The 139321-nt window shown below is 36.7% G+C and overlaps 8 protein-coding genes across 26 annotated transcripts; 5 read left to right on the top strand and 3 right to left on the bottom strand.

The window, feature by feature from the left end:
- The first annotated feature begins 39687 nt into the window (after positions 1-39687).
- Positions 39688-64544, top strand: hpcal4 (hippocalcin like 4). Of its 4 annotated transcripts, XM_058754372.1 has the most exons (5): positions 39789-39813; positions 43928-43964; positions 59013-59188; positions 59858-60073; positions 60156-64544. In XM_058754372.1, exons 3-5 carry the CDS (start codon positions 59027-59029, stop codon positions 60351-60353), a joined length of 576 nt encoding a protein of 191 aa, XP_058610355.1. In that variant the 5' UTR covers positions 39789-39813; positions 43928-43964; positions 59013-59026; the 3' UTR covers positions 60354-64544. The 4 variants fall into 4 exon arrangements, with proteins under 4 accessions (XP_058610354.1, XP_058610355.1, XP_058610353.1 ...); XM_058754371.1 differs by lacking the exon at positions 43928-43964 and having other exon boundaries at positions 39688-39813; XM_058754370.1 differs by lacking the exons at positions 39789-39813; positions 43928-43964 and adding an exon at positions 49939-50067.
- An 839-nt stretch (positions 64545-65383) lies between these two features.
- bag6l (BCL2 associated athanogene 6, like) lies at positions 65384-81580 on the top strand. 5 transcript variants are annotated; one of them, XM_058753931.1, is made up of 25 exons: positions 65384-65404; positions 66358-66448; positions 66663-66780; positions 69502-69731; positions 69865-69936; positions 70116-70238; positions 70357-70520; positions 71345-71474; positions 71565-71768; positions 71853-72081; positions 72287-72349; positions 73325-73632; positions 73970-74048; positions 74131-74444; positions 74518-74800; positions 74873-75042; positions 76190-76243; positions 76330-76432; positions 76823-76947; positions 77037-77171; positions 77260-77328; positions 78170-78364; positions 78526-78633; positions 78733-78879; positions 80809-81580. In XM_058753931.1, the coding sequence occupies exons 2-25, from the start codon at positions 66371-66373 to the stop codon at positions 80902-80904; spliced, it is 3597 nt and encodes a 1198-aa protein (XP_058609914.1). In that variant the 5' UTR covers positions 65384-65404; positions 66358-66370; the 3' UTR covers positions 80905-81580. The 5 variants fall into 5 exon arrangements, with proteins under 5 accessions (XP_058609914.1, XP_058609915.1, XP_058609916.1 ...); XM_058753932.1 differs by lacking the exon at positions 65384-65404 and adding an exon at positions 65663-65809 and having other exon boundaries at positions 72290-72349; XM_058753933.1 differs by lacking the exon at positions 65384-65404 and adding an exon at positions 65663-65809 and having other exon boundaries at positions 74188-74444.
- A 934-nt stretch (positions 81581-82514) lies between these two features.
- c19h6orf136 (chromosome 19 C6orf136 homolog) lies at positions 82515-94596 on the bottom strand. 4 transcript variants are annotated; one of them, XM_058754492.1, is made up of 8 exons: positions 94540-94596; positions 94341-94431; positions 92649-92899; positions 89459-90133; positions 89173-89261; positions 88254-88454; positions 88108-88177; positions 82515-83955 (listed from the first exon to the last, which is right to left on the bottom strand). In XM_058754492.1, exons 3-8 carry the CDS (start codon positions 92745-92747, stop codon positions 83812-83814), a joined length of 1278 nt encoding a protein of 425 aa, XP_058610475.1. In that variant the 5' UTR covers positions 92748-92899; positions 94341-94431; positions 94540-94596; the 3' UTR covers positions 82515-83811. The 4 variants fall into 4 exon arrangements, with proteins under 4 accessions (XP_058610475.1, XP_058610477.1, XP_058610474.1 ...); XM_058754494.1 differs by having other exon boundaries at positions 92649-92894; positions 94540-94556; XM_058754491.1 differs by lacking the exon at positions 94540-94596 and having other exon boundaries at positions 94341-94533.
- A 1272-nt stretch (positions 94597-95868) lies between these two features.
- On the top strand, positions 95869-109522 carry abcf1 (ATP-binding cassette, sub-family F (GCN20), member 1). 3 transcript variants are annotated; one of them, XM_058752783.1, is made up of 28 exons: positions 95869-95943; positions 96032-96107; positions 96661-96707; positions 97002-97079; positions 97420-97555; positions 97641-97675; positions 97839-97949; positions 98904-98963; positions 99219-99320; positions 99407-99523; positions 99987-100064; positions 100175-100276; positions 102820-102942; positions 103019-103119; positions 103218-103303; positions 104496-104635; positions 104729-104877; positions 104992-105075; positions 106863-106987; positions 107086-107198; positions 107288-107459; positions 107561-107635; positions 107729-107799; positions 107933-107965; positions 108064-108232; positions 108332-108396; positions 108478-108550; positions 108730-109520. In XM_058752783.1, the coding sequence occupies exons 2-28, from the start codon at positions 96050-96052 to the stop codon at positions 108894-108896; spliced, it is 2670 nt and encodes an 889-aa protein (XP_058608766.1). In that variant the 5' UTR covers positions 95869-95943; positions 96032-96049; the 3' UTR covers positions 108897-109520. The 3 variants fall into 3 exon arrangements, with proteins under 3 accessions (XP_058608766.1, XP_058608767.1, XP_058608768.1); XM_058752784.1 differs by lacking the exon at positions 97641-97675 and having other exon boundaries at positions 95898-96107; positions 97420-97575; positions 108730-109522; XM_058752785.1 differs by lacking the exon at positions 98904-98963 and having other exon boundaries at positions 95898-96107.
- A 13-nt stretch (positions 109523-109535) lies between these two features.
- On the bottom strand, positions 109536-111598 carry mrps18b (mitochondrial ribosomal protein S18B). Of its 2 annotated transcripts, XM_058752794.1 has the most exons (8): positions 111461-111598; positions 111259-111344; positions 110967-111120; positions 110791-110888; positions 110618-110686; positions 110465-110531; positions 110319-110378; positions 109536-110182 (listed from the first exon to the last, which is right to left on the bottom strand). In XM_058752794.1, exons 2-8 carry the CDS (start codon positions 111337-111339, stop codon positions 109977-109979), a joined length of 735 nt encoding a protein of 244 aa, XP_058608777.1. In that variant the 5' UTR covers positions 111340-111344; positions 111461-111598; the 3' UTR covers positions 109536-109976. The 2 variants fall into 2 exon arrangements, with proteins under 2 accessions (XP_058608777.1, XP_058608776.1); XM_058752793.1 differs by lacking the exon at positions 111461-111598 and having other exon boundaries at positions 111259-111400.
- Positions 111599-112399: 801 nt separating this feature from the next.
- On the top strand, positions 112400-124320 carry ppp1r10 (protein phosphatase 1, regulatory subunit 10). 6 transcript variants are annotated; one of them, XM_058752790.1, is made up of 19 exons: positions 113690-113824; positions 114037-114110; positions 117113-117228; positions 117329-117415; positions 117497-117632; positions 117726-117777; positions 117866-117952; positions 118088-118219; positions 118864-118969; positions 119130-119233; positions 119345-119448; positions 119573-119732; positions 119826-119969; positions 120161-120407; positions 120968-121043; positions 121158-121373; positions 121457-121592; positions 122388-122771; positions 122857-124320. In XM_058752790.1, the coding sequence occupies exons 3-19, from the start codon at positions 117122-117124 to the stop codon at positions 122979-122981; spliced, it is 2403 nt and encodes an 800-aa protein (XP_058608773.1). In that variant the 5' UTR covers positions 113690-113824; positions 114037-114110; positions 117113-117121; the 3' UTR covers positions 122982-124320. The 6 variants fall into 6 exon arrangements, with proteins under 6 accessions (XP_058608770.1, XP_058608774.1, XP_058608775.1 ...); XM_058752787.1 differs by lacking the exons at positions 113690-113824; positions 114037-114110 and adding an exon at positions 112400-112540; XM_058752791.1 differs by lacking the exons at positions 113690-113824; positions 114037-114110 and adding an exon at positions 113269-113390.
- Positions 124321-129178: 4858 nt separating this feature from the next.
- agr2 (anterior gradient 2) lies at positions 129179-131249 on the top strand. Its single transcript, XM_058752795.1, has 8 exons — positions 129179-129305; positions 129472-129598; positions 129860-129923; positions 130086-130138; positions 130251-130327; positions 130685-130748; positions 130840-130923; positions 131011-131249. Exons 2-8 carry the CDS (start codon positions 129481-129483, stop codon positions 131058-131060), a joined length of 510 nt encoding a protein of 169 aa, XP_058608778.1. The 5' UTR covers positions 129179-129305; positions 129472-129480; the 3' UTR covers positions 131061-131249.
- A 598-nt stretch (positions 131250-131847) lies between these two features.
- Positions 131848-137613, bottom strand: tspan13b (tetraspanin 13b). Its single transcript, XM_058753795.1, has 6 exons — positions 137375-137613; positions 135924-136091; positions 134817-134897; positions 133954-134067; positions 133615-133725; positions 131848-132744 (listed from the first exon to the last, which is right to left on the bottom strand). Exons 1-6 carry the CDS (start codon positions 137435-137437, stop codon positions 132670-132672), a joined length of 612 nt encoding a protein of 203 aa, XP_058609778.1. The 5' UTR covers positions 137438-137613; the 3' UTR covers positions 131848-132669.
- Between the last annotated feature and the right edge of the window lie 1708 nt (positions 137614-139321).

Below are 139321 nucleotides of genomic sequence, written 5' to 3'. Positions count from 1 at the left end.
ACACTAATGTACATGAAGACATCTAGCCACGTAGACTATCATAGGACTGTTGTTTAAGGAAGATGTATTCAAAGCTACAGTAAAATGCTTGTTTAATCCAAGCAACTACTCGATGTTGAGATAACCCAAGTATTTTCTACTAATAGACCGTAAAAAATAAAGTTGTAGTTTTAAGAAAAATGATTGGAAATACTGTTTCGGGTTTTCTACTTCAAAATTCCATGTTTAATTCAATATATTATTTGCCATTTCTTTGTATATTTTTGAGAGAAAAATGTTTCTACACAAAATGTTTCAGTGTACATCAATGGCCAGCTTCCATTGCGTGTATATTGACTTGCAACATCACATTGGCAACATAAATTAAGGTTATTTGTCAGTGATAATCTTTGCGTTGACATTTGTTTTTGAAACAGTAAGTTGGTTACTATCGCAAAAAAAAACAGTAGTGTTTAGTGTATGCGAGATGTCAAATATAGGTAAGAGGGGCATTATCATTCTAGAAAGAATCTGATTGAACACAAATTTGGATATGCCCTTAAGTGCAGGATGAGTCATGAATATTTTCAGTCTATTTTATTGGAAGAAAATGTCTGTGCATTTGCCATTTTTTCAATGCAAATATTCTAGCTCGGTGTTTCCCAATATGTTGTTTCATGGGGGAGCTGCTAGGGATTTATGAGTTGAGCATACGCTATTATTTAATTAATTACATCACAATTAATATTTTTACGAATAAAAATGATCAAAATAAAGCACTAAGGCCTACTAAAGATTTTTTTTCTTTTTGTTTACCTGCATACAGTATGTCATGTAACCAGTGCCTGACATCAGAGAATTGTGAACATGCAAATGTGTTATTACATTTTTGAAATACTAACTTAAAATCTGAGGGGTATTGCAATTAAATTAAATGGTTCAGCTGAAAACCAAGTTTGAGGGTCTCTGTACTATAGCTGACTAAAAGCCTCAAAACTCAGAAGGTGGTTTGTTTTTTCTGATGAAAAAGTTCTAGTTTAACAGAGTTACTCGCTTCCATTTCGTCAGAACGTTCAGGGAGATGGCATAGTGTTTTGAGACGTCAGTGGGTGAATCATGCTTTGTGGAAAAGTACAACAAATAATGTTTTGTCGAAATCAAGAAGAACAAGAGCATGTGGAGGTAGAAGTGTGTGTGTGTGTGTATGTCAGTGTGAAAATGCTTTTAGACATGCTTACCCCCAGCGTGAGTCTCCACCGGTATAATGGTAGTGCATTAAAAAAAGACTCAGACAAATGTATATCTAATTATAGATACAAGCCTTCCTGTCAGCCTGCTCCCCCCTAAATAAGAGGATGTTGTGAGGTTTCACTTTCAGACTTACTCACATATTCTTTCTGTTGTAATGTGCATTACTCTTGCCACAGTCTGATGAATCTTTTATTTAGAATTGAATTCTTGGTTGTGGGCAGAATCTGAAATATATTTAAAGATATTAATGCTTAATATTGAAATTTTACTTGTACTTTGTGTAATTTTGACAAGGCGATTCTTCTGGGTGATTGCTTGGACATTTCAATGCCTACCCTCACATCTCTATGATATTCTGATCTCTAGAAATGACCTGGGCCCCTTATCTAATGTACTGTATGTCCAATGGGATTTTTTGCATGTTTTACCACCAACCAGGCAAACATGTCAAATTCTATTACATTACAAATGTAATAACACACCTCTCTTCAACAAACTGCAGGATTTGCGGCATGATTCATGTATGTTGCACACTCAGTTTTGAGTTAAGTTTAATACATTGTTTAATACTAAGCATGAGGTGCAATAATAGTGATTGTTTTTTTAGAAAGTACTGCTAATAGAAGGATGAAGCAGTATGATTGACAGCCACAGTGGCGCCAAATCAGAAGAGTCTGTTCCTGCTGATGTCATAAACAGACCTGCTTATTGCCACGTGACAGAGACGTGCTGGGGTGGTGTGTGGGGAAATGTTATTGGGACATTAAAAAAACGAGTGGAGAGATTGCACCTGACAATTTCCTGCACAGAGCGACTGTATTCTCATATCTTTTTCTCCATTCTTTTATGTTTTCTTATGACATGTTCTAACATTGGAGGTGCAATAATATTGACTGTGAATGACAGGACATGAGAAATGAGGAGGAAAAAAACAAGGAATGACAAGACAGGATAAAAATATTTACATAATACTATTAACAAATAAGGGCATGAGTCTCTTGTTTTGGGGTTTGGGGTATTTTTTGGTGACACCTAATTGCATTATAACCTAATTGGTTATAATTTTCTAAACTGAATTTCTACTTTATTTTTACATAATTTACTCAACAGTGTAGGTCATTCAATCACATAACAGTTTTCATAATCTAAGTTTTCCAGAGTATTTTATTAACTGTAAATTTGTGGAAAGACATGCATTACTATTTGGGTCAGTAAGATTTTTAATGTGCTTTTTTAAATATGCTCACCGAGGCTGCATTTATTTGATAAAAATACAGTAAAAACTGTAATAAAGTGAAATATTATTACAATTTAAAATAACTGTTTTCTATTTGAATATATTTTAAAATGTAATTTATTCCTGTGATGCAAAGCTGAATTTTGAGCATCATTACTCCAGTCTTCAGTGTCACATGATCCCGAACTGAAATAGAGATCTTTGTAACATTATAAATTTTACTATCATTTTTGTATACAATTTTAGTATTCATTTCTTTATTTTTCTTTGAAAAATGTACTGCTCCCAATCTTTTGCATGGTAGTGTATTTTCCATGTTTCAACAGCTGAACATCCCACATACACAAAGTCATGACATTTAATGGACTGCTTTAAACAATCAATTCAAAATGGCTACTCTAACTAAAGTCTATTATAGCTCAAACAACTCAATTCTGCTTCTGTGGAACAACCTGAAAATGTCATATAAACATGTTTACAAGAGAAAAATCTCCTCAAAGTCTTTCAGAATGATACCTTATTTCTGAGGTCAACATCTCATTACAATCAAACTATTTGCAATTGCATCATGTCTTCATATCTGAAGCATCAGCTGTTTTTTTTTTCCTTCAACACCCTCTCTTTCACTATCATCCTCTTCTGCGTCCTCTTCTGTTTATTATGCAAATATTAGCCCAGTGACCTAAATCTTCCAATGGAGGGTGAAACTTCCCTAGTGAAGACGGCTGTTTGCCATCCTGTTTGATAATGGATTGGTAAACACTAGATATGTTGAATCCAAGCGAACAGCTGTATTCTTGAACTCCAAGCACTCTGTGAAACGATGTACAGCATATGATACAGATATGCATTGAGATGTATTCGGTGTGTACGTGTGGGAGAGCGTGCATGTCTCTGTGTTACAAGATTATCATTTGGCTGAGACAAATTGGTTTGGAGTCCTTTTCTTATGCCTGACAGTTCACGAATAAATCCGTGCTTGTAATTTGAGGCTGTTGACGGTAATGAATGTGGAAGTGCGACCTGCCGCGTTTACATATGTAGCATAATGTGTTCAGGTCTATGAATGGATGTGATGACTCATGCTAATTAGCATTTAGTCGAGTTTGACCTTTGCATGAAATCATAGTGCTCTGGCATTCACCACTCCAAAACTGAACACTACACAGAACCACCATCAGGCCAAAACTGATGCCATTATTATCCTTTAACTAATGGTCCAGTTGAGGCAAGAGGCAATGACAAATAATTGCTCAAATGTTCTGCGTAGGCTGCTACTTAAATCAAGCAAACTTATTTCAAAGTTCTGAAGTATTTAATAGCGGCTAGACTAGAAGTTCAGTGGGTTTTCCGGTGGGTAGAACTGTACATTTATCACTTGTAGGTGGACAGTAGTGCTAAGCAGCACAACACTGTCATTTCTTGATAGTATTGTAATACTGATTTCCCTTCATGTCATTTAATCCTAGAACAATAACAAATTTGACGAGTCTAGCTTTTTAGTCTGTTTGTGGTGTTTTGTTTCTCTGTAAACCATGATTGAATTAAGGCTTTTTAAAATTTAAATCCTATTTTGAATGCCTTGGAGTAATGAATGAAACAACTTTCTTTTGTTCTTAAAGGATTAGTTCACACAAAAATTCGAACAAATTCAAAAACTCAATGTTGTTCCAAATCATATCATTTGGTAGAATGGACTTTCAATGGAGGGACAGACATCTCGCCATTTGTTTTGAAGATTAACAAAAGGGAGTTTGGAACAACGTGAGGCAGAGTAAATGATGATAGAACTATCTTTTTGGAAGAAATATCCCTTTAAGTCAGGGATCTTTAACTGAACTATCTTGCAGACTTCCCTGTTCCAACACACCTAATTTAGTAACCCTGAACACCTTGATTACCTGGTTCAGGTGTGTTTGACTGGAGCTAGAGCTGAACTCTGCAGGACAGCAGCTCTCCAGGAGCGAAGTTGGAGATGCCTGTTTTAATGTCGTATTCCTTTTGTACTCAGAAGTTGGACATTTCCGAGGAATCGCTAAAACTTCAACTTCAGAATCCAATATGGCTATTCAATGCATCAACATAAGTGAACCAGAGAAACATATATTGTTTATTAGCACTTATGTTTGTCTATGTCTCAATAAACTGCACACAGTACTATCCAACCTCTATTTGTTGGACATGATATTATGGCATAATCTGTGCTTTTTATGTGTTTTTAATCGACTGATATTGCTAACAATGGACGTGTCTATCTTAGTTTTCTGACTTCTCTACTTGAACACAGTCCACTTGAGTTAAAGTGACCAGACATGCCATTTCCTGCATGGGGACACGTTCTGCCCAGGATTTCTAAATTGCTTAAAACAACCAGGTGTTGGCAGTTTGCCCTCAATTGTTCACAAAGTTGTTATTACGAGTGGGAAACTAGTAGGTCGATCTCCAGGAACAGGATCGGGACCCCTGGCTTACAGACTTGTAGGTGCCCTTCTGAAGACCATCATAGCCCAGCATTAATTTCCTTGTTTATGCTGGTCTGGTGGACCTGCATAGTCAAGATGTTCACCAGCAAACCCTTACTTTTCAACCCTTCCGGTTAAGCAAGTTGAGGTTGAAGATGTCTGGTAGGTCTTGTAGCACACCATCATCCCATGTCAGCCATGCAAGTCTATTCATCGTTGGCTTTTTGGTTAGTTTGAGGAGCACAAGTCCAGCAAAAAAGCTCTACCTCTATTAGCTGAAATATTTATATTTGAGGAACATTTCCATGCAGTTCAAAGCTGAGCTGTCCATAATTCATACTACATCCATTATTTTTTGGGTCAGTTGTGTCATCCCATACAGTTGCCTACGGCTGCAGACCAAAATAAAGTAGCCCATAGAGGTCCGGCCACCCGAAAAAAGGTCACACAAGATGCTAGCACACACTTTTCAGCACGCACAAAAGCTTTTCATGCATGTGAAATCATTGCTAGCATTCTACCAGCATTATCAACAGATGAGAACAGAGAACTGATGGCATGTTTGATTAATGCAGGGTTTTGTGACCTTGGATTCTTCTGGTTTTATCCGTGGCAAGGGCTTTTGTGATACCTTTAAGTCTGCACCTGTCCCCAATGTGATGTATTTCATCTATGACGCCTGCGATGGCATTTGGTTTGTGCTTTTGTGGGGGTGGCGAGCGACACAAAGAAAAGTCTTCAAATGATCCCACTCAATGAATGATACTCAGTACAGGACTGACGCCACATTCGTCTGAAAATAGCCCTCACAAACATGCTGTAACATGCTGTCATCCCACAGAGAAATCTATAAGCATATTAATCACATCCCTCTCTCTCCCTCCTTGCAACTAAACCTATTTTCGTCCTTTTATTCGGGGGCACTCAAAAAGGTGGCGTTATTCACACCATCTCCATCACTTGCCCCCACCACCTCCCCTTACTCTTACAAAGCTCCTTTGAACACCCCCGTAAAAATGTGAGCAGATAGTACGGTCCAGCTACACTCTTGCTCGTTCCTCTCCCTGCTCTCACTCTCTCCTTATAAGGGCAAAATACATTGAGAAAGAGCGGGAGAAGGGGCTGTACCAGCTCTCGGCGGCAGGCAGGGGGACTCTGTGGAGAGAGAGAACGAGCAGAGGCGGGGAGGGAATCGATGGTTCTGAAAGGACAGCGCCTTGATGTTCCCTACGAGAGCGGGAGAACATACAGTACACGCTCAGAGCTACATCTGAATACATCAAATGGGAAGGACGCTGTTAATACTGTGGCCAAACAATTAGTGACTATGAACTTTCTCAGTTTCTGTGTTCATTTTGATACCAGGGTTTGTTAAGGCTTCAGCTATTTCTCGTACCATAGTGACATTAGGTTTAGTGATTTGAAGGGCAATGGAAACGCAGATAGTGATATTCATGCTGAGTAAATGTGGACCTGCAGAGATTGTATTGAAAAGTGCCAGTTGCACCTGAGGCAATCAGTATACACATAATAGATATTCTCACGTGGCCATTTGCCTAATATGTGCCCCTGGACCATAAAACCAGTCATACGTAGCACAGGTATATTTGTATAGCCAATAGCCAGCAATACATCGTATGGGTCAAAATTATCGATTTTTCTTTTATGCCAAAAATCATTAGGATATTAAGTAAAGACCATGTTCCATGAAGATATTTTGTATATTTCCTACCGTAAATATATCAAAAGGTAATTTTTGATTAGTAATATGCATTGCTAAGAACTTCATTTGGACAACTTTAAAGGCGATTTTCTCAATATTTTGATTTTGTTTTTTGCACCCTCAGATTCTAGATTTTCAAATAGTTGTATCTCAGCCAAATATTGTCCTATCCTAACAAACCATACATCAATGGAAAGCTTATTTATTCAGCTTTAAAAAAGGTTTCGTGGTCCAGGGTCATATATTACATTATAATTTAGACTGCACCAAGGGCAAATGTTTTAAAAATCTTTGTGTGCGTCACATGCTTTTTTAGGTGGACTGATAAATCTCTATGTGGCATTACAGTACATTTTATTGTGACGCCTCAAATTGCCCGTCTCAAATCAGACCTCACTGTACCGGCTACGTCTTCCCACGCAACACTGCTGAGATCAGACACACATTAGTGAGGATAATGAGGGCTGCCCTGACTCTAACACCTGTGTGCTGTCAGGATCTGCTCTCAGATCACAAACGACAGACCTTCATCATCACACATTCAACCTCACGGAGAGCACAAATATGGAGCAGTTCAATATGAAAGTATGACACAGCATATTGTTACACACCAATATGCTCTCATATAATGCTTGAAGGGGCTGTTCATCCAAAAAGGAATATTCTGTCATTGTTTACTCACCCCCTGGTGATTTAAAACCTGCATGATTGTCTTTCTTCTTGAAACACAAAAGGATTTATTTATAGCAGAATTTCCAAGATGAAAGAAGAATATCCGTGATTTTCAGGGCACACAAAACTATCACATGATTTCAGATGACTTAGTGCAAATTCTGTATGGCCACTTTTACAATGTTATAATTAAGTTTTTTGTCTTTTTATGAATGTGATGGTTCTTGGTCCCCATCCACTTTCATTGTTTGGAAAAGAGTGTGATTATTCCTTATTTTTTTCCCCAAAGTTTTAGATTTTGGGTGAAATGTCCATTTAACCATTTAGAAAATAAAAATAAAAATATCAGGACATTTTTCTTAGTAATAGCAACAATAACAACAACAACAACAACAACAATAATAATAATTATTATTATTATTATATAAATAAATAACTACTTTATTTTTCAGAGAATTATGTCAATTTATTTATAATTTTTAAATGTATTATTTAAATTTAAATTTAAATAATATTTTTGTAAAATATGGGAACATGTATTATTATATTGATCAATTGACACAAAACTAGAGTGTCATACCTTGAACACAAAACTACCTTTGAACACAAAACTAGAGTGCCAACCTTTTATACAAGTAGGACATGTTCCTATTAATCCATCATTGCCCTTAGATTACAATGATAGGATGAGTCAGGTTTAAGGTTAGAGAAGGATTATGGTCTGATTGTAAATCCACTTCAGCTAATAAAGGTTCCACTGATAAAACATAATCTTTCAATCATCTTTAAATCATCAAATCATCTTTAGTCTGGTTTTCATAGTCTGAATTATTTTAATGATATGGTCACCCAAAGAATTTATCCTTTTGTTGCTCTTTTTTACACACTTTTAAACAAGTTTAATTCTTGTAAGCACTATTGTGACTGACCTGTGAGTAGTGTATTTAATGATTCTAGTAGTAGATTCTGCTGTATGCAGTTTAGAGGTATTGAGTTTCTTTGCTGTATTGACTGTACTGGAGCTGGCCTGTGAGAATACAGCTGGGATTAATGTTACTGCACCAATATCATCTCCTCTCTGCCCACAACATCTCAGACTGCTGCTGATGAGGTTTTGTGTGAGAGTCTGTCTATAGTTAAGGCTTGCTTTCGTCTTAATGTGAAGATTAAGTGTTGCATAGTGTATTTGTGTGTTTATCTCACGCTAACACATTCTTAATCCTCTCTGTCGAACTGAAAATAGAGTTCAGTAATTGTTTACTCTAAGAAGGTTATGATAACTGACAAGCCAGAGTTAGGGGTAGTGGTACACTGAAAAAAAATGGTTGTAGGATTTATTTTGAAACAATTTTCACTCAGTAATGACTGGTAAATTTCACAAATATGTACAGAGTATCAGCAAGTAACACATTGACTTAAATGTAAAATTTAGAACTGCAAAGACTGAAATAGTATGAAATAAAATCCTCCAATTATCTTTGTTTTATTTATTTATTTATTTATTCCTATTATATCATATTTGACATATTGCCAAATAAGTTTTTTTTTTTATCTTGAAACAACATTTAAAGGGATATAATAGGTAAATATGACATAAATCTCATTCAAGACCTGATAATTGAAGGCAACTCAGCTGACAAAGATTGCTTGTTTTGCATATTTTTTTCCCAAACTATTATAGGGAAACTCTGCTCCAATGCCAATTTTATTGGTCAACTCAATCATGCAATCACCTGTTAAGAAACATTCAGACTTCATGGATTCAGTTCAGAGTTTTGTGCTTAACTGGTCTGGGGAAAAATAAATTGCACAACTGATACTTCACTTGACCTAGAGTAGCGTTATCCTTTTACTTTTTCAAACACGGTTAACTTGTGACCCAGGTTTTAGGTAATAAAATGGTTGTGGGAACATTATTTTAAAATGTTTCTAAAACATTGAAATGTCTGGTATTCTTGTCATTATTAAAATGTTATTTAAAGGTTACAAGAACATTTCTTACTGTCACACCCCTGGACTGTTTTTGTTGTGTTTTCCCTCCCCATGTGCTCCATGACCCAGTTTCTTCCCTGTCTAATTAGTTGATTCCCCGCACCTGTCTTGGTTATTATCCCGTGTATCCCTGTCTGCTCATTTGTCCTCTGTCGGGTCTACTCGTTGAGTTTGTGCATTTGCTTCTGTTTCCCTGTTGGATTCTCCCCTGTGTTTCATCAGTAAAGACGGTTTGTGATACTCGTGCCTCCTGCTTCTCTCTGTAACAATCAACTGTAACAATTACACTGTTATACTTTATTTTCACCCACCTAAATAAATAAATACAAATTTTGAAAGTATAACATAATTTGAACATTAATTTTTAATATTCTAAGAAAGTTAAAATGTCCAGTTTTCATCATGATTGTTGTTTAAAGGTTGCAAAAAAAAATTACAACATTCTACCAACTTTTTCACCCAAAATATATATTTTAACATTTATTTGTAATATTCTAAGAACTTTGAAATGTCCTTTGTCATGATTAGAATATTATTTAGAGGTTATAAAAAAACTTTTCTTAAAATCTTCAAGAAAAATAACATCATAAAGACTTTCTAAAATGTTGATTTCACAATGTTTTCTCTCAGCGATTGTATATCAAATTTTAATAAAGCTGGAAACACTTTAGTATAGGTATCAATTATCACTATTAGCTAGTTATTAGCATTCTAATCATTAACATTGGCTGTTAGTACTTATAAAGCACATATTCTGCATGACTATATTCTACATCCCTAATCCTACCAACTACCCTACTAACTATTAAAGCTGCAAATTAAGAGTTTATTGAGACAAAAGTCAGAGTTAATGGTTTGTTAATAGCCATAATTGAACCTTAAAATAAAGCATGACTATAAAGTTATAAAAATCTCATTGACATACAGTACTATCTTCTTCTTCTTAAAGGGGTCATAGATCACGATTTCACCTTTTTAACTTTAGCTAGTGTGTAATGTGGCTGTTTGTGCATAAACAACATCTGCAAAGTTACAACGCTCAAAGTTTAGTGCAAAGGGAGAAATTGTCTTTTACAGAATTAGCTTTTTAAGGCCTACAACAAATGGCTGGTAGGGACTACACTGAGATACTTCCTGGGTTAGTGACATCACAAACTCTGAAATTTACATAAACCCTGCCACCGGGAGCACACAACAGAGGGGGTGGGGCCATGTTGGGCTGCTTTAAAGCTGGTGCTATACAGTCAGTACACTACACTACAGTCGATCACTGTAGATCCGCAGTCTGTAATCAAATAATCCCTTGGAGGACAGTAGTAAACTTCAGTACTAAAGGTCCTGTAAGAGTCGTGCTTGCATAGGTTCTGCTTGGTCCTGTTCAATAATATTCTCTGGGTCTAACTTGGGCTCAAACTGATAGGCAATATTGACACCATTGTTAACAGTACACCGGAAGCACATGTAACTATCCATTATGGTAAGAGGTGTGACATTTCTGAACAACATGCACGAGGCAGTTAGAGAATCACAACACACTGGGCCAGCTAACCAATCTGAGCCCACTGTGACTTTCTGAGGGAGAAACCAGGAAGCCATCAGACCATTTTTAGGAGAACAGAAAAGCGGTGTAGAATAAAGGAAAATATGTGAAAAATAAAGTGATTTTTTTTTTTCTTTACGTTACAGTGCACCCCATAAACACAATCAAGCCTTCAATAAAAGCCTTTAGACCACCCCTTTAAAGTATCTCTTGAAAGCAACAGCTTATGAATGTTGCTACCTAGTAAACCCACCAACTAGTGCAGGTAGACGACGCACTCAAATGCACTTGATGGAAGAAAATTTGGGCTGAGTTGTGTGCAAGACATTGCAGCAAATTGACAAATTCAATTTATGTTCAGCTTTAGAGTACTATTTGGGCCTTTGTCTGAGACAGTATTAACCCAGTTGGTGAAGATTTTCACACATTTGTTACAGTATAGATGAGAGGAGAATATGAAGAACTTCGGTGAGGCCCTGGAGTGAATCGGCGCCGTGGGTGTGACAGTGTTTGCTGGTTTTTACTTGCTTGCCAAGTGTTTGTTTGTGGTAGTTGTAAAATGGGGACCTTGGAAGTTTGTTTGTGCAAGTTGGTTTCTGTGTAATCCTGAACCAAGCTGAGTGTGAATGTGTTGGGTGGTTTTATTGTGGTGAGGTAAAGGAACAAAAGCTCTGGGGGATCTCAGCTATAATGATGCACTGCAGATGCAAATCTGTTTAGTCACAGGTTCCACGGAGGAGGCCTGCCGGAGGAGATCTGGGAGTTAAACCTCAACCAACTCTATTAATGTGTATTATCTCCTTGGTACGGCTCACAAACGTATGAGTATGAGTGTGGGTTGGGACTGTGGAGACCTGGGAGTTCCTTATCTTGACAAAACATCTGCTCTACTAATCTCTATTAACCTGTGGGCTCTCCAATTTTCCCACATCTTTCTGGGCTTGCTTCGAGCATCCAGCAAGAGTCCTGAATTTCAGCGAGAACCTCTAGGGAGACCAATCTCAGGGAAGAAATATCAGGGGGATGCAATAATGGAGCATTTGGAGATAAGCCTTGCGTTACCTTATAGTCATACTCTCATGAAGAAAGTGTGGATTACTGTTGGTACTTGAGAAGTGTGAGGAGAGTGTCATGGAGGTTCTGAGTTAGTTCAAGCAAACATCACTATTATAACAGCATTTCTCACAGTTAAAGAAATAGTTCACTCGAAAATTAAAATTTGCTGTTAATTTACTCACCCTCAGGCCTTCCAAGATGTAGGTGACTTTTTTTTTTTCTTCAGTAGAACAGTAAAGAATATTTTTAGTTGGAACCGTGATCCTTGGTGATTCATAAAATGCAAGTCAGCGGCTGCCCTTTTTTGAGAATAAAAAAAGCATATCAAGGAATACAGAATTAATACCTGTGGCTCCTGAAGATACACAGAGGTCTTATGAAGCAGAATGATCTGTCTGTGCATGAAACTGAACAGAAATTTATTTACAACTTAACAGTTATCTAACCTGAGTCATAGGCCACGTACACACTGTAAAGTTTGAGTAACAACCATTTAAAAACGCAAGTGAAATTTGAATCAACCTAAATTATAATTTTATGTGTAAGGCTGCTTCGCAGAGCGCGCTCTTTCACTTAATAATAAGCAACGATTATTATTGGACATGTTGATTGGGCTCAGCTCATAAAGTGATCCAGTTTATGGAGTTAATAAAGTTGGCAGGTGCAGGGCGTGTATTTTGATATGTAGTTAATTTCCAAGATTAAACTTTTGGATTTAAGATTATGGGTTTGTTGTTGTTTGCTGATTTTTTTTTTCCCCAGCGAGATCTAACAATAATAAATCAAGAAGGCCTACCTCTTTCCTTATGCTTTTCTTGTACTGCCCATACAAAATAAATACACTGTGATACGCATTTAAATACGGGAACTAGTTAAACTAAACATACTAAATAATTTAGTTTTTATAAAAACAGTTCCAAAGATAATAGCACAGTCACACACCTCTGAGCAACACACCACAGTGTTTCGCGTTTCGTTACTGAATGATTCAGCTTTTTTGAATGAATTGGGTGAGTCAATGATTCAATAACCTATTCATAAAGACAGGCACTTGCTTCATTCTTGAATGAATCAGCCGTCTGAATGAATCATTTAAATGAATGACTCAATGACTCACTCATTAAGACAGACACGTGCTGCCACCTACTTGCTGTTTACTTTAAAGGGGTCATCGAATGCCCATTTTCCACAAGTTGATATGATTCTTTAGGGTCTTAATGAAAAATTTGTAACATAGTTTGGTTAAAATTTCTCAATGGTAGTGTAAAAATACCTTTTTTTTACCCTGTCAAAAACAGCTCTTTTCAGAGCAAGCTGTTTTGTAGCATTTTCCTTTAAATGCAAATGAGCTCTGCTGACCCCGCCCCTCTCTTCTGAGTCGCTCTCTGAGGGACTGTTTACTTTATTCATCGTGAAACTTGCTAAATAGCATGTTATTAGGAAAGGGCAAGGCAATTTGCAAAGATTCATAAAAGAGCCTTATACTCACTTCTTCTGGAGGTGAATTGAATCACGAATGATTCGCGTGAACATAGACGCATTTAGGTAGATCAGGGGGCGCATTCCCTTCAGAAACATACGTAATCCACTGCGTCTTCAGCGGCTCAAATGTCGAGAGTAAATGAGGACTGCTATGTTCATTATTACATCCAACAACAAAACACCTCAATCGCTTAGGAGTCATTCTTGTCTACATCTGCTAAGGCGGTGAAACAATGGCGGACTGATGACAGCTCACTCAGGGCGGGTCTAAGGTAAGACACCAGTCCAGTCCGTGCTGAAACACTAGTGTCAATCAACAATCGTGGGATCGATCATCTGAGATCGGCTCGATTTGAGAAAGGGGAAATGATTTAACAAAAAAAAACACTGGGTGGATTTTTATCATTATAGGGTGGTTGTGTACACACACTGCCAACACACATTTCAGTTCAAACAACTTGTAAAAGTGCATGTAGCATCCGATGACCCCTTTAAAATTAAAAGTAGCCTATTATCAAATTTTTTTCCAATATTTAATATATTAAAAAATTATTTAAAACACTGGGGTCATAATATTTATGCAGTTGTATTTTTGCACTGTTAATGCATTAACTGTCTGTGTAAATGCAACTAAATGCCATTAACTTCAGCTTTTTCCGCTTCTTCTGCAGTTAAAAGATCAATTTTGTTGATACTGATTTCATTTGATTGGTAACAGCCCTATAGTGTCTTATTATAATAACAGAATTAATCAAATGTAAGAATTTGATATGAAAGATGACACATGGGGCAAAAAGCACATAGCACATGGACAACCTAGCAGCCACCAGGCAATGCACAGGCAACTTCAGAAAGTGTAAAATTGTAATTCATATCTCTAGTTGATCAAATACCACCTACTTAATGATACTTCATCTTATTGATTTAACAGAGATCTACCAACAGCAAGTATTTCAGCTACTTGCGATCTGCAATCATTCAAGATGTTTATTTAGGACATATCTGTCATGGGAGAAACGTGACGGAAAGGCATGATGTTCACAGTCGGAGCTGGCACAGTTTCATTCCCACGCGTGGAGAAAGAGGGGGAGATAGACATTTGTACAGTGACTCATATAGTGAGCTTTCATACATCATATCAGTTATATCTGCGACGAGGTTGAACACCCACGTACTGAGCTGTTTCAAATGCAAAAAGCCTGAGTAAACCTCTGATCATCAGTGTTATAAAAATATGCACCTTGACACAACATAAATGAGAGGCGGGAAGATAAAGTTAAAGGGAGGAAAATGAAGACTCTCTTTCTGAATCGTGAGACATTACAATATTTTGTGTGTATACTCTCCTTCTTTCTCTAGAGAGAGAAAAATGCAGTCTAACAATGGAAATGTGCCACCTACACAATTACACTAGGAAACAAACTGGGTGTGTGTGCGTATACAGTTTTGTGTAGATGCGCTTCATTGGTCACATCTGCAGAACCCTGCTTCGATGCGTTCGTTTTATGGTGCTTTATACACATGATGTGTATTTATGTGTGCATATCTGTATGAGTGAATATGTGCATGAAGAAGTGTATTTGCGTGTGTGCCCATGTGTGTTAATGTATGTTGGTTAACTGGCTGGAAAAGGCCCATGATGAATTTAGGAAAAGCAGCTGCTCCCTTATGGAAACAAACTCAGTTTTGTGCTCCACTTCATCACTGCCGTGATTAGAGACAGGCCTGACCTGAACATTACAGTTAACTGGAGCACTGGGTCAACAACAATGTGCTCATCTGTTGAAACATTTTGGCTGCTCCTTGCTCCATCTGGCATCACAAAATTAATACCCGTGGCTCCTGATAATATATTGAGGTCTTATGAAGCAAAATGATCAGTCTGTGCAAGAAATACATATTTATATATTCCACATTTTAGTCTGTTTATTAGTGATGATTTGTTTACTCTTTCTACTCTTTATGCAAGTTACATTGTTACACCAGTGAGCCATTAAATCATTCATTCAACCAATTCATTAAAAGACACTAATTTAAGAAGTGACTGGTGGCTGAATTCAAATATGCATACTTCTCTATTAAATAGTAGGCAAAAAAATATATGTGAAAGGGATTTCTGAATTCACAAAACGGTAGGCAAAAACTACCTGGATGACTTACTACTTCAGGTAAGATTCTGAAATGTGAATCCAATTTTTACATTGTACCTATGTAATTAATTTCTGTAATTACATTTATAATTACACTGTTGACCCATCCCTTACACCTTAACCAACCCTTAAACCTATTGCAATAAAATATGAACACAATATGTACATTGTACTTATTTTTTGATGAAAGTAGTATTTAAGGCCACCTAATGTAAATGTTTGATGATGTCTATACTGTATGTGTGTGTGTGTATATATATGTATATATATATATATTAGTGCTGGGCAACGATTAATCGTGATTAATCGCATCCAAAATAAAAGTTTTTGTGTACATAATATATGTGTGTGTATTGTGTGTATTTATTATGTATATATGAATACACACCCATGTATGTATATATTTAAGAAAAATGTGTTATGTTTATATATTAAATATATTTATATATCATATAAATTATATTAATAAATATATACATGTAAATACATGTAAATCTTTTCAAAATATATACTGTATGTGTGTGTCTTTATATACACATAATAAATATACACAGTACACACAGATATATTATATAAAACAAAACTTTTATTTTGGATGCGACATCGCGATTAATCGCTGCCCAGCACTAATATATATATATATATATATATATATATATATATATATATAATATTTACTTTTTACTTTTTAGAGTGCCGGGGACCTGCAATCCTGTTTACATGAATATGCAGTGGCATTATGTATATAAAACAAATTTAACTGGAGTTGCATGACGCAGTTTGTGAGTGAGAATGTGTTTTTCAGCACAGTATTCACAACCTCTTTTTTCACTTTCACTTCTCTCTGGGGAAAAACGGCTCTCCCCTGCCGTGCTAGAATCGGCCCGGCCTATGAAAAACCCGAGTCATGATGACTGTGGGAGGTCTTTTATAAAGCTGGAAGCTATGAGAATATTGTGTTTGATGTTGCTTCGCAATAACATAGCCTTTTGAAGCACGTTAGATGCATCTCTCCATCAGATCTGAGGATGGAATGATGGGTACAGAGAGGCATAAAAGCACAGAGGATAAAACGAGAGAAGTGAGAAGTGATATCAGGAAGATTGCACACTCTCTATGTCCTTGTCCCTCTCCATTAAGTGTGTTCAACCATAATGAGAAAACACAAATATGCAAAAATACTTTCCAGAAGCCCTCAGTTCCCTTGGGAAAATTATATTGCTCACAGCTCAGGAGACAACTCAGAGAGTGTGCTCCATTTAAATATCAACTTTGTTTGAGATGTTTCTCCTAAAATTTATTAGGGGGAAATAAAAATAGATTTTTTTTTAAAGCTTAAGTGTTTTAATTTAAAGGATTGTTGCTCTTTAATTGTTTAAAAATAGGCCAGAATCTCACTGTTTTGTACTTGTCTCCCATCAGGCTGTTTAACTTCCCCTTTATAGAGAATTAACATGAACTTTGCAAAGCAAGAAGATACTACTTGCACTTTTCCTCAGAACTTAAAATCATATCAATTTTGTATTTGTAATCTCTTTACAAAATAATCACTGCCCTTTCGTTGTCATCATCTCTGTAAGGACAAAAGAGTCAGTTCAAAAATGTCATTAATTTATGATTTTACATGCTGATCTGAGAGTTTTATTAGATGTCACTGTCAAACCAGTCAGTATTTATGAATAAAATATAAATATGAATTAAATTGATTGTCTGTCGCAAAGTGTTTTCTGAGTTTTTGACATGCTGTGCTCTCTTCTGACATTCTAGAAGAGACATATGACATTACAAGTGTCATATTCTACAGCAAAAGGGGAAACGGAATCTTTCCTCTTCCTCTCATCTGCACTTGGATAGTTTGACTCTAATTATCTTTACTAATATCACACACAGTACTAAATCCAGCTTCTATTAAATGGGTCCTAATAACATGGTCCTTAATATCTATCAAGTTAATTAAGCCTGACTGCATAAAACAGATGTAGAGTTGATTTACACATACACACAGCGCTGGTCTGACCTGAAAGAGGGGGTATGCGATTCTTAAAGGTCAGAGCTTAAAAGCCAAGTGTAATGTGTCCCCCTGACCCTCAAGCAGTCAGTTAGTGAATGAAGGAGAATGAGAGTGGACGAATGGAGAGGCAATTCTTTATGGCTTGTTTAGATCAATACTGTCTTTTTTACCTCACTACTCTTGTTTGACCAGCTTGTGTTCCCTTTTCACTTGTTTATCTTATCTGTTTCATCACTGTCTTCTGTCACCTCAGTATTTATTCTCTGGTTGTTGTTAGTGATCGCCTCCATTAAGTGCTCAGTTGTTGTCCTTCTTTTCTCAGGACAGCTGTCCTTGGCTTACGGGAAGATAGTGTGGGACAAGAGTGAGAGATGACCCCCAACTAGAAAATGACCATTCATTCCCAGAGTGGGAGATTCAAGTAAAATAAGCACAAACAAACAAATAAATAAAGTTATCATTAATAATAATAATAATAATAAATGAAGAAAGAAAAAGTTGCACATTGTGTGATTTTTTATTTTTTTAGAGAGAGAGAGAGAGAGATTTTTTTTAAACAAATACAGCACAAACACACTTCTTAGCCAAAGCATTAAAAAATGTGAATGTGTGACTTCAAATGTTTTGTAATACTGAGCATATTCATAATCATTGTGCGGAGGCCTATAAATCCAGTGTCTTTGTCCCTGATGTCATGCGCTGTTTTCGCTTGTCTCAGTGTCTCGTGAAGGCATCTGCATTTAACCCTCTTTAGAGGCATATTATTCTATTAAAATCCGCTGTGGTGCCCTAACAGCGCTCTGACACCCCTGAGGATGTGAATTTGAATGCGAGCGTGTGTGTGTGAAAGGAAGGGGTGCAGTCCGAGCCCCACACACAATGCTCCATATGGAGACCCGATGGAGAGGAGGGAAAAGAAAGACGCGGATGACCAGAGAGTGACACACTCAGTGATTCACGTAGCGAGCAGCTCCGCTAGGCATGTGATTTTGGGGCGGAGAGATGGAGAAGGTCTGGAATGAGTCCCAAACACTCAGACACACACGCTACTAATAATCCAAGGCCTGCTTTTCACTGATAGTGTTTGAAGAGACTCATTACAAAGACACACTCTTCTGCAGGCCCGCGGGCGGCTGCCCTGGCACTGCTCCACCTGTGTGTCTGCGTGCCGGGCCCTGAGCTCTGAGGGAGGGAGGGTTGTAAGACAGCTGCCCCTTTGCCACGGCCAGCCTCCTCCTACTGGGTATCAGTCATGGCACCATCCTTCGCTCCCTTTCATTCTGAGCTTCTCCACGTGGCGCATTCACTCCAAACATACTCGTCCCTTCTCTTCCACACAGACGTCACACAGAGTTATCACCAAGGCAACTGTGGTGTAGTGCGCGAGCTTCATTGAGCCGGTTTGTTCTGTGCACGGCCCACGCCCTGAGCCCACACTCAATACTCACCACAATCAATCAGCATGTGAGTTTTAGCTCTCACAATACACTCATAGTTCAGCACAGCAGCAGATTTGACCCCTCAGGACCGGCAGACAGGTCTGTGTGCACTACAATGATGCCCATTCAGGGTTAAAAGAACTACTGAGATGCTATAGAAAGATATTTTAAATCTGAGGTGATTACTACATGGAGAGAATGTTTGCATTTATGTCAATGGTAGTTGCTTGGCTGGCTACCCGGATGTATGTATTTCTTCCATCTTTGTAAGTGATTTTAAACAATTAGCTAATCCATAAATGTCATGTGACAGGACATTTACCTACTGATTGGCTGATGATACCACAAGAATGCACACAGCCACAAAGTCCTTCATTAGCAAGTATCAAAAGCTGTGTTGTTAAAGGAAAATATTAGACCATTTCATGTTATTAAGAGCCCTTCTGCTGTAATATAATGACATGTTGTGATATATATATACACATACAATACACACACACACACACACACACACAATTTTTTAAATAAAAACTTTCTATTTATCAATTTTAAAAAAAATGTCATGGTTTCCACATTGATAATAATAAGAAATGTTCCTTGAGCAGTAAATCAGCATATTAGAATAATTTCTGAAGGCTCATGTGACACTGAAGAGTGGAGTTATGATGTTGAAAATTCACCTTTGCATCACAGAAATAAATTACATTTTAAAATATTTCGATAAAAAAAAGTTATTTAAAATTGAAATAATATTTCACTTTTTTTAATCAAATAAATATAGCCTTTGTGAGCATAAGAAAGTCATATAGGCTAATAGCATTGTGTAAGAAACGTATTGAAATTTAGGCATTATTTAGCCTACTACAAATGTAGTGTGTGTAATGTGTGTTTGTACATAATCTTGCCGCATGAAGATGTACCTTTTCAGGTTTGATGTCAGTGACAGCGATTGTATCAAATAGCACATTGTACCAATTTTGAATTGAATGTCCCAGGACTAATATTTCACTATTACGCTACAAAAGGCACTTACAGTTTTAATGTGTTTCTTATAATCTCTCCATGTATTTACTCAGTTTACTTGTTCACCTTATTTGTAGTATTTAAATGCTCATTTGCGCATCTTGTTTATTTGATCAAGAAATGGCATGCTTGATTTCATTCTAATGAACCCAATAACCGCCTAAAAAAAACCCTAACATTAATAAACTGATCTTTAGCTCCCTCTTGTGTTCAGTCTCAGATATATAATCTTTTTCTGCTCCCGTTTTTGATCAAGAGCCAAAAAATACATGTGCCAACATATGGGGCAACCAAACACAGACAAATATTCATATGTTAAGTAGTTTCATATATGCTCTTTATAGCGTCGGTATTGCAGAGATATTTTTATTCAGACTGGGTAAGCAGTGTGTGATTTATACAGGCCCGTGCCACTGGATGGCAGTCTGTTAAAATGGTCTCATTCTCAAACACATTTCGAACTCCGAGTGACTGAAACACTTCAAGCGTGTAAAACTCAAAAATGAAGGATAAAAATGTATTTCCTGTGCACTGTTATACAGCGGAGTTTACAGACTGGTCTGTTTGTTTGTGTGTGTGATGCGTGTTTGCCCACAGGCTTCTGTGTCACGCTTAATGAAGCCACAGAGCGAGTATTCTGTTGCCATGGCAACCTTCAGTCACTGAGGCCAAAGTGTTGCGAGACAGACGCTCCATCACTCAGAAGACAGACACACTGTAGTCTATCATCTTCAAGCATGATAATGATGATGATGATGTAATAACCATGGGCAGAACATCACTGTCCTACAGTGCTGGTGCAGAGCTGATCTGACCCGAGCACACGCATGAAAACACAGTAAAAGTGGAATCTGTGGAGCAGAAGCACACAGGTGTGACTGTATGCTTCAGCATCTTCTCACGTTTGTGTTACACCCACTTGATGCCAGTCGTGGGTCAGAAGATGGTTTGGAGGACACACACCTCTGTATGTTAGTAGGCCTATATTAGCCTATACAATTTGGCTACAGTGACCTTTTTTGTTTTTATTTAGGCCTATATCCCACACATTTATTTTTTGCATTTAGACTTCATCGCAGGTGTGTTTTGCCATATTGTTCCAGCAGAACTGACTTCCAACTTCCCAGGAATATTTCAGGCTGCTATTGCAGTGCCTGTTTTCATCAGAATAGAGATACAATCTTAGAAATCCTGTTCCCAAACCTGTTCCTTGGGTTATTAAATTGATCTTGGTGCAACTTTAATCGGATGTTACAAACAGTAATTTGGTAGGTTATATATTACACAGATATTCATTTTTATTTATCTTAATATGTATAAACTGAATGTAGAATAACTGAGTGTAAATAATTGATCTTCTGAATTTATTGTAAATATTTGTTTAAACTTAAGTGGTTACAGTTTTAGTCAGTGTTTGTTCACTCTCTCGCTGTCACTTTATCCCACAATAAAGTCATGGCCAAAAATATCGGCACCCTTGGTAAATATGATCGAAGAAGGCTGTGAAAATTAATCTGCATTGTTAATCCTTTTGATCTTTTATTTTTAAAATTCACAAAAATCTAACCTTTCATTGGATAATAAGAATTTAAAATGGGGGGAAATATCATTATGAAATAAATGTTTTTCTCTAATACACGTTGGCCACAATTAACGGCACCCTTTTATTTAATACTTTTTGAAACCTCCATTTGTCAGTTTAACAGCTCTAAATTTTCTCCTATAATGCCTGATGAGGTTACACTCTAAAAAACGTTGGGTTATTTACTGTATACCCAATATCTGGGTTAAACATGTTGGGTCGCTTTGTTGGGTTATTCCTGTGTTTATTGGGTTATTTCAACAACAACGCAACCAGTTGGGTTAAAATTTAAATTCCAACGGTCGATTGGTGCAGCTGCGACAGATGATACAGTGGTAAATTAATATGTGTGCGTAATGTTTTTCGTTACAAAGTGTCTTCATGCCCTGACACAATAATATTTCTGTTTTTCCTACGAGTATGTTTACATCTCCCCTGTCGACTGAAACTTTAATCCGTTTTTTCTGCACTCTTGACTAACGACACGAGCGCTTGTAGCAGATCGATTTCAAACATATAAAAAACGGTTTCCTTACTTTTTCTGTTAGTCTCGACAATTTTGGGGGATTTTTTTTTTTTTTTTTTTTACATACATTTCAGATATTAGGCAGAAGCGCTCACCTTGAAGACCAGCGGAGCCTCTTTCGTGGTGTCGTGTCCTCTGAGTGAAGGTATGTCGCCTTTTTATTCAAATTTAATGTCCTTTCCCCAGGAAACTACAGTGTAAAATTAAAATACTACGAAACACGCAGAAATTAAGCATTTTATTATCTCTAAATTGCTGGTTACCAGAGCAATCATGTAGTGATTATTTTCACCAACAGAGGGCGCTGCGAGCTACACTGATTACACGCTTCTTCAGCCACGAAGAACTGAACATGGAAGAGAGTGGTGCATTGTTATCATCAATTATCAAAAGATACCGTTATCGGTTTCAAGGTATAGTCACACACAAACTGTTCATGTTAAATTAAATTAATACTGATTGTATGTACCATATTAGGGTCTGAACAGGATGCTGAATTTTACACAATTTTAAACGTTACTGAAATTTCCACTGTCAAAACCTCATACGTCTTAACTATACCACTTGGATGAAAGTGCACTCTGATGTGGATAAATGAAAATACAAATAAATAATTGGACATGCAACTATTACATTTTCAGAATGTAATTACATTTTATGCTCAAAAAGAGGCTTAAATGCAAAATAATAAGGCTAATTAAAGATGAATTTCCAAAAGCACAAACATATAATCACATTTGAAAAGTTCAAAAAGTTTGTATTATATATGCACTGCATGTAAGTTTGTGAAAATGAAAATATGATTGTACACTAGAACTTGTTTAAAATATTTGTTAAGTAGTTTATATTTGTTTTATTTATCATGTTCTCATATTTATTTTTGTAATGTGTTTGTGTGAAGTCATAACCTTGTAATAATGTAGTACTGTTTTAATCTGTTTGCTATATGGAATGATTTGTTTAATATTTTTCATAGTGTGATTTTTGGTGTACTGTATTAAAATCAGTTAGTTAATTAGAATAATATATGGAACCCACAAAACCATAAAAAATGCATGTCTCTGTTTTTCAATTGATAGATAATAACAAGTGAGATTTTAATTATAAGAGAACACCTGACAAGAGATCAGAGACCATTCCTTCATCCAGAATCACTCCAGAATTGCTCAAAATTGTGAATTAAATTAAATAATCTATCCATTAATTATAAGGACCTTTCTGCTAGCCATAAAACACAACACAATTAAGTGAAAAATTTAAAACACAAGTAAAACACCTGTATCAATACACAAAATAAATACACAACATTCTCTCATATTAATACAGTACTGTGTGCCCTATTTTTACAGAGTAGCACTAAACATAAAACATACCGTTTTTGTTGTTTTATTTTTTTAATTTATTATTATTATTATTATTATCATTTGTTGTTGTTAGAAAGCCTTTTAGAAGGACAAACATATAGGTAAGTGTGGAAGAATGAAATATAGACAGTAAACAAACATTGACAAACAGCTAAAACCACTGAAGTCTAAGCAAACCACGGAAGAGGAAATATTGACACTCAAATATTCAATTAACATAATTACTCATATATTTTCTCACAGCAAAGTTACTGTTTGTTAAAAAAATAACAGACTTCAATAAAAGTTCCCTGTTGAATGTTTTTTTTTCTTTTTTTTCTTTTGTCTATTTGACAGCCTTTGTGTGATGCATGCAGTTTGTCTGATATAGCCTGCAGTGTGTGTGTGTGTGTGTGTGTGTGTGTGTGTGTTGTTGAGAATCATGCATTGTTCACTCAAGTGTAACTGGTGATTCTGGTTGATTTGGGCTCTTTTCCTCCTCTACACATCATCAATCACTCCAACCCCCCTAAAACACACACACACACACACACACACACACACTTGACCATTCAGTCTATAAATAGAACTAGTGAGAATCAGTAATACAGGACATTTCTCTTCCTTCCTCCCATCTGTCTTCTCTTTTTGCCTTCTCTCTTTTTCCCAGTTTTTCTCTTTTCTTCCTCACCCTCCTCTTTTTTACATGTCTCTTTCTATTTTTTACCACTCTCCCTTCATCCCTCTATACTCCCACCCCCGTGGTTTATCGATCAATAGCTGAGTATTATTGATCCGGATATCGGATAAAAAATCTCTCATGTGGATGGTCCCGGTCACATCACAGCTTTGTGAAGTGGGGTCATAACTACAGCGTAACCCTGACAACTCGACCCACAATGCTCTCTGTCACTCAGCCACAGACAAAAAGTCAGAACGTGGTTTCCGAAAAAACAAAGAAACACATTTGAAGAGCGTTGTTCACTTCAGAAGCGCTCGTGAGTGTTTCCAAGCATACATTCCTCTAAAAGAGGAGAGCATGATGCTTGGATAATTAATGGATGTTCGACGGTTGAGTCACATCCTCAGGAAGGCTTGTGCGTCTGGATGTGTCGTGACATCCGCTCGGCACATCACATATCCCACATATTCGCCTCGACGTATAAGATGCACTTCACATCGGTCGGTGTGCGGGGTGGCCTTCACAGGTTAAGGATCGGAGAAGGGTGAGAAGATGGGAGCTCTTCATGAGACAGATTAGAGTTATTGTGTTCTGCCATAATTCAGATCTGCAGTGCACTTAACCTCAGTATCTGTAATTAGTCTTCTGTAGGTTCCTGTGGATAAATGTCTGTTCAGAAACAAGTTAGTAAAGTAAAGGGCGATACTGTATTACACTAGATATAGCCTATACACAACAATGAAAATTATTGTTATGTGTTTTGTTGTCTCAGCGACAAGGTATGATTGTGTATGGAGTACACAAACACAGTACCTTTGATTTTTGAATGAACTAATTCATGTTCATTATATACGCCTTTACTGATTTTTTTTAAATGTTTTTGAAAAAAGACTCTTTTGCTCACCAAGGCTGCATTTATTTGATCAAAAACAATAGTATTGTGAAATATTACAATTTAAAATAACTGTTTTCTATTTGTATATATATATATATATATATTAAAATGTAATTTATTCCTGTGATGCAAAGCTGAATTTTCAGCAGTCATTACTCCAGTCTTCAGTGTCACATGATCCTTCAGAAATCATTTTAATATTTGGTGTACATTTGGTATATTTAGAGTTCAAAAAACATTTCTTACTATTATGATTAACAACAGTTGTGCTGCTAATATTTTATTTTATTTTATTTTAGAAACCAAACTTTTTAAAGTATAATTTGATATATAGAAAGTTCAAAAGCACAGTATTTTTGACTGAATTATTTTGTAACAATGTAAAAGTGTTTGCACTAACTTTTGATCAATTTACTGCATCCTTGTTGTATTAAAAGTATTCATTTCTTGGAAGAAAAAAATCTTACTGACCCAGCACTTTTTAGTGTTGTTGTAAATACATCTGCTGGAAGAAAAAAAAAGAAGAGTAAAAATACTGTATTATTGTAAATACTGTATTATGTAAATAGTGTATTATAAAAATGAAAAGCTAATTTAGAAAAACACTATTACAATGAGAAGAACATAAAAACACTATAGAAACATTATGGCAAAGGGAATCTAAAGGGAAATTCTCAACAAAAAAAAAATAAAATAAAATAAAAATGTTACCTGTAATAAAAATATCCCAAATTGAAAAAAGTCCTAAAATGGGTATGCAAAATGCAATTTCTTATGGTTTATTTTGTACATTTTGGGGTAAAATGTAATGTAATTTTTGTTTCTTCTTATTATTCTTCTTCTTCTTGTTATTATTATTGCTGTTGTTGTTGCTACTTTGATTTTGGAGTAATACAACCCAGACATGTTTGTGTGAAATAGGGTTATGCATGGGTTTAAAAAAAACAAAAAAACAGAAACACAATTTTTATCAGCAATGCTCATTTCCTTTCATAATCCTACATTTCGCAGTCATTTGTCCACATTGTCATCAATATTGTACTCCTTATAGCACCCCTGACACCCGCACACACAAACACTGTTGTGTGGGACACCTGTGTGTTGTTGGCCACCTGAGGGGCTTTGATACACGCTGGGCTTTAATCTCCACACTGGGCTCTTGTGCCTTTGAAGTGTTAATCTGAGGAACCTTCCCTTCCTCTCACAACATGGACACACATCCATGGTCAGCCTGTGGTCAGGCCTGGCCTGAGCCAGCTGGCCTGTGTGCAAACCCACATACATGCACAAAAATAGAGAAACACACACCACCTGTTATTGGAGCAGCAAGGTAAACACCTGTAGCGCCTCTAGAGGGATGTCAGAGCCCCTCATTAGTTTATTTTGCTTCTGTTATCAAAGTATCATGTGTTTTGAATATGGCACCATAGTGATATGTTTTTGGGACATGCAGGTGATAGTGATCGTTGTGATTGGGTGGCAGTGGAGCCTGGCCGTTCTGTGACAGTACCCCCGCTCCTGAGGGCCGAATATCTCGACGTCGTGGTGGTCTACCTCTGCCACGCGGTGCAGGACGATCAGAATGAGCAGCGTGGAATTCCTCCATTAAGGACGGGTCTAAGATGTCGTTTCTGGGTACACATGAACGTTCCTCTGGTCCATAGCCTTCCCAATCCTCGAGGTATTCCAGTTGACCACCACGACGTCGGGACTCCAGGATCTTCTTCACCTTGTAGACGGTACCCTCGTCAAGGATCAAAGGAAGAGGGGGTTCCTCTGTCTGGCCAGGCTCTGTGGAAACAGGAACAGGTTCATGGTGAGGTTTCAACAGTATATATACATATCATATATATATGATATTTATATCATAAGATGTCACACGTTCGGGAAGAGCAGTAGGGTAGAGTGGGTTAAAATGCCCCCCTACTGTTTTTCCCAAAATAACAAAAGATAAAGTCAAGATAAACTTTTATTGTAACTATGGACTACATTGACAAGAGTGATGTAGAAGTTTTCACCATGAAGCTTACACTGGTGATGCATCAGAGAGAAAACAGATTTCACAGTAAATGATCAAATTTTCAGCAGTAAGAAAAAAGTGTTTTAAAGCTTGTTGTTTTGTAGAACATCACAGTTATATATGATATGAGAACAGTTGGGCCAGTAGACAGGGAATACGTGTTATTTAATAAAAATATAATTATATTTTCAGAATGACAGAATTTTTTTCTCAAACATAGTGTGTGGGGTAAAACGCCCCCAGGGGCAATGGGCAATTACTGTAGTTATTCTGTTCTGAACATCAAATCCTTTTTTCCCATCAAATGTATTCTAACTAGTTGGTTGAATAAAAATATTTGGACTTTATATTTAAAAATTACCTCAGGTTAGCATCAGTTAGCTAGTTAGCTAGTCAGTTATCATCAGCTAACTTTTTTCTTTTCTTTTTTTAAAATAGACTATTATAATTTTGTAATTCATAATTATTGATTGTATTCTTTTTTGCCTGTCTTCTGAATTTGCTGTAAATGTTTAAAGCAAATTGACTGGGGGGCATTTTACCCCACCCATGGGAGCGTTTTGCCCCATAGGTGTGGTAAAATGCCCCCTTAGCACAAATGTAATTTTAGTTAGAAATCTAATAACATGAAAACTCTGGACATTTTTCATACTTGGTTTATAATTTATGTCATTGTCACTAAAACTATTATAACTTTTCTGAACACATTTAACTTTTTTTTCACTGAAAAAAATTACACAATCCTTAAGGGGGGCGTTTCCCCCCACTCTACCCTATTACAGGAATACGTTGCTGTTTTGTCCTGAATATCATGAGTTTAAATGTGATTTTATACAACAGTTCAGTATATAAGGAGTTGATATTGTGTTATATTTTAAACACAATATTATGCAGACAACGTATTACCTTTAAAGCTACAGCAGAATTGTTGTGCGTCTCTGAGGAACACAGCGGTGTTGAGTTTCTGAATGAATCCGCTTTTTGAACGAATCGTGTGAACCAATGATTCAAAGACCCATTCATAAAGAAAGCCGTTTACTTCATTCCTGAATGAATCAGCTGTTTGAACTAATCGAATGAAGACATTTACAGCCACCTGCTGGCAGATTTAGTTTCTTATTTAAAGTATCATTTCATAAAAAAAAATAATAATAAAAATAAATAGAAAAAAACCTTAAAGGGATAGTTCACCCAAAAAATAAATTAAATAAATAAATAAAATTATGTCATCATTTACTCACCCTCCTGTTGTTTCAAACCTTTCTTTTGTATTGGTAACAAAGCTGTTTTGGTTTCAGTGACTTTCATTGCATGAACAAAAAATACTGAGATGTTTCTCAAATTATCTTCTTTTATGTGCCATAGTTTATGTTAGGTCGTTGTAGCCTAAATGTTTATGCTTTCTTATTTAACACAATTTTTTTTTTTTTTTGCGATTAATTAGATTAATTGATGGACACATCATGTAATTAATTAGATTAAATATTTTAATCGACTGACAGCTCTAATATACTGTATGTAATATATATATATATATATATATATATATATATATATATGTGTGTCAGGGTGTCGTCGAGGCCAGGGAAACGCTGAGACGTGGAGACGTGGAACAACAGACTTTATTAACGATCACTACCATAGAGGTACACAAAATGACAATCATGACAATTCAAGACGGAACACTGAGGAGAGGGAACACAGGACTTTAGAATACTAGGAGATTAGGAAATTAACTACACAGGGCTGGGGACTAATAAACCAAAACAAGGACAGGAACACCAAATATGGTCACAAGAGGAGGGGAAAAACACAAGACGTGGAGACACAGTCTGACAATATACAGGTGCTGGTCATATAATTAGAATATCATCAAAAAGTTGATTTATTTCACTAATTCCATTCAAAAAGTGAAACTTGTATATTATATTCATTCATTACACACAGACTGATATATTTCAAATGTTTATTTCTTTTAATTTTGATGATTAGAGCTTACAGCTCATGAAAGTCAAAAATTAGTATCTCAAAATATTAGAATATTTACATTTGAGTTTGAATAAATGACCATCCCTACAGTATAAATTCTGGGTATCTCTTGTTTTTTGAAACCACAATAATGGGGAAGACTGCTGACTTGGTAATGATCCAGAAGACAAACATTGACACCCTCCACAAAGAGGGTAAGTCACAGAAGGTCATTACTGAATGGTGTGGCTGTTTACAGAGTGCTGTATCAAAGCATATTAAATGCAAAGTTGACTGGAAGGAAGAATTTGGGTAGGAAAAGGTGCACAAGCAACAGGGATGACCGCAAGCTTGAGAATACAGTCAAGCAAAGCCGATTCAAACACTTGGGAGAGCTTCACAAGGAGAGAACTGAAGCTGGAGTCAGTGCATCAAGAGTCACTACGCTCAGATGTCTTCAGGAAAAGGGCTACCAAGCCACTTCTGAACCAGAGACAACGTCAGAAGCATCTTAACTGGGCTGTGGAGAAAAAGAACTGGACTGTTGCTCAGTGGTCCAAAGTCCTCTTTTCAGATGAAAGTAAATTTTACATTTCATTTGGAAATCAAGGTCCCAGAGTCTGAAGGAAGAGTGGAGAGGCACAGAATCCATGTTGCTTGAAGTCCAGTGTGAAGTTTCCACAGTCAGTGATGATTTGGGCTGCCATGTCATCTGCTGGTGTTGGTCCACTGTGTTTTCTGAGGTCCACAGTCAACGCAGCCATCTACCAGGAAATTTTAGAGCACTTCATGCTTCCTTCTGTTGACAAGCTTTATGGAGATGCTGATTTCATTTTCCAGCAGGACTTGGCACCTGCCCACACTGCCAAAGGTACCAAAAGCTGGTTCAATGACCATAGTGTTACTGTGCTTGATTGGCCAGCAAACTCGCCTGACCTGAACCCCAGAGAGAATCTATGGGGTATTGTCAAGAGGAAGATGAGAGACACCAGACCCAACAATGCAGAAGAGCTGAAGGCCACTATCAGAGCAACCTGGGCTCTCATAACACCTGAGCAGTGCCACAGACTGATCGACTCCATGCCACGCCGCATTGCTGCAGTAATTCAGGCAAAAGGAGCCCCAACTAAGTATTGAGTGCTGTACATGCTCATACTTTTCATTTTCATACTTTTCAGTTGGCCAAGATTTCTAAAAATCCTTTCTTTGTATTGGTCTTAAGTAATATTCTAATATTTTGAGATACTGATTTTTGACTTTCATGAGCTGTAAGCTCTAATCATCAAAATTAGAAGAAATAAACATTTGAAATATATCAGTCTGTGTGTAATGAATGAATATAATATACAAGTTTCACTTTTTGAATGGAATTAGTGAAATAAATCAACTTTTTGATGATATTCTAATTATATGACCAGCACCTGTACATACAATCACTTGATTTATAATTTATAAGAACATTTAAATGCAGATCATTTTATTAAGAATACCACATTCTTTTTATTAATTCATATTCATTGTAATGTACTTTGTGTAATCTAAGGTTGTAAGTGGTTCTAAAAGGGCTTCATAGTGTTTTTGTACAGAAAGAACAGGAATAAGAAATATTCCACTTTAGTAACAGTGAACATGAGGTCAAAAGAGATTAGATGCTTAATAGAGCCAGCATGAGAAAAGAAGAGAGAGGCATGGGAATGAGAGAGCGAGAGGATATTTATAGTAACATGTATATGAGGAAATCGATGACGGAAAAGCAGACGTTTAATAGATAGATTACTCTCTATTTGTTTCGTTCTTTCTCTCTTTCCATCCCTCCCTCTTTATTCTCACCAGCCTCTCTGCAGATGAAAGAAGAGGAGGAACCTGCAAGGTGGTTGTCACAGGCCTTTTCTTTGCCCTGGAGGACCTGTGCGGTTGCTATAGAAACTAGGTCAGGGCTGCCGCATCCAGGGAGGCAGAATGTGTGAGTGTGTGACAGGTGTATGAAGAGGTGCTGAGGAAAGGAGGGGTCGAGGTACAGCGGAAGGAAGACTGACAAGGATGAGAGATGAAAAAGCAGTACCGTCATTCTTCAGCTAAACTCAGCCTGTGTGTTTAAATTAAATTCCACAACCTGCAGTAAAGCTGAATTGTTCAGTTCATAAAGTACTTTAATAATAATAATAATAAACTAAAATATTTTAGATTGATACATTTTAACTTAGGTCACTCACTGATGCACAAAAAGAACTTTAAATGTTTTTGTTTTTTTTTGTAAGACAAAAATGTTTAAGATGAAAAGTGACAAATGGAAATATTTTATAGCTGCAGAAATATTCAAGAGTCTGCATACAGTCCAACAGCACAGGTAATTCTTCGCTTGTCTGCTTTTGTGTGTTCCATACAGACTTAGTGAATTCAGTCAGAATACAGTCTGTGAATTAGTGATTTTATTTTTACTTTTTCTGTAGGTTAAACACTCCACTAGGTGGCGATAAGTGATGGTCTTTATGAGTGAATCATTGGATCATTCATTGAAAAACACAGATTAATCCAGATATGAAACAAATGAGAGTATTTGTGAGTCATTGAATGATTTACGCAACTGATTTATTCAAAACATTGATTCATTAAAGAACAAAACACAGTTACTGTGTGTTGACAAAGTAACAATATTGTGTTTAAAATGTAAGTTGCTCAGTATTAATATTAAATTACTATTAATTTAATTTAATTACTGTTTTTTAATCACTTTTTTTCCTTTAAAAGCACAAGACCACCTATTTATAGAACTGATGGCATAACCTAACCTTACCTAAACAGTAAACACAGAAAGTAGCTGATCCTTTGTATAATAACAAAACAGGCCTATTACATTTTAGCTAATTTGCTTTTCATGTATTTCTATATGTGACCCTGGTTGACAAAACCAGTCTTAAGTGTCAATTTTTCGAAATTGAGATGTATACATCATAGGAAAGCTGAATAAATAAGCTTTCCATTGATGTATGGTTTGTTAGGATCGGACAATATTTGGCTGACATACAACTATTTGAAAACTGGAATCTGAGGGTGCAAAAAAATCTAAATATTGAGAAAATCGCCTTTAAAGTTGTCCAAATGAAGTTCTTAGCAATGCATATTACTAATCAAAAATTAAGTTTTTATTACATTTACGGTAAGATATTTACAAAATATATTCATGGAACATGATCTTTACTTAATATCCTAATGATTTTTGGCATAAAATAAAAATGTATAATTTTGACTCATACAATGTATTTTTGGCTATTGCTACAAATATACCCCAGAGACTTAAGACTAGTTTTGTGGTCCAGGGTCACATATCTCCCATAATTTTGATATTCCACATTATTAAATGTGCAGTGTCTGACTGACATTTCTGTTCACAAATAAACTCTCAGTTTAGCAAAACTGGTAAACATTTATATTTAAAGCTTTTAGCAGATGCTCTTATCTAGACCGGCTAACAAAACGTACTGTGAATGAGCTAAAATCACCCTTAATGGATGTGTGTGTTCAGAGGCTGTTCTTCAGAGTCAAACATCTGAGATATGGTTTGTGTCAGGGTGTATATTGCTGATGGCAGATGTGCACTGGACAGGCAACGGATGAGCCAACGGCCACCAAAACATCAAACATCAATGTCACTGCCGGAGACTGTCTGTCTACATGACAAGCTGAGAAGAACTGCCTTTGTGTCCTTGGATCACACTGACGCAAATGTTAACAGAGGAGCAAACTGTTTGGACTACAGACCTTTTACCTCAGGTTTCTCAGTTGTTCTCAGTCGGCAGAAATAGAATGATACATTGTGAGTCATTGAGATTTTTCTTGTTAACAACGGAAGGGCCTCAGCAAGACCTCACGCCATTAACCCCAGTGACTCAGACGTCAGGTTTTTTCTTAGAGACCTTGAGAGATGCTTGAGATGACTAAAAGACTTGTTAACTCTGTGTTAAGTCTGAATGTCAGCATGGACTCTCAGTTCGTCAGTGTGAATCAGTTCATGGGTTTTGGCATATTTGCCCCTGGTAACATATTATCATCAGACAGACAGCTTACAGGTTGTAGCCGTCCACCTCACACAGTGAACTTCATAAATCTCTCTAGCCAGAAGGATGTGTTTGCATGGAGCATCAGGAAATGGTCCACAACTCCGGACTACATTTGGTGATTCTGTCCAGTGTATTATTTCTAAATATAATTATCCTGAGGCATCTCATTTTCTTATCCGCATAGATTATAAAGGAAGTTTAATCTTTAGTGTAACATTACTTTTTAAATATTTATACACGTGAACGTTTTAATCCTAATCAGTGGTGATTGCTAAAGTTTAGCAGAACTATTACTATAGGGATGCACTATTTTAAAAATCTGGGCGATATCGATAAACCGATGATTATTCTTATACAATGGCTGATTAATTTTCTATAATATTTTACCTAAATAAATTAAATAAAGAAAAAAATCACTAAAAATAAAATCAATTGCTTTAAATTCATTTTTTATTTATTTATTTAAAATGATTTAATATTATAAGTGTTTTTAAAGATTAACCTTCAATGATCATTAGAGGCAAATGTAATCTAAATGTAAAAATAGAAGAAATTAGTAAATATCTATTATTGGGCAAAAGTTTCCAAGGCTCTCAGAAGTGGAAGTCATCATAGTTTGGTAAACTGGTGAACTAGTGCAGAAAACTACAACAAATACAATGTTTATGTTCCCTTTCGCTCCAATAACAAAAGAAAGTTCCACAACAGCTTTTCTATGAATTCTCAAAAGAGGGGGAAAAAAAATACTGTTGCTCAAAAATATTGTATACATTGGTCAAAATAAGGATGTCAAATTTTCCATCACTCAGCCATTGAATTAGAAACACTTAGCAGCGTTAACTAGTTTTGTGTAATTTAAGGCCAAGGTAATAAAACACAAAGTACAGTGTTACAAATGTACATAATTTTTTGAATAAATAAATAAATACATACATACGTGTCATCAGTCTATGAAAGGGGTCTATATGGATAAACAAAACAAAAATCTGTAATATTTGGCTAATGACTGATATATTACAGATTGCATCCCTAATAACTATTGTTCATACTTTGAAACAAAACTCTATCCCAAATTATTAAACATCTACACATTCTGTGAAATATATATATATATATATATATATATATATATGTGACCCTGGACCACAAAACCAGTCATAAGTCGCTGGGGTATATTTGTAGCAATAACCAAAAATACATTGTATGGGTCAAAATTGTCGATTTTTCTTTTATGCCAAAAATCATTAGGATATTAAGTAAAGATCATGTTCCATGCAGATATTTTGTAAATTTCTTACCGTAAATATATCAAAACTTAATTTTTGATTAGTAATATGCATTGCTAAGAACTTCATTTGGACAACTTTAAAGGCGATTTTCTCAATATTTAGATTTTTTTTGCACCCTCAGATTCCAGATTTTCAAATAGTTGTATCTCGGCCAAATATTGTCTGATCCTAACAAACCATACATCAATGGAAAGCGTATTTATTCAGCTTTCAGATGATGCATGAAACACTTAAGACTGGTTTTGTCACCCAGGATCACATATATGAATAAAACAGGTGAAATACTACAGACTTACTATATGGAAGGAGGAAACGTGGCCAATAGGAAACAAATTATCACGTAAACTAAAGAAATCCACCTAAAACAACAGCATAGCAACTACATTCTTACTGTCAGGGTTCTGTCACTTCGGTCTAGTGTTATTCATGGTTTTGTGACAGAGCCCTGACACTCCCGTCTTGTCCTGTTTTATGTGGGTGCGCGCGCTCTCTTGTCTGCGTGCCTTGTTTCGTGTTGGAGCGTGGTGTTCGGATCCCGGCACTCATGTCTTGAGTTTCGGTTTTGTGTCGGGGTTCGGACACTCACGCTCCATGTTCTGTCTCGTTGTGTGAGCGTGCGGTCTCGAGTTCGCTCGGCCGCGCGCTCTTTTGTCCGCGTATGTTGTGTTTTGTTGCACGCAGTTCGTGTTTTTCATTGGCTGCGTGCTTTCATGTTGTCATGTCTTGTGTGAACGCGCGGCTTATGAGTATTCTCATTAGCTGCGTGTTCGTGTCCTGTTTAGCACATGGCTGGTGATTTGTGTTGCTGGCCATGTGCTTGTGTTTTTGTTTTGTGTGAGCACATGGCTTTTGTCTTAGTTTGTGTGCCATGTGCTCTCATGTCAATTGTCTTGACCCCACCCATCTTGTTTCCTGATTATTGGTTATTTGCCCCACCTGTTTTCCTCGTTACCCTCCTAATTTGCTCCCTTTATAATCTCCTTGTGTTTGATGTTCTGTGCCAGTTCGTCATCTATATTCCTGTGGATGTGTCCTTGTGTTTGCCTTGCCTTGCCTTGTTTTTCCCCTACGGGGTAGTTTGGTTTGGTTTGGTTTGTTTTGTTTTGTTTATTTTTATTATTCAATAAAAGCCCATTCTCCTGCACCATAGATAGATAGTCCTCGCCTCATCCCTTCACCCCACCCCTGACACTTAAATATTATTCACAGAATGTAAAAATCTAGTTCATACTTTTATATGTTTATAACTAGATTTCTTTCCTGCTTTTAATAAAGGATCCAGCGTGAGCCTCTTTAACCATCATCATGTAGACTCATCTTCTGAGCTAACCTTTATGTCACAGGATAAACAAAATGGCAAATCATGACCTCAGCAAAGAGGGGCAGAGGCAGACATTTGCCCTAATTTGATTAAAAGGCCTCTGATATAAAAAGGAAATAAAATGTCTCTCTGCTTTAAAGGTCAGGATGTGTGGGGAAGGGGAATTGAGGTCAGGTAATTCTGCCTGATTGAATGCTCTGTAGCTCCATGATACCTTTCCCATTGATGCAGCCATGTCAACTCTCTCTAAATGCACACGCCGTCCCTTCTTTGCTTAATTATTACCACTGTTGATTAGCTGGCTACAAAGATTCCAGCTCTTCAGACTCTAATTCATTTGTTTTCCCTACAATGGTGGGCTGTTGGCAGAGAGATGGAGGGAGAGGGGGTGGGGAGGGCGCCCTTTGAGACAAGCGGAAAGGTCGTTTAAACTGTTAAACTGTTTTTTTTTCCCATCATGACAAATAATGGATGAAGATTAAATGGGGCTGTGTGTGGAAAAACAAAGCTGAGGTGGCAATGTGCTATAGGTTTGTGAACCATGTGTTATCAGGTGTTTATATTACAGTGTTTACAGCATTTCCATGAATAGCAGCACCATGGGACACTGGGATGAGCTCATCAGAACTACAACAAGAGGCTTTCCAAAAAGAGGATTTTGCAGCAATGCCATAGAAGAAATATTTTCAGTTCCCTAAAGCACCTTTCAGTAAATAGGTTTAGAAATACAATTTTTTCATAATGCAATAAGAACATTTTAGTAATCTAAAAAACCTTTTTACACTATTAAGAACCTTTTGTATCTGTTTGATGCAAGGATGGAGCTTGCAGTTGACCAGGCCATGGAGGCTAAAAGTCAAGTTTGAGACCCTCAAGAGCATTTTGAGTATCCCAATGGTGACACTTACATTTCAAATCTTAAAGTTAATGTTGGAAGAGCATATAAACAGATGCTTACCTCAATACCAAGACAGTCCTTCTGGCATCCCTCCACAATCTCATCTCATGCATTATTTCTGTCTGCTCATTACTAATTTCATTTATTAAGTAGTTTGGCGGGACTTTAGTTCTCCAGTCAAGTCTCAAGCTCGAGCCCTCTTGAACAGCAAGCCGAATCTGTTTACCATCACTGAAGGATTATATGAACATTACGAACTGGAACTGGCATCAAATTACTGCTAGCATGGTTTTAGAAAGTCTTTACTTTCAACACTAGCCTAAAACAATATTTAAATAGACATTTAGCTTGTTAACATTACACTGGTCTATTTTTAGTTATTATAAAATAAATAAAATTAAGTTTAAATTTATATAACATGGCATTATTTAAACTTAAGAGTGTTTTTAAAGGGATAGTTCACCCAAAAATGAAAATTCTGTCATTAATTACTCACCGTCATGTCGTTTCAAACCCGTAAGACCTTCATTCATCTTCGGAACAAAAATTAAGATATTTTTGATGAAATCCGAGAGCTTTCTGACCCTCCATAGACAGCAACGCAACTACTATGTTACCAAAAATGACTTTATTCAAAAAATGTATCTTCTGTGTCAGTATTCGACAAGCGTCCACGACGGAACCTCGACACATGAGAAGAATTATTGAATAAAGTCTTCATTTTTGTTTAATTTGTGCACAAAAAGTATTAGATTCATAAAATTAAGATTGAAACGCTGATGTCACATGGACTATTTTAATGATGTCCTTACTACCTTTCTGGGCCTTGACGTGTTAGTTAACTTGGAGGGTCAGAAAGCTCTCGGATTTCATCAAAAATATCTTAATTTGTGTTCTGAAGATGAATGAAGGTCTTACAGGTTTGGAACGGCATGAGGGTGAGTAATTAATGATCTTCATTTTTACGTGAACGATCCCTTTCATATAGATTTTCATGCATCTTTATATGTAATTTTTCATGTTAGTCAACACATTAAAATAAGTGTACTTTAAAGCATGATGTAATGATTTAAAATATAGTACTTTGACATTATTACAAAGCATACTTTTTAAAAGTGTACTTAAGTGTGTTTTCATTAATATATTATCTGCAAGTACAGTTTTTATATATGCTTTTAAGATTGAATGTGACACTTTGAACACTTTCCATTTTTTGCAAGGGTAGGTGACATCATCTGTAAAGGGCACGTTACATGCAATTCGACCCTGAATATAACCTTGTTACTCTCACTATCTACTGTGAAAATATCCACTTCTAAGCATACCAAAGAAAAATCCACAAAGGAAGGACTGGACAGCAGAGTAAGAGTTCACAGTATCATATGCGGTCTCCTAATTCTGATCAACTTCTTGAATAGCATGCGTGCAGCAGCGGGGTGAATGGCAGGGCAAATCAACGCACTTTAAATTGACTGTGACAGCAGCCCACAGTGAGAACCAACTGTTAACCAAATGCTGCCCATCTCCGGGTAACTGCAAGAGACTGTAAACCAGATACCTGCTGTTTTTCTCTCAGAACGTCTCAGATACTGACACCTGCCAGTAAAGTGCTGGATGCCATATTTCCTCATCTGTGGAGAGTCTGGAGTGGGAGGACACCAGGAGGGATGTGCATGACATGTCTGCTGATGTTCTTTTAGAGTGACCCAGAATATGCGTGAAGGTGAGTCCAGCAAACAATTACACCCTTCCTGATGTGATGCTAAACGGCCAAGGAGATCCAAAGGCAATGTGATGAAAAGGAAGGACAGGACGAGACCATTTACAAAGAAGCAAGGGAAGAAATTAAGGACAACAATAGAATGTTGTGTCTCAGAAGAAAACTATTTGCTAATCAAGCAATTGTTCAGGTGTCAATATTGTAATTAGAATTGAGCATTGGGTATTGGAGGTAAAACAACACAAGGTCACCTGGTATTGTATTACAGTTTTTCTCAATTGCTTTGGTTCAATTCTTAATTGAGGTTCAGATCTCTAAACAATTAGGTTCTTGTTGACACCAGAATTGAATTTCTTATACATTTAAGCAAATTGCATGTGTTTTGGCACATGTCTGCAAAAGAGTAAAGTGCAATTGTCAACAGTTTGTGCAATAACTACACAAGCTTTTTGATCAAAACTGATGAGTTACTACTCTTCATAACTTTGTCAGCCATCATATGCAAAATTATTCATTCATTTATCAAAATCAGTCAGACATACATGTACATTCCATAAATATGGCATGAAATGTTTGTGATGTCTGCCAAAAATTGGCAAATGTTGACTTTATAACTTACATACATACAAATGTGCATAAGTCTTTTTCTGTGTAAGTACCTGACTTTATCAGTAAATTTTTTCCTATAAAACTTGTAGCCTATCTAAAAACGATTTGGGCAAGTTACTATATTTTGCAGACAAGCAATTGAATTGTGATTGCACTTATAGTCTAGAAAATGTTAAGGCTTCAAAATTAAGCCAAAGCAATTGAGAAAAATTGTACTCCGGATGTAGCCTAAAATTGACTCCATTCCATCTCCAGCACAAACTTGATCAAATGTTTATGTGGTTTAATTTGTCACCAACAAAAAATACTTTTGCACTTATTTTTTCTTATGCCCACTGCTTAGCAGGCGGACAGACGGACAGACAGACAGACAGACAGATAGATAGATAGATAGATAGATAGATAGATAGATAGATAGATAGATAGATAGATAGATAGATTTATTTAACCTGTATTTCAGATTTTTTCTACATGTACACCTGTAATGCAAATGATTAAAGTACCTGTTCGAGTGAAGATAAACATGCACATTTCCTCTGTTGGCACGCAGTGATGCCCGCATGAAGGTGCAACAAGCGCTAGTTCGCAAGGTATGCGGCAACGAGCTGTTTTTGACTGACAGTTGAGACCATCCAATTAAAAACGCATTTTTTTTGACAGTCGCTCTAATCTCTGATATTGGCCAATCAGAGAACGGCTTAGGCGTTCCTTATGCAAATGTGTTGGCAAGGGAAACGAAACCGCTCCATTCATCCTCCTCATCACAGAGAAGAAACAGATAGGTGGCGTTTCTCGGTTGAAGTACAGTTTACTCCTCCAACCGCGAGAGTACAAGTCACTTTGGGCGATAAATAAAAGACCGGATACTTCTCACACGATATTTGGGTGAGTATTATTGTATCTGTATTGAAATTGTTATCTAGCCTACCTATCTGTCATTTCATGTCGCGCGCATTGCTCCTTCAAGGTTCGCTGAATTTATATTGAATTTATATTTACAGATTTTATATTTCAGTTAGTAACACTTGATAAATTGATCCACATACTAAAACACATTAATACAATTGCATTCACTTTTTTTCCCCTTTGTTATAAAGGGACAAATGTTTTTCAATAATGTGCCTTACAACTTTTACTTAAAAACATTGCTATGTTGTTTAATCTTAGTCATTGCTATATCGTGCATTCATACTTACAGCCATTAAACAAAATGGAACATGTGAACAAATTTGAGCGCCGCCAATAATAAAGTCATAATTGTTCATTTGGTCTTATATTCAAATGAGTGTTAAGTTGGCTTGTGGTTTTATATCCTACTGACGACTTGGTCTGCTGCATTTATTAGCCTGTGCTGTTGACACAAGCTTGAGGCGTTAAGGTTTGTTTATGAATAGCGCGGTGCCAGAAAAGTTCATGGATGCGTGGATGTGAGTCAGTGTTGTGTCTGCGCCACGCATGTATGAGTGGGACAACATGGCTGTGTCTCAAAACCTAGTCAGCTGCCTTCCTAGGCAGCATTTTTGACCATCAAAAGTGCCTTATTTTGGGCATCATAGGCGACTGCACCTCTGGGTACATAGCATTTTGGGCACCATTGACTCGTGTGGCATTTTTGGGCATTATAGGTGCTTGCAGCAGTTTTGGGAATCATGCCTGCAGCATTTTTGGACGTTTTCGTTGGGCAGCATTTTTTGCCAGTTTTTGTGGGCATCGTGTGTAACAGCAAATTTTAGGCATATTTCATTGCTCTAGGGTTGATTTGGGGGCATCACAGGTTCATACATTATATTTTAGGAATATTTCATAGTTCATATTTGGGCATCATGAATGCATCATTCAGTGCATTGAGCAGTTTTGGGAATCATGGACTTGTGCGTCACTTTTGAACATCATTTGTGCTTTCCATCATATATGTGTGCAGCCTTTTTCTTTCAGCAGCATTTTTGGCATTACTTGTGCAGCTCACTGTGGGCATCATACGTGCGCACAGCATATTTTAGACATTTCACAGTTTAGGGAACATTTTTGGGCATCATGGATGCATGCAGCATTTTTGGGCATCATAGGCACATGCCATGTTTTTTTTGGCATCATAAGACGCATGCAGAATTGTTTAGGCATTATAGGCCGTTGCAGCAATTTCGGGTATTATAGCTGCATAAAGCATATTTCTAGGGATCATTTTTGGGCATCTTGGATGCATGCAGCATTTTGTGATAGGACACTGCTTCAGTTTTGGGCATCATAAGCTCATGAAGCATTTTTAGTCATAATAAGCTTTTAGAGAATTTTTAGGCATCAGGCACCAAAGAGGCTGTCTAGGTAAACAGCTTACACAATTTTAAAACACATCCCATCCTGTCTCTTTCTTTGTGAATGTGTGCTTGTGCTCTTACATTTGTAAACAATCTGCGTATAAACGCTCAACTTTAATAAATAATTGACTGCTCTGTTCACTTGACTTGAAGTGCTCACCACTGAACTGTCATTAAAATGATCAGCAGCGAGTTGTGAGAGCATCGGCGTGTTGGCACCACGTCTGTTTGCATCCATGCTACCATTTGGATGGGCCTGCGAGTGGCCATGAAGCTTCAATGAGCTCAGTATGTCTCACGGCCACTGCTCATTAAGCTCAAATAATGAATGGATGCAGAGGTGATTATGTATGCTTAGATGAAACACGGCAGAGGGCAGAGAGATGTGGGATGGTTTCAATGGTGAGAAGAGTGGAGGGCTACGGCCTCATTACTTCATCTGACCATGACACACTTCAACTGCTGAAGTGCAGGGTGATTGTAAAATCCGTACTTAGTTTGATGCTGAAAAGTTGTCCTGTTGTGGTGGAGCATGGCAGCAGCTTTGTCCTTGTAGTATGATATCGTAGAATATACAATCTTGAATGAATTATGTACAAAAAAGACTCTTAAAATAAAGGTTCCATAAGGACATTTCAGTTAACGGTTCTTAAAATATTTGTTTTTTTTCTAAATTTTTTTTTTTCCACTATAAAGAACCTTTGTGCAATGGAAAGTTTCTATGGATGGTTCTTCATGGAACCATAGATGCCAGTAAAGAACCTTTATTTTTAAGAGTGAACGTTTCTTATGAAAACTCACATTTTCACGATTTTTCTTAAAAAACGATGTACAGATAATCACGTAAACCTTGTTTCAGGCCATTAAGTATTCATCTTGAAATATACTAACAATAAAAAAGTTATTTGTACTTTTACTTATAAAAATCAGTTAAACATTCACAGCAACATTCACAGCACAAGAATTACACTAAAACTGACTTGCTAAAAAAGCATAAACTATCAATTCCTATATGACGGAAGGCATGTAGAAGATTGTGTACAGCAAGTTATAGTCAGATTAATAATTTAGAGACCTCAAAAATTTGCGTATCAAATATTATTAAATTTCTTAGGTGAACTAAAAGGTAGTAGTACTAGACTGTGGACGGGTCATAGGGTCAGCACACACGTCCAGCCGTCCCCTTGATTTGTCCCCAACAAGAGCATTGGGCAGTATCGCAGTACACTCACACGCATGGACGACTGACTGATTATTACCCACGTCACATGCTCTGGTTTTCATGGAGATGGATGGCAGGTTTAAAATGGCTGAGCTCTGAAAGCCACACACAGTTGTCAGCTTTTTGGCGGGACCGATCTAATGGCCTCCGGGCGGCTCGATATGGAAAAACAAAGGAATGCCTGCATGGAAGAACGAATGAGGACTGTTGCGTTTTGTTCCCCTCTCCGATAGGATCCTGTTAATATTGTGCATGTTCGTCATGTCAAACAGAAGCACTCTGGCTTGTTTTCTTTCGGTTAATCTTTTTTTCTGGCGTTGTTGTTGTTGTTGTTCTTTGCTCTGCTTCCTCTTCTGAATTTGAATGAGAAGCAAGTACAGTGTCATAACGGGGGGATGCTGTCAGATACATTTAGCAGCTGGAGTTATCGGATGACGCCCCGGGGTGTTAGAAACAAATTGTTCAATGCGCTTACCCAACATGTTACAGCATATAGATAAGGCAGGATATGAAATTCAACCATGATAAGGCTGATTTTGAGAAGTAGGACTGACTGTTCCATGGCAAATATAGTGTTGGCATAGAATGCAATCTATAGATAGCATGTGCAGCACATCCTTTAGGATCTGACTGCTTTTCAGTTTCCAGCCTATTGATTTGAACACAAATTGATTTTACATTGAACTGACAATAGAAACTAAGTATATATGTAACATTTGCACTTCCCCAAAGATGATATTTCAAACTTTTGATGTTTGCAATTGATTTGCACAGTTTTTTTTTTTCACTGTAACCGGATCGGATGCAACAAATTTTATGTAGTGCACTTCTTTCAGAGGCATTGCAGTGTGCACTACATCGACTGCCCAGAATGGTCACCACATTTCATAATCCCATTTATTTCCCCCCCATGTACCATCCTTGAGAGGGCACAGTTCAAATACAGCCTGCCAAGCCACTTAAATCAAATGCAGCACAATAAAATGAACCCAGAAAGACTTTGCACCTGTGTGACACGCCGTTCTGAATACTAAATACTGATTTTGCTCAAGTTGTATTATTGCAGCATCTGGAACAGCTGTTTAATGGTACAATATTTTGTTCTGCTTAACAGAGATGGATGGCATGAGCTTATTGAAATCAACTGTTTACAATGTTGCTGTTTTGTACTCTAGTAGTGGCAGAACCTTTAAAACTTTGTTTCCTAAACCACAAGCATAATGATTTTATAACATTTTGTTTAGCTGGTGGTTAGTTTATCATCTGACAACCATCTTATGTATAATTTTTAAATTATACAAGGAAATGAATTTAAATAGATAGTTCACCCAAAAATTTAAATTTGGTCATTGCCATTTACTTCCATAGCATGGAAAAATACTATGGAAGTCCATAGCTGTCGACTATCGTCAGCTTTTTGGTAACCAACATTCTTCAAAATATCTTCTTTTGTGCTCAACAGAAGAAAGAAACTCATACAGGTTTGGGACAGATTGAGGGTGAGTAAACAATAACAGAATATTCATTTTAGTGTGAACTATCCCTTTAATGTCTTTTATATTATATTATTTAAATTAATATTAATGTTTATATTGCTTGTATGACATTTATTACATATATTTTTATATATATGTAAATGGATGAAAGCCTATGCAAAACTTCTGTATAAATCTATGGTTTTTCATCTGACATCATTTGACAGGTGAAAATCAGCTAAAAAGTCTATATGCTTATAGAAATAACATACCTCTACTCAACAAGCTTCACGGTTTGGGACGAGTTTGCACTTGTATTAGGGGTTCAAACCACTCAAAACACTAATTGGTATTACTATTAACCCCTTTTTTACTCCTTGCACAGAATTATCTCTAATTCAGAACATAATGCAGTTGGTTTTTGAGGAAGCATTTGGGAGTTTCATTGTTTTCTGTGGAGTGGAACTATAGTGCTTTTGGGTTCCTCAAAATACAGCATTATGCTTCTTTGTATTTCCAGCCATCAGCCGCAACAGTGTTGCATTAGCAGATACAAATGACAGTACTTAGTACATACAATATTTTGAGAGGTAGAGAGCAGGTGCGGTGACCTTCACTGGGTTGCCCTCTTCTCCTGAGAGAGGAGAATATGTTTCTTCAGCACTGGAGTGGGGAAACATCACTATAGAAACACCATAGGGTCTAATTTAACACGATGCTGTGGGACTTGTTTAGAGCCAGTAAACATGACTAGCTGTTTATCCCAAAGAAAAAAAAATATTGCTTAGGGGTTGCGCTTTCATAGCTCAGGAGACAGGATTCTCAACAAATGTTGCATTTTAGTATCAACTTTGTCTGAGATATTTCTCCTGAAGGTCCTTAATGTAAAATAAATAAAAATAAACACAAATTTGACTTTTTGGCATTGTAAAGAGCTCAAACTCTCAGTCCCTGGATTTTTTAGTGAGAAATGCTTGAATTCAGATTAAAATTTATGAACTTGATTTCAGAATTTGATATTTTGGCAAAAACTTGTTTTTGAAAAAACAGGATTCTTTTACCCTAAGGGATAGTTTGCTCTAAATTGAAAATTCACATATTCAACCTCATGTCGTTCCAAAGCTGTATGACTTTCTTTCTTCTGCAGAACATAAAGCAAAATATTTTGAAGAATGTTTCTACTGTTTTTGTCCATACATTGAAAGATAACGGGGTCCGAAAGAATGCTGGACCTTCATAAATAAACAAAAACACAGAGACAAAATACGTTCTTCAAAAATCAATATGCATCTACAATCATTATTTTATTACTGTTTAGGCATTTGATGCTTTTAGAATATCCTACGTTTAGTGTCCCAGCTGGAGAGCATAACTACAGTCCTGCAGTTGCTAAGTGATTTGTTTGTCTTTGCCCTGTACCCCACATGGGACCAAGCAGCCCCTTGCCTACCGCAACTACCTTAAATTACTGCCCTGAACCATCTGCCACCATGCCCTGTGTGTGTGTGTGTGTGTGTGTGTGAGTGTTGTGCATTAGTGGCTGTGAGAAAATGTACAGTTAGAGACAGAGAGGTTTGTTGTTACTGACAGAGACAGGGGAAAATAAAGGGACTATGTATTTTCCCACTGATCTGTTCATGTATAATTGAAGAATCTCCTTTATGCTGGCTCTTTTGCTCACAAAAGCTCCTTTGGCAGATGATGATGATGATGACTGACAGTTTTGGATGTGCCCTTTGACTCCAGATAAGCATGGCTGACCTTTAGCGCACATATCTCCAAACAGCTGCATTATTTATGCCCACTATTGGTTGTTATGCCACATGAGTCAGTGGAGAATTTTATGACTCACCTGTAATTGAACTGCAGTCATGAGAAGGTGGCATAGAAAGCTTCAGGAGTGACGTAAACATCCATAAAACTTTTGTAGATTGAGAGAAGGATCATAATATTGATCAATATATTGCTTATATTATACAGTAATGTTACTTTGAGTGAAAAGTTAATTGAAAACTTTTGGGGGAAAATGTAATTTCAGACTAGTATTTGGTTTGTGTCCCTTTTGCTTTAATGACAGATAAATGACAGAAAAACTGCTCTACTTTGCTGGAAAAAAGACAAATATATAGCTTGCACAAATGAATTTATTCATTATGACATCAGCTATTGAAAACAGTATAATTTTTGAATTAGAAAAAATAAATAAAAATAGGAGGGACCTCTAGGTATTAGTCGATAACTGATATAATGCTGTTATATATCATATGGAATGACCTGCCCAACTCAATCCGAGCAGCTGAATCATCTTCAAGAATCGGCTAAAAACACATCTCTTCCATTTTTATTTGACCCTCTAACTCTAGCAATCTCTATTCTAATTTTATTCTTAAAAAAATAAATGAAATAAACTTGCCCCTTTTAGACTTGCACTCTATTCATTTACTAACTGCATGTTTTTCTTAAAAACAAAAACAAAAAACTAAAACTAGCTTCTCTATTCTTTTTCTATTCTATCTATTCCGTTTCTTTTTTTATTTATAATAAAATTAACAAAAGCAAAAAAGGCCTCTAACACTAGCTTGCTCTTTGTCTATTCTATGTTTTTTTAATTTATTATATAATTAAAAAAAAAAAACATTGCTACGTGTACTACTTTAAGCTTACTGAGACTTGTTAGAGCTCTTGCATATCATTGTTTTTTTGTTGATTTTGATTGCTGCCATTGTCCTCATTTGTAAGCTTTGGATAAAAGCGTCTGCTAAATGGCTAAATATAAATACATCCATAATGCTTACATTTGATTAGTAACCGAGAAATAGTGAATAATCTTAAGTGAAGTGACATACGGCCAAGTATGGTGACCCATACTCAGAATTCATGCTCTGCATTTAACCCATCCAACGTGCACACACACAGCAGTGAACACACACACACCGTGAACACACACCGTGGGCAGCCATTTATGCTGCGGCACCCAGGGAGCAGTTGGGGGTTCAGTGCCTTGCTCAAGGGCACCTCAGTCGTGGTATTGAGGTGGAGAGAGCACTGGACATTCACTCCCCCACCTTCAATCCCTGCCGGCCCGAGACTCGAACTCACAACCTTTGGATTACGAGTCCGACTCTCTAACCATTAGGCCACGACTTCCCACGACTTAAATATTTATTATTCATTTTAATAATCTTTATTACAAGTTTAAATTCTATTTTGAATTACAATTTTTTTTATGTGGTCTTACATTTTTGGACCCCGTGGTATGCCCCTTTTGAACCTTTTTTTTTTTTTTTTTTGCTGAGTTACTGATTACGTTTACTTGAGATATTCCTTCCACTGAAATGGCTAAATTAAAATTGCAACCCAACCCTGAATAGAAAATAGTATTTTGCTATGTCATATGAAAAAAGAGCAAAAATAAGCCGAAGAGAACATCCATCCATGGCATAGCTTCTAACCAGTTGTTATTTGCTGAATTTTGTGACACAAGGGTTGTGAAAGCTTCCTGGTCTGTTACCAGGACAACCAATTATTCACCAGTGGTATCATCCCAGGGTTTTAATAAAGCACACTTGTAACATGCCACTTTTGTCCACCATAAAAGGGCCGGAACATTGTTGTGAAAAGGCTAGCGTCCTTACAGGGTACTTAAAGCACCCTCTCTATTCAGGTCAGTGACGCTCAGTCGGATGTGTGTTTATGTGCTGGACTGGTGCATATGTGTATGTGTGTCCTGTTTCACCTTTATATGCTAATAAAAATACATTTTAGTAATCTCTCTTCAGATTAGAAATTTTGGTTTTAAGTTGTTTTTACCCATATTAGTTGCTAAAAACATGTTTTCTATCTTTAATGATATCTGTAAATACATCAATATACCAATATCAATTTCATGATTTCTGATGCATTCTCAAAAACACTAAATGTAATTTTTAATCAGTTATCTAACTATATCGAAATAATGCAAAGAAAAGGCAATGATGATGGAACGATGCCACAAGAATTATTACAGGAACAAGGAAAGCAGCCATTTATCCCTGTGTTGTGATTGACAGAATTAGATGAACATGCTCCTTCCAAACCTTCATTTGGAGCTCCATTTGTTTAAATGACAGCTACTTCATTGCGTTTGATCTATTATGTCTGACTATGCAGATAAAACCCAGTTTCTGTCCCTGTGAGGTTCATGGCCCCTGTTATATTGAGCTGTCACAGGGAGTTAAGAGAGAGAGTTAAAGGCAATGACGGAAGACAGTGGTGACTGGAATTGGTGGAAACTCTCAGCAGAGACACACGCGCTCATGCAAGAAACTCAAAGAGACGTCACAGTATTTTTTATTGGAATGAAAGGTCGGCAGTCTTGAAGGAGTAGTTAAACCAAAAAATTAAATTTGCTGAAAATGTATTCACTCTCAGGCCATCCAAGATGTAGGCTAGATGAGTCCAAACAGCGGATAAAAACATCACAATAATCCATAAGTAATCCACATGATTCTAGTCCATCAAATAACATCATGTGAAGCAAAAAGCTGTGTGTTTAGCAAATCCATCATTAAGATGTTTTAACTTTAAACTGTTCCTTCTGGCCAAAATAGGAGGTCATAATCCATAATAACGCTTTATTTATAACGCCGTTATTCCCGTCACTGTTAGTGACAGAAATGTCTTCTCTGAAAAACAAGTAGAAATGGCATACTTTTAAAAGGCAAACCCCATATAGAATACACAAACCTCCATCATAATTTGCAAATAAATTCTTTAAAAATCCTACAATGTGATTTTCTGGATTTTTTTTCCTCATTTTGAGGTAAAGTTGAGGTATACCTATGATGAAAATCACAGGCCTCTCTCATCTTTTTAAGTGGGAGAACTTGCACAATTGGTGCCTGACTAAATACTTTTTTGCCCCACTGTATACAGAGTTATGGCATGAAACTCTTGATGGACTCTAATGACATCATTATCACATGGCACAGCTGATTGATTTTGTCCTTTATCAGTGGCCAATGAGCTCACTGCTCAATATTCAAATACCTGGCTTTGTTTGCTGTAGCAGTTCGCAGCGCACTTCAGAAACCCTCCACCTTCCCCAGCTGCACCTGTATATATCTTCTACAAGGTGATTCATGTATGCTATGGGGGTTATTCATATGTGTTATATGTGCAGCAGCAGTATTTCCTACATGCTCACAGCAGCATGTTGTGGATGTATTGGCAGTAGCAAGTCTCAAGTCAATCCCTCCGAGAGTTGTCATGACAGAAATATTTTTACCTTGCTTGCAGGTCTTATTCTCTCGTAAGGTGCATCGACACACAGCGCAGATGTTCTCCGGAACTCTTCCATTTTCGCGTGTTCAACCCCGGGCAAAACCTGCAGCGCTGCCGCACTACTCCCGTGTCTTCTTCAGACACGACTGGCACTGCGCGACTCGACAAAAGACAAAATATAGAACCCATTATATATACTATATATAGTGGATGCTGACAGTAAAGTGATGCCCCTCTATATTTCTGATGTACAGTAGTACTCCAAGCACTCGCGCTGTTTCTAACATGAAGGACAAACGGAGTTTCCAATCATTACAAGCGATGTAACACATCCAGTGTAGTCTATCCCAAGCTGTTGCGGCGTTGTAGACACGGTGTAGGGCAAATGTGTCAATCCAAATGTAAGAAATGAGGAAAATAAAACAACCTCAATAGAATGGCGCCAAAGAGGCCGTTACAGCAAATACAGTAGTATACAGCAATTTAAGTCTCCATATGTGGGGCCTGACGTCACAGAAAATTCCCATGATGCAAAGGGTATAACAGTTATTTACTGTAAAGGGAATTTGCAGTATTATACTGGGTGATATACATTAAATAACTGTAGAAATTACAGAAATGTCTAACAGTGTGGATAGAGGACTCATTTGAATAAAAAAGTAGTTTTTTTCTTCACAAGATGTTAATTGATGGACTGGAGTCATGTGGATTATTGTGATGTTTTTATCAGCTGTTTGGACTCTCATTCTGACGGCACCCATTCACTGCAGAGGATCCATTGATGAGCAAGTGATGTAATGCTAAATTACTACAAATATGTTTTGATGAAGAAACAAACTCATGTACATCTTGGATAGACATGACAGTGAGTACATTTTCAGCAAATTTTCTTTTTTGGGTGATCTATTCCTTTAAGGTGAATGCTAAAAAGGCAAACTACAATTTACCAGACTAATGTCTGGTTAATTCTAGTCTAGCTGGTGAACCAGTGCTGCCAAACTGGTGAACTACTATCTGGCCTCCATATGACCTCCATTGTTATATGACAGATTCTGTGTGTTTCTCAGGGTTTAAATCTAGAAATCTCAAAACTACTCTTTCATCTCTCAGTTCCTTCTGCCATTTCTGTGTGTCAATCTTGAAAGAGTTTGCAGAGGGTCACTGAGGTGAATAAAGTCTGTAAGAGACTCAAATTGAGTCATCTCTTCTTTTCTCATTCAATCTCTGACAGTTGCCAGTACAATGTCCAAGCCTTGAAAAAAAATCATTTTTCCCACCTGGGATCCATTTAAGCGCCAGACCTGTATGTCTTTGTACGTGTGTGTATTTGTGTTTGTGTGTGCGCATGTGTCTATATGTGTGCGCTGTGGTGGAATTAATCCACTGCCAATATCCCAGTGTCCAGCACATCTCGGCTCCAAGGGTTCTCATCTCATTTGGTGGCTCTTAAAAGGAACACTCACAGACTGATGTGGCTGGAATATCAAAGACATCAGCAGTGACCACACAGGCAATCACTGTCCATCGATCAATCCGAGTGACAATGGAGAACTGATGAAAGAGAGAAAGTGATAGGAGAGGCCATGAAATAAGGCCACAAAAGTCATTTGCTCTGTTTTCTTGCTGACGGGAAGGTAACAGCGATGCGTGACTCTGTAAAAAAAATCACTGAAAGAACATGAAGCAGAATTAATGTGCATGACTTCTTGGTCTTGTCACAGGAAGTTTGTGAGAGCTATTCATTTTTTATATATTTTATGGTCTTTAAAGTCAACATAAAGTCAAAATAGAATATTTACTTTCTTAAAGTTAATTGTGCAAGTTATTCTAAAGAAACAATAAAACAATATTTACAGGATGTGAGCTAGGTAGCAAAGGGAAAATAACCAATAGTCAAACAGCCAAAATAATGCAGACTTGTACAAATACTAATACTAATACTACACTGTAAAAAAATCATGTGAAATCTACAGTAATTTACTGTGTTTGTGCACAGGAAATTACTGTATACTAGCTCACAGTAGAATACCGTAGTTTCAGTCAAAATTGCATTAATGTAAGAAGTACTGTGAGTGTCACAGTAACCAGCAACGTCTTGTAGAAAATCACAGTAACTTCCAATGTATTGTAGAAAACACAATAACTAATTATGTACTGTATAAAATCACAGTAATTACCAATGTATTGTAGAAAACACAATAAGCAATTGTGTACTGTAGAAAATTACAGTAACCAACAATGTGCTGTAAAAAAATAAATAAAAAAAATGTCCAGAAGGTCATCAAGATTTTATCGTTTTCAACACATCTAGCAATAAGTGAAGAATGATTAATGAAGCTTGTTATAATGATGAGCAGTTAACTGTGACTGTTGATAAATGATTATCTATATTTAAATCATGCAACATGCATTATTTATTTCATTTTTTTATTATTATTTATTTGGGCTAAATCAATATAACTAAACAGCAATGGAACCTGTTGGTCCCGATAGTGCCACAGTGTCTCTGGTGACCTGTGTTCGATTCCTGGCTTGAGGTCCTTTGCCAATCACATTCCCCTCTCTCCACCCCACACCAATCGCTACACTCTCCTGTGTAATAAGCACACAAAAAATTGCACTTACAAATTAGTGAGTTTTACTTTACAGTTACATGGTTGCTACTGTAAATGAAAACAGTGAAAATATGGTTATTTCTTCTACAGTAAGTTACTTGTCACTAGCTGCCAGTTAATTACTGTGAATTTCACAGTCAGTTTCTTACAGTGTACTATTATCACTACTACTACTAATAGCCAAAAAAAATTCTGTTACCTTTAGGAAATCTTCAGGCTCAACATCTCAGACACATCTTGGTTCCCAACAAATCTATTCCTGTTCTACATTTGTATACTATTTGTATATAATGTTTTTCTTGTAAATGCATAACATTACTGAAATAAAATATGCAAATGCCATTTCATGTTGACTTCAAGTTTATATACATATAAGAAAATTTGAAATGCAGTGTGACATTCCATCTAAAATTGTTATACAATATTTAAAAAATAAAAATAAATAGTGTACATGCCATTTTATGACTGATTTTTATTGAGTCTAATATTTTTATGTTTTTAAAAAATCCACATATTCGTTTAAATTGTTTGATAGCTTTCAACTAGTGAAGGCAAAATAAATTAATAGATAATTAGATAAAAGGTGGAAAAACTAAGAAAAGATGTCCAATTACAGCATGTAAAACCAGACATTTTCCCTTAAACGTGCATTTAAATATGAATCTAAAATCTTGATTTTTGAGTTGGGTCTGCTTCCAGTTAACTGTTTTGATTTTCCTGAGAGGAGTTTAATGTTTGCTTTGAAAGAGCAGTTGTTAGAAAGCTATCAGAGCAATCATTTACCTGTTCGGAAGCCTAAAGCTAACCATGTAGCCCTGTCTGGCTGCCCTTCAGAAGTTTCCTTTTCACTGACAAGCCAGCAACCTCTAGGGCAGTTGCATGTGGTTCAGGCAACTTAAAACATGAAGCATTAATCTGCAAAGCCTCACAGATAAGCATCATTTTTGCTCAAAGAAAGAGAAGCAGCGTAGTGACGGCAGCACCTTTACAACGTCTGGCACATTTCTTCCCTCAGCACCGCTAGACTAATCCGCAAGCAGCCGTCATAATCCTATAGGAGCCACAAAAACGCAAGCATTCGTTGATAAGCAGAAACGTCCTCTCGGGTGGCAAATGAAGCAGGAAGTGACTCAACAGACAGAAACTCAGGAGAGATTTTATTCCACAGAAAACAACTAGGAAAAGAAGACCGAGTTTCCATTGTAACTCTAAGACCCAATTAAACCATTATTTCTCAACAAAAGCCAGTCAAAAGATTAAAGGTTTTTGGTGTACTTTGTATTTTTTCCATTCATTTTTAGACTGCCCATATTTCTTATCAGCTGAGGTGCTTTTGAATGTTCTGCAACATTTGCTTTCCTGACAGGCATTAAATTGGGCCTTGTCCATGGCTCAGGATGGGGCTGCTCTGTCCAACCTTCACCTTGGACACCAGACACAGCTGGCCTCTGGTCCTCTTAAAAACCCCCTCCACTCCTGCTCTCCCTCTTTAACTCTTCCCTCACCTTCCAAAAATGATAAAAGTGCATGTTGAGTTCACTATGTTGAGCCAAAACAATTGAAACAGTTACCATTATATAAATTCCAGTTAATTGTAAGCACTGTAATGGCTTCATTTATTCAATTGTATTCATGTGCCGCCTAGTCGCCACCCACTTACCAAACGTGAGCGTAATAGGACTTATTACAAGAAAAGTGCAACAAAACAATCATTTCCACATTTGCTATGTTGAGCCAAATCAATTAAAATCACTGTTACCATTCGTATCCTTTCTCAAATGCTTGTAAACAACGATTTATTCAGTCGTATTTGTGTGCCATACTTGCGGCTCCCGTGAAAGTCATGTAGAGTGTGACAAAATGAGAGGGGAAGGTTGAGACGAAATACAAATACAAGTGGTCACAGGAGATGCATTTAAAACACATGGTAATAGCAGGTGTAAATGGTAATGCCTCTTGGATGACCACTTGCGAATGGGTGACTGAAAGTGCATCTTAATAAACAAGGTCTTTATGTTTCTCTTTAGTCATCTCGATCGCTGCTCCTTACTACCCACCTCTCCAGCTCATCATGTGTCCTTTATTGTCCTCATTGTGTGATATGAAGAGATACGTGCTGGTAGACCTGATCTGTTGTTCTGAATTTAATTGTAGAAATGAGTAAAAAGAACCAGTCAAGGGCATGCTACGAAACAAAAGGGTGTCACCCTGCACGCATTTAAAGACTGACAGTTTTTTTTTTTCTATCATGTTGGTCATAAGAGCTTTACAAGTTAATTTTTCTCCTTTCCTGACTCTACGATCCCATAATGAACTGCAACACAAACTCAATCAATCAGTCAATCAATGTACTGTATGTATTTACATCAAAAAACAATTAGAATGTACTTATTGTGTTCATATTGTATTGAAAAACACTTCTGCTGCTACTGAGGTGGGATACGGGTAAGGTTAGGGACAGGTTTGGTGGTATGGGCAGGTTTAAGGGTGGGTTAAGGTGTAAAGGATGGTTCATATATAAGTGTAATTAATTACAAATGTAATTACATGCATGGATTTTTGGTACAATGTAAAAACATGTATGTACACAATACGTGCATTGTATATAATGATTAATTTAAATGTAAGTACAAACCCGATTCCAAAAATGTTGGGACACTGTACAAATTGTGAATTAAAACAGAATGCAATGATGTGGAAGTTTCAAATTTCACTATTTTATTCAGAATACAACATAGATGACATATCAAATGTTTAAACTGAGAAAATGTATCATTTTAAAAAAGTTGATTTTAAATTTCATGGCATCAACACATCTCAAAAAAGCTGGGACAAGGCCATGTTTACCACTGTGTGGCATCCCCTCTTCTTTTTATAACAGTCTGCAAACGTCTGGGGACTGAGGAGACAAGTTGCTCAAGTTTAGGAATAGGAATGTAATACAGGCTTCTAGTTGCTCAACTGTCTTAGGTCTTCTTTGTCGCATCTTCCTCTTTATGATGCGCCAAATGTTTTCTATGGGTGAAAGATCTGGACTGCAAGCTGGCCATTTCAGTACCCGGATCCTTCTTCTACGCAGCCATGATGTTGTAATTGATGCAGTATGTGGTCTGGCATTGTCATGTTGGAAAATGCAAGGTCTTCCCTGAAAGAGACGACGTCTGGATGGGAGCATATGTTGTTCTAGAACTTGGATATACCTTTCAGCATTGATGGTGCCTTTCCAGATGTGTAAGCTGCCCATGCCACACGCACTCATGCAACCCCATGCCGTCAGAGATGCAGGCTTCTGAACTGAGCGCTGATAACAACTTGGGTTGTCCTTGTCCTCTTTAGTCCAGATGACATGGTGTCCCAGTTTTCCAAAAAGAACTTCAAATTTTGATTCGTCTGACCACAGAACAGTTTTCCACTTTGCCACAGTCCATTTTAAATGAGCCTTGGCCCAGAGAAAACGCCTGCGCTTCTGGATCATGTTTAGATAATGCTTCTTTTTTGACCTATAGAGTTTTAGCCGGCAACGGCGAATGGCACGGTGGATTGTGTTCACCGACAATGTTTTCTGGAAGTATTCCTGAGCCCATGTTGTGATTTCCATTACAGTAGCATTCCTGTATGTGATGCAGTGCCGTCTAAGGGCCCGAAGATCACGGGCATCCAGTATGGTTTTCCGGCCTTGACCCTTACGCACAGAGATTGTTCCAGATTCTCTGAATCTTTGGATGATATTATGCACTGTAGATGATCATAACTTCAAACTCTTTGCAATTTTTCTCTGAGAAACTCCTTTCTGATATTGCTCCACTATTTTTCGCCGCAACATTGGGGGAATTGGTGATCCTCTTCCCATCTTGACTTCTGAGAGATACTGCCACTCTGAGAGGCTCTTTTTATACCCAATCATGTTGCCAGTTGACCTAATAAGTTGCAAATTGGTCCTCCAGCTGTTCCTTATATGTACATTTAACTTTTCCGGCCTCTTATTGCTACCTGTCCCAACTTTTTTGGAATGTGTAGCTCTCATGAAATCCAAAATGAGCCAATATTTGGCATGACATTTCAAAATGTCTCACTTTCAACATTTGATATGTTATCTATATTCTATTGTGAATAAAATATAAGTTTATGAGGTTTGTAAATTATTGCATTCCTTTTTTATTCACAATTTGTACAGTGTCCCAACTTTTTTGGAATCGGGTTTGTACATAGTAGTTAAGGCCACTTAATATAAAGTGGGACCAACTATTCATTAAAAGAACCACCTCAAAAGAGTAATCCATCATTTTATATTTTTACTGCTGAAAAGTGGTACAGGAAACGTGGTTACAGGGAAACTACCTATTTCACATTATGAAAATATTAATTTTAAGAATAAACAACAGGGTCCAGGCAACACAGTTGAGTGAGTTCAGCTGGACACAGACAGCTTCAGAACAGTAAGTGCAGCAAATACATTTTCACACAGCCACTGAAAATAGAGTAAAGATCAATCTAGTGATTTCAAGAATCAATATCAAGATCGCAAATGAAGTTCAAATGTTCAAAAGTTCAAACGAAGATCGCAATTAATTGGAAAAATCTATATTTTTACCCATAGTTTTCCCTACTGATCGAACAATTTATTTTCACAAAGTTTGAAATTTGTCACAGTGTGTCTCATAAGTGTGCACAGCAGATGCTGCTAAGCTGTTATTGTCTGGGCCTAGACCAAAGTGCAACAAACTTCAGTGCTGTAATGTATGTTTTGCAACAATCCAAAACCAGTGGGATAAAGTTGTTTTGCTGTGTCTTTATATATATGTGTAGATTATATTGTCCTTGCCAGGATATTATGCCATCTATGGCAACAACAACAACAAAACAAAAGTGTTCAACTTGATGTTACAACTCGCTCACAGGTTCCAAAGCAATATGGGTGTAGAATAACTTAAATAAGCCCCTCCACAAACATTGCTTTCCAATTTGAGTGGATTTTGATTTCCTTTGCAGTTTCATGGAGGACTCTGGAGTAATGATTGACAGATTTTGTTTCCTCTTGCACGCTGGCTCTTTGAGCAGTCACTCATTACAAACGAGTTAACAAAGGTCGGCCTGTGGGCATGAGTGCTTGTAGAGTTTGATGGAAGCCTTTCTGATTGAAAACAATAGTGGATTGTCTCACCAGCCCCAAAGAATCAGCTTTCCAGAGCCTTGAGGCGAATGTTGTCAGCCATACAGTTCATTAACCACTTAGATCTTTAATTAAACCCCCCTGTCTAAAAAGTTAACTGATCTGAAAGATGCCAAGATTAGCAAAGCCGCTAGACCACAGAATTCCAAAAAAAGGTCAACGACAGAGAGGGAGTGAAAAAGAGCAAGAGAAAACGAGAGGAGATGAATGCTCACCTCTGATTAGTCATCATGATCCCACTAAAATGACCTTCCATCAGGGGGAGAAAATAGCGCCGTGGGCGACCGGGTCTCAGAGCTTCTCAGATGAGTTCCTCTGCAAAGCTGCTGCTGCTGCTGCTGCTGCTGTATTCCGTCGGCATGTGCCCCTCGTCAACTATTTAGACCTGTTCAATATTTAATGAACTTTAATAATCCGAGAGCGGAGATAATGACTCATTAACGCAGTGCCTCATTTGTCATTTGTGCACCCAAATATATCCATTTTCAAAGCCCAGGGCAATTTGGGTTTGGTTTAATATATCTCAGATTCTGCCAGAGGCAGACATGTTATAAGCCATAATGTCATGACAAAGCGTAAAACCCCAAAAGAATAGCAGGCAACAGCTGCTAACAGAAGACAGAGAAATAGAAACATCAACTGTGACTAGATCTAATCAGTCTGTACTTTACACAGCATTGCAGGTAAATAACTACAAGAATAACAAAGCGCAGTAAATGGTAAAACTATTTGCGCTGCAAATTTACAACATTACATTAAAATAATATGATAAGAAATACCATCAAGCAGTATAACTGTTTTGTACAGCTAAAATAACTGGAAGCAAATGACACTTTCAAGTTACAAATGGCCGCACACGCTCTTACATTAAAGGGTTAGTTCACCCAAAAATGTAAGACCTCCATTCACCTTCAAACAAATTAAGATATTTTTGATGATATTTTTGAACTGACATGTTCAAGACATGGACTATTTTAACGATGTCCTCACTACCTTTCTGGGTCTTGAACGTGGTAGTTGCATTGCTGTCTGTGGAGAGTCAGAAAGCTCTCGGATTTCATCAAAAATATCTTAATTTGTGTTCTGAAGATGAACGAAGGTCATATGGCTTTGGAACGACATGAAGGTGAGCAATTAATGACAGAATTTTCATTTTTTGTTAAACCATCCCTTTAAAATGAGGTGGATAGTGTTAAAAAAAAAATTACTTGTTTTTATATTTGTGATATATATGATTTTAAGTTTCAGATTAGTTTTAGTTTGTTTCACTTGTTTTAATATTCATCTTTTACGCAAAAAGCTAGCTGTGATTGCCTGATTGGTTGTTTTACATGTCAGTTTGATGGTTGATTCACATAACAGAGAGCAAGAGTGAACACCCACTGCTTCATTGGTTTCAAAAGTATTATTTTCCTGTTAATTTGCCCCATAGGGATTAAATCAAACCGTCTTGAATGTTGTTTCAATTTTATATAAACATATGTGTTACACTAAATGACGATGGAACATTATTTCACCCATATTTTGACATTTTATTTTCATAAAAGTTACCTAAAACATTAAAGAAACAAAGAATCATGGTCATGTAGTTCTTCACCTGAATTTATTTACAATTTAACAAAAATGGTGAAATAGCACTGACTGATGGCTTCAACAGAAACATATACCATTGATTATTAACCTCAAAGCTCAATGTTAAGTGTGCCTTGAACGTTTGATCTCTTTCTCTATAGAGAAAATGAATGGGAACTCGACTTGAGAGAACATGCAATACACAAAAGCCTTTGTTAATGATAAACGTTTTTGGTAATGATACAATCTTGCTCTATACTCTTGATTTTTCTAATACTTGAGGCAGAAGTAATGAGAAAGATGCGAAATTGTGCAATTCTCAGTTGCATTACTCCTTCATTTTAATCTTGTCAAGAGACCTACTGTCCATAATACATTTCTGTTTTTGATTGCTGTTGTCAATCTATAAAGCATGAATGTATTTTAATGGCTCTTTGCCCAACTTGTCCACAGAGAGGTGTAGAAAGATGGGGAAACACAACAGCAAGCTTGCTCCTGAGGTGCTTGATGACTTGACCAAGAGTACAGAGTTCAATGAAGCTGAGCTGAAGCAGTGGTATAAGGGGTTCCTGAAGGACTGTCCATCTGGCATCCTCAATCTGGAAGAGTTCCAGCAACTCTATGTCAAGGTGAGGGAAGTCAAAGGGATGCTTTACACTTTAGATACACCTACTCTCAGCGTGACCCTCAGGTACATGAAGAAAATTAAAAAAACATAATGAAAAATATTGCCAAGGCTTTCCCTGTTGAAAAAAAAAAAAACAGCATATGCTGGTTAGGTATGTTTTGAAGCATGGCAGCTGGTTTGAGCTGGTTTAAGGTGGACCATAGGTGGTCCTTAGCTGGTTAAAGCTGGTCATGTGCTGGTCCAAAGATGGTCCTAAGCAACTAGTTCCTGCTCAGGAATATGTCAGGACCAGCTTAAACCAGCTCAAACCAGCTGCCATGCTTCAAAACATAACCAGCATTTTAGGGTTACTTCACCCAAATATGAAAATTCAGTCATGATTTACTTACACCCATGCTGTTCCAAACCAGTGTGACTTTCTTTCTTTATTATGTGGAACACAAAAGATGTTAAGCAGAATTTTGACCTTCATATTTTCCATAAAATGAGATCATATTACGACTATGGACTGTAAAACTACAAAAATGATGAGCGGTCACTATAAAAATATCATAAAAATGGTGATTATCATTTTGGGGCGAACTATCCCCTTAAGTAGGGCTGTGTAGTTAATTAAGTTACTAAAAAGTGTACTAAAAGCCAGATGCTGTATATGTTTTGTGTCTTTCAGTTCTTTCCTTATGGCGACGCTTCAAAATTCGCCCAGCATGCCTTTCGGACGTTTGACAAAAACGGTGATGGGACCATTGACTTCAGGGAGTTCATCTGCGCGCTGTCCATCACTTCCAGGGGAAGTTTTGAGCAGAAACTCAACTGGGCCTTCAACATGTACGACCTGGACGGAGATGGCAAGATCACACGCATGGAAATGCTGGAGATCATTGAGGTGAGGGATTGAGAGAAGGCATTGCATCGCATAATCAAATATGTGTTTACTTTAGATGTGTTCATCCTATTTCTTGGTCCAGGCAATCTACAAGATGGTTGGGACGGTGATCATGATGCGTATGAACGAAGACGGGCTGACCCCACAACAGCGTGTGGACAAAATCTTCAGCAAGATGGACAAGGACCACAACGACGAGATCACACTGGAGGAGTTCAAAGAGGCGGCCAAGAGCGACCCCTCCATTGTTCTTTTACTGCAGTGTGACATGCAGAAGTAAGGAAGGAGAGGAGGAAGATGAGTGAAGTGGGCTGGGGGTGTAGGGAGGGGAGGAGAACTATGTACAGACTTCTAGAGAGATGTAGGTAATAGATAATGAGAGAAAATGTACATACAGTTGAACATAAGTTAGACTGCATGATAATCTTGGGAATGTTAAGGGAATGATTATGGCCATTTGGAATGATTAGTCAAAGTAATGCAAGAGAGAGTCTTTTCCACCCTGTATCACTTATTACACATTCTGTCTGCTTTCCAGCCTCTAGAGAGAGTCAGAAAGTTCAAAAGATTGAATCCTTAATACAAGACGTTTCTTTCCTCAAAAAGGTCACTTCTGAGCCAACTAACGCTCTTTTAGGATAAGAAGCATATTTGAACAATTTCATGCAATAATTATAAATAATTGAATTTAATTCCGATCCATTTTAATGCATTTTAATTCAAGGCAAAGGCAAAGGATTTTAGCATTTTTAGGCCTGAAATTATATTATGGATACACAATATATCGGAATTAATATGGTGTAGAAACAATTATCACTCAGAAATTGCCAGTACATTTCACAAAGAAATGGCAAACAAGACATGAATTAAATTTAAAATTTCAAAGTAGAAAGACTGAAATGGTATTTCACGTAAAACATTCTAAAATATTAATCTTTAATTTAAAAAAATCATATTATTTAGTGTTACATTTAGATTATCTTTGCTGTCATTTAACACTCACTTGAAGTTAATCTTTAAAAACAGAAATCATTTAATATAATAATCTTTAGCAAATGAATTTCCACTTTTCATACTGTACATTTTTATTTAATTTATTTAGTAAAAATAGAAATGAATTTATCTATTATTCATTGATCTACAGAAGCAGTGTCGAGATTACAAGAACACAAGAATGAGGGCTTCCGTAATTTATCGGTTATTGTGCATAACAACAATTATCTGCTTATGGATATCAGCCAAATGTTTATACCATGCATCTTTTAGAATTGTTTTATATATTTATTTATTTTTTGCCCAGATTGAAAATGTCCGGTTACAGGTTGTGCCAGAGGAAGAGCATTACAGAATTACAGAGAGTTCAGGGCAGGACTGAATGCTTTGACATTTGTGGGTGCCTTCATATACAGCGCTTTACCCCACTAGATAACACCCCAGCAACTAATACTGACACATCAGTGGAGTTTGAACGCATTGCCATAATCTGACGATACCATCACGAAGCATAGCCTTCTAATTGCGTTATTGGCCGAGATAAAACTGAAAAGCCATGGCTGAGTAAAAGGGTGATTTTTCACCAGAAAATGAGGAGTAGCGTTAACTAGAGAACTGACAATATATGTACATGATGACATTTTGTACATAATGCCTAATCACATGCTTAATATGTACATGTAAATGTTTCTCTACCTTAGAACTGCTTTCATAATCTGACACAGCTGCAATGATTTGTGTGCTAACACAAAAAAAACCTTACTGTACTTACGTATGTGGGTCTGTCTGTGGAAGAGGGACACTAATATGTGCATTTTCTTCACTGTAATCTGGTGTGAAAGCTGCAGTGTGTGAGTGTGCGAGTTCACGCAAGAGAACACAAATGCCTCAACCTTTGTATTAATTCTTTCTTATGATCTTCACGCCAGTGCTAGGAGTATTACGCCGTCGTGTTTGTTGTTACCTGGTGTGGCTGGTGAGCTGTTTTTGTTTGTTTTTTTTTTGTCATGAGAGCTTTAGTTTAGTTCAGTCTTTATTAGTTCATCTCTTATTTCATAAGCTTTGCAGGTGTCACCCAAGGGGATTTTAATTGTATGAATATTGTCAATGTTGAACTACCTTTCTTTACTCTTGTAATATAAGTGGACACAAATGTAAACCAGACGCAGAATGTGTAGTACTTGTTAATGTTACTATGCCGCAATACTTACTAACATGAGATTACTGTTGCACTATGTAGTGAGTAGAGGCAATACAGCTTTAGTTTTAGACTGCCTCCCTGTGGTGGAAGATGTTAATTAATTTGCCCAGTTAACTTTAGTTCCAGATCTTTAAACACTACGATTTCACAAAGAACCAGGGCTGTCAGGGGGTCGAAGGGGTCCAACTAAATTCCCTATGTGATATAGTCTCTGTTATCAGCAATCCCCCCTTAAAAGAAATAGCGCACAGTTTGCTGACAATTTTGTTTTGGTTCCTTACTGGAACAGGGCATCACTTGCTCACCAAAGGATCCTCTGCAGTGAATGGGTGCCGTCAGAATGAGAGTCAAAACAGTTCATAAAAACATCACAGTAATTCACAAGTAATCCACACAACTCCAGTCCATCAATTAACATCTTGTGAAGCAAAAAGATAAGTGCTCGTAAAAGAAACAAATCAATCGTTAAGGCATTTTAACATTAAACTGTTGCTTCTTGGCAAAATATGAGTCATTCGTAATAATGCTTCATCCAGTTCACTGCATGAGACCCATTGCTGAGCAAGTGATGTAATTTCTCCAGATTTCTCTTTTAAAACCTAAAATACTTCTAGATCACAATGAGGAGGGTTTTACCGGAACATTGTGCTACAAAAAAGCAACGATTATTTGTATTTAGACATCTTTTTAGCTTTATCCAAGTGACTTATTTTTCATTAGTGAAAGGCTGTAGCAATACTCAAAGATTAATCCTGTGATTCATTTTGCAGCATATCCTGTGATGTTAACAGCAGTTTAAGCAATTTCTTTACTCGCCTTTAAGCACATTTTGTCACAACTGCTTTTACACTACTCATAATCTTGTGGGATGTGTTTCCTGTCACATTCACACACCTCTGATGCTGCTTTACAACTCTGCTCATGAGCGGCAAGTGTAATCTCTGTCTTATTATGTCACATAGTAGCTTTCTTTATACTAAACTGTGCTACCCCTTGTGAAAAAGAAGTGTGCTTAATTGTATTGAACGTGAACTACTTCAAATCTTTTAGGTATATTTAAAAAAACTGAAGAAAACAAAAACTACTTCCCGATAATATAATATTAATGAATTAAAAGGCCACTTAAAGAAAGTATACTTTTATAACTATAACTTCTTAATTTCTTAATACACTTAAGTACACTTTGTAATAATTTAAAAAGTACATTTTAAGTCATTATGTGTTAATAATCTTTTGTCATGCTTCTGAAGACACACTTACTTTGATGTGTTTATTATCATACTAAAGTGCATGTAAAGTACCTGGTTAATATATTTTAAAAGCACTAAACTGCAACTTCATCATTACAAATGTATAATTACAAAATTATTTAAATATGTGACAAAATTTTCAATAGAAATTTTTACTTTAAATAATTAATATAAATGCATGTAATACAACAATGTGCTTAAGTCCTACTTAAGTGGGTCAAATAAATAACTCTAAAATTCTACTAATTGTATTTAATGTTAACTTAAACTGTAATAATATTTCATTTAATTCCAATTAACATGCAGTTAAGTGTCCGAAAACATTACATTCATTTCACACTTAAGTATATTAAGTAGCCTACTCTTTTTAAAAGTATGCTAAAGTGTATTTCTTTTTCACAAGGGAAAATCAAATTTAATTGGTCACTGTCACTGAATTTTATTTTTGACCGCAATTCAGAGCTGTACCAGCGTTACTCAATATATGGTCTGCAATCTTTCAGACTGACCATCTGACTGTCTAATGATCACTGTGATTAGATTACATAAACGCAGTAATGGTCATGGGTAATGATTATGGGAAGTGCAAAATGGGCCTTGTGGATGTTGTGCAATGTGCTGATCTGCCACTGAGCTAAAGTCCAATATGAGAATTTCTGTGCCAAAGACTCTATAAAACATAAAATTGGATAATAAATAAGATATCTATGTATACACACGCACAATGATGTTCTGAACTTGCACCCAATTATTGAAAATGTATTTTGATTGCATTAACATTTATATTACAGCTTAAAAATGTGTGTAACCTTTCACTGCAAATTCTGATATTGTCCCAAAATGATAACATTGAAAAGGGAGCAATTGTGTCCAGCCGTGCAATACAATGCTTTCTGTACTGTATGTGTGCTGTGCATTTCTAAATGTCTGGTTTCTGTTCACTTTTTCAATATCGTAAAGCTCCTGGAACAAAGATGTGTAATTATTTTTGTTACATAGAGAATTAAATATGTGGATGTCTACTGAATCATCTCCGGCTGTGTGTTGTTTGTCGTCCTTACTGATTAGGTAAATGCTGTTAGACAAACTCATACATTTCTCTCCTTTTCTCTCTCTCATTGTCATGCACACAAATATTTCAGTTTTTATGCAGACCTGCGCAGTATGAGTCACTCTAGGGAGGTGATGTCATGATAAATGCTGTTGTCATGGCAGCAGGGCTGTAGCACATCTGAAGTGTGATGGGAGAATTGCATAAATGTAGACGTTCCATCAGGGACACTTATTTCACATGCAATTTCCCAACAAATTGATACACTCAACCTTTAAGCTAACTCTGAGCTCTGAGCCATCGGTCTCTTTCTGCCTGCCTCATCTCACTCATTTTACAACCAATTGACTTCAACCAACCTAAACTGGTTTGCTGGACTAACAGAAAGGTTAGTCTGGTCTGGTGTGCTGACCCACAGACCCTAGAGAAATATATGCTGGTATGAAGCTTGAGACATCTTTTTCATCATTTAGGGTTTCTGAAATAAGTAAATAAAAATGAGTTTACGTAAATATTAAATGTTTTCAACCGCTGATCACATCTTTAATCAGGTAGATTGTTTTTCAGTGCCTAGATTTGACACTAATGGTCTCATGAATATGAATTCTGCATTCGCCCACAGGGATTTGTTGAAACCAAAACGAAAGGTGAGTTTGAGCCAATAGCATTACAATTTGCACGTTAGCCCCGCCCACCAGCAAAAAAAAAAAAAAACAGCTGGCAAGGCTTCTGCTTTGTTTTCCCTTGCATTGTCTGCAAATTAATCTGCTTAAATGTAATTGATTTTCCTAAAAACGCAGGGACAAATGAAGAAATCTATCTCCCCAGTTGTAATGGTAACACCAGCACAGCAGTATCAATCCTTTACTGGTGATAAACTCATTCATGCTTGTCAGTCGGTTGCAGGTGGTATTAGGAGGAATTTTGTTAGTTTTGTCAACGTTTAGGAGTAAATTATAACATAATTTATAAATTAATTCATTTAAATCACAAAAAAACAGGTTGTATAATAAACGGAACAAACAAATATATAAATTTTCGGATTTAGATATGTATATTTTGGCTATGAATGCAGCTTTATTTTGAAATAGCAGTGTAGTTGCAGAACGTGACATCACTTCCTGGCAAAGCAACGTTTGGGATTAGCTAGCTGCTTAGCTAGCATGTCCCTATAGCTGTTGTGTGGGATAAAATTGTAATTAAACACTAAATCGCCGAACTGCCACAGTTATCCCTTAAAAGTAAGGTGTTTAATCCTTGGCATTTCTAACCCACATATACTCTGCTGCTATTCATATGTAACGTTAGTTTTTTTTTTTTATTGAATTCACAACCGAATCGCTTTGACTGTTGTTAGCCTGGTACCTAATATCGTAATGGTCGTGAACAATAACAATTATGCATGGCCACTGGTAACTTTGTGTTGTTAATAATAGGCGTCTCTATTTTGTTTATACAATGTATTAAAATATGGCTTGTGTATATTATATGGGTGTTACGATGTCCGTTATCAGTACTGTTAGCATTTACAGTACTAGTAACGCCCAACGTTACTATGGAGACAATATGAGACGCTCCTGTTATAATTACTTAAGCTGCACTGCAAGTGTATGATATTTCTATGGCTTCATAATACGCGGTAAAACTAGTAGTCCGCTTCTTTGATTACAATGAGATCTGATTTTTTTTCGCTAGCAGTGTAGATGATATGATTCATAGAGGTTAATTGCTAACATTAGTCCTTGTGATCATTTTTGGAAGCATTCTTCATCTTTTCGTCTTTTTAAAGAAACTTGGGAGTCATGGAGGAACCAGGAGCCATAGAGGTGACCGTGAAAACTCTGGATTCCCAGAGCAGGACGTTCACTGTCAGGGGAGAGGTGTGTTTCTGTGTGCTTTACGATATTGTCAGTCATAGACAAAAACATTTTGTCAGGATTTTCTTTGTGCTTTACTGTATGTAACCCAACTAAATCATTTAACAAAGTATAACCCAGACCGCTATATTGAAAGGCTGTTAAATACACTTTAAATCGATAAACCAATTAGGTTTGCCTTCGTAATCTGATTGTCACCTCTCTTACTTTATTTCAGTGGACAGTGAAGCAGTTTAAAGAGCACATCGCTTCTGCCGTTGAGATCCCGGTGGATAAGCAGAGGTTGATCTACCAGGGTAAAGTGCTGCAGGATGAGAGGACACTCACAGAATACAGTGAGTCACTTCTGAAACGGTTAACTGTTTGTATATGACTCTGCATGTCTGTTTTTGGTGCATTCCTGCCAGAAGGTGGTGACAAGGAACTGTTTTTCTTGGTGAGTAATCGGAATGTTCACTCAACCATTTTGTTCAAAACACAGATTAATTCAGGAACTGAACGAGTGACTGTTGCTGAATTCGGAGCAGCATACTACTCCTTGTATTTTTGACCATATTTTTCTATGGCAGGAATAGTAGAAGTTGTATGTGATTCTTAATTCAAAATGTCTATATAAGTCGTTGATTTATTAAAAAATACTGATTGATTCAAGAATTAAAGTTTGTACATTTTTTCATTGACAAAGTATGGCTGCATGATTAATAGTATTTTAATCAGGATTAGCCTATGTTTTCTGTTTCTTTCGGATAATTAAGCATAATCGCTGGTTGTTTGTCCTGATTTTTGTTTTATTTCACATTTCTGTTATCTTGCACTGGTGTAAAGTTTAAATTCCTCAATTAGAGATTTTTTCTTACATTTTCCACCCAGTGTTTTGCTTAAAGCTGCTGTATGTACGTTTTTGACTCTACTAAAGCATAAAAATACCATAATATGTTTGCAGATATGTAAGAAACATGCTAAGTTAACATACTTTTTTATCTGAAAAACAATGCTACAGTCAGTTATTCTCCTTTGAAAATGTGCGTTCCATGTCAGAACGTCTGTCTCTGTTTTGGTCTGTGTAACCCACTGTCAATTTACCAAATTGTATTTCGGCACCCCGGGTTGCCAGAAGGCAGAAAACTCAGCGTATTTAATTTCAGTCATGGAAGCTTCCAAGGCTTTGGAACTTTTTTATGCCTCGAGCCTGTTTTAGGCTTCTCCTTATTTTTATATTTTAGACACGAACAGAAACGGTGGAAACAACACGAGACCATGCTTCCGTGACTCTCAAGAGCGGCTCGGCGGTGTTTAGTGTCCCGCAGCAGCAGAGAGCGTGCTGTCAGCGCAGCTGTAGAGTTCTTGTTCAAATGCACGCAATAGGCTGAAGCTCGCCGCAAAGCCACAGCAAAAGTAATTACCATGAATATGCCTGGGGGAAATAGAAAGGAGATATTTGAAATATTTACTAATAAACTAGTGTTTTCTGAGTCCGTTTCGCAAGGATGAAGTTGCCGATCCTGACTTGCCATCTCCTCATTAGACACACCTTTAGAGAGACATGCATCTTTATGGATTATGATGGTAATGAAAGAGATTTTGTGTTTCGATGTGTTTTATTTTGTTAAGTAGTAATTTAAAGCTTTCTATAGATTTATTTATCATGTCTGTGAGTCATGAATTCGCTGAGTTTCGGTTCATTTTTGTGAAACATTTTTGTGTTTTCTTTATTTTATAAAAGCACAACGTTTTGTTGATATTGTGAGTGTGCACAAATTAAAGTAGATCCTTTACAGTTCCGAATGACGTATTAGGCTACTCTTTACCTTTATGAGCAAAAATGACCACGTATCCACTGAAAAAAATGCAAGTTATTGTGCATTTCCTGCAAAGCACGCTTTACCGTTCTCCACACAAACTGTTGGATACAGCGCACATTTATCTAGGTTTAACGTTTAAACATTGTTATAAGCTTGAACTGTTTTATATCTATAGATTTTATTTTAGGCAAGTCGTGATGATTTGAGAAGGCTGAATTGATCAAACATAGGTTATGATCAGCTGACTGTGCCGCTGTCACATAATCACGTTGCCATTATATACAAAACTGAACTATTTTAATAGCTGAAACAGTAGTAGTTTATAAGCTGTTTTGGGAGAAGGGGAAAAAGACGGGCTCGGGTCGGACTCGGGCCGGTAATTCTGATAAGCTGTCGGACACAGGCGGGCTAGGGCCTGAGTGTCTCGGGCCAAGGCTGGGCTAGGGCCTAAATTTGTGGCCCGTGCAGGGCTCTACTCTTGGTGTCGTCAATCTGGCAACCTGCGTGTGTGTCAAATCTAAGGAGGAGGGGCCGGGTGAAAACAAAAACAAAAAAAAAACTCCAATATTTTGAATTTGGACTGCAATACCTAGTCAATCCTACATACAGTACCTTTAATCTTCCCAACCTGGCAACCATGAGTAAATGCTCTTTCAGCACTGGGGAAAAAAACACCAAAAAGTGCTGATTATCTGAAACTAATACAATACAAAATAATACATACAAACATGCAAGTTCAAGTTTTACTAAGATATTCTGGGCAAATGAAAGAGTAATATAGCCAGTTTGTGTTTCTTCCACTTATGCTGTTTGCTGCATCTAAATCTGCAATGAAACCATCTCACTGACAAAATCTAATAAATCCAAACATGAAACTCGAATATATTGATTGTGATTATGGTTGCTGAATAAATGCACTTACACAGCCTCTGTGCTCCATTAGTCTACAAACGTCTTTTTGTTGTTTGAAAATAAAAATGTTGATGAGAGTTGATGTTCTCTTAATTTGTGCTTATGTTTAAGTGCAATAATTCTGATGAAATGTAAAAATAAATTTCTTGAGCAATTATGATTAATAATTGTGATTTATAATTTTTGAGCAAAATAATCATTATCATTTTAATCATTATCGTGCAGCCCTTTTTATCTGGTCAGATTTTAAAATACTTCTTTTTTTTTTTTAAGACTAAGTAAATGAGATCTGGTTTTTATTAGTGGATATTAATGATAAAAAACATCTTTGCTGTTTTTCAGGTGTTGATGGGAAGGTTATTCATCTTGTGGAGAGAGCACCTCCTCAGAGCGGTCAGTCTGGGGGTGGAGGAGGTGGAGTTTCTGGCTCCTCAGGTGCAGCGGATGGAGGATCCACCTCCTCTCAATCTTCTACTTTTCCAGGAACTCCACATGACCGTAATGCCAACAACTATGTCATGTTGGGCACTTTTAACCTGCCTGTGAACATCATGGATCCACAGCAAATACAGGTTACAGTGCTTTCCTAATGTGAAGAGACACATGCTTGCAATAGGCTATGTGACCGCTTAACCTCAAATAGCCACTGTAATACATGTGTTAGGGGTCCTGTTATTAAAAGAAATTTAAATTTCACCCCTCTAGATGTCAGTGCAGCAGATGCTGGCTGGTGTTGGAGAAATGGGGCGTAATGTCAGAGTGAGCACCAGCACAGGAGTGAGTCATCCTTGCGTCCTCTAACTTCACCAATCATACTTACATAATTATGAACATGATAAGTAGTGTACTGAATGTTTGTATTAGAAGCACTTATGCTTTGTCTGGTCACAGTCTGTTGTTTAAAACGAAAGGTTATTTTTGGACACCACTACAGTAATTTATTTCCTCTCTCACAGAGCAGTGGCTCTGTGGATGTCCATATCAACGTGGACCAATCAGTGCAGAGCGAGCCCAGGATGCGGCTCCAGCTGGCTGAAAGCTTGCTGCGAGAGACACAGGCTTTAATCCACAGACTTGAGGTGCAGAACAAATATTTACATCCAACAAATGAAACAATCTTTTTGGATTTCTTAATTATATATAAAAAGTCATTCGGCATGATGCATATTTTCAGGTAAAAGTAACTTTTTGTTTCAGGGTCAGTCAAGTGAACTGTCATCTCAGCAAGAGACACCACATCCTCAGCCATCACCACCATCATCATCATCATTCTCAGCACAGCCAATGGAGAGCTCCCCACCTCCACCCTCCTCCTCATCATCAGCATCACACACAGAAGGAGCAACTCACTCTGGACCCAAGTAAGAGAAAATATTAGGGTCTAGACTAGGACAAAAAAAATTGTCCATGATAAGGAAAAAGCTTTTAACAATCTAGGTAAAAAAGTATATTTTGATTTAATGGCTCTAAAACAACATTATTACCTGAACTAAATTAAGAGCAAATTAACCAAAGTCAATGTATTTTCCTTAAACATTGAATACATGTGAATGTACACATCTTAATAATTTCAATATTTTTCAAGATAAGTAATTTTTTTAAATGATTGTTGGTAATGTCATTATTTTGGGGGAGATATTGACGTTTTATAACATGAACCTTGTCTTCTCATAAAAAAACAATATACACTATTGTACAAAAGTTTGAGGTCAGTTTTCATATTTTCGAATGAAGTCTTTTGATCAATAAGGCAGCTGCATTTAGTTGATAAAAAGTACAGTAAAACTACTATTATGGAATATTATTACATTTGAATATACTTTTTTTTTATATCATTCTAGTACATATTTTCCTGTTCAAGAAATATATTCAGTGTTGCAAACAGTTCAATATTGTTTGTGGAAACCATGATACATTTTTTTTCAGGATTTTTTGCTGAATATAAAGTTCAAAAGAACAGCATTGATTTGAAATAGATATTTCATAACATTATAAAAGTTTTTACTGTCACTTTTAATATGTGTCCTTGCAGAATTTGATTTGTCATTACTGAATAAAAGCTAAAAAACAAACAAAAAAAACCTCACTGTCCCTGAATGTTGAACGGTGGTGTATCATCATGTCTTTGGCCCATTACATTTTTTTTTTACATGTACAAGTGTAACTTCTTTCCATGTCTCAACAGTCACCCCAACCCTTTAGAGTTGGTGGAGGTTCTGTCAGAGGTGCGAAGGGTGGAGGAGCGCCTCCGTCCATTCATGGAGAGAACACATTCAATCCTTGGAGCGGCCAGTTCCGCTGACTACAATAACAATGTATGCCCAAGATAGTTTAATGTTACATAATTGTCATATGCACTGTAAGTATGGCAATGTTCATTTTCTGAAAATTGGTTTCTCGGACAGACTCAAGAACGAGAGGAGGATCAGCGCACTCTCAATTTGATTGGAGAGTCACTCCATCTCCTTGGCAACACATTGGTGGCTCTGAGTGACCTCCGATGCAATTTATCAGCTCAGCCACCCCGCCACTTACATGTGGTGCGGCCCATGTCTCACTACACCTCCCCTGTTGTGCTGCAGGGTGGACTGCCCCATATTCCCATTCCGGTGAGCTAACCAACAATACATACCAAACTGCTTTCATACTATTGGTATCAAACAGTCAACCTCAAAATATATGTTATCTTCTAGATGAACCTGGGCTCCACTGTGACCATGACGGCAAACAGCAGACAGACAAGCGAGGGTCAGGCCCAAACCTCACAGCCCAGCAACCAATCAGAGCCTCAGGGTCAGGCACCTCCTCCTCCACCAAATGGAGCCAGTCAACAGACGGGTCACGGTCAGGGGACTCCAAGAGTGATCAGAATCACTCACCAGACCATGGAGCCAGTGGTCATGATGCAGATGAACCTGGATGGTATGTCACCAATCCATCCAATCAGAAACCCAATGTTCCTAGCACTGTGTTTTAGCCACGCTCGCCCATTCCTGGTCTGCTGCACTTCAGAATATTCCAAGTACTTTTCTTCATCATGATTTGATTTTCAAAAAAGGAATTTTGAGACCTGGAATGGGTAGCTGTAGTGTAACTGCCGACCACTGATCTGTGCATTTCTGTGCAGCAGATTCAGACAGTGGAGCGCAGGGCCAAAGGCAACAGAACCCCAGTGCTGCTGGAGAGACTGGTTAGTTTCCACCTCTCTCTATAGTCAGTAACCAGCCGTGCCAACATTAACATGTGATAGTGTCTGAAAGAAAAAAATTCATCATTTACATTCCCTCATGTCGTTCAAAACCAGTTTGACTTACTGTTTTACACTGAACACAAAACAATAAATATTTGCAGAATTTCTACAGTGCATGTTTTCCATGCAACAAATTAAAGGGGAACCGAGGCTAAAGAGATCCAGACATCATCATAATAATAAAATTCACCATATACATTCTAGTCTTTAAACATGGGTTGCCTGTGGAGGTCTTAGGGACCCGTGGACAATTTCAGAGAAATATTGTTTAAAATAGTAAAAAAAAAAAAAATAACAACATCAAACACATGTTGAAGACTAAATGAAAAACATTGTATTGACAACAATAGATTTATAGTTAAAGGTAGTGAGGTTTGTGGAATTAAATGTTTATTATATATAGACTTATTAAAATGTTTATTGGAGACACACACATACACATACATGTATATATACAGCCCTAAAACTATTATTTTTATATTTTCAATTAGTAATAGTTTTATGTGGTTTTGTTAATTTTATTAGCTTTTTCATATTTCTATTTAGTTTTTGATATAGTTTTTATTTTGGTTAATGATCATTTTAATACTTCAAATTAAAATTTATTTTAATTACATAAAATGGTTTTTAATATTTTTAATTTATGATATCAACACTGCTCTGGACATTATTCAAAATTCCTTTTTTAGTGTTCAGTGGAAGAAAACAAGTCATACAGGTTTGGAACATCGTGTGAGTAAATGAAAGTAAATTTGAGTGGTGTTAAAGTACTATTTTTGCACTTGGATGTAGCACAGCTGTTGTTTGTCAGTTGTTTGTAGTCTTGTGTGTAAAATTCAGACCTTGCAGCAGTTTCAATTTCCAGCAGTGTTAGTAGTCACTTTTCACTGAATTCTGTGCGTCTGTTCTCTGAAGGCACCACAGCACCCATACATTTACCAGGGCTGCCACCGGAGTTCATGCAGGCCATCATGCATCAGATCTCCCAGCAGGCTGTCGCCATGGCAACCGCAGCCTCTGCCGGACACCAGGGGCAGCAGCAGGGCACTGCAGGCACAGGTGCCCAGAGTGCAGACAGCCCGGCTCCTCCGCCACCTCAGGCCAGGGTGGTCATCACACGGCCCACCTTACCTCCACGCATCCCCCAACCCATGAGCACCAGAGGGACCACCATCAACCTGCGGGCAACAGTGCCCCCCTCTGCAGGACAACAGACTAACCAAGTATGAACTTTTAAGATACATTATTGTGTTTTGGAGAGACATAAAACCAAAGTCCCTTTCAAGGAAAGTCGGTGGCCATATTTGCAACACCTCTGGTCAGCTATTTCAAGTCCTATCTTCTTGAATAAGAAAATCCGGAAATCTGAAAAACTGCTTGCCACATTCATATTTAAATTACTTATTACAAATCAGTAACAAAATCTCATTCATGTTGTTTCTTATGCTCAAATATCATTTAAAAAGCTTGTATTTCAGGTTTGGGTAATGTGATGACTTTACCATTTACCCTATCTAATCTCTTTGCATAAAACTAGTTCATTTTTGTTCTTCAATCAAGGGCAACCCTATGACGTCCTCTCCTCTCACACAGATGGTCAGTGGTTTGGTAGGACAGCTTTTGATGCCATTGCACACAGGTGAGTGGTCCTTACCTATTCGGTTCCTGTGCAAGATCCAACATCACACAGCTTATTAACGTTCCATGTTTTCCATCATCAGGCGACCAGACATCCACAACCTCATCGTCCCATTCCTTCTCTTTCTCTACCTCCACAGCTACCCCTTCCTCCTCCTCTATCTCCTCAACTGCTCCTCCATCCTCTGCTAACACATCCGGTCAGACGTCCACTCACACCACCAGCACGGCATCCGTGGGTCAGTCCCATGAGGGTGGCCCAGGAGATAACCTAGCTCAGCTGCTGAGCTCACTTTTGGGAGGAGTTGCTGGAGGGGTGTCTGGAGGTTCTCCTTCCATTACAGTGACTGTTCCAGGTGTCCCTGCATTTATCCAAGGCCTATCCGAGTTCATTCAGGTTGGTGCCTTTTTAAGCAAATGGGTTTGATTTTACCAAATGTGTTTATTTGAACGTCCTGTTTTCTTTGCAGTCCAGCCAGCCTGTGTTTCCTCCACCAAACCAGCAGCCTCCACCCTCACAAGCCACGCCCTCTGCCCCTTCAGGAGCTGCCCACACTACCACCCCTCAGCCTCCCAGTGGAGGTGGAGAGACCCTCAGCCCTGAGCTTTTCACAGGCATCGTGCAGGGCGTCCTGTCCACAATGATGGGCTCTCTGGGTGCTGGTCATGGCAACACTGAGAGCATCGCCCAGTTTATTCAGAGACTTTCCCAGACCAGCAACCTCTTCACTCCTGGAACTGGAGATGCAGTGGGTCAGTTTCTGTGTTTCATTGGCTCAACTCAAAGTTGCATTTGATGTACTTGTGTCTGTGTTTGCTTGGCAGGGTTCTTTGGAGATCTGCTGTCTCTGGTGTGTCAGAGTTTCTCAATGGTAGACATGGTTCTGCTGCTACATGGTAATCCTCAGCCTCTGAGCCGCATCCAGCCCCAGCTCATGGCCTTCTTCACTGAGCACTATCTGCAAGGCCGAGAGCCCACCGATGCCAACATAGCTGTGAGTTTGAGCTACTTATTATAAAAATTAACATCAAAGACTTATGCACTCTCTCTGTCTACATTATGAAAACAACCATGAGATTTCGAAAAGTAATTACAATTATTCCAAATTGCAATAATTTTTCTCTATTAAAACAACAGCGGATGAGTAGGTACATTTATTCAGAAACCACAATCGCAAACAAAATAGTCGAGATCTCATGACAGAACACAGACCAGCTGAATGAATTTAATTTAAGCAGAATATCTCGCATGGGGATTGCTAAACTTCAGCTTACTTGTTTGCTGGTGTTTTCAGATCATCTTCGGCGCTTTTGCAATGAAGAGCAAGTGCATGCACATGGTTCCCAGATTGTAAAAATTTAGCAAAACACCGGGCAGAAAATGTGTCCTTTCAACAGAGAAGCTCTGATTCGGGGATTTGCAGTCTTGATAGCTGGCAACCGCACACATGAAAGCTCACGTAGTACAGCAGTATGCAATAATATTTTGTCTTTTTTTAATTTATTTTTTTTATATGTTTTAATCTCGTCTTTTATCGTCAAAGATATTGTATGTTGATGTTATCACAGTTATTGTTTATTGACCTTATTGTAGTCTCGTTATTGTCTCGTTTTAGTCAAGGGAAAAAAGCTCGTCAACAAACATTTTTCGTCATAGTTTTCGTTAACGAAATTAACACTATTACACACCCCTAACAGGGACTTTTTTTTAACATTTTGGAGTCATGATGCAAACAAATCATTTATTCAGTGTTTTTTGATTCACTGATTCATTGAAATGGACACTTCAAAAGAACAATGAAATGAATAATGAAAATATATTAAAAATGAAAATATATTGTATATGTAAATATTAAAAAATATATTATAAAAAAAAAAAAAAAAACACTTGACCCTCTAACACTATTTCTCTTTTCATTTTCTAACTGCTTGTTTTCTTAAAAAAAAAAGAAGAAGAAAAAAAGACCTTGCTACGTGTATTGCGTTGTCATAGCACTTGCATTTTATTGCTCTTTTGTTGATTTGATTGCTTTTTTGTCCTCATTTGTCAGTTGCTTTGGATAAAAGCGTCTGCTAAATGTAAATACTGGCACTGTACTAATGTGTGGTAATGATACTAATGGTATGGTTTTTGTTGTTTAGAGTGCTGCTGAGGATCTGATCAATGGGCTAGAGGAGTACATTGCAGAGAGTTTTGTAAGACTTGTTTGCACCTGATTTATCCTGTAACATTTGTTCATCATACACGCTAACTGATAGTCTCTGTGCTGGATCTGTTTCAGTCCAATGTGACTGTTCACGAGGGAGTGGACATCATCCAAACCAACATATCCTTCCTGAGACAACAGTTCACTCGCATGGCTACTCACATTCTGCGCTGTACAGGTGACCACCATACTATCCACACAAACACAGAACCAAAAACTGCTCTGACCCCAGTATTCAAATTACATGACTTTATTCCTTATTGGGGACATTTTTACATTAATCAATTGAATCGAGAATTCAAAAGAGATGATACAAAGGGCAAATGGAAACTGTCTTGGCAATCTGTAACATAAAAAAAAAAAAAAATTAGATCTATTTTCTGTGGACTTCTTCAGTGTCATTTTTATTATTAGTAATTTTATTATATTAGTTTTAATAATTTTTGTACTTCAGTTTATGTACTTTGTAGTTTTTCTAATATTTAATTTTATTCAGCTTTATTTAAATGAATGAGAACTGTTTGTAGTATTTTTGTTAACAATTACGCTGTTTCTTGTGTCTCTCCAGATAACACATTTGGCCAGCGCTTGCTGTATATGTGCACCCAGGGTCTGTTTGAATGTTTGGCTCTCAATCTCTACTGCTTAAGAGGAGAGCAAAGAGCTTTAACCACTGTCATCAACCACCGAATTGTAAGATTCATTGATTCATCCTCATGAAGGTTGTTTGGTGATTCACTGAATGCATGTTTTGACACATTCATGTTTTACTCCTCATTCAGAGGAGAATGTCGACTGAAGTGAACCCCAGTCTGGTGAACTGGTTGACCAGTATGATGTCCATGAGGCTGCATGTGATTTTAGAGCACAATCCAGTCACTGAAGATCAGATCCAGCATTACGTCATCTATACGCAGGTATTCACCCTCTCATCAGGATTCACTCCCAAACTGAACCACAGAATACAGAAATTAATATGCTTCTATTATGTTTTTTTACGTACAGAGCGAGTCGTCTCAAAGAACAGAGGCAGACGCACATGCAAGCCAGCAATCAGATAACATGAGTGTTGAGGTACGTTTTAACTGAACGAGATTGAGTCTTGTTGACTGGTGCATAGAAGAATTATTATTTCTAAAAGACGTCTCTTTTGCTCACCAAGGCTGTATTTTTTTTTTGATCCAAAATACAGCAAAAACAGTAATTTTGTGAAATATTATTACAATATAAAATAGCTGTTTTCTATTTTAATATATTTTAAAATGCAATTTATTCCTGTGCTGGCAAAGCTGAATTTTCAGCATAATTACTCCAGTATTGAGTATCAGGAGAAAAGAAAATAGAAAATTCAAAAGAACAGCATTTATCTGAAATAAAAAATATAATAAAATTGTATAATAATAAATGTTTATTGAGCAGCAAATCAGCATATTAGAATGACAATTCCAACACAGTAATAAACTGCATTTTAAAATATATTCAAATAGAATTTATTTATTTATTTTCTAATTGTAATTTTTTGCAATATTAGTGTTTCTGCTGTATTTTGGATCAAATAAATACAGCCTTGTTGAGCAGAAAAGCCTTAAAAAAACATTACTGATCTAAAACTAATGATTTTTTTTTATTTTGAAAAATATTTTCATTGTAATTTTTAATAATTTTTTGTGCTTTTGTTGTTATCATTATTAATAATATTTAGCTTTATTATTTCTGTTGTTTTTTAGTAGTATTAGTATTTAATGGCCGTTAAAGTTAAAAAAAATAATAATTAGTCTTGTTAACTATAACACACACACATCATAAGCAACTGTCCTTTGTGTATTTCCTGTCCCTTAGGCCTTGAACACATCTGGATGTTTGTCTGCACTATAAACTGTATGTCATGATAATAATATATGATTATATGTTACAGATGGAAGAGGGTCTGTCTCCTGCTCCTGCCACCACTGCAGAGGAAGTCATGGCATCCTCAGGAGACACTGCTGATGTTGATGAACCACCTGGCAGGCCATTGTTAGAGGAGACACGAGGAGCAGTAGCCATGGCACCCGCAGACAGGGAGGAGTCAACTGGAGAGGCGGAGCCATGGGCAGCAACTGTTCCACCTGTGAGACTCTGTTGTCTGTTGTGATTGTGTATCTGCTAAATGTTTATTTTATCACCATTTTGTAGTACACTGACATAAATGAGCTCAAATTTGACAGCAAAAATAAACCAACTACCGATATTGTATATAGTAATAATGTGTGTTAAAAATATGTTAATCAGGAGTGGGTACCCATCATAAGACATGACATGTTGACCCAGAGGAAGATGAAAGCACAGCCGCCTCTGTCTGATGCTTATCTGCATGGGATGCCAGCTAAGAGGAGGAAGGTCTGTGCGCCAACTACATTCACTTCAAACTAGAACGCTAGCAGAGATCACCAATGCAAAATGAACAGTTCAATTAGAACTGCTTTCCTCCCTTCACAGACCGCGCAGGGGGAGGGTCCTCACCTCTCTCTCGCTGAGGCCGTGAGTCGAGCTGCCAGGACAGCAGGGGTGCGACCTGTTAGTGCCCCAGACAGCCTACAGGGGGAGCTGGAGGCTCCGGAGCTGCAGGAAGCGTATGCACAACAGGTAAGAAACTAAAATCGCACTTGATCTGTCCTGAGACACCTGCGCGTACCAGTGTTATTCAGGGGTCTTAAAAAGTCCTCATTTGCCCTTTTACAAATAAAGGCCTTACCTGGTCTTAAATCAGAGCAGAAAGTATTTTGATACAGCTATGACATGAAATGAGTATCTTCCTCAGTATGTGTGTCTTATTTTCCAGTACAAATATCCTTAAATCAAGATACATTAACTTTAGTTGCAAAATGAAGATATGAACCCTTTTTTTCTTGTTTTCTGAGAACAAAGTAAAGTTGATCTTTTTTTTCTTTTCTTTTTTTGCCATTTTCGGCTTTATCAGGATAGGACAGATCAGAACTTAAAATAAGCAAAGTGGGAGAGAGATGGGGCGGGATCAGGAAAGGTTCTCGAGATTCGAACTCGGGACACCCGTAGCGCAACAGCGCTGTGTGTCAGCGTGCGGCAATTTAATTTATTCTTACAGAAACAACAAATATCTGTCGGTAGGGTCTGAAAACTTGTTTTGCATTTTAATTGTTCATATTTCTAAGCTCATAAGCAGATTGTTTATTTATTTTTTTAATGATAAAATATTTTGAATGGAAAACAAGAATACAATCACTTTTGCAGTGTGATCAGACGGTACATTAATAGCTATTTCTAACCATTTCATGTTCTTTTTAAGCTAATCTATTTTTTTTTTTATTAATTAAAATGTAATGCCGCTTGACTTTGAAGTGTTGATAATACAACTCATTGTGTTCTCCCTAGACATTTACGTTTATTTTCCTTTTAATTTATTCTGTTTAATTCTGTGCTTTTGTATTTATTTTTTAATAATTATATTTCACTTTAATTCATTCATTTTTTCTTTTAGTACTTGGCAACTAACTAATTTCAGTTGCCAAGACAGCATTTCTATTTTTTTTTTTATCTAATATTTATATTGATCATATTTCAGCTTTATTTCAGTTAAGCAAAACAACTGAAAATGGTATTAGTTTTAGGGCTGATTTTGCCATACTGTTTCTGTGAGTTTCAAAGCTTTTCCCATAGAAATGTAATATAAGCCGCTTGTCCACTATCGGGCCGAACGGATCTAAGAACGGTCAGGTACGGTTCCAGTTGTTTTTCCACGTGAGCCTGGTACGGCGCGGCACGATTACAAACCGTTCTCGGCCCGGAATTCTCGGCACGGTTAGACAACCGTGCTGAACCGTGCTGGTAGAGTGCGTGTGCGTGACCTCGCCACTCAGGATCCGTCACTTGTCTGTTGCCTGGCTGCTAGTTTCTCCGTAGCTTGCTAAGCGCGCTATTTTGAGCAATGTAAACACAAATTGGTAATAAAATCTAAAGAAATTTCTGATCATCCTCCATAACGCGGTGGTTATTTACACCTCATATCATATGTAAACACTTGTGTTACCACGGCAACGACTGACGCATTTGAATTGCATTCCAAAGAGATCCGTTATCAGCCCCGCAGTGGGAAACGAAACCGTATCCGTGCTGACTGGCCCGGATCGGCACGGCACGGAACGGAACGGTTAAGCAAAGAGAACCGTTCGGCCCGATAGTGGAAAAGTGGCTATATACACCAGGGGTGGCGAGCCACAGTCCTGCAGACACAGCTCCAACCCTGATTAAAACTCACCTGCCTGGAGCTTTTTTTGTAACCCTTCAGACCTTGATTAGCTTATTTAGGTGTGTTTGATTAGGAAGAAGCAAAACTCTGCAGGACTGTGGCTCTCCAGGACCGACGTTCGCCACCCCTGATATACACACTCAATCCCACATTATTATTGCAATATTAAAGCTGCAAATTTAGTCTTGCGAGACAATAGGAATGCAGACCATACAGATTGTGATCTTGCTCTCACTCTCTGAATTGCATTGAACATTTTGAAATCTTTTGCATCCTTCATTGTCTTCCAGGTGAAGAGTGATATAAAGAAACGACTGAGTGATGATCCAGAATACAACCACCAGCGCTTTCCCAACACTCACAGAGCTTTTTCTGAGGACTCCTAACCCAACAGCTCAGTTTACTCTTGTCTTATCATCTGTCAAACATAGTCATGACCATGATGTCTCGAAGGAACGGCCAATAGCGTCTCGTGCATTGAGGGCGACTGAAATCGGCGACTGACACATATCTCAGATGTCTGCCATAGTCAAATGTGTGGATAGTGACTAAACATAGAGCCGGTGAACTAGACCGGTCATGGAGGCAGAAGAAACTAGACTTTCTTTCCACTACATGGCATCCATTTGTCAGAAACAGCATCTTATAATCTTAGTAGATGTCAAAACATTGTTTTACTCTGACAGGACTCATATATGACCCTGTCCATTGTAAATTAGCTGTACATTGTTGTAATAAGTTGTTTTAATAATGACAGCAGGCACATATACATGAAGAAAACCTAATTCATTCCAGCTTGACCTGCTCTGTGTGTAGATAAGAGGAGATGCCAAGATTGATGTTTACAAGCTCCAGACATGTTGAACATGATTAGATGTACAGCACTGCACATTTGTCACTGAGGACTGGGAGAGTTTTAGTCATACTGATGCCATAGAGCTGTTATTTGTAAGTATTTCTTGCATGCCAAAAACATCTTGTTGGCTCCATCATGTTGTTCATGAATATGGCAGTTACAAAATAAATGGTTCAAGTCTAGAATTACTTCTAGTTTTAAAGAAACAGCTGTGTCTGCCTCTGTTTGGCCACTTATATTAAAGAAACTCCTTTGCTATGGTTTAGTTTTTTAAATAAACACACATCCGGATACAAATTGGTATCTTGTTACTTTTTTTTTTTAAGATAGAAAATTAGATAATTTGGAGGATGATGGTTTTTGCATTAATTACATTAATATTGTCTCAACCACATTTTTTTTTTTTTTTTGTTATCAATAACTATAAACCAGAAATTTGGTCGCTAAAGTGCTAGCTGAACAGTGATTTAATTTATGGTAAACTTTCAACCCTGCTACCCCTATTTTATTTACATTGTTTAATATTTATTCAACTCAAACTTTGGTGACAGCTGCAAAAAAAAAACACTAGTATAAAATAAATAGAACATCTTAATAAATTAAACATCATTTAAAAGTTTAGGGTTGGCAAGATTTTTTTAATGTTTTTGAAATATGTCTCAAATGCTTACCAAGGCTGCATTAATTGATCAAAATTACGGTAAAAACTCTAAATGTATAAAATGTTATTAAAATTTAAAATAACTTTTCTATTTAAAAAATATTTCAAAATGGTATTTATTACTGCCATTACACCAGTTTGCAGTCTCACGATACTTTAGAAATCATTCTAATATGCTGATATTAAAAGTTATAATAAACAGCATTTAAATATATATATATATATATATATATATATAAGCCTTTACTGTCACTGTTGATCAAGTTCAAGAGAAAAAAAAAAATTAAATTTTGAAAGGTAGTGTGCTATAACAAAAATAAAGAGCATTAAACTATATTCATATAAGTTTAAAGTCCTATTTGAACCTAAAACAAAATGTAACTTATGGAAAATGCCTTTATATGCAACAAAAACATTATTTTCCAGATAATTCAAATACCTAAATGGAAATGGATAACACATAACAGAGACTAAAAATATCAATGTCATTATTCATTTATTTGTCACACAACATATTCAACACAGGTTTTTGGGTAATTAGCACAGAAATAATCACTAGAATAATTACTCAGCCATGTTTTATATGGATCTGCTTGAACAAGTTCTAACCTTTCGGCTTTGAATTGCACAGATTGTGGAGTGATAGCGTTTCAAGCTTTTATTGTCCATTTAAAAGCACAAGCTCTTGAGACAGATGTGTTCCGACTACTTTGTGACACAGGATGTCCATTAAATGTTTGGTCTATGTCTTTACCACAGGAAGCTAGAGCAGTTGAACGGTTCTTGTGGGTGGAGAGTATGTGTTATCGCACTACAAGTCATTACTGAGCTAAACTGACCAATTAACCTGGAGAAAAATAACCCACGTGTTGCTCTGCAGATGCAAATGCACTTCTGAATATACATCAATGGGAAAGAATTTGAAAGCATGTGTCTTTCAAATAAGAGTGCTTAGTTTACATGGACGGCATGGCAAGACCAGTGCAGATTTGGCAATGTAATTATGCAGGGAGCCATACTGGCTGATAACTTCTACCATGTGACTTGCACAATGAAAACAATTCAAACGTGGAAAGTAAGGGCAAACAAGAACAAGTCCAGACAGGAAACTAAACTCTCTACGCTCAAAAGCAGTACCTGGCATCACTTTCCCTAAAAGGTCACCAAAAAGGCAGCAACCCTACAGACGTTCACTGCTACTAAATGAAACAGCTGGTTTTCATGTACCTTCCTCTATAACATTTAAACTAATGCATCTGATGAAAACTCCAATTAATATATAAATACAAAAAATATATATATAATTAATTATTACAATGTAAGCTGATCAAGACTTAAATATCATGACCAATTCATCTGCTGATCTGTTACTGTGAATGTGAGCTGAACCATCTTAACCTTTTATCTGGCATGTGCTTTAAAAGCCAGTTTTACAGCCGAGCTGCCTGAATGCATTTACAGATAGCATTGAATTTACCTGTAACGAACTGGGTCATCAAAACCTGTTAGTTAACCTCCTAGTTAGTGATGGCCTCGTGTATTAGCTAGTCTGTTACGATCCAAACCAGTTTGGTGATATTCAAACAATGGAAATGAAAGAGCGCACAAAGAAGATTGTTTCAAGTGAGAACAGTTTTAACTCATTTGTTCTTGTTCCTGCGGATTTCCCCCCAAAAAACTGGTTACCAATATCTCATTCACTCAACCCACACAAAATCTGCATCTTTTTCAGTCTTTTTAAAGGTGTGACCAAACGCGTCCACGCTCTGCTGCGGCTCAGGCTCGGGGCTGTCGGAGGGAAGACAGCAGGAGTGGGAGCAGGTTGAGGGCGGGCCGGTGCTCCTGAATGCCCAGTGCCACCAGAGCCCCGGCCAGCATTGAGGTCACTTTGGGCAGCAAGGGAGGACGAGCCTCCATAACCTGCCAACATAGATAAAGCACAAAGGTTAAACCGGAGATGACACCATAACATGTTGTTTTTCAATCAGAGGCCCTCAGCAGATGTCCAAGGGGGGCGCAGGGTGGCTTAAAGGGATAACTCACCCAAAAATGGCTGTTCCAAACCTGTTTGAGTTTCTTTCTTTTGTGGAACATAAAAGATGATATTTTGAAGAATGTTGGTAACCAAAGTCCCAGATGAACTGCGGGTTTCGTCTGGTCAGAGGAGAACTGGCCCCCCGACTGAGCCTGGTTTCTCCCAAGGTTTTTTTCTCTATTCTGTCACAGAGGGAGTTTTGGTTCCTTGCCGCTGTCGCCTGTGGCTTGCTCAGTTGGGGACACTTAATTTCTAGCGATTATCGTCGATTTGATTGCACAGATACTATTTAAACTAAACTGAGCTAGACAATGACATCTCTGAATTCAACAATGAAATGCCTTTAACTGAAAATTGAGTGTTTAATCTTATCATTATACATTACTGACACACAATCTGTATTGTTAAAAGCGCTATATAAATAAAGGTGACTTGAGTAAATGATTGAAAATGATGATCAGTCGAAAACATTCATTAGAAATTTAGAAAGTAATCAACTGTACTCAGTTACATTAATAAAGTAATTAAAACAGTTACACTACCTATTACATTTTAAATAGGGTAACTTGTAATCTGTATCCTATTACATTTCCAAAGTAACCTTCCCAACACTGGTTATCTGTCAGGAATATAATAAAAAGCTTGTAATCTCAATGTGACAGTCTTAAAAGATTATCTGTCACAAAATCTATTTTTAGTCCACTTGCTGTGTTGTTCCTCCTGATTATTTCATATATTATATGAAAAGACAACAGACACTGTGCAGATGTGGTCTGCTACTATTCTCTCCAAATCCTCACTCACATCTCTTTCCTGGTTTTTCACACAGCGCTTTAAAACAAAACTGTCCCCCCTTTTTCACTTCTAATCCCCATCAGTTTACTGAAATAAATCTGGAAAATTCAGCTTTTATCTGCTCAAAATTAGGGAAAGCACTGAAATATCCATCAGTGTTCCAGTTAATGAGGGAAAAGTTTTTATTAACAAAAAATAAATAAAATGCTGACACCAAACTTTTAAACAGGAGTGTAATATCATTCAGAATTGAATCATGACACTTTTTTGGAAAATAATAAAATAACTTTTTTTTTTCTCTATTTAATATATATATATATTAGTGGTGGGCATAGATTAATTTTTTTAATCTAGATTAATCTCACTGTAATTTTGGAATTAATCTAGATTAAAATGGCTCATTTGAATTCTGCCAAGTAGATCAGAATAAGTTCACTACTAGTAGTAAACAACTAGCAGTCATCAAGAATTTAATATTGATAATAACATTGAAGACATTGTATGATTATTCCTTAAAGATAAGGTTTTAATAGTTTTAGTAGTAGTAGCCTATTACATTCTGCCCAATGTCTTCAAGTGAAACCGAACTTTTATTTTGACGGGTTGCCGTGAGGATAGTTTTTCTCAAATGAAACGCTTGAATGCTCATGAAGTGACTCTCAGAGCAGTTCTGGAGATGTTGTTCATGTATTTATGTCCTCATTTAGTGAGACGACAGACGTTAATATCACCGCAAGCGTCGCGCGCTTCTGTATGAGTAGTGAACAAACCCGCGCGTCTGTGCCATACATTAACACAGAGACACACAGAAGTCATATTTAAATAGATGTTTTGCGGCTTAATATTTACAAATAGGAGTGGGAGTGTGCTCACTTGTGTGTGCGCTTACGTTTGTGTGTGTGCGCACCGCCAAACCTGATATTGCCAAGTGCAACGTGTTCCTGGGTCAACATCTTTGTTGACCCTGGAACAACATTGTGATTAACCAATCAGATTTCAAGAACCAGTTTATAATTTTTGTGAAGTTTAGGATTATAATTAGTGTTTGGTGCTTGTACATCAGTGTAATTCATCTATCAGTTCCTCAGATTTTAGGGATTACTCATGGGTAAGGTTAGGTTTAGGTGTAGGAATATGGTTAAGATTATATTTTTGATTAAAATGTTGTTCCAGGGTCAACAAAATATGTTGACCCAGGAACACGTTGCACTTGGCAATATCAGGTTGTGCGTGCGCACCGGGGCGGAACTCCGCTGTGCGCGTGATACAGAGAGCGCGACCATGTAACGTAGAAACAGAAATGACTTGCCGATTTCCATTGGGAAGCTTCTTAAAAATAAATTTTCCTGAAGCAAACCCGGCTTCATAGCTGCATCCATGTTAGCACGCATACACACAGGTTCAAGACTCGTTCTCGCCCCTACAGTGCAATTCGCTAGGTATACATCCGCACTAAAATATCAAGGTGAAAGTAATCATAGCTTGCGTAGTATAGACCCAGCTCCCAACCCAACTTTGAGAATAGATTAACGGCGATATTTTTTTTTAATCGCCCGATAAGAGTCTCACGTTAACGCAGCACGTTAACGCCGATAACGGCCCACCACTAATATATATATATATATACACACATACAGGTGCTGGTCATATAATTAGAATATCATCAAAAAGTTTATTTATTTCACTAATTCCATTCAAAAAGTGAAACTTGTATATTATATTCATTCATTACACACAGACTGATATATTTCAAATGTTTATTTCTTTTAATTTTGATGATTAGAGCTTACAGCTCATGAAAGTCAAAAATCAATCTCAAAATATTAGAATATTTACATTGGAGTTTGAATAAATGACCATCCCTACAGTATAAATTCTGGGTATCTCTTGTTCTTTGAAACCACAATAATGGGGAAGACTGCTGACTTGGCAATGATCCAGAAGACGAACATTGACACCCTCCACAAAGAGGGTAAGTCACAGAAGGTCATTACTGAAAGGTGTGGCTGTTTACAGAGTGCTGTATCAAAGCATATTAAATGCAAAGTTGACTGGAAGGAAGAATTTGGGTAGGAAAAGGTGCACAAGCAACAGGGATGACCGCAAGCTTGAGAATACAGTCAAACAAAGCCGATTCAAACACTTGGGAGAGCTTCACAAGGAGAGAACTGAAGCTGGAGTCAGTGCATCAAGAGTCACCACGCCAGACGCCTTCAGGAAAAGGGCTACCAAGCCACTTCTGAACCAGAGACAACGCCAGAAGCATCTTAACTGGGCTGTGGAGAAAAGAACTGGACTGTTGCTCAGTGGTCCAAAGTCCTCTTTTCAGATGAAAGTAAATTTTACATTTCATTTGGAAATCAAGGTCCCAGAGTCTGAAGGAAGAGTGGAGAGGCACAGAATCCATGTTGCTTGAAGTCCAGTGTGAAGTTTCCACAGTCAGTGATGATTTGGGCTGCCATGTCATCTGCTGGTGTTGGTCCACTGTGTTTTCTGATGTCCACAGTCAACGCAGCCATCTACCAGGAAATTTTAGAGCACTTCATGCTTCCTTCTGTTGACAAGCTTTATGGAGATGCTGATTTCATTTTCCAGCAGGACTTGGCACCTGCCCACACTGCCAAAGGTACCAAAAGCTGGTTCAATGACCATAGTGTTACTGTGCTTGATTGGCCAGCAAACTCGCCTGACCTGAACCCCATAGAGAATCTGTGGGCTATTGTCAAGAGGAAGATGAGAGACACCAGTCCCAACAATGCAGATGAGTTGAAGGCCACTATCAGAGCAACCTGGGCTCTCATAACACCTGAGCAGTGCCACAGACTGATCGACTCCATGCCACGCCGCATTGCTGCAGTAATTCAGGCAAAAGGAGCCCCAACTAAGTATTGAGTGCTGTACATGCTCATACTTTTCATTTTCATACTTTTCAGTTGGCCAAGATTTCTAAAAATCCTTTCTTTGTATTGGTCTTAAGTAATATTCTAATATTTTGAGATACTGATTTTTGACTTTCATGAGCTGTAAGCTCTAATCGTCAAAATTAAAAGAAATAAACATTTGAAATATATCAGTCTGTGTGTAATGAATGAATATAATATACAAGTTTCACTTTTTGAATGGAATTAGTGATATAAATCAACTTTTTGATGATATTCTAATTATATGACCAGCACCTGTATATATATTATATATATAAACCAATGATATTCTGAAAATATTTAGTTTCAAGCAAACCTCACCTTTTCAACTTTATGCCGGTGTATTCGTCCATCAGAGCCAACATAGAAGGTGGAGAATGCATCATATGTTCTGAACAGAAAAAAAATTAAGACGACAAAGATGAGCACAGAGCAAGGTTTTGATAGGCTGTCACAGTATGTCTCACCTGTAGAGGTGGCTCTTGTCTTTCTTGTAGAAGAAGACCAGAACGGAGTGGAAGGGCAGGCCTTTGACTCTCCAGCGAGCTTTGATGGAGCCATCTTCTGGATGCTTGGTCAGCTTCAGCACTTCCAGCCGAGCCTCCGCATAGTACCACAGACACATCAATCGCCATAGTGTCAGAGTCAGCTGGTACACTACACGGCCCCTTTAGAGATAGAAGAACAGGCATTATACCAGTCAGCCGTGCCGTTTCAAATATACCGGTACTTTGGTAACAAGCCAAAACCAGCCATTCAGTGGTAGTTTTGACTCATTTTGGAACATGAGGGTCACTACTGTCACGGTGTAATCAGCAAACAAAGCCACCAATCATTTGTTTTCCTCAAAACATTTTTAGATCAAATCTTAAAACATTTTGCTTGCAAGAATATTTTTTTTTTTTGCATTTGAAAACATTTTTCTTGGTCAAACTTTTTTTTTGACGTGCTTGCAAAAAATGCTTTGCAAGCAAAAGGTTTTCCAACATAAAAGAAAACGTTTTGAGAACAAATCTTGAGATGCAACAAACATTATTCATTTTGCCTTAAAAACTTTTAATGACTTTGAAAAAAAAAAAAACAACAACAAAAAAAAGTTGATAAAACATGAGGCAATCAAAACATCTTGAGGTAACAAAATTAGATAGTTTTGCTTGCAAAAACCTCAGACAAATTTTATCACATCGGTTCTGTAATTGTGCTGTTGACCTGTTTATAAGCTGTAAAGACAAGTTGTTATCATATTCTGAGTTTACCACACCCATTTATTGGCAATATGTAACCAACAGAGTTTGAAAGACAACAGTCACAGGGGTTCGCTGACAGCTAGTATAAACAACTTTCAGGCCTAAAAACCAGTATAACATGCACCTAGAAAGCCTTTACCTTGTTTTGGTGTTCAGAAGACCATTGATAAACTCAACATCTTCAGAGTAAATGCTGTAGTCATGATTTTTCACAAAGAATCTGGGAAGCTGAAACACAATGTAGAACCTTAACAGTTAGTTGAGATTACATTGCAATAACGTGATTTAAAAATACAATCTGACAATAAAGGTATCATAAATTTAATATCTTTAGCTGAAGGCTGTAGGACTTCTATTCCCAAAGCCTCCATATCAAGCATTTTTTCTACAAGTGGTCCATCTCATCCCTCTAAAACTCATCTTACCTCCACCCTCAGCTTTTCATGCATCAGGGCCAGCTTCTCCTCATTCTCCATGTCTCTCTGGCTGGAGCCCTTGTCCACTCTCTCAGTCTCAGCATGGCTGTAATGTGTGACATTGAGGGCCGGATAGAAGCTCTGCTCATCCTGTCCCTTTCCTGCTTTATCCGCAATCTCCGAAACAGACTCCATCCCGGGGCAGTGAAAGCAAAAGAAGCGAGATCCCAACGTAAAAGGTGCAGGGCATCCCTCGGTCTCAAACAGACTCCTGAAGGAGCCTCTCTCCGGCAGCTGGTTTTCCTCAGTCCCTACCTTTCTGGTAATGCTAATATCATCCTCTCTGCTCCCATCAACAGTGGTTAAAGGAAAAAGCAAGTCAAAGGGTCTGTTGGGTCCCAAAGCAAGGAGCTCGCTTAGTTTGGCCGGCACGAGGAAGGGCACTTCCACCACGGTGTGCTGCTCATCGGTCTCTCCAGGTTTGAGCAGGACAGGCAAACTGATGGCCTCCTCCCATTCCTCCTCCTCTAGGCTGGCTGCACGGTTCGGCTGGCATGCGTGGTGGAAGGGATGGGACAGGGATGGCTGTTTAATAGACAGGTAGCGCAGACTGTTCGGAGGAGCCAAGGCCCATGATGCACTGCTCAGGGTCCTACAGTTGTCATTCAAGTGAAATTCGGTTGTCTGCAAATCAGACAGTATCTGATTAGAAATCAGACAAATCTAATTGGTCAAAGCATTTGATTTTGATTAATTGAAAATTTTTCTTTACACTTATTATACAAATATTTGGGTGTTCAGATCTTAAAGGGATAGGTTGCCTAAAAATTTTAATTAGCCCATGATTTACTCACCCTCAAGCCATCCTAGGTGTATATGGAAAATAATCAGTGTTATATTAAAAAAATGCCTTGGCTCTTCCAAGCTTTATAATGGCAATGAATGGTGGTAGATTTTGAAGTCCAATAAAGTGCATCCATCCCTCATAAAAAGTGCTCCACATGGCTCCGGGGGTGAATAAAGGCCTCCTGAAGCGAATCGATGCATTTGTGTAAGAAAAATATTAGGGATGCACCGAATGTTCACCAAAAGAAATAGTTTGGCCGAAAATAGCAAAAAAAAAAAACTCTTTCGGTGTTCAGCCGAATAAGCGAAAAGACATAATAAATTGTACCGAACAATGACGTGCTGCGATCGAATAGAAGCGTACACTAATGCAGCAAACACTCTGCAGTGTGAAAGTATAAACTGTCAGAGAAAGACGCAGAAATCATTACAAGCACGAAGCACCGACAGCGAGAGACTGCTTCATGCTGCATCTCATGTCTCCGAGGAGAAGAGGAAGAGGTGGTTGTTGCTGGTTACTGTATGATGATTAAAATCGCGAAATGGCCTCAAACGATTAGTAAATAAACTGCAGAATGTTATGTTGTCTAATACACACATGAATTGCATGTAGCGCTGCACAAGCTCGCGGCGCCAGGGTTCAAAGTACAAAGCGCAAGAAAAATTACTTGCTCAGTAACATTTTTAACATTTTTGTGACAATGTGATACGTGCGACAAACATCTTCCCTAATTCGTAATGAGAATCATTTAAATATCTGCATGCTGTTGTCAACAAAAAGAAGCACCAAATAAAATCTAAGAAAAAGCACCAACTCGATCAACATTCATAAATGTTAGTATTGTAATTTTACTGTTGTTCTGTAAAATAAAATAAAAAATAAGACAATAATAATGATAATAATAATTACCCTACAACAGCACTATACATTTGTTATAACATTCACACACAGTGTTCAAATTGGGATCTGTATTATATTCTAATGCTTTAAAAGAAGTCTCTTCTGCTCAGCAAGGCTGCATTTATTTGTACAGTAAAAAATACATGCCTGATTCAAGAAGGGGGTCTCAAAAATGGCCAAAAATATTATTTTAGTAACTTATTAATTTTAAGTTAAATTGTGCTCTGTTGGTATAATGTCTGCTAGAATGTAAAAAAAAATGTTCAGTGTTAAGTAAATATTTTTAATTGTTGTTTTGCAATTTATTTTTTTATTTGAAAAGCAGGACAAAACAGTGAAAAACACATTTTGGCTATTTAATTTATGCAATGGTGAAAAAAAAAAATAGGCCTACATGGGGGAAAAAATGCGAAAAACCATTTCGGTATTTGGCCTTTGGCCCAGTGTTTTATTTTGTTCGGCTTCGACCAACAATTTTCATTTCGTTGCATCCCTAAAAAATATTTATACTTAAAAATTTACAAACCATAATCTCTTGTTTCTACTAACTGTTGTTCACGAGTCATCATGTGGGTTAAGTAGGCACAGGCAAAGTTTTGTTTACAGCAAAGGAAAACCAGTCTCCTCTTGGCTTATATCGAAATCGCCCAACATTTTTCTTTACAAATCCTAATTTTGTACTTCTGATTTGTGACCGGTGTTTTGTTTTGCTCTCTCCTCTGCTTTCACGTTCATCACTTCTCACTAAAGCTTACGCCAAAGTCCCTTTAAGGCAAGTCATGTCACTCGGCGGCCATCTTTGAAACGCCTCTCGAGCATGTAAGTGCAGCTATCTCTTTGAATGGGGAAACATCAAATTCTCCAAAACTGTTTGCCAAGCTTAAGATTAAATGCTGACTTTACCGATTGGTTCTTTTGCTTAGAGGGCGGGGCTTCATTCGATAGAGCAGCCATATTGAGCGTTGTATTTTTACCCATTCAAAACTGTACAAGTGACAAGTCCTGCTCATTCTATTGTCTTTGCTTACACTACACCTACATCCTCCGTCATCCGCTGGAAAACACACTTAGCGGAAGCTAGAGATTGCGGTTTATAAAGTTTTAAACATGGATATTTTTCTTACACGAATGCCTCGATTCGCTTCAGAAGGCCTTTATTACCCCCCCGAAGCCTTGTGGAGCACTTTTTATGAGGGATGGATCCACTTGTTCGGCCTTCAAAATCTTGACTCCTATTCACTGTCATTACAAAGCTCGGAAAAGCCAGGACATTTTTTAATATAACTCTGATTGTATTTGTCTGAAAGAAGAAAGTCATATACACCTAGGATGGCTCGAGGGGGAGTAAATCATGGGCTAATTTTCATTTTTGGGTGAACTATCCCTTTAACCCTTATTTTCAAAATTGTTTTTAAATACATTTTTCATGGTAAAACATTTTACAATGTGTACCTGACATAACTTCCAGCACTGTTTCGTCATCGGTTGCCTGCCACCATGGTTCCTGACACACCCCACCCAAAGAGAGACACCCCCTCTGCACACAGCCATTCAAGTCAGGGTGCTGAGGTGACCTCGATGGAGTCTCAGTAAGATGACATCTTCAAGCTACTCAAAGAGGACGAAACGTGAACTCTCCCATCCACCACTGCCTCTGATTACTCACTCGTCCACAGAGAAACGTCTGTCCTTCAAAACCTAACCTGGGCCAAAAAATAAAAAACATTTAAATCACACTAACAAGACCAGATATTCAGATCTTCTTCATTACATTTATGAATTTTGCAGACATTTTTAAACAAAGCAACTCACAATGCATTCAAAGTCTACATTTTATCTTTATTTTGTGATCAGTTTTGAGATTAGAATGCCTTAAGAATTCATTTTAATATTATGATTTGCTGCTCAAGAAACATTTCTTATCATCAATGTTGAAAACAGTTGTGCTGCTTAATATTATTTGTGAAAACCGTGATCGATTGTTAATTGTTTCAAGAATCCTTGATAAATAGAAAGTTCAAAAGAGCAGCATTTATTTGAAACAAATCTTTTGTAATATTATAAATGTATTTATTGTCACTTTTGATCACTGTAATACATCCTTGATGATAAAAAAAATAATTTCTTTAAAATAAAATCTTACTGAACACAAAGTTTTGACTGGTAGTGTACAGGCACACCTTCTTAGTCATAAGTGCAAAACTCTTACAATGAACACACACAAAATAAAATAAAATAAAATAAAAAAAATATCAGTAAAATGTCCAATAAACACATGATACATGGGCTAAACTACATTAAATAAATATTACTTTTACATCTCAGGTGAGAGATTAACTCTAGTACAGCAGGAGCACATGATCTCCATTACTGCCCCACAGAGGCAGCAGAAGATTAAGAAGGAAAAGGTAAAAAATAAATAAATAAATTTAAAAAAAAAGAGAAGGAAAAAGTACACAAGCCATGCAGGGTGAGTTGCTTACGTAGACAGCATTCTGGCCATCATAGGTGTGTGTGCAGCACATTTAGATGTCCAAAAATGCTGTCTGAGCAGGCAGCTCACTAAAGAGTGAGTGGCAGCAACAAATGTGAGGCAGAAAAGGGTATAGTATATAGTGTCTCAAAATCTAGTGAATTACCAATATAAATAGCATTTTGGAGCGTATAAATATGCACCTATGATGGCCTTGGTGCATTTCTGGATGCTCAAAAATGCTAACAAGACTTTAATTCAGAAATATATCATAAAAAAGAAAGGGTGGAGGAGTGTGATATATTGCTCAATCATGCGTTTGAATTAAATGAAGCCTCTTATCCACGTTTTAGATTAGACAAATATTTTATATTTACAGTAGGGCAGTATTTACAGAGATCAGACGCAGCCTGACACATGCACATCACGCTTTGGTCACACTTTACAAATCACCAATTTCACTCTGCGCTGACAACCTAACAAATACTACCAATTCATCCCGAAACAAAGTAAACGATTAAAAAAAAAAGATAGGGCTTCTGCTGAAAGACTCATAGGTTTCCTGTGTGATTAGGTTGGACAGATAAGTTAATAGTTAGTCTGTTAAGTCTTCATATCTACACATGCCAGTCATTTGTTAGCTGCCCTGCTTGTAAACATGAAATGCATACCTGTCCTCACTGAATCTGTTGAAATGCTGTGGAGCGTCAGCTCACTGTGCAGAGATGCGAGAGTGTATCCAAATCAGATTGACGCAAATTTCTGTGTGATTTAAAAAGAATATAAATGTGTTGTCAACGTTACACAAAAGTCACTCTCCTTATGTCCTTGCCCAGCGCCAGTCTGCGCAACTGCGCATGCGTGTATCACCTTCTAGAAGCGGATCTGCCTGTTACAGCGGCATCCAGCGGAGAACGCGAGCTATTGCAAGACGCTCGCGCCCCTTATGAGCCATGGCGGCCTTCTCTTTTCAAAATAAAAGTCTTAAACGCAAGGTCTACATTGTCATGATAGAGCCATGGACAGGGCTCAAATTTTATATTCAGATGTATTAATTTATTAATATATTCATATTATATTATATTATATTAGAGCACACTTTTATATCAATTAACAATATGTGTTTACTAAAAGGTCAGCATTTGGTTTATGGTAGTTGCTTGTTATATTGTGCAGAAGATTTTATTACTACTACAGTATGTATGTGTAACATGTAACAAGGACACTAAAATAAAGTGTTATCTATACTACATAATAGTACATTATATTATATGATCTACAATAACAACTTTTTCAATTCTTTTACAGAAGCTTTTTTTTTTTTTTTTTTTTTAATTACTACTGTAGCAAGCACATTAAGTGTTACATATACAGCGATGGCCAAAATGATTAGAAAACTAGTATTTTCACCAGCTAAAAAAAATGTTTTGAAGTCGGTTATTTACTTTTATATTTAGTCATTTAGCAGACATTTAGCAGACATAATAAATGAGCAATGATACGCAAGTGCTATAACAAGTCTCAGTTAGCTTAACGGAGTACACGTAGCAAGGGTATTTCTATCTTTTGCTGTAGTGTGTCATTAGGAAATAACAGTTTACATTTCCAAACATTCATTTTGCCATTAATTGTAATAATCCAGTGTCTGACAACAGCCAGTGCTCCACACAGAGATCTGATCTGATCATCATCCAGTCTGTCTGGAATGACATGAAGAAACAGAACAAACTGAGACAAACTAAATCCAGAAGAACTGTGGCAACGTCTCCGAGACGCTTCAAGAAACCACCCTGCAAAGCTCCCTGAAAAACTATGTGCAAGTGCACCTAGGGCAAAAGCTGCTTTAAGCACAAAGGATGGTCACACCAAATGTTGATTTAATTTAGTTAATAGAAATTAATTGATAAACAAAATCTATTTATGACATTATTTTGACAACATCCTCATTTTACAGCATTTTTTTTTACACAAGAGCCTAAAACTTTTAACAGCAGGTAGGTTTCTTGATATATTTATATTATTTCTTGATATATTGATCTATTTATACAATATAATATATATATATATATATTATATTATATTATATTATATACTGTGTATATTATATTATATACTGTATTTCTACGGGTTCTACGGCTTTTTCTTTGAAATCACTAATTTTAGGCAGCGCCAGTGTAATACCTTGGGCGGCCTGAAGAAGGGAGTGGCGCTGTCGCGAACCGAGCTCCCGGCGTTTGAGTGTCTGCAGCAGTGCGCGGATAGGCCGCATGTGATGTGAGCTACAGTGTGCTCGTGTGCATTGTCAGCTGTGATACATCCCCGAGTCTCGTTTAACATACTTTCTTTTCATTCCTTGTGACAGAAAAGGTTTAGTAGAAAAATGCCAAAGAAATCAAAAGAAGTCGCTGAGTGGGAGGGTGATGATGAACCACAAACAGGTAAGATTATGCGTTTCTATTAACGTTAACGTTACACCACAGTCTGTTAAAACTAACGACATGAATATGATTATTGAAAAAGTTTACACGATGACAACTCATTGACAGAGGTGGTGATTTATTATATTGTTGTTATTTTTGGCGTAGCCCGTTAGCCTACGACAAAAGCGAGTTTTATGGTGGTGCGGAGTTTGATATTTCACTGTCATTGCATCATTTTATCAGCCTGATATAATTTAAGACCATATTCGCTTTTTGATCCATGTTTCAACTGCGCAAGCTTTAAATGCTATTATAACGGTTGTTTCAAAATCTAGCGAGCTGCCTACCTAGACAGCATTTTTTTGGGAACGTGCCTGTGCTGCCCAGCAATGCTGTCTGGGTTGGCAGCTCGCTAGGTTTTATGAGAACGCTGTTGTTTTAAATCCTATACACAAACCATTGTTTCTGTGGCATTGCCATACTGCTGTTAAATAGTGCATGTTCATTTGAGTCTGTTTAGTGTGTTTATGTGTACAAAAGTGCTTAACATAATGTTTTTTTCTTTTTTTAGATAAACATGTCAAAAAAGGAAAGAAGGATAAGAGGGGGAAGAAGAGTGTAAGTTTTTGTTAATTCATGACTGTGATTTATAACTTTCATTATAAACATCGTTATGCTTAAAATAAAAAAAAATCTTCAAAAAAAATCTAAACTATTTTTATCTTAGCATTATATGATGTTTTAAGTTCAGTTACCCCTATTAATATTTATTTAATAATATTTGCACCAGCTCTAACAGAACCAAACGCAATTGCAAAAATGAGTTAATAATAAATACATTTAAAACCCATACCTCTGACATAGGAATTGCTTTATGCATATTTCTGCATATTTTTATTTTCATCTTGACAGTTTTTTGAGGAGCTGGCATCAGATACTAAACCAGAAACCGTCGAACAGCCACCAGTGAAAGAGGCACAAGGGAAACAGGTGCATTATTTTAATTAATTCCAATGTTTATAAACACATTATATAAAGTTAAACATATATTTGGTTACTCTTTATTTTAAGGTGTCCCTGTTACAGTGTAATTATACATTCCAGTACTGAGTATTAATGAACTACATGTACTCAATATATGGTTAAGATTTGGGTTTGGCATAGGGTTACTTGTATGTAATTATGCATAATTTGATGTTATTAAAATAGTAAGTACATGTAACATGCGTAACAAGGACACCTTAAAATAAAGTGTTACCATATATTTAAAGTACATTTAATTACAGTCAAATATGTTATGTTTTTGGATTGCTTTTTCATTTGCTGTTAGCCTCAGAAGAAAAAGAAAGACAGGCGGAAAGGGAAACCAGGAGACGATGAGGATGATGATGATGATGCAGAGGTCATGGAGCGCCTCAAGAAACTGTCAGTCCAGCCCAGTGATGAAGATGAAGAGGAGGAAGAGAGTAATAATGTCATAAACTTGGTTTGTGTCAGTATGTCACACGTTACACCACATATTTAACATCATGGCTTATTTTTGTCTTGCAGTAGTTGCTTCAGTCAAAGGAGGAAAGAAAAGCAAAGTGAGCTGGTTTGATATACTCTGCGCTACTTCTCTTCACTTGGATGCACTTTGTGGACAAAATCATTTTCCTCCTGCTGCACAGTGTATAGAACAGTGCAATTTAAGTCATGTGATCCAATCCACAGAGCTTTGAATTTTTTTTGTCCTTCTCTTTCTGTCAGGGTGGCAACATATTTGCTGCTCTGAGTCAGGGGCAAAGTGATAACGATGAAGAGGATGCAGGTGATGACGAGGATGTTGATGATAAACCCCAAAGCAAGAAGAACTCAAAGGTGTGTGCTTCCCGTTTCAGAGTCAGTCATTATGTATCAGGTTTAGTTTATATGTATAGACTTGTATACACTTACGTGATATAGACATAAACATACAGTCATGTGTTAATTCATGTGCTTTATACATTACAATTAAATCAGTGTGAGTATCACAAATATGTTTTATATAGCTAGTTGTCATTTTTTTTACCATTTTAATGTTTTACCCTCACTAGTTAGTTTTCAAATAACAAAAACTTTTTAAAGTACAAATATACCATGAGGCTCTAAATTAATATTAAGCCATAAAGTGAATTAATATTAATTAACTAATTGAATTGGCAAAATGCTGTTTAAAATAGTTTTTTAAAGTAGTTTTTCTGAAACTTTTTAAAAATAAGAATTTACAATTTAAATGACTACTATACTGCTAAACTACTACTATTTTCTTGTAAAGAGAAATTGCATGGAATACATTGTTTAATTCATTATTACATATTGTTTCAATACAGCATTTATCTTTACAGCATCATCAGATTTCATATACCTAACCACAGTACATATGCGTCACACACCACATAACTCGTCCTCTCTAATATTGTGTTTATTCCTCTTTCAGTCCCATTCCAGCCATCCCTCTTGTCCTCTTTCTGTCTTCATGACATTCTCAGTGGAATTCATTCCATTTGCATTCATTCATTTCTTTTCCAGATCAGTGCCAGTGAACTCATTGTTTCAGTCATTAAAAGTGAAGTTTCTAAATGGAATCATGTAATATTGACACTCGTCCATCATCCGTCTTAATTCAGGGTTTTTATAGTGCAAGGCTGATTCATATCATTTATCATTTCAAATCATTCCAGTAATTAAGATTGCATGCAGAAGGGAAGAACATATTGGGCTGCATTTTGAATGTTTCTACATTTTGAATGTAGCACATATGCCTGTTTCTGTACGTGTGTGTATGTGATTCAGGAAGTTGAGAAGGTAACCAAGGGCAAGAAAAAAGATAAGGCTAAACCTAAAATAATAAAGGTGGGTACATGGGATTGTTTCTTTATATTCTTGTTCACTCTTTTCTTTCTTCCAAATTCACATCTTCTATCTTTCTCCCACCTTCCGGTTTTTTTTTTTTCTTTATTGCTACACGACGGAAGTGCTTCGCTCATCATGGAAACTAACCCTTTTCTGTGCATTCCAGTCTGATTTACTAACACTATGTCTGATTGGTGAGCAGTGCTCTGATTTTTACAATAGGATCTTTGGTTTACTCTCTTCTCTCAAACACAGGAGGCCTCAGAGGATGAAAAAGATGAAGAGATGGAGAAGAAAGATGAGAATGAAAAGAAAGGAGGGAAGAAGGGCAAGAAAGCCGCTGCTAAACCATCTAAGGTGTGTGACTCTTGTTTTGATGGATACGATTTGTTTGGAAAAAAATGCAAGTGTGTGCAACCTAAAAGGCATCTTAATGTTGACAGGAGGAAGATGAAATTGGAGAGAAAGAACGAGAGAAAGAACGAGAGAAAGAACGAGAGAAAGAACGAGAGAAAGAACAAGAGAAGTCTCAGAAGAAAGGCAAGAAGGAACAGCCCAAGGTCAGATTAAGATATTTTTGTATGTTTATGTTTTCAGCATCGTTACTCCAGTCTTCAGTGTCACACGATCCTTCAGAAATTATTCTAAAATGTTGATTTGCTGCTCAAAAATGTTTTATTATTATCATCATCAATGTTGAAAGCTGTTGTGCTGCTTATTATTTTTGTAGGCTCCATGATACTCTTTTTTTCTTTGATGAATAGAAAGTTCAAAATAACAGGATTTGAAATATAAATATTTTGTAACATTATAAAAGTCTTTACTGTCACTTTTGATTAATAAAAGTATTAATTTCTTAGCTTAAAAAAAATTAAAATGTATATGCTTAATATACATTCTTCAGAACATCATCCTTTTTTATTCCACAGAGAGAGAGTCAGCGCATGGTGAATGAATAAGTTTTGTAGTAAAATGTTCCAAGTTAAATACATTTGTCATAGTGTCTTTTTTTGTGATTTTTAGCAAGGGAAGCCTGCTCGCCCTCCTCCTAGTGATGATGAAGAAGAGGAGGAAAAGAGTGAAGAAAATGACACAATGATGGTACAATAATTTTCTCTTTTTGTATTCCTAATATTCATATTTTCCAAGTGTTCATTCATCCACTTTCTATTTGTCCTTATTTTCTTGATATCCTGCTTCCTGTCCCGTAGAGTGCCGAGGATGCCCTCGCAGCTGAACAGGCCAAAGAGAAACAAGAGACCGACCCCTTCGCTAATATGAGTAAAAAAGAGAAGAAGAAGCAAAAGAAAATGGTAGCGTATGCAAATTTTGAATACTCTTATGTATTTTATAGAAGTGTTATTTTTATATTATTTATATATTATTGTAGTATTTATTTATATTTTGAATTACTTTTTTAATATATTCATTTTTATTTTATTTTATTTTTTTGTAATGTGCTTTTGTCCTTTTTAAAATTAATTTATTTAGTTTTTGTTTTATTCAATGTAATTTTAGTACTTCAAATTATTCTGAAGATTATTTGGTTGCAGTTAGTTTCAAGGCAGTGATTCTAATCTTTAAGTTTTTCTAACCTAATATATATAAATATATATACACATATATATATATATATATATATATATATATATATATATATATATATATATATATATTAGTCATGGAAAAATATCGGCACTCTTGGTAAATATGATCAAAGAAGGCTGTGAAAATTAGTCTGCATTGTTAATCCTTTTGATTTGTTATTTAAAAAAATCACAAAAATCTAACCTTTCATTGGATAATAAGAATTTAAAATGGGGGGAAATATCATTATGAAATAAATGTTTTTCTCAAATACACGTTGGACACAATTATTGGCACCCCTAGAAATTCTTATGAGTAAAATACCTCTGAATTATATTCCCATTCATATTCACAATTTTGAGCACTCCAGGGTGATTATGAACATGAAATTATCCAGCCATGGCTTCCTGTTTCACAGAAATATAAACATGAGGGAAAACAAAGCCCAAATTCCCTTAATCATCCATCACAATGAGAAAAACCAAAGAATATATTTCTGATGTGCAGCAAAAGATAATTGAGCTTCACAAACTAGTGAAGTGGCTTTAAGAAAAGAGCTAGAGCAGTGAAAATTCCCATTTCCACCATCAGGGCAATAATTAAGAATTTCCAATCAACATAAATTTTAGGAAACTGCCTGGAAGAGGACGTGTGTCTATATCGTCCTAATGCACAGTGAGGAGGAGAGTTTGAGTGGCTAAAGACTCTTCGAGGACCACAGCTGCAGAATTGCAGAAAATAGTTGAGTCTCGGGGTCAGAAAACCTTAAAAAAAAATGGTCAAACAGCACCTACATCACCACGTGTTGTTTGGGAGGGTTTCAAGAACAGTTCGCCTCGCTCATCCAAAAACAAACTCCAGCATATTCAGTTGTCTGAAGTTTAAAATCATTGGTGTACCCATAAGCCAATCACATAACGGTTGGTTATGACGTATGTTATTCGCCGGCTCAGCCGCCTCGAACTTCCGCTGTAAACACAGGTATGCGGCGAAAACAAAACCATCGAGCGAAATACCGGAGTGAAGATGGCTGTGAACGACTTTTGCAGATTATGTGAAGTAAATCTACGCATCCACAATTATCGTCTTGCCGGACTTTGGCCTCCCCAGTTTCTCGCTGACGATCGGTAACAGTTGATAAATTAAACTTTTCCCAAAACCTGTCGGGAGTAGGGCCACAACATCACCTCCATTCAAAATGTGAACCAAACACTCTTCTTGTTCAGACTTCAGTTGGCAAATGCCCGGGAATATTCTCCACAACAGAGCGAATAGCATCCCGTGTCTCCATGTCCGCTATCGTTTTAGATTTCCCTCAGCTAAATCTAAACTACAATCTTAAATTCGGCGCTTAGCGTCTACGTCACGGCTCTCAGCCCGCCCTCTGTTCATTGATTGGCCGGCTGCTGCGGAGCCGGAGATAAACTGAGAGATGGTTTGCTATATCAGACTGAGTACAGAAGCGAAATTAAATTGAGCGGAAGTACGAAGTCTGACGTAGTCAGGCTAATAAAAAGTAACCCATGTGTACAATGAAATATACTGCTGTATTTTTGATGATGTGGGCCTATATTTCTGCTGGAGGTCCTGGACATCTTGTTTAGACACATGGCATCATGGATTCTATCAAATACCAACAGATAAAAAAATCAATCTTATAATGGGCCATGTTTGGATCTTCCAACCGTACAATAATCCAAACACAAACCTCAAAAACAACACAAAAATGGGTCACTGAACACAAAACCAAGCTTCTGCTGGCCATTCCAGTCCTCTGACCTGAACCCTGTAGAAAACGAGTGGGTGAACTGAAGAGAAGAAGCATCAACATGGAGCTGGGAATCTAAAGGGTCTGGAGTGATTCTGGATGAAGGAATGGTGTCTGATCTCGTCAGGTGTTCCCTAACCTCATCAGGCATTATAGGAGAAAATATAGAGCTGTTAAACTGGCAAATGGAGGTTTCAAAAAGTATTAAATAAAAGGGTGCCGTTAATTGTGGCCAGTGTGTATTAGAGAAAAACATTTATTTCATAATGATATTTCCTTCCATTTTAAATTCTTATTATCCAATCAAAGGTTAGATTTTTGTGATTTTATTGAATTTTTTTAAATTAAAAGATCAAAAGGATTAACAATGCAGATTACTTTTCACAGCCTTCTTTGATCATATTTACCAAGGGTGCCGATATTTTTATCTTTTTGATAACCAAATAGTTTTAGTTGACAATAACAACACTGATTGTAGACACTTCCTCTTGTGCTGTGCAGATGGAGTATGAGCGGCAGGTGGCTAGTGTACGAGCTCAGAACGCTATAGAGGGAGACTTCTCCGTCTCTCAGGCTGAGCTGTCCTCTCGACAGGCCATGCTGGAAAACGCTTCCGACATCAAGGTTAGACAATGGGGAGATGATTGAGACATTTGAAAACGCTTAGTACTATGTACTAATTTCTGTTATATGTTTGTAGTTGGAAAGATTCAGCATTTCAGCCCATGGTAAAGAGCTGTTTGTTAACGCAGACCTTCTGATTGTTGCTGGGAGGCGATACGGTCTGGTTGGACCAAACGGGTGGGTTGATGGTTTAAATTTGACACATTACTACATTGCACATAAGATTTTGTTTAGTTTGGAAATGTTTCCATACTCCTGTTTCCTGTTTGAATCAGGAAAGGGAAGACCACTCTACTAAAGCACATCGCCAACAGAGCTCTAAGCATTCCTCCCAATATTGATGTGCTGCTTTGTGAGCAAGGTACAGTACAACCTAGTGATATTTTAGTATAATCAAGATAATATTATAGGTTTCATTAGCATTTTTTTTCTTTTAGTTAATATTTTAGTAATTTTGTTGTGTTTGTAATTTTTGTCTCTTTTATACATGCAGAGATTTGGATTTATTCATTTTTAGTTATGTTAGTACATCAGGTTAACCTAAACTAGATTAAATAATGTAATAAACTTCCCTTTTTCTTAATCCTCATTATTTTAGCAGTCTATTTTGTAGGGCTGCCCCCTAATAGTCGACCGAAATTTTATTAGTCGCTTAGTTGCAGGAGAAAAAAAATCCACATTGGTGAAGTCACACAGATCGTTAAGGGCTGGTCTGTGTTGGTAGTACATCGGGCAGGACATCCAAACACTTGTCTATATCATTCATCGACCTCAAATATGGCTTATCATCTGAAATATGTAAGTATAAGAAACTTAACATGGCCGCTTAATCTAATGTTAACCTTTTTGCTTTTAAGAGTAATAAACCTTTTGAATCTGTAAAGACTCTACGTTTATTTGTGTGCACGCACAATAACAACAAAACATTGCGGTTTTGTAAAGCAATGAAAGCAAACAGGGTGCGCTTTCTGCCGTCTCAGTCTCTGTGAACTTGAGCGTGAAACTCCGAAACTGTGTATACTTTCCTTACAGACATATAAAATATATATATATATCTATTGAGAGCGAAATGTCTACTTTCAAATAAACCAATTCAAATGGAAAACAAGTATTTTCAGATTAAGTAATCCGTAACATGCATACAGGCGCGTCCACTACTACGGAGATGACGAGTCAGTGTCACCGACTTCATCTCTTAGACCGAGAACAAAGAAAGCACTAGTTTATCAACAAATTATCAAAATGTTAATGCAGTCTCCTTGCTGTTTTTCCCTGACACATTCGTAATCATTTCTTCTGCCGGTGTGCTGTGGCAAGCTTTATGTGTGCGCTTAAATGATTATTAGGCTATGTAGGCAATTAAAGGCTCATTATTATGATTTAAATAATTTTATTAATAAACATCCGATTAGTCAACTAATGCTTCAAATGAACGACTACTAGTTGACCAGAAAAATCTTTAGTCGAGGGCAGCTCTACTATTTTGTGCAAGATATAATATGGTAAATTCAGCTGTACGGATCCCTGACTTCTTTCTCTTTGTCATTCCTCAGAGGTGGTGGCAGACGACACTCCTGCAGTTCAGGCGGTGCTGAAGGCCGACACACGTAGACTGAAACTATTGGAGGAGGAACGTCAACTACAGAGTCGGCTGGAGAAAGGAGACGACAGCGTGTCTGAGAGACTCGACAAGGTCAGATGAGAGCAGCTCGCTGAGGTCCTCTAAATACACTGATCCGTGGAGTAGTGGAAGATAACTCTGTGTGTGTGTGTGTGTCATTCGCAGGTTTATGAGGAGTTGAGGGCGATTGGAGCAGCGGCAGCGGAGGCTAAAGCTCGTAGGATCTTGGCTGGTCTGTCTTTCACTCCAGAGATGCAGAACAGACCTACTAAGAAGTTCTCTGGTGGCTGGAGAATGAGAGTGTCCCTGGCTAGGTGGGCACAATGAGGAAAATGCATTCATTTATTAAATAATTTTATGAATGTACAATAAAATCTGTTCTGACATGACATTGACATGAGAAATTAGAAAAATTGTCTTCTTTCCAGAGCACTGTTCATGGAGCCCACTCTGCTGATGTTGGATGAGCCCACTAACCACTTGGACCTTAACGCTGTCATCTGGCTTAACAAGTAATTGCTTTTTCTTTAAGCAGTACTATTAAGGAACCAGTCCCATCTAGTTGATGTATTTGCATTTCATGCAAATTATAAATAGCCTACTTGTAAATGTTCCCAGTTGGTGGTGTGTTTTGATTGTATTAAGGGGAGGTCACACAGTGATAGCATCACTAAACATTGTCAGGCTTCTGTGTTTTTAATCTAGGGCTGCCTAGATTAATTTATTAAACTATATTTTATTAAACCAAATGAAATCCAAATTTCTGGGAAATCCTATTTTTAAAGCAAAAGTAAAGTGCAACAGAGTGCAAGAAGCAAATGTCCAAATCACTGAAATCAAAGGTCAGTATGTAAGAATGACAACATATCCACATGTTCTAATCTACTAATAATAAAATTATAATCAAAATATACTTTTTAAAGGAGTATTTACCAGAAGTATTATTTTCCAGAATTTATTTAGGAGAAAAATGTAAATGTGCAGTATTTCTGGAAAAAAAAGATTTTGTTTTTTTTTATAAATAAAATCAATTAATTGGAGATGCTTTTGATTTATTAAAATTTAATGTAACCATTAAAATGGAATCCAGAAAATAATGGAAAACAGAGTTTCGTAAAGGTAAAACTGTAAAACTCAATTAATTAGACAGGCTTTTTGATTAATAAAATTTAATTTAACCATTAAAACAGAGTATAGAAAAATGAAAATGGAAAAAACTGAATTTGGAAATGAAACGGACTTCATACGGCCCTATAATTATAATTAATTTGTTGTGGTAATAAAAATAGATGTAAGTGAACAATAGCCTTTAAAATTACTTAAAATACATATATAATAGCAATGATGCAATAATAATTTGTTCAAATAAAGTATCAAAAGAAAGACATCATATGGTTGTATTGAACAAAACTGTTGTGTACGTAAAGTATTATAAACAATAGAGCTAATGTACATTACGCATAACAACAAAGGCCTGCAGGGGGCGCCAACGGCCTGATGATTATTTTTACACATTACTGCACGATCTAATCCTTGTTTAATATTGACCAAGAACCACTTAATTCAAATTTCCACTTAATCTTTAATATTTGGCCATTTCTTTAGCACAGAAATGATATAGCCACTGTAATTAAATGAATATGTGGACATCAAAACATGTAAACTCAGAGTGAGGGTTTGAGCTTTTATTTTGAAACCGCGATGTATTCTCCTGTGTTTGTGTAGATTTATAAATAATTTACCTTACAAATATGATTAAATGGCGCACGTCGCGTTCCCAGATGAACGTTATAATAAACCCAAACCCACAACAACATGCAGAGATGGAGCTCAGATGTAAATGATAACAGTTTCTGTGGCACTACTGTGAACGGAGCCGCTGTGTGACGCACGTACGTAACCTACACGCATGTAAATAATTAAAGCGCATACTGTATTGGAACTGCATCGCATATAATTATTTAATTAAATCGTAGCGTTTGTGAATTCACAATTATGCTCAATTATTTTTAAATGGGTTTAATCATGCAGCCTTGGAAAACAGTCTAATAATGAGTTTTATGGATTCTATGGAAATGCGCAACTTCTGGTTTTTTGCCGGTTAGTCGACGCGAGCAAAATGAAGTCGATGATTTTAAAAAATCGACTAGTTGAATAAAATCGACTAGTTGAATAAAATCGACGAATCGCGGCAGCCCTATTTTAATCTTGTTGCATGCATGTTCAGTAGGAAATATTTCGCACCTTTGTGCTATATCGTTTTGACGAATCGCCTCATTCTTCATATTTTCTCCTTTAGCTACTTACAGAGCTGGAAGAAAACACTTCTAATTGTGTCCCACGACCAGAGTTTCTTAGATGACGTCTGTACAGATATCATTCACCTGGACAACCAGAAACTCTACTACTACAGGGGCAACTACTGTGCGTTTCGTTTCATTTCTGAACAGCAACACAGATTAAATCTTCTGAAAGACATTTAATCATCGTACTGTATTTTATGTTTGCCTGATGTGTCCTAGTGACGTTTAAGAAGATGTACGTACAGAAACAGAAAGAACTCCTGAAGCAGTATGAGAAACAAGAGAAAAAGCTCAAAGACCTGAAGGCTGGAGGAAAGTCCACCAAACAAGCTGTAAGTGCTTTTCCAAGACTTTTTCTTGATTTCTTCACAGTCCTAGTCTTCTCAAACCCTTCCGCTCATTCTCCGTCATTCATTTTCAGGAGAAACAGACGAAAGAGGCTCTGACGAGGAAACAGCAGAAGGGGAAGAAGAGCCGCCAGGAGGAGGAGAGCCGTGAGGCCACAGAGCTCCTCAGGAGACCGAGAGAATATACCGTCAAATTCACCTTCCCCAACCCTCCTCCGCTCTCACCACCAATTCTCGGCCTGCACAGTAAGTCTTTTATGACTTTTGCTCATTGTAGCATCTTATTTTTTATCGAATTTGTTGGGTGGTTGATGACCAGTTTGGTTTATTTTCTCTTTCACTCCCAGGTGTTGACTTTGCTTATGAAGGCCAGAAGCCTCTGTTCAAAAATGTGGACTTTGGTATAGACATGGAGTCCAGAAGTAAGTCACACATGTCTGTAGAAATCATGACTAGTAGTTTAATGATTATGGTGAAAAATATACACAAGAAAATGTTCATTTTCTCTGTTTCAGTATGTATTGTTGGGCCCAATGGAGTTGGAAAAAGTACAATCCTCCTGCTTTTGATTGGAAAATTAAATCCTGTAAGTACTGATTATCTTTAAGTATTCATATTTGCTAAAATATTGCATATTTATTTTAATAAAAATCATTGAGTACTCATGTTTGTTGATTTGTTTCCTTCATGGCGTTAATTATGAGGCTTTTTCATTTTAGACTAAAGGAGAGATGAGGAAGAACCATCGATTGGTAGGGCAGATGTTTAAAATCATTCTTTTTATCATTCTTTTTATTTTACCTTTACCTGACTTTGGATAATTGGCTCATTCTTCTGCCTGTTCCTGTAGAAAGTAGGTTTCTTCAACCAGCAGTATGCTGATCAGCTGAACATGGAGGAGTCTCCCACAGAGTACCTCCAGAGGAACTTCAACCTCCAATACCAGGACGCCAGGAAGTGTCTGGGTCGCTTTGGCTTAGAGAGCCACGCACACACCATTCAGATCTCCAAACTGTCTGGTAAGCAGTGCACTATAGGAATGCAGTCATGTATGGTTTTCAAAGTCAACTGTCCTTTGTTGACATTTTTTTCTGAATTGTCCTGTTCTTTTTTTTTAGGCGGTCAGAAAGCAAGAGTGGTATTTGCTGAACTTTCTTGTCGGCAACCTGACGTCCTCATCTTGGTAAGGAGTACAGGTTTTAAATGTCTCAATAATTTAATTAAAATTAGTACTTTAACATTTTCTTTCCGTACAAATGTACAGGATGAGCCCACAAATAACTTGGACATTGAGTCGATTGATGCATTGTCAGAAGCCATCAATGAATACAAAGGAGGTATGTTTTTTTCCCTTAAAATTATTGATCACAAATGCCATTCCTTTTATTTGTTGTGGTAAATGATCTTGTGTGCATGTAAATCCATTCAGATGTTCTATAAGATTTCTAAACTATATACTATGATAATGGAAACCAGGGGGTAAAGTCCTTATTAACATTTAATATGAATATTTTAGCTGTGATAATTGTGAGCCACGATGCCAGGCTCATCACGGAGACCCAGTGTACGCTGTGGGTGGTTGAGAACCAGTCGATTAACCAGATTGATGGAGACTTTGAAGACTACAAGAGAGAAGTGCTGGAGGCTCTTGGAGAAACCCTGGTCAACAAGCCTAAAGAATGAACAACGGCTGGTATTAATAACAAGAGTGTCAAACTACATCACTGAAGGGCTTTTTGTTGCATCCAAGTTGCTAATTTTTAAAGCTTCAATACTAAAAAAAATTATTCTTGTTAAATTGACATTATGCTGAGCACCTGCATGCAAACTATGTAGGGCGATATACACAAACCCTACAATACCAGGATGTTTTTTTCACGTCTTTTACTTTTAAAACAGGTGAAGACCAATTCCAGATCAGTATTTTTACTTGCTGACAATTTTTACATACAGCGCTTGTTCTTTAGTCATGATGTCTGACATTCTTGTATTATGCTTACATTCAAGCCATACCAGCTCTGTTCATCCATGTGATGCAATGCTATAAAACATACTATGTGACTATCAAATGTGAACAGATGGGGCTAGAAGTGTGCATTTTGATAATGGTGTCTGAAGGCTGATGCATATATTAAGTATTAAACTGCCTTTGTTGGATGAGCACTTGGGTTCAGGTCATTATACTCGCCTGTTCAAACAGTGATGCTACCTGTAGCTCACCTGTCTTGAATGATGAAATAAACTATTGACTAGCTTGATTTGAAAATAAAGTATGCATCCATATATCATGGAAAAACTAATAAATAATTTTTTGCAACAAAGTCAAGTTTATGAGAGTTTTTATTTGATGTTTCATATATTATGCTTGTCTTGCATGGACAAAATGTAACAACATGAACATTTTCTTCTTGCTCATAAGTACTGTTATGGAAACATAATTTGGATCAAACTTCCAACCGCTATTTAAATAGACTTTAGTATGGGTAGCACAATATGTAATTTTTGACAGGAATGAAAATGAGTTTGTGAGGGATAGAAGTACAGTGCATTTAATGGGTTGTACTGCTGTTTAACAACATAACGATTTCTTTCATTTGATAATGTCTTTCCAAAAAGCTTTCAGTAGACAAAATGCCATAAATGAGTTTTAAAAATTGCATGTGATTTAGGACCTGCCATTGTAAAGATTGTAAGTCTATCCCTAACTGCCTTGTTCTCATGTAAAGTACATGGCATCTGCTCTAATGTCTTTTAAAACAAGATTCAAACATCTGGTTTCAAGTAGTCTTTGTATATCCGCTTCACTCTTGCAAGTTCTCGCTCATCTGGTTTTATACTTCCATACCACTGATACCACAGTTCTCCAGAGCTGAGAGAAAATGGAGCAGGGGTTGGTGCTACTGCACCATGAGTGTTCGAGTAGTCCTCTTTGGAGTAATCAACATGAGGTAACTGGGCAGAAAGTAAACCTTAAAGGAAGTAGAAAAAGGAAAAATGCCATTTTAAGCACTTGTGCACTAAATAATGAAATTGATCATTTCTTTTCATAAAAGGACTTGTTTGTGCACATTGGTGCTTATAACAATAAAAAAAAAGTCAATTTACCACAATCTCTAGCAGTTTCAATGGCCTTGTTAAGAAGCTTCTGTTGTTTGATACACACACCTGAGGAAACAATTGAAGATGAAAAGTTGATCAGGTCATGATCATACCAGAAATATGACACTTGAATGTATTAAGAAATTCATTACCGGTTAGAGAGGGATCATACACAATTCCTGTTTGAGGACTAACAAACTGCTGCAACAGGTTCACGTTCTGCAGAGAAAAAGCAGATATATTAAACCAAATACATTGTCCTCACACAATAAAAAATAAGTAAATGACAGAATCGGAAAACAAACCTTGTAATGGACAATGATGTTTGGATCACGACAGATGGGACAAGGGTTGCCACATATCTTATCACCTCTCTATGACAAGACAATCATCCTCACTAATACATATTTAATGGACTGGGGGGGAAAAATCATCTGAACAATCAATCAATCAAAATTCAAAACTAATGTGTACTTACAATACAGGTCTTTCTTGTCTTTTGAGGAGGGACACCCCCCTTATGGTTCCTCCTATAGTTAGACCACACAGGCTTTGATCCATAGCGCTCAATGTACTCTTAAAGAGATTTGAGCAACATTAAACTCTGTTTTAACCACAAGTAATTCATTCAATCATCTAATCAATCATATTTACCTTCACTTTCTAAGTACTCCCATGGTCTGTCTGAATATCTAGACAGTACCTCAGCTGAATCGGTGTCATCAGCAGATGATGATGATGATGATGATGATAAAGCACGAAAATTCAGTCGCAGCACTGGAGCAGTTATTTTCCAATCACGGATTCTCTGCAATACAAAACGCGTAAATTGTCCTTTATGTTGGCTGAGGTTGTTTGCACGCGAACTGAGTGGACAACAACATACATATTTACACATACTGTATAAAAAACATCAATTAAAATATTTTATCTGTAACCAACAAACCTGTGCTTGAATATTTCGTTGTAAAATGACAGGAAATGTGCGGCAGATAACTATTCCAATGCGTTGTAAGGAGGCTGCCATTTTGTCTTTGTATCAAAGGAAGTTGTAGAGAGGTTAAAGTGTATTGTGACGGAAGTGCGCGTTTATTGTTCTCACTTTTTCCATTTTAAGAGATTGTTTTAAATGAATTCATACAGTTTACCTAGTCAAATATTTCAGTCAGAAACCAATGTAAAATGTATTATTTTTGTATGTGAAACGTTTCCTGAAACGATCCCTCGTGTTGGTCAGTTTACCAGCATTTTGTGCCAATGTTTTGCATTTTTGTCTAAGGAATATTACTTGTAGTTATATAAATTATCGTTTACATGAATTAATGTTTAATTTTAACACACACTTTGAACATGATAGCGTTACAGTGATTTACATAAAGGCTGAATCTGCCTTACAATAGCTAGTTCTTGAATTTGCATAAACGAATACGCCTATATTATTGTACAGTGGCGCAGAGTAAATTCTTACGTCGTTTTTATTTAAAAAATTCCAACAAATTAATGATTATTTGTGCACAGAAAGCACGTAAAATAACCGGAAACGGAGTGGGGGATGGGGTCGTCCTTGAACACACAGAAGAAGGTCGTTTCTAGAGGAGCGCGTGATCGTCGACTCCATTTTGTGGGGAAAGAAACGCGCGACCGCGCAAGCGCGAGCCCCGGATGACGCAAAAAACGTCAGAACTATATATACCGAGTCCCACCCTTTCTAGAGCATTCCTGGATTTGTCTGAGGTAAGTGTCATATCGGAGGACGGTTCTCCATCTTTTTGCGATTTAAAAGACGATTTTTATCCCAAAGTTCGGCTACCACATCAGTTTTTATCGGCAAAACGACCTTTTGATCGTTCTCTGGATTTCCGCCGCCAAACATTCGTTTTTCTCTAACGTTTCTTTGTGCTGTTGTTTCGTTTCAGGTCTGAGTCGGTCTCAGTGAAGATCTGGCGTCGAGGATTTTTCAACTGTGTGCGAAGATCAAAGCCCAAAAAACTCAATTTTTTCTACTCGAGTAACGGACATTCGCTTACTACTTTTTTTTGCTCCAGATTGTTCAAGAAGGAAAAGCTCAATTTCAGCCACCACAATCCCGCCCATTATGCCATTTTTCAGCCAATAATGCTAAAGTCATGACAGTTTACGTTCTCTTAAACTGTTAAAAAGCTGAAAATTGTTGCTGTTAAGCACAATATATTAATAGCAACCCGAGACGCAGAGGAGAGGTATTAATAGTAAGTGTTCTTTCAAACCAATTTGAATCGAAACTACGTAACAGTTAACCAGTTGTCTGTGTTGAAAATGATTCAAGATATAAATAGAGATTAAAATTCCTAGCTGTATCGAGCGTGGCGACCTAACTGCGCCACGGTTTCTAGAAGCAGACAGCATGCTGAGATAAAGCGAGACAGAGCTAGCTAGTGTATGAGCTCACACCGCAAAGCCAGAGCAGCGGCTTCAACGCCCTGCTTCTCTTTGTGTGTGAGACGGAGTAATCCTAATGATTATTAAAGTAACGATAAATCATCGAATAATAAGCTAGCCATCGCTGATCATAAGCAATCTGTACATAAAGATTGCCATAGGCAGAGCCAGGAAGTGACTGCATTCAATTGGGGCTTTTTATAAACTGCATTCTTTTCAGAGGAGAGCTCACTGGAACAATCAACGCAATCTGCACATAAAGATTGCCAAGTGGCGCCTGTGGATTTAGCCGAACGGAGAAAAAAAACCAGACTGAAATGCAACATTTTGTTCATAATGTCGTTAGATGTAATTAGTTGGCGGAACTGGATACCCGTTGAGCTAGTTTGGTGAAATAAACCTCCCTAGGCAATGATAATTTATAAAAATGCATAGCAGTCTGAGTATAAAGATTGCATTTTTTTTGTGTTCTGTGCTTAACGAGTGCGTAGATAGGGTATTATTTGTCTTGTCGACTTTGCTTTAAAATGGCGGACGGGTTGTCCTTTGCTCGGATCACTCGAGGCAATGGTGGCTTTGTTTTTCTGACTGGATCTACGGGAAATACTGTAGTTCGGAACGGCTGTCTCGCGTCGCCATCATCCCCATATACAGCTCGAGGTATCGTCTTAATATCCGTGAGTCGCTAGCGGGGTAAATATAGTAGCACTTTGTAAACGAGCAAGACAAATGGCAGGCGGGGGGAAATAGCCGTTGTGTTTTTAAAAACTTGTTGGAATTCAAAGATGGCGACCAGACACCCGTTCACGAAGACAAGTGGTTAAAGATAGTGGGCGTGGTTTACCGCTGACTTCAGCCAATCAGGGGAGCCGCTGTCAGCTCAGGGCGAGCTGCTGTATGAGAGAGGGAGGCTTCGACAGATGGCAAATCAAATCCCCCTGTGGCCACTATTGAGCAGATGCATAAATTCATATTACTGGCCTTTAGAGAGACCTACACTGGATGCTTTGTGTTGACGAGTTCTAACACAAAACCATCGTGCTATTTGCTTAAAGATGCCAGCTGTTTATGTTACACTCGATTAAAAAGTGAAAGTAGGTTACATGAACTTGATCTTTATGCGCTGTAGGAAGAGTCTTATATACAGGACAGGGTGTAATGTAAACTTTAAAAGTTAAACAATGTGTTTCTTCACATCTGCATTCCACCAGAAACCTGACAGATACAATGTTAATCTTTTCTTTCCAGTGAATGTACAATCTTGTTGACTTTTTCTTGTTTGTTATGATAACTGTGACGTTTCCAGGGATTGTGTGTATTGTTCCGTGTTTAAGGAGTTCGGTTGTGACTTTAAAAAGTTCTTCAACAACAGTGTTACGGGTAAGACAAAACCTGATTTCTCACACGATCAAAAGTGAGTAAATTCTAACTTTTTCGACATTAGTAGACCTTTTTCACTGTCTTGGAAATTATGTAGAACATGAATTCAGACGTTGCTAAACACTTGCATGCTTAACAGTCGTAAAAATCTATATACATTCGGTGTATATATATTTCTATTTCATGTGTAATTCGCCCCGTTGTTCATTTTCTGCTGTAGTTAGTTGGTTAGTGTCGCCGGTGTCCAGTCAAGTGTGCTGTAGTGAGAGGAACTGAAGGCAGAAATACTCGCTGTTCATCCGCGTGGGCAGGGCAAATGACGTCTCTCTCTCTCTCTCTCTCTCTCTCTCTCTCTCTCTCTCGACCACAAACACTCTGCCCTCATCCGTCTCTTTGTAATTAACTACCTCAGATATTATTATCACTGGCATATGTCCATCTCATTTTTTCTTTTCAAATAATGTACCGTTTTTATTGCATATATTCTACTTGTTTCTGTATTTTAATATATTTTCATCACATTTGATACTTGCATTTCTTATTGCTGCGTGGCAAATACACTGTTTCTGTATTTGTGTATATTTAGAAATAACCACATGGTGGCGACATACAACTTAGAAAGTCTTGTACTCGGTTGCACTAAACCCCTTAAGTTAACCCTTAGTGATAATACACTTATTTACTTAAGGAGTTTCTTGCAACTGGAAAGTCAAGTCTTTCAGAGTCTATTTTCTTCATTATATATTTATTTCCTGATTTAAAAAAAAAAAAAATATATATATATATATATATATATATTCAAAATTTTACTCATTCAAATTTTTGGACAAAATAATTGGGATAATATGCATTTAATATGTAATATTACATAATAAAGAAAAATGTAGCTAAATACAGCAAAAAAAATTATAATGAGGGAATAGACTCACTAAGGCACTTCAAAAAAATCATTTTGTGAATCCTCCCCACCTAGTGGTTCTAGACTTCTGTATACATAAAACATACCTAAAACAAAAACATAAATAAAAAAGGTCCAGTTAATGTACTGATATTTAAAAACTTGCAGTATTATTGACAAGTATTTAAAGCTTACTGTTTAAAAGTAGTATACACGTTGGTCCTACTTTATATTAGGTGTATTTAACTACTATGTACTTGCAGCAAAAAAGTATATATTTTATTACTTGTGTGTATTTATTTGGTGCATTGTACTTATTGTGTATTGCAAAGCATTAAAGTGGGAAACTGGTAAGGTTAGGTTGGGGTGGGTTTAGGGGTTGATGCAGTTACAAAAATAATTACATGCAGGTATTTTTAAAATATAAGTACAGTGTAAAAACAAGTGTGTACACAATAAGTGCATTGTATCAAATTTGTAATTTAAGTGTTAAAATTAAATTGAAAGACACTTAAGCTAAAGTGGGTACTACTCATTTTATATCCATCAACCCCGTAGCAATGACAGTTGTGGATATGGGTAAAGTCTTTGTAATATTTTTTCATGTATTCAGATTTTATAATATAAGTGTAACTTAAAATATAGTAAAAGTTTTGGTTTATAAGTGTTTACAAACATCTCATTTTATTTTAGGATCTTTCTATTGATGTTAGGTTATAGACAGATGGGTCGCAGCGGTGTCTAACATGGAAGGAAGAAATTATATTAATGTCAGAGTCCCTGTATGCTTTACAGTTGACGTGTGACAATGCTTTTCTGATAAACAAGGAAATCCAGTCAATCATTTGAACACTTTTACTGTGCCCTCCCTAGTTTTTTTTTTACATACTTGTGATAAATGGTATTAGTTGTGCTACAATTGAACTTCTGGAGGATTACAAGTGTCATCACTATAAAAAAAAAATTACTTAATTGCTAATAAAAGAAATTGTAAAAACTATGCTTAACTCTTAAGTGCATTCTCAAATTTTAATTTTGTCTCTTCCCCTCTTATTTCTGCTCTTGTATAATTCTTATTTAAATTATAAAATAATCTGAATGCACATTACTGATCACAGCCATTATATTATTGTACATGTCCTTTGTACCTGTGATGTTTATTTTGGGTATTGTACAATGCATATAAAAAGCAGGTGGGTTTATGACAGTGACATGACAAATGTAATATAACAATTTACTTTTATGTTTATCCTTCATCATTTCAAATTATGAACTACATTATGCAGCGCTCACATAACCAGTCATCCAGTTTGAGTTTCACGTATAATTAAATAAGTAACAGACTTATTCAATTATTCTAGAAGATTGGTTACATGAACGCTGTATAATTCAGTCTGCAGTGAGATGTTAAACTATAACAGTTGTACCAGCTGCCCCTTTCTAGTAACAGAAAGTCCAGTAAATATTGACAGCCCACCAGGCATCATATATTAAACATTTTATTTACCAGGAAGGATCCTTTGTAGTCAGTTGGAGTATAATAATTTTTGGGGGGCTCTAGTAATAATCTAAGTCCCACCTTATTTTACAATAACATAATTTTCTAAGTGATGAAATGTTATGAATTTGAGAACGAACTATTGTTTGAAGTGGTGTGATTATTAATGAAGACATTACTTTTTTACTTTCTGTTGTGAACAGAATGGACACAGCTTCCTCTGTGGTCATGATGTGAGACATGCGTATCTGATTCAGTACAGTATATAAAACATCTAGAAGTTTCTCTCCGTTCTTTGAGTGCATACATGCAGAGTTGACAGCAGCTGTTCTGTGATGTCTTTGGTAGTCATGTGACTATTTTTGTTCCCAATGTCTTCCGAATTTGTTGTTTCAAAGTTATTTCAGATCCACAGTCGCCTTGGTAAATGTACATTACTAGGAACTTTTCAAACATTCAACATTGTCCTTGTGCTGTTCCTGTGAGCTCTCCTGAAGTGCCATGATCTTATTATTTCAGTATTGACTGGGTGATTTCATGTCATATCCAGATTTTCCCCAGTGGCATAAGCACATGAATAACCCCTGTTTTCTCTCTCTTTGTCAGTAAGCAGCTATGGCCGTGGGCCCGGTGGACCCCAGAGAGGTGCTAAAAGGAGTTGAAGCTCTGCTGGGGAAGGATGGAGAGCTACGAAGCCTTGAGGGAGTTGCTAAAGTCTTCAGGTGAGAAGCTGTACCATTTTTATTTTCTGGATACCTTCTAAAAAGCCATTAATTCCATTAAGCTATATTATTTCTAACGTATTTTCCTCTTTTCAAACAGTCTCATGAAGGCCTCGCATAAAATGGTCAGCAGATGCATGTATCTGAACATCTTACTGCAGACAAAATCACATGATGTACTTAATCGGTAAGAATAATATCCATCAAAAGAAACATTTGAAACATTTTTGGTCCCAAGGTTATGCTTAACTCTATCTCTTCTGCTCAGGTTTATTCGAGTTGGAGGCTACAAGTTGTTGAACTCTTGGCTCACCTACTCAAAGACCACCACTAACACCCCCCTGCTGCAGCTCATACTGCTCACCCTGCAGAAACTCCCCCTGACTGTGGACCACCTCAAACAGGTACTTCCCCACACCATGGCCCATAAAACTCACACGCATGCCTCTGCAGTCTTCTAACACCTGTTCTCTGTCTGTTGTCTTCTCTCCTGCTAGAACAACACAGCCAAGCTGGTGAAACAACTGAGCAAGAGCGGTGAGACAGAAGGTAAGAGCACATGTTCCATGAATCAATGCCAGACAGTCTGCTTACTCTCTTCCAGAGCTCAGTTTTGAACTCTTCTCTTTTCTCTCAGAGCTGAGGAAGCTGGCGTCAGTGCTGGTGGATGGCTGGATGGCTATTATCCGCTCTCAGAGCGTCTCCAGTGGAGCGTCACCCAACGGTAGGGTTTCCAGTTTACATTGTCTTCTATGTCACTCTGTTTTTTGTTAAAGTAGACTTAATGCACTTTTAACTTGAATTATTAGAAAGTGGGGTTCCCATTATTGGCAAGTAACCCAACTCTGTTTTCCATCAGACAAGAAACGGAAAAAGGAGGATGGAAAAGTGCGTCCGGAGGTGAAGCCCCGAGAAAAAGGAGCAGATGAGGAGAAGAAGAAAGACAAACCAAAAGCTTATGCTCCAAGTCACGCAAAGATCCGCTCTACAGGTTAGTTACCAATGATATTTTAGTGTAGTTTATATAATATTATAGTATTTATTTGTAATTTTAATTTGGTGTTGTTATTATATTTTTATTTTCGTTTAATAGTTTTGTTTTTAGAATTTATTCATGATTTTAATTAGGTTTTATTACATTTACATTTTTTAATTTTAATTTGAATAATTTTGTTTTATTTGACTTGCTTTTATTTATATATATATATATATATATATATCTCTGTTAAACTTTTTTCTTTTCTTTTTTGTTCTAGTACCTTAAATTTATTTCAGTTAGTTGCCAAGAATGCAACATTTAATTTTTTTTTTGTTTTAAGTTTAGAGTTTTTTTATATATAAATTGCTATATGCTTGTTTTATTTTGTTAGCTGAAACTGTTAATATTTAATTTTATTAACTTTATCAAAAACAATTTTGTTCAGGTTTATGTTTATGATTATTTTTTTAACAATAATTATTTATTGTTATTATATTTCAGCTACTTTAAAACACTATAAATTATTTATGTGTGTGTGTGTGTGTGTATATATATATATATATATATATATAATATATATATAAAATACACATTACAGAAATAACACAATTTTAAAAATGATCTGTTTACATTTACTCTAAATATTGTGTCTTCAGGTTTGGAGGTGGAGAGTCCAGTTCCAGTTCCTGTAAAGAAAACCCCCTCTGCACCCCTGCTTGGAGACAAATACAACATCAAGCCAGCTGTTCTCAAAAGACCAAGGTAAGTGGACACTCCATTTCTTTCTTGCAAATAATGAACAGGCACATGGAATCCAGGATCGGCCCCTTCTCATTTGATTCATGATTTCAATGAATTTGAATGCAGTTTGACTTCGGAGGGTTTGAAAATGAATCATTAAACTCTGACTTTGTTCATTCAGCACATCGCCAACTGATGCACCACCAGTGGAGAAGAAATACAAGCCCCTTAACACCACCCCCAACTCTGCCAAAGAGATCAAAGTCAAGCTTATACCCCCACAGCGTGAGTATGCCCATTCAGCAATATGAGCAATATGATTATGATAATCTGCAAAAAAGGAGAGTAGAGTTTCCTCTCCGGCTGGTGCTTAATATCCATTTCTCTTCCTTATAGCAATGGAAGCCACTGGATTTTTGGATGCCCTCAACTCCGCTCCAGTGCCTGGCATCAAGATCAAGAAGAAGAAAACAAAAGCAGTTTCCCCTACCACTAACAAGGTGTGCCACATCAGACAACCCTCATTTGTGTTTATGCTTCATGGATTTTAATTTTCCCCAGACCTCCAAAATCACAAACCCACTAATTGTGTTTTGTTCCTCTCATCTCTCTTGTGCTCCACAGCCCTGTCCGTTTGACGGCAGGCCGCAGTCGTACCCGGGTACACAGGCCAAACCGTCTTCCCCTGAGACGCCCTCATCTCAGACACCTCCTCATGAGAACCAAGAGCTGGAGCAGCCTGGCACACCCGTGCCCACCGAGGACCCTGATGCAATGGAAACTAGTGAGTTCAGCTGCATAGAAATTGGCCACAGCCTCGCTGAGAGCCATATGAAAGAATGTGCTAAACTTAAAATGCCTTATTTTGTGTTTTAAGGTGAAAAACCCAATGCTCTGTCTGAACCTCGCGGTGAGGAGGAGGGTCTGACTAAGAAAGGAAAGAAAAAGAAAAGCGTTCGGTGGGCGGAAGAGGATCATCTCAAAGAGTACTTCTACTTTGACCTGGATGAGACTGAGAGAGGTAAAGCAACACTTTCTTCACTTACACTGCAGTTTAAAAGTTTGAGGTTTGTAAGGTTTTTCAGTTAGTAAGTCTCTTCAATAAAAATAAAGTAAAATAAATAATATCATTACAATATAAAACTATTAATATCTGAAAATACTTGTGGGATTTGTTCAATAATAATCATCACTCTTTTTCCTCTATCTCAGTGAACGTTAATAAAATTAAGGACTTCGGCGAGGCGGCTAAGCGGGAGCTGATGATGGACAGGCAGACGTTTGAAATGGCTCGTCGTCTTTCTCACGACACCATGGAGGAGAGGGTGCCCTGGACTCCTCCGCGACCTTTGACCCTCATAGGCAGCCTGGTCATTCCTGGTTCCAGCAGCAGAGAGAAGATGATCCAGAGAGACAGAGAGATGGGCATTCTGCAGGAGATCTTCCTCAGCAAAGAGAGGTAAGACAAAGCTTTGGTGTGTCATGTTTAGTGATTGTTCACAGCATGAAACAACATTTAATGCCCCCACAATATCACGTATAAAAACCCACATGTCGGCTGGGAATCCATTTGCATTTGACTGGATCATGAAAAGTGGGCCATGATATTATTTACTACTTAGCACAAATAGTTGTATTAGTATTACTTGTATGCTATTATAGTTTTTTTATTAAAAAATACCAAGTAGCTTTTTTTTGTATTTTCAGTTTTCATTGTAATTTTTGTGTAATTTTTAGCTATTTTTATTTTTTTGCTCTATAGGTTTATTATTATTATTATTATTTATTTTTTCAGATTTAGTATTTATTTATTTATTTCCTGTTAGGATTTTCTTTTCTTTTTTTATGTATTAAAAATAGATTTTTCATCTAATATATTTTTTTATTTTAGCTTTAACAAAAAACATTTTTTAATAGATGTTTAAAACCCTTGCATAAATGAATCATCCACATGAATAAAGTAAACAGGGTTAAACGTGTTTTTAAATGGACATACATGGTTTGTTTCCCTCTCTGCAGTGTTCCAGACTGTCCTCATGAGCCAGACCCTGAGCCGTATGAGCCCATGCCTCCTCGTCTCATCCCACTGGATGAGGTAAGACAGCCAATTACCTTTTCATATGCTTTCCCCTTCCATTTTTTTTTCTTCTTTAATTTTGAAATATCAGATGTGGCATGTTGATGACCTCTTCCCTCTGTGGTGTTGTAGGACTGCAGTATGGAGGAGAACTACATGGAGCCCGCTGACACTGCTGCCTCCGGCAGCTCTTCAGTCTCTAATGAAGGCTCCAAGCTGCCTCCTGTTCTAGCTAACCTCATGGGAAGTCTGGGCAACAGCGGCCGCAGCCCTCAGGCGCAAGGCAACACCCCACCAGCCAGTAACAACCCCGCTGTTAATGTGCAGGAACTGCTCTCATCTATCATGGTAGGATTTAATGGATGTGTACATGTTTTTTACCACGAGAATGTGCAAAGACTTTTATTTTAAGCATCTCCTTTGGTTTTCAGGGTGCTCAGGGATCTAACCAGTCTCCAGAGGACCTGATCAAACAGCCTGATTTCTCGGATAAGATCAAGCAGCTTTTGGGCTCCCTGCAACAAAACCAGAACCAGAATCAGAACCAACCTGCTAATGCTCCACCAAGTACGTGTTTGCTCTCTTTCGACTGTTTTCATCGCTATATAGTGTTGTTTATATATTATTGCAATATTTATTCATATTTTAAATGACTTTTTTTTTTTTTTTTTTTTTAGTTACATTTAAGTTTTAGCTTCTTTTTTTTTTTGCTATGTTTTTAAAATATTTTTTCTTTCACTTTATTTCAGTTTAAGTCTAAGAATTGTAGTACTTCAAATTATTTTAATATTTTTACTCATTTATTTTCTTTAATTTCTCAATTAACCAAAATGTTAAGGTTTTAATTTTAGCAATTTTTTTTTTTTGGTGCTTTTTGTGAATTTTTTTGATGTATTCGATATATTTCTGTTTTATTTTGGTTTATTGATTTTATTAGTTTATTCAGCTTTAATTTCAGTAATACTTAGTAGCCAATCAGTATTTATAATGAAGTTTTTGTTTTTCATTTTTTTTTTATTATTATTATTATATATCATTAATATTTTTATTTGTCCGATTTATTTCAAATAACACATTTTTGTAATTTTGTAACATGCTTTGGTGATTAATTAATTTAGCCTATTTTTTTTTTTTTATTTATTATTTTTTTTCAGTTTTAGTTTAAGGAATTTTTCAAATTTTTATTGGACTTAATTTAAGTTTTTTTTAGTTTGTTTTTCATTTTAATATCTTTCATTTTATTTCAATAAACTAAAGACTTTTATTATTAGTTTTAGTTAACCATAACAACACTGCTTTGTTGAGGAATAGCTGCATGATGGTTAAGCAGCATATTTAATGTTCTGTTTCCTCACTTCATAGTGAACACGGGTCTGCTTGGCCATGGCCCTGGCCCTGGCATGAACATGAACAACATGAACAACATGCCGATGCCCATGAATGGTGGTTTCCCTCCAAACAAGCCCCCTGGACCACATTTTAACCATCCTCCTCCTCCTCCTCCCCACGGCCACGGGCACGGGCACGGCCCACCCTTCAACGCCGGCGGCCCACGCATGATGGGTCCTCCGCCCGGTCCACAGGGCCGCGGGGCGGACAACGGCAACTACTGGGGCGACGACTCCATGAGAGGAGGCCCACCCCGGGGAGGACACTTCCACCGGGGGAGAGGGAGGGGAGGAGATCCGGGCTTCAGAGGACGAGGGGGACGCGGAGGACCACGCGGGGGACACAACAACATGGGCGGTAAGTTTGACCACCAAATGCTTTTCATTTTCATTCCAACATTTAAAATGAGGATGTAAATAACGATCTTTTTGTTTCATTTCAGACATGTCAAAGAGGCCAGTGTGTCGCCACTTCATGATGAAGGGAAATTGTCGGTATGAAAATAACTGTGCGTTTTACCACCCCGGTGTAAACGGACCACCACTTCCTCCCCAGCACGGACACTAACACACCAAAAACTGCTGTTCCTTGAACTCACCACTAGTGGGCAACAGGACTCAAAATGAGCCTCATGTACAGAAACTGAAACAGGGGACGTTTGCGTCTGTGACAGCACAATCCCACCTACTTCCTCCGACTGGACAGTTGCTTCATTGGATCTGAACATTAATATTTCTTCTCCATTTTACACTACTTTCCCTCATCTGGAAAGCTGTGAGAAGATCTGAGATCCTCTATGAAGAGACAGATTACTTGACTTTGCGGCCTACGTGTAAATAGGGATTCCTGGATATGTATATTTTTATTGTGATTCTGTGTACCACTGACCTGACTGCTAAAGATTGTACTACATAACTCTGTAACCACTAGGACAGGATGTAAATAATTGTCTTCAGCCAGTGGCGTACAGTTCCTTAAGCTTCTCCTGGTGGCCAAAACCCAAGATACTGGATGTGCAGTTTTCTAAACTATAATTCACACGTCAGTCATTCTTTGCCTAATGAAATCGACACTTTGAAAAGTTATTACAGCACAGAACTTTAATTTTAAGATTTTCTGGTTGAATTCAAACCCTCTGACGTTGCCGTTCTGTTTGATGTTTTATTTTCAGGTTTCTATTGAAGAGGGAGAAACCGTACTTCTATGAAATGTGTAGATGCTTACAAATTTCCAGATTTTCCTCACACATGGTCCTTGCTTTTTCAGTCCACGATTTTTAGTTTCAAAAATACTCATACTCCGCTGCACTGAAAGGTATTCATGAATTGGCATTATGTTCCCCCGAATTGGAAATGCTATGTATGCGAGGGGTTAATACTATTCAGAACCGCTACCTTTTGCATTTTTGAAGTCCCACTGAATACTTGAATTGATACTTTGTGATGGAAAGTGATCCTAGCCTGCTAAAGAAATCTCAACTGTTGTTCTGTGTAGTGTGACAATCAGGAGAATTAGTGATGATTTCCTACTTGATGTTGATGCTATGGCTTGATTTGCTGTGCGTTCATGTTCTCGAACCCGTGTGGGTCTGTCCCGCTCTATCAGTGTTCAACTGAGCCTAACCTGGGCTACAAACCACTATCATCAAGGCCAAACATATTCAGGTGTTTTCTGTGAAAACAGTGGCCATTGTCTCTTGTGGGACTCGATTTTCTTTTTCTTTTTTTTGTTGGATTTACTATTTTCCCATGATTTTATTTTGATACAAGTCTGATGATTTTTTTTTCTTTCTATTATTGTCGGAGAGATGTTTATGTGTCAGAGCGCCGCATAAACACAATAAAAGGCACATTCAGAAATGTAAGGTGTTTTTCTACGTGTAAATTAATAAACATTACGAAATTCACCGGAACGTGCAGTGTTTTCTCAAATTCACTTTTATTTTCGGAGCAAGTGTTAATATATAATGACCACTCTCTCTCAGTGCCTGTTTGCTTTTTAACCTCTAAATGCCTCGTTGTTTGAATATGTCAAACAGGGTTACGTTAGGATTCTACGCAATCCCACTGAATTTTCCTCCCCCTCTCATGGAAGTCCGGTCAAATCGCTAACAGTTCTTTGCGGGTGCGTTTGCCTTCCTGTGTGTCAGATCCGTGTTCTCAGGGCGGAGTCGGTGCAGATGGCTGCTGGAGTGTGTGTGATCAGGAGTGGCTTGTGCACCCAGCCCTCAAGGACAAATATTGACTTCAGCTTCATAGAATTTCTGCTTGCGTGCAAGGTGCAGGAAGGATCATTTAGAGTTAAGGACACCTCAGCAATTCATTCATCCTATGTAACGTTCCTTTCATTTTTGTGTGTGTCCTCAGCCACTGTACAGGAAAAATGTTACAAAAAAAAAAAAAAATCTAGGTCTTTGCTGTGTATAAAAACATCCAGGCAGTTTTGTGATCGTGATGCTATGCTAGATTGCTGTTGACAAATTTTTGGCATTCTTTTATTTTCAAGGAATTAATCTGTTTGTTTATTTCAAGAAAAGAACTAAATCAAACAAGGTTTTTGAGATGTATTCAGACAAGTAACTAATTTTGGTAACAGGGCTGCAAATAAATGTAAGAATGTAAATAAATGTAAGGATACTATTGTTCAAAAGTTTTGGGGTCAGTGAGATTTATTTATTTTATTTCAGCAAGGACACGTTAAATTGACCAAAAGTGACAGTAAAGATCGTTACAAAATATATTTATGTATTAAATGCAAAATTATGTTCTATTAATAATAATATATATTAGTTCTAAATAATATTTAAATTATACAAATATTTATATAATAATATTATATAATACACTACAAAATATACAAATACTAAATATATTTATATTTACATTTTATTAATATAAATGTTATATACAGTGTGTGTGTATGTTATATTAATTTATACAAAATATTTTTATTTCAAATAAATGCTGTCTGGTCTTTCTATTAATCAAAGAATCCTGAGAAATAATGTATCAATAATCAATAATGCATGGTTTCCACAGAAATATTAATCACAACTGCTTTCAACATTGATAATAATAATAATAAAAAATGTTTCTTGAGCAGCAAATCAGCATATTAGAATGATTTCTGAAGGACACTGGAGTAATGTTGCTGAAAATTCAACTTTTGCCATCGTAGAAAAGAAAATCACATTTAATTATGAAATAAAATAGAAAAACATTTACTTTAAATTTTAATAATATTTTTTGATCAACTTAATGCAGACTTGGTGGGCATAAGAGACTTCTTTCAGAAGAAAATAAGATTAAAATATTAAAATACACATTATTGTATTATTTAAAATAATGTTATTATTTTATTATATATTTTGTGCTATCGTTATGTTCATTATTATTATTATTATTATTACGATATTCATTTCCTGAAGGTTAAGTGCCTTTTACTTTGACATAAGGGTAAAAAAAAACAGTTGACTTGTAGAAGCACATCCTCAGCTGTCTTTTGTTTGTGACAAACCTTTAGTTTGTAAGTCAGAGTAAGTCATACCTGTCATTTTCAGCACAATATAGGGGCAGTGAATGTCCAGCTGAAGGACAGAGAGTGGAGTCATAAAAAGACTGGATTCATTGAGACTGAGTGGTGTTGGTTGTCGTGGAGGCCCTGAACTCGGCACAAAGACGCCATTGATCCTCCGCTGTCATATTATCCCACAGCCGCTACTGGAAAGAGGCTTAGTCAGGCCCTCGTTTCAGAGAAAGTCATTTTAAGAGAAGATGAAATCAGCTATAAACATGCACCTCTTCAGTTTACAGCAATGACTTGCTCCGGAAATCTTAACATGGTCTTTACGTTTGAGCAACTCGACAGAGGATGTTACACAATAACGTTTACAACGGTCATCTAATACAAATATCAGCAAATTATTAAACTAAAAGGTCACTGGTGATGCTTTTGCTTTATTAGAATCAGTATGGAAAAGTGGTAAAATAAAACAAAATTAAATTAAATTAAATTTAAAAAAATAAAAATAAAATAAAATAATTAAATAAAATAAAATGAAATAATTTAAATATTATTAAAACAAAAAATTATGCTTCTCCTTTATTCAAATTAGGATGGAAAAGTGGTAGAAGTAATAAAATAAAATATTATTAAAATAAAAGGTGATGCTTTTCCTTTATTAGGATTAGTATGGAAAAGTTGTAAAGTAATAAAATAAAACAAAATAAAATAATTTAAATATTATTAACATAAAGGTGATACTTTTTCCTTTACTAGAATTGGTACGGAAAAGTGGTAGAAGTAATAAAATAAAATAAAATAATTTAAACCTGTATGAATATTTTGTTCTGTTGAACACAAAGGAAGATATTTTGAAGAAAGTTTGTAACCAGGCTGTTTGGGGCACCATTGACTTCCATAGTAGGAAAAAAAAAATACTATGGAAGTCAATGGTGCCCCAGAACTGCTCTGTTTCCCACATTCTCCAGAATATCTTCCTTTGTGTTCAGCAGAACAAAGACATTCATACAGGTTTGGAACATACTTGAGGGTGAGTAAAAGATGACAGAATTTTCATTTTTGGGTGAACTATCCCTTTAATATAAGAGGTGATGCTTTACCTTTATTAGAATTTGTATGGAAAAGCAAGTAATAAAATAAAATAAAATCATTTAAATTTTATTAAAATAAACATTTATGCTTTTCCTTTATTAGGATTAATTCAGAAATGTGGTAGAAGAAATAAAATAAAATAAAATAAAAGGTGCTGCTTTTCCTTCATTAGAATTAGTATGGAAAATTTGTAGAAGTAATAAAAATACACATATAAATAAAATAAAATAATTTAAATATTATTAACATAAAGGTGATACTTTTTCCTTTACTAGAATTGGTACGGAAAAGTGGTAGAAGTAATAAAGAAAAGAATATATATATATATATATATATAATATTTTTAAATAAAAGGTCACTGGTGATCCTTTTCCTTTATTAGAATTAGTACAGAAAAGTGGTAGAAAAAATAAAATAAAATAAATAAATAAATAAATAAAATAAAATAAAATAAAATAAAATAAAATCATTTAAATTTTATTAAAATAAACATTTATGCTTTTCCTTTATTAGAATTAGTACAGAAAAGTGGTAGAAGTAATAAAGAAAAGAATATATATATATAATATTTTTAAATAAAAGGTCACTGGTGATCCTTTTCCTTTATTAGAATTAGTATGGAAAATTTGTAGAAGTAATAAAAATACACATATAAATAAAATAAAAGGTGCTGCTTTTCCTTCATTAGAATTAGTATGGAAAATTTGTAGAAGTAATAAAAATACACATATAAATAAAATAAAAGGTGCTGCTTTTCCTTCATTAGAATTAGTACAGAAAAGTGGTAGAAAAAATAAAATAAAATAAAAGGTGCTGCTTTTCCTTCATTAGAATTAGTACAGAAAAGTGGTAGAAAAAATAAAATAAAATAATTTAAATATTATTAACATAAAGGTGATACTTTTTCCTTTACTAGAATTGGTACGGAAAAGTGGTAGAAAAAATAAAATAAAAGGTGCTGCTTTTCCTTCATTAGAATTAGTATGGAAAATTTGTAGAAGTAATAAAAATACACATATAAATAAAATAAAATCATTTAAATTTTATTAAAATAAACATTTATGCTTTTCCTTTATTAGGATTAATTCAGAAATGTGGTAGAAGAAATAAAATAAAATAAAATAAAAGGTGCTGCTTTTCCTTCATTAGAATTAGTATGGAAAATTTGTAGAAGTAATAAAAATACACATAAAAATAAAATAAAATAATTTAAATATTATTAACATAAAGGTGATACTTTTTCCTTTACTAGAATTGGTACGGAAAAGTGGTAGAAGTAATAAAGAAAAGAATATATATATATATATATATATAATATTTTTAAATAAAAGGTCACTGGTGATCCTTTTCCTTTATTAGAATTAGTACAGAAAAGTGGTAGAAAAAATAAAATAAAATAAATAAATAAATAAATAAAACAACAATAATTTTTGTTTTAAGTAATAAAACAACAATAATAAAATTTATAAAATGAATTATAATTCAAAATAATAATAATAATAATAATAATACGGTTACACCGAAAAAAAAGTTACACCAAAAGTCTTCTTCATTCAGAATCAGTCATCTTAAGGACACGTCAGTCCTTTTGAAGGAACGGTGTTCAAGAAACTTCCTTTTGAGTGCTTCATTAAGCAAATGTTTGCAAGGCAGGATTTCACCAGCAAACTACCATTGTATATAGACTATTAAGAATCCTGTATACAATACACACCCTATTATATTACAGAAAACTATATAATGCACTAGTAAACTATAATGTCCAAATATTCCTACATGCAAATAGTAACTTTCCTTCAGATGCAATTATAAACTGTTCAAAAACACATTGTACAGTTAGATTCAAATCTATCGATTTAATGTGTCTGATGATAATATGATAAAAATATGCATCAAGATATTCATGCGTAATAAACAGGTTTCTCATTCTATCACCACGTCATTCCTCAAATTACAAAAGCTCATTAATGAACCCCTCTGAGATCACGGATCAGAGCTCAGCCAATCACAAAAAGCCCAATCACGCTAGTCTTCAATAGCTTATCACGACTCTCTGCTGACCTGTCCTTGGCGCCGAGCCAAATAAAAGAGTTAATGCAAAGTTTGCTTGCAAAATAAGGCTGAATAGCATTAAAGCACAGAATCACATTCCAGAACAGAAGAAGGGTGGGCGGAGCCTCAGGTGAACAGGTATAAGAGCCGTTCAGGTGAGAGAAAGAGAGAGAGAGAGACCAGGAGTCTGAGTCTGAACACACTGAACAGGGAAGCCGAGAACAGGTGAGGATTCCACATTACAGGGACTTTGTGTTGCTATATTTCTCTGGAGCTGGCTTTGCTACAGGTCGCTTTCAAGCGTGCAACACCATTAACCGCTGGGACTGATGTTAAAATCATGCTTTGTCATTTCCTAACAACTATATATCGAAATATTTTGTTCTTTCAGCTTGTGAAGATGCTTAAAGGAATACTCTCAGTGCTCTTGGTCCTGGTGACCTTGTCTTCTGCCATCGGGAAGCCTGACAAGACCACTCCCAAGAAAGAGAAGAGGATTCCTCAGACTCTCTCCAGAGGTCAGTTTCATGAAAACATCCCAAAATATTGGTTTTTAGCAGCTTTTGTAAAATTACGTTGCTTTAGTGAGATGTAAGAATAGCATAACTGAAGCTACATATGAGTAGCATAAGATAATTATTAGAAATTATTCTAGTTCTTTACCGTGTTAAATGCTATCTCATACCTCACTTTGTGCAATACCGATAGCAGTCATCATCCACATTGGCTGAGTAGATATTGTTTTTTAGGATTCATATTTGGTATTCTTTTCCTTTCAGGATGGGGTGATCAGCTGATCTGGGCACAGACGTACGAGGAAGCTCTGTTTTGGTCACGATCCAAGTGAGAAATGCTTGTATTATACAGAATTATAGAGTATGGTGTTCAATAATACATACTTCTGTGTGTATAGAAGGTCTATTGATGATATATATATATATATATATATATATATATATATATATGTTTTTTTTTTTTTACAACTTGTATAATCTGTTTAATTAGGAACAAGCCCCTCATGGTCATCTTTCATCTGGAGGACTGTCCACACAGCCAGGGTAAGGATTGACTTTTATTTGGACAATTTCACTGTTGGTTAGTTTAAAATTCTGTTTGTTCTACAAGTTTGTATTATGATTTTATTTTTACATGTTTATATTATTTTATCAGCTCTGAAGAAGGCCTTCGCTGAGGATAAAGAAATCCAGAAGCTGGTCGATGACGATTTCGTGATCTTGAACTTGGTGGTGAGTAACACTTTACCATTTGTTAACAGTTAAGTAGCCTACACTTGTTAAAAATATTTCTAAAGCATTCATTAATCTTAGTTAATGTTAATTCCATTATCTTCTAATACGAAATTAAAATTATTAGGCTACTCAATGGCTAACATGTAGGCTACTATCAATGTTTTTATTTTTATAAATATTTTTATTAGGCTAACTAACATTAACAAAGATTTATAAATACTGCAACAAAAGTATTGCTCATAGTTAATGTATAATGCAGTCTGTGTATTAATCTGTAGGTTCTAGTCTGTTGTATGTACATTTAAATTTACAATTTACATTTCTGTAAATTGAACTGCCTTGTTTTTTTTACAGTACGAGACCACAGATAAGCACTTGTCTCCTGATGGCCAGTACGTTCCCAGAATCCTCTTTGTTGGTGAGTTGATTTAATCATGACTGATACATAAATAATGCCACACATTATGAAGTGGTCTGCATGAATGATTCAAACCCTTCCTGTGCTCCAGATCCCTCCATGACTGTTCGTGCAGACATCACTGGCCGCTATGCTAACCGCTTGTACGCCTATGAACCCGCCGATATGAAACTCTGTAAGTCTGAAAGCTGTTTTAATGCCAAAATGAGTTATTCCACGTCGACAAACTAACAGCTTCATTCGTTTGGTTTTGTTTCCACAGTGTTGAGCAACATGCAAAGATCCTTGAAGTTTCTGAAGACAGAGTTGTGAACACAAAAGCCAAGTCTTTTTATCCGCCGAGAGGATATTACTTCCCTGAGGGTCACTATTATTCTGTCATTTGTTTACTGACGGCATGAAACGCACTGTAAAAGCCCTGTACAAAAATACAATATGTTCTTTGAGTAGACTGTTAAGGTAAACTTCAGGCTTTCTTTTCATTTTTTTTTTTTTCAATAAATGAAGTTGCTTCAAAATTCGTTTCTCCTGGTAATTTGTTTATGCTGTTATGTTCGCACCGTTTATTCAAAGCAGAAGCCATGTGGGTTTTCCAGTTAAAGGGACAGTTCACTCAAACATTTAAATTCTGTTATCATTTACTTACAAGTTGTTCCAAACCTGTGTGAGTATCTTTCTTCTGCTGAACTCAAAATAAGATATTTACAAGAATGTTGGTAACCAAATAGTTGGTGGTAGCCATTGACTTCCATATTATGGAGGGGAAAAAAAACTATGGAAGGCAATGGCTACCGCTAGATAGTTTGTCTAACTGTCACTTTAACGGAGTCTCCGGCTAGCATCCTGGTGGGAGGAGTCAGAGTAACTGGCAGCATGTTTTCCTGAGTCATATTGTTGCCTGGTTACTAGCTGCCTTTGTTATACACTGAGCTCTTGGCCTGAGCGTGGCAGTCTCTGATTGGTTTGCGGTTGGAGGAAGTTGCTTTCCTGAAATACTCCAAAAAGGATTTCAGACAATAAAAGCATTAGCCCTAAGCAATGTGGAAACCCAGCAATTAAGTTATACAAAGACAAAACTGGCCAAAGCACAATTGTGTCCTCAGGGTCTTTATTTTTTTTTCTGATTTCAAATGATTGAGAGCGTAGTTCACAGAACCATTGGATACAGATGTACATTTCAATGAGGAATTCATGCAAGAAGCCAAAACGATACACAAAATCAATTTGGTAAACTAAGTAACACACACATAATGGAAATAAAATAAGCAGATAAATATGTAATATGAAATCTGAGATCATTAAACAGTGCTCAAGAAAACATTCTTCTATCAATTTGTCAATTTTAATTGCATTTTCATATTAATTATGAAGTCCAATAGTGTATCTAGCAACTTGATTGCATTATAGTGATTCAGAGCAACTTCAGTGTAACGCTATCATTCGTGCTAATTGATAACATGTGTATTTAATATAAGAAATTGATGTGGAATTGATATGGATATATTTTGATATTGTCAGCATTATATAAACTGTCAACATAAATAGTGTCATGCTCACACTCTGCATGTTTTGATCACAGCAGCTCATTTTCTGTTAATGTTTTTGCCACATAAAACTGTTAACATAAAATCAAGTGGTCTTTGTTGTTTAGCCCATTAGTGTAGGTACTGCATACTGGTATTTAGTGTTCTGTTCTTTCATTGAGAGGAATTCTTCAAGCATAAGTACAACTTCATAACGTACAGTACAGTGCTGTCACACTGTACTCTTGACAAATCAAGCACATATTAATATATAGCAGCAAGAACACACAGGCTGGTCTCCTCTTCAGTAAAAGCAAACGCACACTCTCTTCAACAGCTCCAGCGACAAATCCAGTGGTCAGACGACAAATCCAGAGAATTCATCATAAGAATCAAACCTACAGGAAGGCGCTGGGATTCGCCCGTGGGTCCTTTTGGTTTCTGTACCTGTATGTCAGCCAAACTCCCAGGATCTGAAACAAGCAGGAAACTTAAAGTTAACCATTTAAAAGTATAGTTTCTTCACTTGTTCATCAATGGATCCTCTGCAGTGAATGGGTGCCGTCAGAATGAGAGTCCAAACAGCTGATAAAAAAACGTCACAATAATCCAGAAGCAATCCACACGACTCCAGTTCATCAATTAAGGTCTCATGAAGCAAAAAGTGGTGTATTTCTAATAAATCCATCAAGGCTTTTAAAACTTCTAAGCTTCTTTCAATAATCCATAATAACTTTCTCCAGTGAATCCCCTGTCCTCCCAAAACAATGAACACCAACATATTTTTTCACAATTATTTTGGACCGTTTTCACTTGTAAACCGTGCTTGATCTCTGCATATTTCTCTCCTGATTCAGACGAGCTGACTTTTTCACTGGACATAGCAATATTATGGATAGAGGTCTCATGTTTTAGCTGGAAGCAACGGTTTTAAGTTAAACATGTCTTAATGATGGATTTGTTTTTTAGAAAAATGCAAATTTTAACTTTTTTAAATTGCTGTACTCAAGCCATGTGGATTATTGTGATGTTTTTATCGGCTGTTTGGACTCTTATTCTGACGGCACCCATTCCCTGCAGAAGATCCATTGGTGAGCAAGTGATGCTAAATTTCTGTTTTGATGAAGAAACCAACTCCTCTACATCTTGGATGGCCTGAGGGGGAGTACATCTTCAGCAAATTTTCATTTACTGGGTAAACTATTCCTTTAACATGTTTTCTGTACTAGTCTTTCTTTTTTAAGATGCATGACAATGAGGAAAGATCCAGAAAACATTCTGGTTGTGAAATTCAGTGAAGAATCTGAAAGAAGAGAAAGCAGGAGTTAGTTTAGCAGGCTGACCTCAGTGAAGCTGAAGAAGAGGCCGATCCCTCCGACGAAGCGCAGCACCTCGCCGGCGTGCTCCTGGATCTTTGCTGCACATGTGGTGCAAGTGCTATAATGAAAGCAGGGCTGCACAAGGGCAAAAAAGACATTGACAAGAGCACCAAGTTGTTATAATAGAACAAATTATGTGATTGCCTAACATGTCACGCACTTGCAGTTCGTTATGCTATCATCAGCATGCAAATTAGTAGCACAGCCATTCTCACCCACACAGGTATCATTTATACCATTCAGCACATGCAATACATGAACACTACAAAAGTACAATGAAACTTGTGTATCATAGGAAATTACTGCGGCACAGCTTCCATTGATATCCATGTGAGAGAAACCGCAGCAGTTCAGACTCTTCTCCACGTCCCTCTGAGTGGTCAGGGAGTTATTCCAGCCCACCTCCAACAGGTGATTCTACACACAGGGATGAAACTCATGAGAACACAATATGGAACAATCAATAAAAAACAAAAGACTGTTTACACCGATCTGAGTTAGCAGGGGTCTACTGGAAGGTTTAGCAAAAAAGTTAATTTTAGACCATTTATTGGGAGAACCAAATATATGTCTATTTTTATATATACACCATTCGAATGTTTAGGGACAGTGAGATTTTTGATGTTTTTGAGTCTCTTATGCTCACCAAGGCTGCACTTATTTGATCAAAAATACAGTAAAAACATTAATATTGTGAAATATGATTACCATTTAAAATAACTGTTCTATTTGAATATATTTTGAAACATAATTTATTCCTGTGATGAAAAGCTGAATTTTTAGCGTCATTACTCCAGTCTTCACATGTCCTTCAGAAATAATTCTAATATGCTGATTTCTTATTATTATCAATGTTGAAAACAGTTGTGCTGCTTAATATTTTTGTGGAAACCATGATACTTTTTTTCAGGATTCTTTGATAAATAAGAACAGCATTTATTTGAAATAGAAATCTTTTGTCACATTATAAATGCTATGAATACTTTTTGATTTAATTGTCAATTTAATGCATCGATGTTGAATTAAAGCATTAATTACTTTCAAAAAAACTATACAAAACCCAAAAGTTTTGAATGGCACTTTATATTTTAACACATTTCTAAGACTAAAGAGCACCAGAGCGGATTTATGAGAATATTATAGTGAAGTACAGTAATCAGTCTTACCTGTTGCTCCTCATTGATAGCCAGACATGCACTGGACACTGAAAACTGAACTACAAACACCAGGAACAGGATGATCATGTACTATTGTCAATGAATTAAGGATTAAAACACAAAAATACAATGCATTCAGAGTAATGCTACTATTAACACCACGTCTACCGCTATCTTCAGTAGAATTTAAAAAGTTCTGTATTAAATATCAGAACTTTCAATAAAACCAAATTAATTTCAACAAGGCATAAAGTAAATTAAGGCACATTTGGTGGTTGTTTGTGGTTTTTCTCTTGAAATCCAAAAATAAATGGCAATGACATGCAGAACTGCATTACGCTGTAAACAATGCTTAAAATGCAAACATGATTTATTTTATGTTTTATTGAGTATAAAATGTAATATACTCAAATACTTTCCTATCCCTTAACAGACTACCGGAACAATCATGCAATCATTCCTCCCTGAATAACAGCGTGTAATCATATATAAGCTTCTTCCAGCACATTTTGGTAATGGCCCAAATTCATCTTGGGATTAGTTCATTTCATTTCATTTGAGATGAGCCTTTTTTTTTTTTTTTTACATTGCAAGTGGTTGTGCACACTCATTTGTCATGTTAACTGCACCACTCTATGGTCACAGAGTGAAATGCATTACATGAGCAGATCATAATCATGTCTCATCTCCAAAGGCAATGAAGAAAAACACAGAGCATATCACAATGCAACGACCACCTGACATATTCAACACACACACTACTTTTTTGCATGAGGCCATTTAAAATACTTATATGAACATTTATAAACTTTTTGATACATTAGAAAGAAAATCAATATAAATTACCTAGCTAGTTTGTTCCAATTAATAATTTTTTGACTGATTACACAGTTTGTCTCCAGCGGTGTCCAGTTTAAGAGGAAGAAACTGGATACTACAAGCATGGATACAAGAAGACAACGAGGATGCATACTAACTGTTTTACATGCATCGTTAACTTTCAGACCCTAACATAATTATTGCAAAAGTACAGTTAAAATGATTTATTCAGTCTGCATTTATTCAAAGCCTGAACAAATGAGACGTAGAGCACTGGATGATCACAGTAAAGGATACAAAGAACAGCAGAACTTGGTGGTGCTTCATGGCACCAATAAGTCCAGCTAGGGCAACAAAGAAGAGGAAGACCCCCACTCCAATGATGCCACCCACCACCTGGAAGCTCGACACCAACCCAAAACACTTGCCCCAGGCGGCGATGCCAATCATCAGCAAACTCACCATCTGAAGACAGGGAGGAACAGTAAGTGTTAAGTAAAACTATAAAAAATCACTTTCATTAATGGAAATAAAGTTGATATAAAACACAATTAAATGGAAAACCAACATTTTTAAAAACTGAAATGAAAATTAGAAATGTTTCCTTGGAAACTAAGTGAAATAAATCTGTTGAAGTAATAAAGTTACTAAAAGTAAAGCTGAAATATAAATTAAAGCTAAATAGGAATTAAAAAAATAAAAAAATCCCAAAAGCACAAAAAAACTGAAAATATAATGAAAGCCAAATCAAAATATTAATAAATCTATGACAGTCATTCTCAGGAGATTGCACTATATTTTATTATAAGACTATATAAATGTTTTGATTTTTAATATATTATATAATATGTATATAATATTTCCTGATTCAAAAGGAGACATGCCCTATAATATTTAGTTCAGTGGTCAACGTTTTTTTTTTTTCTTCCCCAAAATGTTTTTTTAATAATGATGACAGATTCTTAAATATCTAGTTATAGCCTAGGAAAAACTAAAACGTTACTAATTGATAGACTAATTAAACGAAACACACACACACACACACACACACGGTTAAAGTTAAATCTATCAAATAATGTGACTAGGTTCAGGCTCCTGTTAATTCTGTCAGTGGTGATTCATGGGAACACAAATGGCAGGCAAATGGCACCGTTTTCTGCGAATGGCCCAACAACAGCTGTGATGCCACTTGAGCAATAAAACACAAGCACACATTATAATACAAAATGTTTCAGCCTATTCATTCCTTAAAGCAGAAATGAGTATTTTGAGGTTAGTCCATATTGCTCTCATTGAACAATAAACAGAAATGACCCCTGAGCTTCTGCTTCCACGTATTAAGTAACAAGTGAATGGTGATAATAATGTTTTCTTTATAATCTAATGTAAACGGTGAGCGCAGCCAAGTGCTTAATCAGCACACGATATCAGCTCCAGACTAATGAAGCAGGATATCTGCATAAGTAGAACAAAAGCAGGATGTGACTTTGCCAAAACAGACGAGTTGCGAAGAAACCGGGATGTTATTCTACAGGCTGCGCGTGAAACCAGAACCGCTCATCGGCCTCATTCCACACAAAGAATATCTCTAAATAATTCACATGAATCCTGAAACACAGAGCACTGCAGTACAGCCACACAGAAACACCTCTTGTATGAGTATTTGTAAAGCAGATGTGCTAATGTCATGATAAAGGCTGATAAAGATGTTCCATATGGTTGCTTCCATTCTCGCGTTGGTTACTCACAACATAGAGGATGTTGAGCGCGCACAGGGCATTCTTGGAGCAGGTGAATCCAGCGCAACCCATCTTGAATGTTGTTTTTTCCGGACAAAAGCTTTCACCCGTGTAAATTTCTGTCTCTGGAAATGTCAGTTACATGACAAGCAAATCGAACAATTTAAGAGATGAAACTGTAGTTGAGCAACGAGAAAATAAGACGCGTGTGGTTCAGACCAATTCACAGTGAACGCTGATGCATGAGAGGTTGCCAGATCCCCAAATAAAATCCATCCTATTCTTTTTCTTTTTTTTTTTTAGGATGAAGGTGAGCTCCTTAGTGTTTTCAAGCGTAGTGGATTTTGACTGCAAATGTAATAATAGGCTATAATAGTTGTTTGTTCCTGTATATAAAATTACACGATTGTACAAAATGGATGCACAATAGTTATGCTATAGTAGTTCTTACCTTTCTCCCCCTTGGACTGTAAATGTACAGAACTGAGTAAAACTGCTTTTTCATATTATGCACCCTGGGCATGGAATGATTTGCAAAAAGATCTAAAACTAGATAAATTTGTGTCTATTGGTGAATTTAAAGGCATCCTAAAGAGAGTGGTATTGGAAGCTTCTGATTGTTTTTGTTGAGAGGATATGTTTAAATATTGTTGCAATGTGTACTTGTTGTATTTTAATATTGTCTTACTGTATGGCTGCTACCTTGGACAGGTCTCTCTTGTAAAAGAGATTTTAAATCTCAATGAGACTTCCTGGTTAAATAAAGGTAAAAAAATAAAAAAATAAAATAATTTAAAAAAAAAATAATAATAATAATAAAAAAGAAAAAATGACAACACATGTTTACCATTGAACTAACAAATTGTACTTATGAGATTTAACTTATACAATTTGTATAACTATAATTATGTATAAAATAATATATAATGCATTATATATTATTTTAATTAATATAACAAACTATTTTATAATTTGCACTTTAGAATTTCTTTCTTGTATTATGAATATGCTGCATAGATTATAAAAAAATAAAAAATAAAAACAAATACTGGTACTGGTGCCCTCTCACTAAATAGGTTCCTCTGACAGGCTCCTTTCCAATAACTACAGGAGCAAATTAATAATAATAATAGGCCTAATAATAACTTTTGGAAAAGCTAAAAACAATAATTTTTCAATGAGTCAGATGCCATAACAAGTTATATTTTTATTCTCATAAAATATTTATACACATTTTATACTTGTAAATTCAACATTCCAAGGAGGCTTTGCTCAGACTTGGCAACCATGCACGGAGGCGGGACTGGCCGTGCGCGGTAAAATTGATTGGTCAGTTTACCTTGAATAATGATCGCACAGACTCATTGACAGAACGTGGTTTGCACGAATTCCCGCCTCCCCTTAGTAACAGTTGCGAGGACAAGCATTTATTCGAGACAACAATAACGGCCAAGAAGTCAAAGATGAAAAATGTTGATTAAGGGGTTAGCAAATAATCCATGATATTGCAGGCTACATATTGTGCATCTGCCTCTGTGTCTGTGTTCACATAGTTTGTGCTGAAAGAAAATATTATATTGATATTTTTACAATAGGTTTAACTTTCTTCCATCCTTTTTTTATTCTTTATTTTTTACCTTAATTAAAGTGAAATGTATTATAGGTGGGCCAGGACTTTTTGTCAGAATTTCTATATTTATATTTTATATATATTATATTTATATTTTTTATATTAAATGCAAGCTGACCTTTGTGACAAAATGCCGAATGTCAGTGTATGAAATAATTTGTCACAATTGAAACTAGGCTACTATTAAACAGTCCATTATACGTTTTTAAGAATTTAAACAGTCAAATATTTATGAAACACAACAAAAAAATAAAAGGTAAGATTCTTGTCTGAAGATGCTTTAGAGCTAAATAATGTAACATGCATTATAGATAACTTGAAGTAAT

Source organism: Onychostoma macrolepis, chromosome 19, assembly GCF_012432095.1.
Source record: "Onychostoma macrolepis isolate SWU-2019 chromosome 19, ASM1243209v1, whole genome shotgun sequence".
Classification (NCBI taxonomy): domain Eukaryota; kingdom Metazoa; phylum Chordata; class Actinopteri; order Cypriniformes; family Cyprinidae; genus Onychostoma; species Onychostoma macrolepis.
This window is presented reverse-complemented; position numbering and strand designations above follow the sequence as displayed.

Excerpts from the sequence above, each read along its gene's own strand:
- hpcal4 (XM_058754370.1), top strand. The coding sequence starts at position 50,043 with ATGTACATCTTGGATAGACATGACA. Across the intron at positions 59,189-59,857 it reads TCCAGCAACTCTATGTCAAG|TTCTTTCCTTATGGCGACGC; the intron begins GTGAGGGAAGTC and ends TGTGTCTTTCAG. Across the intron at positions 60,074-60,155 it reads AAATGCTGGAGATCATTGAG|GCAATCTACAAGATGGTTGG; the intron begins GTGAGGGATTGA and ends TTCTTGGTCCAG.
- bag6l (XM_058753931.1), top strand. The coding sequence starts at position 66,371 with ATGGAGGAACCAGGAGCCATAGAGGTGACCGTGAAAACTCTGGATTCC. Across the intron at positions 69,937-70,115 it reads GAGTGAGCACCAGCACAGGA|AGCAGTGGCTCTGTGGATGT; the intron begins GTGAGTCATCCT and ends CCTCTCTCACAG. Across the intron at positions 76,948-77,036 it reads CTGTCATCAACCACCGAATT|AGGAGAATGTCGACTGAAGT; the intron begins GTAAGATTCATT and ends CTCCTCATTCAG.
- c19h6orf136 (XM_058754492.1), bottom strand. The coding sequence starts at position 92,747 with ATGGCTGTGTGCAGAGGGGGTGTCTCTCTTTGGGTGGGGTGTGTCAGG. Across the intron at positions 88,455-89,172 it reads CTTCTGAACACCAAAACAAG|GGGCCGTGTAGTGTACCAGC; the intron begins GTAAAGGCTTTC and ends CTATCTCTAAAG. Across the intron at positions 88,178-88,253 it reads GACAAGAGCCACCTCTACAG|AACATATGATGCATTCTCCA; the intron begins GTGAGACATACT and ends TTTTCTGTTCAG.
- abcf1 (XM_058752783.1), top strand. The coding sequence starts at position 96,050 with ATGCCAAAGAAATCAAAAGAAGTCGCTGAGTGGGAGGGTGATGATGAA. Across the intron at positions 107,800-107,932 it reads TGATTGGAAAATTAAATCCT|ACTAAAGGAGAGATGAGGAA; the intron begins GTAAGTACTGAT and ends TTTTCATTTTAG. Across the intron at positions 108,233-108,331 it reads TCAGATCTCCAAACTGTCTG|GCGGTCAGAAAGCAAGAGTG; the intron begins GTAAGCAGTGCA and ends CTTTTTTTTTAG.
- mrps18b (XM_058752794.1), bottom strand. The coding sequence starts at position 111,339 with ATGGCAGCCTCCTTACAACGCATTGGAATAGTTATCTGCCGCACATTT. Across the intron at positions 110,889-110,966 it reads GGAGTACTTAGAAAGTGAAG|AGTACATTGAGCGCTATGGA; the intron begins GTAAATATGATT and ends AATCTCTTTAAG. Across the intron at positions 110,183-110,318 it reads TGAAACTGCTAGAGATTGTG|GTTTACTTTCTGCCCAGTTA; the intron begins GTAAATTGACTT and ends ACTTCCTTTAAG.
- ppp1r10 (XM_058752787.1), top strand. The coding sequence starts at position 117,122 with ATGGCCGTGGGCCCGGTGGACCCCAGAGAGGTGCTAAAAGGAGTTGAA. Across the intron at positions 117,953-118,087 it reads CAGTGGAGCGTCACCCAACG|ACAAGAAACGGAAAAAGGAG; the intron begins GTAGGGTTTCCA and ends GTTTTCCATCAG. Across the intron at positions 121,374-121,456 it reads AACTGCTCTCATCTATCATG|GGTGCTCAGGGATCTAACCA; the intron begins GTAGGATTTAAT and ends TTTGGTTTTCAG.
- agr2 (XM_058752795.1), top strand. The coding sequence starts at position 129,481 with ATGCTTAAAGGAATACTCTCAGTGCTCTTGGTCCTGGTGACCTTGTCT. Across the intron at positions 130,139-130,250 it reads GGACTGTCCACACAGCCAGG|CTCTGAAGAAGGCCTTCGCT; the intron begins GTAAGGATTGAC and ends TTATTTTATCAG. Across the intron at positions 130,749-130,839 it reads TCCCAGAATCCTCTTTGTTG|ATCCCTCCATGACTGTTCGT; the intron begins GTGAGTTGATTT and ends CCTGTGCTCCAG.
- tspan13b (XM_058753795.1), bottom strand. The coding sequence starts at position 137,437 with ATGGGTTGCGCTGGATTCACCTGCTCCAAGAATGCCCTGTGCGCGCTC. Across the intron at positions 133,726-133,953 it reads TCAATGGAAGCTGTGCCGCA|CCCTGCTTTCATTATAGCAC; the intron begins GTAATTTCCTAT and ends GCCCTTGTGCAG. Across the intron at positions 132,745-133,614 it reads TCTTCTTCAGCTTCACTGAG|ATCCTGGGAGTTTGGCTGAC; the intron begins GTCAGCCTGCTA and ends TGCTTGTTTCAG.